Source organism: Coturnix japonica, chromosome 6 (genome assembly GCF_054131305.1).
Source record: "Coturnix japonica strain WE chromosome 6, WE-NBRP24, whole genome shotgun sequence".
In the NCBI taxonomy this organism is placed as follows: Eukaryota; Metazoa; Chordata; class Aves; order Galliformes; family Phasianidae; genus Coturnix; species Coturnix japonica.
Window position 1 is genome coordinate 33,143,122 of NC_140668.1, and position 144,179 is coordinate 33,287,300.

Genomic DNA, 144,179 nt, shown 5'->3' on the forward strand with positions numbered 1-144,179 from the left:
ACTGCAGACCTTCCTGTACGCCCCTGCTGCTCTGCCATGACTTCCATGGCAGCAGGATAGCTGAGGCCTGCTTTTTGTTTCACATATAAATACAGGTGGTGATTGTATTTGGAAGGATTTCCCATTTTATGTGGGATTAATTCTGATACTGTCCAGAATGTATTTACATTGGCTGCAGCATGACCTCCATGAAGGTAGTATCTAGCCTAAAGCTTTATATAGGTGAAGAGTCACCAGCCAGGAGAAGTAGTCTGCAAACACAAAATACTGCAATAGTTTATCCTCTTTTTCATTGTCTTTCTGTGTGGTAGGAATGACAAGGCACAACTTGGGCAGTCTGTGAAGTTCTCTGTCTGTCATGTTGTGAGTGCACACATGAGCACTGAGCTGCTGGAACTTCAGCTATGTAGTTGAGCTGTGTAGTTCTTTCAGTGTGTAGACAGTGGTATCTCCAGCTAATGGCCCAATCTGGATAGAGGGACTTCTTTTTACTGACATTATATACAATTCTAATTATTAATGTAGTCAGAATTGAAACTCAGCAGAGCGGTGCAGATTTCAGTAGGAGTTCTGTGTTAATTGTGCAGATAGAACCTTCCAACCATAGGTCCTATAAGAAGATGGACAAATAAAAGAAAAATAGTATTTGGACTGGTTAGCTTAACTGTGAGATTTTAGTGCAGAAAGAAGAGAGGAAACTCAAGGCACTCACCAGATCAGATGTTACTGCCCTCATTTGTTAACATGCCTCCTCAAATGGAATTAATGAAACCTTCCATTATAGATCAATACACTCTTTGACGAGAGAATATTATGGGTACCTATTGTATATGCTTAATTAGATTGAAATTGCTTTCACATTTCCTTTATATCCAAAAAAACCCTGATCTCAGCAATTTGAAAAAGGGAATTACAAAAATCATCCCCTCCACTGTGCTGCTGAAGCCAGAAGGAGAAGGGAAAAAGGCGAAATACTTCAGCCAACTGTCCAGCCCTGGGCTTCACTGAAGTGGTGATTTTGGCAGCCCTAGCAGCAGAGCTGCGCTAAGTAGAGCTGCTGCATATTGTGCCCATACAGAAAACAAATGGTAATTGTCATATTATTGTCACAGGAGTCTGATGACACACTGAAGTCAATAGGCTTGGACTGGGATTGTATGAAACTATTTTGAGATGTTTCCCTTCTTCTCATGTTTTCTCTCCAAAACCAATTTCTTAACAAAACTGTTCTAAATTAATGTGCATTTCTTCCTCAGCTACTTCTCCTCAAAAACTTTCTCAAATGCTATTCTTTTCATGCTTTATTTCTTGATAGCAATTTATTACTCTTCACATTTCCTATCAAAAGCCACTTCTTCCCTGAAGCTAGTTCTCTTACCACCACAGCCTTTTTCATATCCAAATAAAGCCTTTAGTACTTCAGTATCAGTTAATTAGCTGTCTGGTTACCTTACACTCTCAGCTCAGCCCAGGGTATTTCTGGTGTTTCCAGTGCCAGCCCCAAGCTCTGAGCTCCCTGCAGCATCTGCTGTCCCCGTGGCTGGTGGGCACCATGATCAGGGCCTGGATGTCAGGGCACCCCAGGCTGCCTCATGATGCAGGCAGGCCCTGCTTCTTCTGTGGATGAACTGGCAACTCAGCATCTCTCTGAAACAAATGGTAGCTTTAATTCTCAATCCTCAGCCCTGCAGACAGGAGGAAGCTGCTGCTCCTTCCCTAGGGCTGACACCAGGCCCAGGGCTTGCTGCTCGCTGGGCTGAGTTCATTGCCTGCTGGCCTCCCTGGGATGCATTGTTTATCAGCTTCCCTCCTTCCAAATTCTTTGTTTGTACAGTGGGAGCTTTTTGTGCCAGTTTTCTTTTCGCTTTTTTTTTTTTTTTTTTTTTTTTTCCTTCTCCTCTTTGCCTGGAGTTATTGGCAGAGCTAATTAACCACAGCATATAAAAGCCTTGTTCTTCAGGGCTGAGCGGTGTGATTCCGGAGCAGTGCTGCCTGGTGGCATGGGGGATGAGCGGGCGGGAGGGCTGCCTGAGGATGGGCAGATTCTTTGCACAAAGGTGCACCCAGCCGTTTCCAGACTGATTCTTGATGGGCTGTGCATCGTATCCCTCCCTGCGCTGTGTTGAGCCTCTGAGTGAGTGGACATTGGTGCTGTGAGTGCATCTTGCAGGCCAGTGTGTGCCTGTATGGTGGTGGGGCAAGGGCAGGCTGTGGTGCTGCTGTGTTGGCACAGAGCATCTGCCAACAGCGGTGCCGAGCAGCTCTGCCCCGCCTGGGCACTGTGCCCCGAGTTTTAGGTTCGTGTGAGGAAGGGAGGGCTCACCCCTGCATCTCGAGGGCTCTGGGCTGCACAGGCTGAGATCTTCCATGTGTAGAAATGCTCGGGAAACTTTTATTTTTCCTTGGGAAATGTGTAATTATGTGAGGAAACGAGTGCGGTCAGCACACCGTGCTCCAGCTGCTCGTCCACCCGAGGTGTTGTCTGTCTGTGTCAAGGTGTGTCCTGGCAGTAAAGCCCCGTGATGTTGGCCGTACCCAGGGCTTTGCGTGGGCTCGGGCCCACCCGCGGAGGCGCTGCCGTGGGGTGGTCCCAGGCCGTCAGCAGAGGGGTGGTGGCAGGGCAGGGCAGGGCTGGGACGGGTCACATCCCGTCGGCACAACGGGGTGGGCGGCCCCGTCCCCTCGCGGACGCGCGTGGGTGTCCGCGCGGCCGAGAGCAGCCGAGCAGAGCCGTGCGCGCGTGTGGGCTCCGCATCCCCTCGCCCCCAGCCCCGTTTCTCCTGCCCAGGGCACTCGGGGTGCGGCTCCCGGGCGGGCTCGGGGGTTTGCTTCCCTCTGGGCTTGGGGGAAGGGAGGAGGAAACAGAGAAGAAGCAACAGCCTCCAGCTTCTCCCTTCCTCTCATCTCGCTTCACTCCCCCTTGCTCCCTCTCTCTCCCTCCCTCTCCCCTTTCCTCTCCCCTTTCCCCTCCCTCCCTCTTTCTAATTCCTGCCACTAGCTCGGAGCCTCATTCAGCAGCCGCTGCCGGTGGAGTGTAATAGGCTGAAGATGCTGCCGCCTCTGCTCGGCGTCTAGTTGTGAATGGGACTTGCCTCCTCTCCCCCTCCTCCGGAGGTGGCCCCGGGAAGCCTCCAGCCCCGCTGGACGCTCAGGTAGGCACTGCCCGGAGCCGCGGGAGCATCGCGGTGCCGCGCCGGCTTGGCGGAGCGAACGGGTGGCCGCCGGAGCGCTGCTCTACCGGAGCGCGCAGCACCAGCACCGGGCGGGAGGATGCGTGCGTGTCCGCGCGTGGGTGCGCAGCAAACTTAGGGCAGGTGTGTGTGGGGAGCGCGGAGGGGCCCGAGGGTTCCGCAGCCCCGGTGGGGAGAGAGCGTGCAGCGACTGCCGTTGGGTTCTTGAGTGTGGTTCCTTTCTTTCTCCTATTTTTTATTATGTTCTATTTTTTTAATATTATTCTTGTTTCCACATCTTGCCCGGGGGGGACTGGAAGGGGAAGGATGAGCGTTTGTCTGTGTTAAAATGTTCCTCCGGATAAACAGATACTGAAAGCTCCGAACTGCAAATCTTTTACTTATGCTGTAGCTCCCAGGCATGAAATGGATATGCAGAAATTAGGAGTGCATGAAATGAAGGGATATTCTATCCAGAATGAACGAGGGAAAGACTTTGATTTATATCTTTCTTCTTTTATTATATTTTTAATTTGCTTGCTAGCTTTGAAATGCATTACTATTCACAAGGTACCAAAATGGTATCTGTCTCTAACACGGACTGATGCAGAAAGCATCAGATTCCTGGGGTGAGACGTGCGTGAGCACATCCCCAAGAAAGGCAAAATAGACTGAGCTGTGGGCCCCCATAAATACCATTAAGTTTCAGAATAAAAGTGCTTCCTGTGCAGTCCTTGGGGAGCACATATAGCAGTCTGACATCATGATACAAATGCCTTTACCTCCTATAGAAGCCCCCCCTTTATTGTCTACTCTTTTAAATATTCATCTGCTGAGGAGAGAACCGGTATATGCGAGGAGATCTTTGTACCATTGCTACAAAGGACAGAGTGGCTGTGTAACATAGTATTTACCTACCGAGATATCTGTGACAAAGGAACCTCTTTAGCAAATGAGGTCACTAATTCAGAAATTGGCCTTTTATAAAAGAGAATGCTCATTTCTCCTTTCGCATTCCAGTGAGTTGTAACTCCCTGGGAAAGACTTTCTTCCTGTTGATTTGTGATGGCGATACAGACCGAGCAGCCTCTAATAAGAAATTAAATCTTTTTAATTCTTTAATAGTGAAACTGTTGGGTGAGAAAAGCACTAACAGATTTAGAAGGAGGGAAGCAACTACTCAGACGTTACTGAATGTCTGTCTGCCTCTTTTCCCCTTCCCTTGCTTGCTTCAGTCTTTCCAAAGTCTGTGTGATTTCTCCAGGTAGGGATTTTGTTCTCTTTTTCCACACTAGCTGCCCATTATATCAATAAATGAATTTACTTCCAATATGGAAGTTCTGCAATAATTAATCTGGCATCTGCCTCAGTTCTGTCCACTGAGGTTTGAAACACAAATCGATGGCTGTACTCGGTCCTTTGGATGATTTTATAAGGAGAGATATACACCAGTACACAGGAGTGGAATTGCAGATGCTTGCTTATGAACAGCATTTTCATAGCAGAGCAGTTCAAATTGCGTTGTTGGGAGATAGGCAGTGAGAATGAAGAGAAGATCTAGTGTTGGGCTTCAGACCTTAACACATGTTTTATAGCATATGTCTTTGTCTGCCATACTACAGAAAACAGAAGTTTCTGACTGTACTTCTAAAGCACTTCTCCTTCCTCTTGAGGGAGAATGGCAAAATAAAGTTACAGAACAAAGAGCTACATCTTCAGGAAAAGAAATGGACATTTTTGAGGGAAGTTACCTAAAGGTACCTTTCTCCTGCAAGCTCTTGTTCTTAGGCCCTGGAATGGGATTCTTTCATTTATTTATTTAATGGTTTATTTGTCTATTTCCCTCAGCTTTGCACTAGGATGGCAGGGAATTAGCATGATGTGATTTATGGACTTCTCTCCATCAGCTTCAACTTTGCTAACATTTTAAGTGTTGTCTGTCCATAAGAAATCACCAAGAGCTAGATTACTTCATTACCAGAAAAGCCGCTACGATAGAGCGCATCAAGAGATAAGTCATTGCAATTTGTCATTGGTGGTTTCAGAAGGAAATATGCATGGAAATGGACAAATGAGGGACAGAATAACCAAACTGAATCTTCTTTTTTCATAATCATGTGAGGAAACTACAAAGATTACAACAATTTCTGTGATCTATCTGATTATCACTTGCTAATATATCATGTGATTCCAGCTTCAGTTTATATACCATTGTAACAACATTTGATGTAGTTTGGGTGAAGTTCAGAATTCCAGGAGTTTGAGACTGATTTTTTTCTTTTAGCAAGGCATGCATTAAGTAACAGGATTCCACAACAATCCCAGAAGGTATTTCCAGCACAGACACTATAGAAATCTGAAGCAACTTCAGACTTAACGCTCGTGTCTGCTCCTCCTGGGTGAACCCCTTTGAGTGACTTTGAATCCATTTTGTGAGCTGGATGTTTTGCAGAATATCTTCAGTGTGTGTGAAACAGAGGTCTCATCTGGAATCAATTAATTCGGAGCCATTCAGCAGCATGCTTCCTAGACGTTATACGTCTGAGTGTTTCTGTTAGCATTTAAAGTTAAAAATCCACACATAGTTTCCTATGCTATACCCACTAAAAATATCACTTTTTTTCATGGTCCCTTTGTTGGGTCCAACCCAAAGATTCAGGAAATAGAAGGAGGTGGCTATTGGCTTCGGGATAGCTTGGATCTTGGTTTTAAAAGGACTTACTTTGTGATTAAGTCTTGGAGTTTGTGGTGTGGAATGTGTTTTTTATTTCCTCGCTCATCAGTTTAGGAACATTATAATCATGTAGTTCTAACACTCCTTAATGGTATGTGAGGACGCAACGTAGCCCTGTGTTTGATTACAGAATACTCATAGCCTGCGAAACTGCCGAGTCCTGTAAGGATGCCGAATTCCCAAACCCGTTTGTTTTCCTTCCTCGCTCAAGAAAGGGCTTTAAATCCATCTGACCGCGGTTGGCGAGTGCCGCATCAGCTCGCGGTGCCCGGCGGAGGGGCAGCGCCGGCAGAGCGGGGCCGGACGGGCACCAGAGGGCGCTGTCGCTCCGCTCTCGCACCGTCGCCGCGCTCCGGGCGTCTGAAAGGCGTTTTGTTACCGCCGGCAGCGGCGGCGCTCCCGGGGGAGACGGGATTCAATCTCGCTGCGGTTCGGGCTAATGCTCAGGCAGTTTGTCAGGATTAACATCTTTCTAGTCGGTGGATCGCGTTACCTTCGGCGTCGCGTTACCACCTTGGCGCTCACTACAAAGTTTAGGGACGGTGTAAGTTGAGTTTGTCAGACGGATGCCGCAGCCGCAGTCTGGGTCTGATACAAACAGCGGCGGTCCTCTCGGCGCAGCGGTTTGTAAGGGATTTGCTGTCTCGTCCTCCCTTTGTCAAAGGCACCGTCGGTTCCTGCTATGCTAAGGGCTGGGGTGTAAAGGTATAAAAAACGATAGGGCAAAACCAAAAACGTTTCTCAGAAATATTGTCAGTGCTTGGGATATTCTGTTACAACGTCTTGGAGAGAAGAAAGGCATAGCAGGCTGAATTGGTCTTCATTTACCCGTAGACATCTGGGTCAGTGGAGCTTACAGTGGAAAAACAGAGAACAGATCATTTCCCAATATCCCATAGCACCTTGAAACAGAAAAGACAAAGATGAACAGAAGATGTTACAGCCCATCATTGCAAATGCTGAGTGAAAACAGTGTGCATTTTAAGGGGTTGCAGAGTTGAAATGATTCTCAATTCCAGCTGTCCTGTTCTCACATTCCTCCCTAGACACCCACGCTGGGGTGGGGGCAGGACATGGGCTGCAGGGGGCTTTAGTTTGACTCTTTCCAATCGCATTCCCGTGTATAAGAAAGAAAACCTACACGTAATGAAGTGTAGAATTTTGAGCTGAGCTCCAAGGCAGAAAGCATCCCTTTACGCTGTTAGATGCACTCCAGTTGGTGGAAAAGTTAGAGCTGCCCTCCAGAGTACATTACACACGGTTAGGACTGCAGCAGTGCCTCACAAGCAACAGCAGGAGTTTGGAGACAAGTATGTAGAGCAGCCAGCCTGCTGCTGAGAGTGCCTTTGGGGAGGGAGACATTATGGCTGATTTTGCCTGACAAAGGCATAAGGCCTTCTTCCATAACAGCTTGGGTGGTGCGGTGGCTTTCAGACATCTCAGCACCACTGAGCTCTGCTGGCTCCAGGAGCCATAATTTAGTTCTTCGATTTTAAAGTGCTGGCTTAAGCAAATTCTAAGGGGGTTTTGTGTTTTCTTGTTTTTGTTTTTCTTTTTCTTTTTTTTTCTCCAGAGTTTGGCAATGAGTAAGAGCCCTTTCCCTTCTGAAACAGCCAGGGTTCATCAGAATTCTTAATTGTAATGCAATGGCAGGCCGAGTTGGAGTAGCAGAAATCAATGTAAATGGATTAAAAGAAAAGGACCGAGTAACTGAGTACAAAGGAAGAACCATGTTTTTCCAGAGTGACTGGTGAACAAAGCTGTTATAAGCTTCCAAGTAGGATTTACTATTACAATAATGTTCTAATAGCCCATCAACAGATAAACAGTTACCCACATTATAGACAAACTGATGTAAAATTCAGTTGTGGATCACAAAGTCTTATAAAGCAGACAAAATCGAACAGAACTTTGAGACATGAACATAAGCGGTCGGAAATACCTCTCTTCTGTTTATGTGTGTTGGTATGGCCTAATACAGTTCTACTGAACTCTCAATGACTACTTGGAGAGACAGGCCCATGTACACAGAAACTGGAGTGATGTGCATAAAGAATTACATTCAATAACCCTTTAAAACACAAGTCATAGAATTTCCATGTTTGTGAGCTTGGTGGGCCCAGGAGTTTAGGTTTCTTCTGTTCCAGCTGTGTGCAGTGCTATTTAGTGCAAGTTTCCCTGCTTTACCATCATGCATCACTACCGCTCCGTAGTCTGAAAACAGCCTGGTTTGGATGGTTATGCTCAGTTTGGTTCCTCACTTCTATCTTCACACAAACAAGTAGGATAGAAATAGCTTATGGGTATATTTGGCAGCTCCTGTTTCTTTTCACATGAACTCCACGCTAGCTTGGTAGGCAAAAAAGTTCCTTAATGTCAGTCATACTGAAGAGCTGTTTCTTCTGCACTGCATTTCAGTAGTCTTTATTTTATGCAGAATTATCATCAGATATTCCATTAGAAAGTTTTACATTTAAGGTTAAACTGATGGCATAGAAACTCTGGTTCAACATAAATTTTATCCCAGTGAGGCTGCTGATATATATTTTAAAATAAAATAAAACTTCAGAAACATATTAATTGGTCTCAGTGGTTAAGTTAAATAGTTAAATACATGCATACATATCATTCTGCCAAGGATAAGTCATTAGTTCAATATAAACCAGAAATGATAGCTCTATTTGAATCAGGAGACTAAACCCTATTTCCATTAATGCTAACTGTTTTATTAATACATGCATGTGTCGGCATTGAGTCATAAATTTAAATGGTCTGTCCCTTCTTGATTTAAAGTAATTATCTCAAAGATCTTGGCTGCTGAATGAATAACTGTAACTGTGTTACTTTTATCTTTTATCAACTAATCATTTCTTTCTTTTGTGTGTAGACGCTGTCATGCAAAGAGTTGGTGAAAAGTTGGATAGCATTGAATAATGCAATATTGGAAACAAAACTATAAGTATATACCAGGATGTCTATAAGTGTACCCGCCTTTATCCAAGCATCCTTGGATCTTTTTAGCTATATAGTCTCATACCCTTGTATACATACAACTTTTATATGTGCACTTTATGCACACATATTTTCATTTCACATTTCTTTTAATTAATTTGTTGCGTCTTATTAGCAAATTTTACCTGAAGCCATAGGTTAAGAAATTGAGCCTTTAAATCGTTTGCAAACAGTGATATTCAGCAAGTTTGAACCAAAATTTTGGAATTAATAACTTAATCTGAGATAAATCTTGAAGGAAATATAGGACTTCAAATGGCATTTAACAAATAAAAAGAACTGGTCTCATTAGCATTAGAAAATGCACTTGAACTTCTAGGAGTAGTTTCTGCCCTTTTCAGAGCAGTGATTCCGAAAGGCAGCCTCTGGTTTTGGAAGAACTGACCGAATATTGACTGTAGTTATGTGCTCCTAAGGACCATTCAGTTCATTTTAGTTCACCAATCAAAACAAGATGTGAAGGTGTATCTTTATGACAGGATGCTTCCTAGTCAGAGCAGACGTGTTTGTAAGCTTTCTCTGAGAAGTGACCAATATTAAAACAGCTGAGTGCTGCTCGGTTGACTGAATACATGAAGTAGAATGATCAAAGCCTCCTGTTTCATGCTGCAGCCGTCACTGTTAAATGTAGAGATGACCACTGATGATGCTGACAAAGTACTCTAACTTTTATCCAATGCAAACAGTGAGAAGTTATATTTAAAGATAACTTTTCCTTGCCACTCTCTTTCAGCATGTTTGCTGCTTGCAACTGAAAATTCAGTGAAGATCTTTAATAACGTTAGCGAACGTTACTGTTCATTCAGCTTTTCGAGCCCAATTTTTCCAGACATAAGAGGTTCCAACATGTTGAGAAGCAATTGAATGATAATTCTGTTTGGGGCCCTGATTCAAATAGAAAACTTTGTCCCTTGCTGATTGTTGCCTTTTTATTTGTTCCAGTTATAGCCGGTATAGCTCAGAGAGTATGGCTGATTAGTATGCATTTCAATTCTTTTTAGCATGGTGGCAATTTACATAGCATTTCCTTTTTCTAAAGCAGGAATGAAACATAGCAGACACTGGCATTTAGTTACAAACAATTTATCATTTACATACAAAAGGGCTGATTAGGTAACAAGACAAGTGACTGGAGTTCAGATTTAGGATGGTCATTACAGTTCTTCTGTCCTTAAAAATGTGGATTTCACAACATCGTTATGAAAAAATTGTGTTCAAAAACTGTAAGTATGTAGCCAAGTTCCAAGTATTAAATTTAACACTCCTTATAGATCTCTAGCATGTGGAGCCACCTTTGGGTATATCCTTGTAGTGAAGCCAGTTTGAGATGATTCCTTCCTCAGTTATGTTCACAGTTCACTGACCTGTGCAAAGGTGATTTGAAGACTTTCACAGCTAATTGAGGCCTCTGCATGATGTAGGTTAAAACATATCATGTACAGTACTTAAGGTTACTGTCTATATGACCTTGGTGAGATTGAGATTGCTCCTCAGCAATGGTGCTGTGCTCCTGGTTTCTCAGGTTCCTGTGTCATCTCCTTGAGTTTATTGATCTTGCTTATGTTTAGATGATATTTCTTGTGCCTTGCTTTATTAGCTTCCGCTCCCTCTTTGCAGCATGAAATCAAATACTCAGTGAACTTCTAACCTTCAAACATTCCCACCTTGCCCTGCTTTCCCATAACTTCACTTTTATTGGGTACAGTGGACTCTACTTTTCTAGTGTTGTGGTTTTTTCCCCATTTTTCTCTTTTACTCAACAAAATCCATTTGTCCTCTAACCAAATGTGAAGAAATCCTCCGATAGACTGGGTCAGGCTAACCTAACACTTACCTTCTCCTTTGGCTCTTACTTCAACTTGAATTAAATGTAGACCTCTCATTCCTACTCTCCTATTTAATACAACCCCTCACTGCAGTCTTGTAGTTATTATTATCTGGCAACCTTCTGCATTACTTAGTTGTTTTTTTATCCTTATACAGATATATGCCAAACTACTGGGAGCAGTTAGATGTGATAAAAACTAGTTCTCAGTTATCTTTAGAGGCTTCCAACCAAACTCCACAGCTGAAAAAGGAAGCACCAAGATTTACTCTGTGCTGCAGCAATGAGCTGCATTTGTATGGCCTTATGAACTAATCCGTGGCTGCTGGCCTAGTTTTAATAAGAGAAATCAGAGCATACTCACTGAAAATCACAAGTAGAATTGAGTAAGTCTGTTCTTTTCTTTTGAATGACATTGAGTTGACATTGAGTACCACCTTGCTGTGACCTTCAGTATGTATTTATCATTGAGAAAGCTACAGAACTGTCCACTTTATTTAATATGTGCCCATAGATTTGTTTTTATTGTTTGCAGAATTTTAATAATAATTGCTGTGACAAGATACGTTTTAACCGCATATTCATCATTTATACATTGCTGGTTAAAATTATGTCTGGTCATTCTGAAGTAAAGCAGAGAAACTATATGAGGCTATTAAGTCATTCATTTGACCTTGGTATTATTGAGCAATGACCTTAATATGGAAATCTAAACTAGTTTTGATTATTGCATTAACTCACGTTTTTAAACAGAGCTTATATGGAGGCGTGCATTTCATGGCTAAGGTGTTTTTAAGTCATACTTGGGTTAGAAATGCCATCTATACTGTATTATATGTAAGAAATTGCACTAGTATTGGTTTAATTATCCAATCAAATTGAACAAGGAATGAGTTTGGCTGAAATAATCAAGTCTGTAGAGAAAGTGCCAGCTCAAATACTTACCAGGATTTGACAGTTGCTTGTTGTCATGACCTTGGATTCTTTTATGTTTAGCAGGAGGTCAGAAAGTATGCTAGCTGTAATTGCTGCCTTCAGAAGGCTCTGTAGGCCATCCTCTGCAGCAGACGTGAACCAAATTGTCTACATGTGTCGGATTTCTGATGAGCTGGGTATAGATCTGTACTTTGTGCTCACAGCCACTAAATCCTGTTTCTGACTGTCACCGTAACACAGTGTGTGAACCCAGTTAGAATTTGTGTTATCTCCCTTCAGAAATGAATGACTGGCAAGTTATTTCTTGAAAAACTCTACAAAATAGGAAAGCTTACAAAATACGTGACTTCTAATATTTATTTTTTGCAAAGCAATTACAAAAGGCTGTTGATACTGTAAACTTTATTGTGAAAAAGAAGTTACATAAATTGAACTAATTATGTGTACAAGAGAGTTTTCTAGTGGTGTTGAGTCACGTTGTCTCCTGGAGAGGACGAATATTGTTGCCCAAAGTTATAGCCCATCTGGAAGTCAGATCCATTTTTAATAGAAATGAAATCATTCAAAGTAAACAGCAGAAAAAGTTGTGTTTTAATTGTTTCCATGTTCTTAAAAGTAGACTGCAATTAACCCGTAAATGCCTTAGGCACTTTATTACTTTAAGTTTATGAATGCTATTTGTTTCCTGAATTTCAGATTTTCCATATTATTATGAGGAGTATTTTTAGTCAGATATGAAGGGTTTCTATTACCTAGTTTTATATGCAGCAAATCCACAGTGAATTTGTACACAGATTCACATCCTTTTTTATACATAACAGTTGATTATCCATATTTCCCCCCGGGCTTTATAAAAGGCCCCGAGCTTTATTTACCTAAAAATTAGAAAAGTACCACATTTTTAATACCATATCAAGTGTTTTAAATGTAAACACACAAACTTCTGTTTATTTTCTCCCACCCCAAAATAATTTGTCTGTTACCTTTAGTAAGCCAGGCATATTCATTACGCCTTCTTAAGCCTTTATCCTTATAAATTGAGTTGTCAGTCTGAATGTCATGGATGCTTTTCCCTGCTGTGCCTTGAAGGACAGGCACCTTTCAGCCATGAATGATACCTGAAAAAGTCTTATTGCAAAAAATACTTTTTCCTAGTAGTCTGGTGATGTCATTTCTATAACATCCATGGCTATGTTGCTGAAGTTGTATTAGGAACTGAGTAAGAGATCCACAAATATTAATTATGCTTTCTAATTATACCCTCTTAGTATCCTCCCCATGTCCCTAAAGGATCCTGGAATGAATGAAAAGGAGCATAATTCCTCATTTATAGAGAGAAATTCTTTCTAGCTCAGTAATCACAGTCAAGATTACAAATCAGCTTAGAGGACGGCATCTGGACTTGCTTCAGTTTTCTGTTCAGTTTTGCAGGCAGCTTGGCTTGGAGTTCTGCTTTTTTATAGAAAAGGTGACGTCATCCAGGTGCCTGTATTTGAGGAGGGGAAAGAATGAAAGACTTAAATCTGTATATATGGTTTTCTTATTTTAAGAGAGTTCTTTTACTTTACTAGATGAATGTGTGCTCACTTGTTTCTTTTAGGGGAAATATTTAGAAAGCATAGAGCAAAACTCTGGTATAACAAAGGCAAAACCCCTTGCTTCTCAGTTTTTTAATGTGCCCATGGTATGTCATCTAAAGAGCAGCTTCCAAAGTCTAATAGTAAGGCAAGATAACTTGGCTGAAAAATGATTTTTGATTGGTTCAAAGGAGCAATTTCAGCCTTTCAATAAATGCCCCATGAGGTCTCTAGTATAAGGATCCTATTGGATTCCTTTTATTCACTATATTTCCTACTGGGCAGTAGTCCCAAATGATACTGTGGTGTTCACTGTGAAATGCCAAAACATTGCATAAAACTGCTACTAGTGACAAAAGGGTTAAACAACATATGGACGAGTTATCTGTCTGGAGCTTCAAACAGCCACGTTCTACATCAAAAAAGGACTGCAGCAACTCCTTGATCAAAGCTCAGGTAATTTAATTATTTGCCGTCATGAATCAAGGGGTCCTTGAAACAAGCTTAGTATGTCTGGATATTAGAATATGGGAAATTTATTGTTTCACTCCTTCTAATATTCCTACATCAAAGAGCATTTTTTCCTACAAACATAGCAGTGTGAAATCAAAGAATTCAAGCAAAGCTAATGTGGAGAGATTCTGTTTTTCTAGGATCTTTGTGAGCTGCAAGGTGAGCCGATTTCTGTGGGGTGAGATATTTATTACCACGATTCTTTGTGTTTATTTTATAGAACTAAATATCTGCACTGAATCTTACAAATGCAAGTGCTTAGCTCCTACTTCTGTAAGCTCACTGAGTTTACATTTTTTCTGCTATCTCTCTCAATTTTAGGAGACTTCCCATGTTTTTCTTTGCAAACCTCTGTTTACTGAGCTCTAAGTGGCTCCTTTGGCCACATAGTGCTTTGAGATTTTGGTTGGTGCGGTGTGATGCAAACTGTGGTCTCTTAGCACTGAGGGGAGAATTCCTAGCTGCGTTCTCCAGCATTCCCAGCCCAATGTCAGAAGGAATTTAGGATGGTGATAGACATTCCTGGTCCGAAGGGGCAGGGCTCAGTCGCAAGTGTTCCCTGTGCTTCTCCCATCAATAGCGATCATTTTAGTTCAGGATTAATGAGGCAAAAAGTGCTTGGCATTTTTAAAACGCTAAACATAGCAGAGATGTGCATGCTGCTAGAAGAAGAGATCCTCAGCTTGCAAAAGCAAATGTCACTTCATTTCTAGGAACGATTCTATCCTTCCCTTTTATCTGTACTTCTGCACTTTCTTCTTTTGCTTGGCTGGAATTCCTTTCACAGCTGAGTCCAGACCTCACTTTTTCCCACATTCATGGACACACTAAAATTTCCTATGTGGAATGCCAGTCTTGGTGTGGGAGTTGTATTTTTATCTGCTGTGTAATTTCTCTGTAATAGCTCTCTCATTGCCTGTGTTTTCCTAATATTGTATGTGTATATTTATGACCTGCTGTATGTCAAACTGGTATTGAAGGCAATGAGTTGTCTTTGTGCAGAGTAGCTCCTTATGTCTTAGCAGGGAACAGAAATAAAGTAGTGGGAGACAAGTCAAAAGAGACAGGAAACAAATACAGTCACTACATGTGGTGACAAATGTTGCTGAGAATGATATGAGAGTTATATAAAGAAAATAGTATGGGTTGGCACATCCTACCTTCTCATAGTTACCTGTGAAATAAGTGCCACAGATTCCTGATACTGTGGATCCTATCACAGGTGGAAATGTATCCATAACAAATTGCCATGGAAATTTTTGTAGAACTAAGGGAAAGCAAAATGCAAAATTATTATAAATATTCTAATTCATTATCTCATTTAGCTCAGTAAATTATTAAGAAAAGATAAGTGATGCGGTATTCTGCATGTCATTGCCATGCTGATGAAGAGCTCCATAAAGTATTTCGCTTCGACCAGCACCACGGTGCTTGGAGTGACATGTTTAGGTTGGTGTGAAGGTAGAATAGTTCTGATTTTTGAATTTGAGTGGAAAATTTCCTTATGAGCTTTAAAAAATGCACTCTTCATTTCAGTTAACTAAGTACGCTCAGATCATTACCATGTGATAGTCTCATTCCATATTTTCCAAGAGATCAGCCAATAGAGAGGTGATTATTTAGCTCAAAGTGAAGTTACTTGGTTCGTATCACAGCAAATCTACAGGAGCTTACAAGACGGTACAGTATTCAGCCAAGTGGTATTGACAAAGTTTTACCTGCATATACTTGTGAGTGTGCATATATATACATGTGTGCTTGTACACCTTTCTTGAATGTCACAGTTCCACCGTGGAATCTTTTCTGCTAATCAGGACTATATGCATGAGTTTATGGAAGCCTTAATTTCTGCCATGTAAACTGTGTGGTGGTGTGAGAGGTTACGCTTGCCTGTGAATGATGTAGTGACTGTGCACATGCCTGTGCCATTACCAGAGGAGGAGGAATTGATTAGCAATAACACACTTCATTAACACTGCACTTTCTCAATCATTGTAATTGTGGCTCTTCCCCTAAAACATCAAGTGGAACAGGTTTCATTTCAACCAAATCAATCTAATGTGTTAAAATTTACATAATTTCCTCTCATTGCATTTATAGAGCAGCAGGAATTTTAATTTGCATTGTCTGTATAGTCTATAATCAAAGTGTTAAGAGCACAAGGTTTATTCATTATGTATGGCATGTGGTGACAAATTTACATAATAGGCTGCATCTTGCTGAAATATTCCTTCTTTCCCCACCCCCACCTTTGCAATGTCGGTTATAACTTATTTTCTATAAGCCCATTAATTCAATTACACAAGCCTTTGAGTTCCAGGGAAGATTTATTAGAGAGAAGTATCCTTATAAAAATAAACAAGTTGATAAAATATCATACTGAACTGCTAAAGTGAGACATTGAAAGCTGGACTGTGTTCTCTGATTGCAAGAGAAAACGTGTAAAACCACGTTTAAGTGTTTGTGCTCTTGCTGTATACTGAAGGCAAACATTCTCACACAGAATGGGAAGAGACCTTTTTGTTCATTATTGGCTGTTTCTATTTAGAGTCTGCTGTTTGAAAAACTTCAGAACTATGTTAGGGACTAAAAAAGCAATTTAGACACTAGGTTGCTGGAAGTTTAAACCTCTGTTGTTGAGTGTTGACTTTGTTTTATTGAAATGAAACTGATCAACAGAATATTTTTGATGTGTTTTAGGAAACAGAGGAAAAAATAAAGGACCGGTGGCATTTGTAGCAGCATAATATATTACTGAAATGAAGAATGTAATGCATCATTGCTTTAGATACACAAATCCTTTAAGAAGTGTCATAAATACACACAAAACGTAAGATTTGTTGTTTAAGTCTTCAACTACGAGAGACTTCTTTTAATGACACATGCCAGGAAGCTCCCTTCTCCCTTGTACTGCCCAAGTAAGGGTGGTCAAAACTAACATAGATGAATTATCCTTTTTTTTTTTTTTTTGTAGTTACACCATGCTATCTTATAATGCAAAGGGTATAAACAAATGCATTCTATGTTCTAGCTGTTCTAAGAATAGCTGTCTGCTTGCCCAGCCATATTCTCAGAGACAAACACTACACTTGCTCAGTATTCATATTCATAGGGTGGACCCATTTGCTTACATGGGCTGCAGAGCAGGGGCAAGGGAACCTGCCACAGTTCTTACATGGCTTCCTTACTGAACTCAGTGCATGGGAGCTGAGCTTTGCAGAATACTTCCATCAAATCAAAACCTTGTTTGAACTGCACCTGGTTTTAGCCACTGATGTATCCAGGCATCAGCAGATCTTGCTGTTGATTAAGCATCAGCTGAAAAAATGCCAGTTGGAAATGTCACCAAAGCTCTTCTTTGTTCCTGTCCAGCAACTGAGCTCCTCCCAGCCATCTGTGGGGAGCCTGCCTTTCTGCCTAAGTGAGAATGGATGTTCTCAAAAGCTGAAGAAGTAAAGGGAAAAGGTGAAAATATATAAAGAGCTGGTGGAATGATAGTTCATAGCAGATGAGGATGTGCCCCTTGCAGAACTGTACCTAGAGGCTAATGGAGTCAACAAAGCTTTGTGTTCACAGCTAATGCAGGTGAATTAAACTGAGTTCAGCTAGGAAAATTTCACTTCATGTAATAACACCTGTAAGGGAAACTGGTGATCACAGCCTGAACCTCTGATTAACCATGTGAGGCAAGCGACCAGTCAGCTGCAGGAGCACAGGTGAAGATAATTCAGCTGTGCTCTGGAAGGGGTGGAGCTTGACTCCACCTATATCCCATTCAAGGGCTGACCAGCACTAAGGCAGCATTTCTTACTGGAGATTACTCTTTTGTGGAGTTTTTCTGGTGAGCTTTGACACTGGCAAGCATCCATTTCAACTGAAAGCCTCAGCACTGGTGAGTCTTTTTTTTTAGGTACCCTCTGGCTATTTACTCTGTAATTACAACTATGCACTTATATTATTCCAACTATACAACACCTCAGAGTTGCTTTAGTCCTGCTGCTATTAGCTTTCTAGGACAACAGGACCTGTGCTTAGGTGTAAGTGAAATGTGTTCAATTCATGAAAATAAAATACAGTAGTCAAAGTGGAATACCTGGGCTAGTTCAGCAGTGCACCAGCTGCTGAGGATGCTACTGTTTATATCCTGTTTCATTTAATTGGAGGTGAAGTTTTAACTTGTCTCTGGTTTTGGTTGTTGTGTAGATCAGTCTTCAGATGAAATGTTTGTGATGTTTCTATCACTAAGAGAAATATATTTTTACAGCTTGAAATGGGAGATGTAAGGAGAAACTGTTGATCACAGCCTGAACCTTTGATTAACCATCTGAAGCAAGTGATGAGTCAGCTGTGGGAGCACAGGTGAAGGTAATTCATCTGTGCTCCTGGAAGGGCTGGATTTTGACTCACCTCTCCTAGATCCCATTTAAGGGCTGACCACCACTAAGGCAGCATTTCTTTCTGGAGATTGCTCCTTCATGGAGTTTTTGTGGCGAGCCTCTACATTGGCGAGCATCTATCTCAACTGAAAGCCTCAGCACCCTCTGGCTATTTACTCTGTAATTACAACTGTACACTTGTATTATTCTAACTATTCAGGAGATAAAAGAGAAATCAGATAAAATATTTTACATGTTTAGCAAATTTTCTCTTGAATTTGATCGGAAATTTGGATAGACAGTGAAATAAAATAAAAGCTCATCAGTTGAGGTAACAAGGTAAATACTCTGGTGCTACAGATAAGCATAATACTTTTTATTTTTCTGCACACAGAAATGCAGTTTTCCTATCGACTCAGTAACTAAAATTTGTTTAGAAATGTTACAAGTGCTCCAGTTAGAGAGCTGCCTAAGATTGCTGTAATTGAAAGACCAGTAGTCAGAAAAAGGCATTTCCTTTCCAGACTCCTAAGGGGTAGATTGGCAAGAGGGCAGGGGAGCTAGAGAGTGGGTTGTCTTTCTCTGAGATGCTGAGATTTGGGCAGGATGTAGGCCAAATCAGGTCAGGCTCACTGGCCTTGGTTTTCAATTTGTACTGTTTCTGCAACACAGGATGGAATTTTGTAGTATCATCTGAGGGTTTTATGTAACAAACATGTTCTTACAGTACGTACAGTAGAGGCACAGGCTGATTTCTCAGGCTCCCATCTTGTGCCACATCAAGCTTGCAAACTTGTATCTCTTGCTGCAAATCTTGTTTGCTGTCTATGCATTGAGACTTATCTGGTGTGTTATGAGTGATTGCACTTTGAGTGTATGCACCTTTTTGAAGTAGCTCTGCCTTGGCAGCCTCGGGCGGCCAGAAGCAGTGACCAAGGCCTGGTTGTGTGCTCCTCCTCTTTGTTTGTTAGCAGTCAAACCCACTTTGCATTGAGGAATTTCTTTCTTTTCCAAGAGCAGCTTTTAAAGAAAGCCAGCAATACTGGTGTCAGCAGCTTTCAAAGGAAGTGGCTCATCTGCAAATAGGCAATATGTTCTACTGATTTACTGGTTCTTTCCTTTCTTGATCCTGCTTCAGTTCAGGTGCTATACAAAATTCAGTATTTAACAGGTTTTTGGGAAGTTAGTTTTAAATCAGGAAAAGATCAGCGATATGACATTGTTGGCTCCAGAGGAAAAATGAAATGTCATGTAACTGAAATAAGTGCTACAAGTCTTTGTGAGGCAATTTCTGTATTTTCTTCCAGCATGATTAGATTTTATAAATATCCTACTGTGTACAGGTATGTTCTCATCTCTCCTTCTACCAGCACAGGATGATGGGCTGTCCTCTGCTCTCAGATGACAAGCAGCCAGCAGCAGTTAATGACAGTGCTGGGATTTTTGGCACCTTTTTTTACACTGCACTGACTCTGTGCTCACAGGATAATTATCTCTCAGCTTTGCTTTATGACACTGAATACAGGACATGCATCATTGCTCCTTCGAGAAATATCCAAAGATTTACTGGGGAAGCTATGATTTCCGAGTGTTCTTGGGGAAAGGGAACCTTGACTCTGAATGTGACTAACAAACATTACTGACTGAAACTGATGTATCACTGACATCAGTGTCTCGATTTCTCCTTTCTGAAGTGCTACCAGTGAAATCTGGCAGGGTATAACATTGTAATAGAGGATTATAAGCTACTTTGTCTTCTTGCTTGAAGCTTAGTAACAAAGGAATCCTAGTATGTATGTATGAGGAAGGGGTCAATAATTTTCAAGATATATCAATATGTTTATATATAGGTAACAGGAATGATCATGGAGTAAAGGTTATGTTTTGTGTTAGGTTTTATTCTGTAGTGAGCTGTGTTTATGGGCTCTGTCATGAGAACTGGAGGGTGGAGTACGTGGATCTTCTTTGTTCCATATGCACTCTATCAAATAAAATTTCTCTTTTTTCCTCTTACATTAAAGAAGAAAGAAAATGTATTCTTATTCTTGACTTTTCACCTCCATATTGCTTTGACTTTCATCTTTCCAGTGCCTGGACCCTTCTTTTTAGTTTTTGTCTATATTGCCTATTTTTGAATATACTCATACCATGGGTTCCTTTTCCACATTATTGAACTCCCTGAACTCAATGGGATCTTTACTGTTGAATTTTAATGGGTCATGTCTAAGTGTTTGGAATGTGCGTTTCCAAAGCTTGGTTCAAACTTAAGGCACATTTCCTGAGGGGAACAGCCCCTTGTATTTTTATTATTATTATTTTAACTCCAATTACGTACTTCAAAATTTGGGGAGTACTATATGATCTGCATAGCACCAAACCAGTTAGATAATATGCATCTTATCCTCAGAAGCAAACAGTATTAGGAATCTTTTGAAGAGGCCACAGATTAATGCAAGGAAGCTGAGGGAAGAGGATTGAATTACTTATGCCAGACTATTTACATGGCACTGAGCCTAAGTGGTTGTCAGAAGAGTTTCTTCTGTTGAATGATCAAGATAAAGCTACTAAAGCCCTTCCAACTCATTCAGCTGTACAAGCTTTAATTACCTAAACCTGGACTGAACCCTAAATCAGTCTGGTTCTTCTGAACTGCAGGCATTAAATAACGTGTCCCCAACAGCATCCTGGTGTGAGCTGTTTCCTCTAGAATCAGTTAGGAAGAAAAACTGCTGGAATAGATGCCTTCCAGTAGGGAAATACCTAAGATCACCTTAAAAGATTCTGATAATAAGGAAATAGTGAATAGAATTTAAATTGTCATAGTTATGTTTTTCAGATTTGTTTGACATCCTTGAGCTCATTGAAGAGGATCTCTCATTTTTTTTCCATGTAAAATGACTCTCATGCTCTTTCAAATTAGATAATGCAGACCTACAGTCTCGCAGAGCCTGAGAAAGGCATGGGTTGTATTTTTTATTAATTGGCCTATATGGAAATCCTTAATTTTCTCCTTGCCATTGATAAGTGAAAACTCTGTAAGGTGTGCTGGATCACTTCCTGTTTTCCAATTAAAAAACCAACCAAACAAAAAACAACAACAACCACCACAAAATAACAAACCTGATTCTTGTGATTTTCCCTGGCATTGAAAGTGGAGGAGATGTAAATATTTTATTTCTGTGGTAAACTGATTCTCAAGAACATGACAAGAGTCCCACTGAATGAAACAAAATTCAGATAATTGTGGCTGTAATGGTTTCTCAAAGAACTGCTTTCAGAAGAAAAAAATAATACAATCTAATTTCATCAAAATATTTTCTGTAAATATTATTGTATGTAATTTCAATATATTTCTTATCCTTGGACTGTTATTATCATCTCTGGCTTCTTTTAGAATGGTGTTACAAAGCATCTGTTTCACTCATTGACCTAGAAGTGGCATTTCTTTGTGCAGAAAAGAAAGGGCATTTACTGCTTGGAAGTAATTGCTTCTCAGATTCTATAATAGGCAAAATCATAAAGCAACACACTTGCTGTGATTTTTAAATACTTCTTTTCTGGAAGAAGAAACCTAGAATTTTTAATTCAGAGGAAAATTAATTCCATCCCCTTAGTATTCTTAGCAAATGACTCATGTAAGAGTTTTCAAAGGCAAATGTTCCCTTTGATAAGATGGAAGATCAAACTTAAGAGGAATTGCTGCTCCCTTATCATGTCAGTAAAATTCCATTGAAATTAGTTTCCACGTTTGGGTTTTCCTGCCTCTTATTTCTATTTAGGAGAGAATATATGGATATATTTGTAGGCACACGTTCTCCTCTTGATGTTTTTGAGAAGTGCAATATTGCTTGAATTCTGGTTTTTGAATGGGGTTTATGGCTATATACAGATATATGTGTATGTGCACAGATATATATTTTAAATGTGTTATAGTTTTAGTTACAACTATTGGAAATAATGGTTTGATGCATCAGATGTGTTGTATAAAGAGAATCACAGTGCTGGCTTTATCTGGTCTCTGCTGCGGAATGCATTATCAGTGCTTGCATGGTGTTCCTCAGTGGAGCATGGAAATGTAGGTAGTGTCATTGGAGAGTCTTTTCTTTAATTTAATTTAAGGTTGGTAGGAGCAGTCTCAGCTTAGCATGCTGAGTACAGGAAAAGTCTCCCAGGTTTGACTGATGGAGAGGATGAGTATAAAAATGGCCTTTACGGGTCAGAGTTGTGAAATTATTTCTTATTAGTTTTTATAATTAGTCTTCGTTTTCTGCTGTTTTTCCAACTTAAAATTGCCTTAAAAAACATGACCTTCTCTCCTTTAGCTATCTAATACAGCCTTCTGTTCCAAGATAAAATCATTTTGTGGTTCAGAAATTTAAAGAAGTGGGAAATAAAAAATAAAAATAAAAACACTGAAGAAGGTATGGTTTGGGCTTGTTCTGCAGCAGAAAATGTTTGCTAATATAGTTATACTGGAACATCTATATCAATAACAATCTTTAGTTCAAGCACAGCATGTGTTGGCAAAGCAGTGGTTTTATCAGCTCATGAATAAAACTCATATCAGAAATGACTCCTCTTTGCCAGTTGAAATAGTTATTGTCAGGCTTTCTCTTACCTCAGTGTGAGTGAGGAGGGACTGAAACTGTCCATTTCTGGCTGATGTATACTCGGCACACATTTTCAGGGTGCTGGAGAAATTGCAACATAATTAATTTGGACATCTGCTATTTTAAAAAGTTTTTTTTTTTTGCCATGCTTTTACAGAGATGCATATATCAGTGACTGAAAATGTTATCACTGGAAAGTGATTTTAGATACTTTGGTGGCGAGAAAAAGAAAGAGTATAAGAGTTAATGTCACATTTTCTCATCTGGAGTAATCTTAGTAAAATGTGAGCTCAACCCTTGCAGTTGTTTTAATGTCTTGTTTTATGGCCTTTATCCAGGTCATTCATCTCTTTACACATACTCAAATATCTGTGCTCGTTTCATAAAATACTGTTGTTTTAGACAGCAAGAGCCTTTTTGAGTAAAAGTCTTGCTGGCAAACCAGGAATAATTTGTTGTCTAAGTAATTTTAAATGTCTGAAGTTTTCTCATATGTTACATAAAAGGCTTGAGTTGGGGACACCAAACCTGTGGATGTAAAAGCCTGAAATTGACTGAACATAGCCAATAGTGGCCTGAAGTTCAGAACATCTGTAAGGAAATATTGTTATTGTACACACATCACCATTAAATTAGGAAAATTGAGCACATAACTAGGAAATTATTGCTGGTGGAAGAAGCATGCTATTTAGATGCACTTATACAATTGTCAGGTGCTTGTGGTTAAACACTGCTGTACAGTCTTCTATGTAAAAGTTTTTGAGTGCAAAATAATTCTTCCTTCTGTTCTGGAGTGTTTTGTTTTCTCTCTCTTTCTCTTATAGTCTGTATCTGAAGGTCTGATTGTTTACAGAGTGATAGTACAGAAAGAAGGGGGAAAAAGCCCTTTTCTATGGATGTTTGGATATGTCAGTAGTAGTTACACAAATATGAAACTATTGAATTGATACGGATTTGTTGCTTCTGGCCCACCAAGAAAGCTGATGTAACCACAGTACACACAGCATTCTAGCATTTGTCTGCTCTGCAAAAAGCATTTTTCCTAATAACTAAGAAACCGTCAGTGCCAAGTTTTTGTTCTTTCCAGATCAGTTGCCTGGTGTTTCGTTAGGTCAGAGCCATCCTACATAACAGTTGTCTTAAGATGCGCTAGAGCTGCTAAGCAGCACTGAGATGCTGAGGCAGATGCTGAAATAGAGAAACAAGATGAAAATGGCACAAGATACAAATATATGGCATGTTCTTTTCTGTGGAAACCATTGTAGGTTGATTTCCTCCTTGCCATTATTTGTTTATATGTGTTGCATCTGTGGGTTTATATTACAGGGATTTCTCACTGTACAAGTCAGAATGAAATACGGAGGGTGAGAATCAGCTGACGCTGAATTTTTCCTTTGTCTTTAAGTTGTGGAACGAGCTAAACAAACAAAACTAATTCTTTCCATTTTTGTTATCCTTTAGCATGATGTCTTTTGCATTCTCTTTTGCTAGTTCTTCCTTGAAAAGCAGATTTAATGTAATAGGAGTGTAGAACTGGTTTCTTTGCATATGCGTGAGAGTTATGCCTGAATTATGTGTTCCATATTTTTGTTACTGCCCTGTTTTTAATAGATTGCTTTATATATATAATATACACATGTAATGCACACACAAACATTTATTTATTTGGCTACAATTTTATGCACAGAAAAATCCTGTAAACAAAGCAAAACACGTTTTGGGGATTTAAGGAAAAGGGGTGAATTAAGCCATAGCAGGAAGAGAGCAAGCAATTCAGATGCTAGAAAGGTATATAAAGGTTTAAAAGAGATAAATTTAAAGAATGAGCAAATTTTAAGTTAATAGAAGAAGCTCAGCTTGGGATTAAAGGAGAGTGACATTGGGACAGCAACTGAACTGAGGATGTGGTAGTAATGGCATTTGAGCTATCTAGAAAATGTTGTACTGCTCTCACAGATGTAGTCAGTCTCATCCTTTTCTGCTTTCATTTGAGCTTGGTTAATCCTTAGCTGTTGTTAATCACAAAGTTTAGAAGGTGTTTTATCACCAGCCAAAAACTGCCTGAGGACAATTTGAGCTGACAGAATTACTGGACATATGCTAACACGTTATGCAAGGCAGTAGAAAGGGTTAATACCTATTTACTGAATTGGATGGTTGTTTTTTTTTTTCCCCTCACAAGACCAAGAAGAATTTGCTCTTGATTTGTATGCACTTTATTTGAGGTTCTACTAAATGGTCATGCAGGAGGACGAAGTGTTCCTAATAAGGATACAGGCATCAAACTGTATTCCTTACCAGGCTCACAGAGCAGTACCAACACTCCAGAAGGCCTTATCTTTGTGAAGTAGTGAGTTGCACTTGGCTTATCTACTTTCTCCTAATTTTGTGAGACTGAGCATTGGGAAGAATGTAGATATCTTTGAAGTACATTCCATCATGTTTTCTGTTTCAGTTAAACAAAGCCATTTATACTGTCAGTCAATAATGGTTGCTTGAATTGATATATTTTATTAAACTTAATATCACTGGAAAATTACCTTGATCAAGTCTGTATTTCAGCCCAAGTGGTGGGAATTACCAAGCCTCACCTGAGAAGTTTTTGATTGAGACAGCCATCAAATTGCTGATTGTAGCTAATTGCCACTGAAAACTGGGTTGCAGTTTGTTTTGGGTTTGATAACATCCAGAAGTATTGGGCATTGAACAGATGAATGCCCATAAAATTGAACAGATTAATGTAACAATCTCGTATGGACTTGAGCTTTGCTTTTCTCTTTATGACACTTCTAAGCAGCTATATATCTCCACACTATCTGACTCGCAACATGTATCAGTCATGGTATGAAGGGCTGACACTGAAGTAAGCCCACACTGTGCCACCGAGAGTTTTCTGTTTGAGTTGTTTATTTTGAATAGTTGTAATGAACATTAACATCTAGAGAAGCTTTACAACAATCTGATAGTTTGCAAGTATTAGCTACGCCTTTTAATATTTCATAACACTTCATATCAGAAAAATATAGAGAGATGTAGTACACTTTTTGAGGTTTTGGATGGTTCATGTACTTGATGAGAGTGATGGAGTATGGCAGCATGTTTATCTGAAAGGTGTATATTAAGAAAATGAAGTAACAGGAGCAAACCCTGCTGAAGAGGTAGCTTTGCTGGATGAGAGTTAGCTACAAGTAGCTGAAGCACACTGTTGTGCTGGGCAGGCGGAGGAGTATTGACCAGAGAATAAGTGTAAGAATTGAAAATGTTTTGATGTGTTATAAGTTTGAATTGATTTTTCAAGTTTGTTTTGCCTTCACTCTTGTGCAGAAGGCCTTATTTTTGGTGGTCTTCATAAACAGTTGCAATACTTTAAATTTAAAATAAACAAATTGCTAGTAAATACTGATTCTGTTATAAGAATGGATAATATGTTAAGGCACAAACAAGTAGCTGTCTACCGCGTTTATTTTACTGGCTTCCTTTGACTTCAGCTTGGACGTGCATCAGACCTAAAAAGAATAATTTTAAACTACATCAATTTAATTTTCAGCTGCTTATTTTAGAATGCTGTCTCTTAATGAGATATCATGAGGGTGGGGGATCCCTTGTGGGGTCACCAGCTTTCCTCATCTCAGTAACCTGCTTGTACAAAATCAGTAATGTGCATTGTTAGCAGGATTATACTTCATTCTGATAATTCCTATAACCCATCTGATACATTTTGAGCTGCATGGATGGGGTGTACAAGCAGGGTAATAAACTTTGGTTCCGTAAATGGGTAAGTGCAGCTCTTTGAATGAGTCTGCTGTGAATAGTTGCTTAAAATATGCTGTTTCAGCAAACATGCTTGATAACTTAAATTCAGGGAAATATTTGCCGGAACAAAATCTGAAAGTGTGTGAATCTGATCAAAAATACTTAATATGAGATGAATATTTATAGTATGCTAGCAATATTTGCATAGCTTTTGCAATTGCTCGTGGATGTTATCAGACTATCTTCAATGGTTTTTTTTTTATCTTGTAAAAGAGAAATGAGTAAATTGTGGTAAGTAGCTAAATACAGACACAAACTGTTTTCTGATTTCAGTGTTGGAATTAAGTTTTCCTCAGTGCAGCTGATAGAACTTCTATCCAAGAGGCACAAAAAAGGCTTGCAGTATTGAAACCTGTGATAAATTGTGCCAGTTCTGACATGCAGCACAAGGCACAGAGCTGTGCAGGTGTGGAACAGTTTATTTGGCTTTCTGCGGCAGTCTGCCCACCTAGGCACTGTGTTACATGCTGCTCTGAACCTAAATGCATGAGAAAACCTTAAGTATACAACTGGGATCTTACAAGAATTTGTCACTCCTGAAGGATTCCTCAGAGTGTGTATTTCATACTAAATACTGCTATTTTTGTTTATATTCTATACAGAAGCAGAACTGAATCTTTTTCTTTTCTATTTAAAACTGACATTGCTATGTAGACTTAAGAATCCTACATGCCTTTTTATCTCAGGCTGTGGTACTTCAAATATGAATTCATTGTTTGTCTTAAACAAAGTTAAAAATGGACTTGTGTGTCTTGCCTTCTGTCACAATGTTGGCAGGAAGAGGACTTTAATGCCAAGTGCCTGTGCAGAAATTTCATTGCAGTTCCTAATTTAAATTGCTTTTCAGCCCTGACATTGAAAGCAGTGAAAAGTTTCCAGTAAAGTCTCCCTGCCACTGTTTGAATACATAAAACTTATTTTTAACCTTTTAACGTCAGCTACAAGCTGATGGCTTCAGCTTCCTGAAGCCATTTTCTTTCTGACACTTTAGTAGTGAGTTACAGAGTCCCTTTTATTCATTGTTTTGTTCTCCTTGTGCTGCTGATGCAGGCTTCTGATCCCTCTGGCTTACATGTTCTTAAGCTTTGAATTCAACTTCCAGGTTGGTGCCTATTGTGTTAGACTGTTTGTTTTTGACTAGAAATTATTGTTTACTGTATCGAATGGGCATTGGAATAAAATTTTTGCAGCTGATTTCCTGCGAGGATGCTATTTTCCTCCAGGTCCTTCCTTCATAACCAAATTCCACTGCTGAGCACAATTCAGCAAGACCTGCCTATCCTATCCTGAAGTCTGCAGATGTGTTGTGTGGTGACTTACAGTCTGTATTTGTTTACTGTTTCCTCTGAAGTTACTGGTTGTTATTCGTTGCAATCTCTTGCTTGAGATCAAGGCTTAAAAATGTATTCCTTCCTGTAATATCAGAATACCTCACACACTTATTTTGTGACAGTTTAGAGGAACAGATAATTTGGGGTGAAGGTTTAATATAGGTGAGTACCTTTCAGGAAATACCTATTTAATTTAAACAAAATTTATACAATAGATTGTAAATTCTTCTGAGATGTTATATGCTTATTTTCTTGAAGACTGCAAAGAACAGCATTTCAGAAAACGTGGTAGATTACCAGTTTGTTAATGAGACATTTCTGGATAAACTTAACTCCTTAGTCAAGTCTATATGTTAAAAAAAGTGCCTGCTATATACTTGGGAGAACAGAATGTCTCTTGCATCCTTGTTTTCCATGCAAGACCTTTCATTTCAATTGCTTACATTACTCATTTTAAACACTGTGCTGTACAACTAATAGGCATGACTGCAGCCTATTTAGTATCATGCAAATGAAAAGAACCGCAGGAGCTTCTTCATTAGTGTGCTGCAGTGTTGAAGGAAAAAAGCACTGAGGGAAAATCAGCCTGCCTAGGGCTCTTACCTTTATTGTGAGGCGGGTTGCTGTGGCAAAACACCATCAATGGGGCTGTGCCAAGTGTGTTCCTACTCTGCTGTTGGGCAGACCTAACATTGTGCTGCCTTTTACTCATGGCTACAGACAACATCCCTGTGTGCAAGGTATATTTTTTTTTAACAGCAGTATATAAAGAACGCTAGCAGGTGAGCTGTCGTACACTTAGCAGCAGCTGACTTAGGACAATGTCATCTGAATAACAAGATAAAGCCTTGTAAATCCATTTTCCTGCTTTGCAAATGAGTACGTGCTGCTGCTGAAACGTGTTAAGAACCCAGTTCAAATAATATTCTAGTTCCAAATGATCATGGCTCTGCCCCTTGACGAATGAAGGCAATAACCTTCATCTCAGACGTCAGCTTGTCCCATCTTTTTTATCCAGTTCTCCAAGTGTAACCAAACATCACATCTGCTTGATCTGGAATCCCTTATCAAGATATTACTTGTGTAGAGGACAGTGGAAAATATTGCAAAACATTCTGTTATACCAACTTAACTGAAAAGCTGCTGTTGCTTTAAAAATTTAATGTGAAAAATATAATAAGGAAAGGTTGGATTTTGGCCAAAAAGAAAAGCAACTCAACTTTATGGTGGCTTAAACTGTTTTGCAACTAAAGATTGCTTTTCTCTGAAACAACTCATTCCCTCATGCAACTAAATACTGCCATATGTTTAAATTCTTGCAGGCCTCCTAAGGCTGACCCAGAAGAAATGTCAACAAATGTTTGTGAGTCCTTGTGGCCTTGTAACATTTTCTTTAAAAAGTGAAGAATAGAACAGCAGGAGCTGTAACACTCCCACAGAACAGACATATGAAGGCATATGGCTAACATGGGAGCCTGCTGGCTCTTCAAAGCTTGCTGGCTTCACTCTTAAGGCTCCCTGTTTGTTTTTTTTTTCTTTTTTTTTTTTTTTTTTCTTCCAAGACAGCTAAACTTCCTATCTCATGAGTTGCTTTGTTCTACTCAGGGCTGGGTGTAGCGAGCCTGGGGTCCTGTATGCTCCAAAGGTGCAATGGGAGAATGGGCATGTCTGTTCTTGGAGATAGCAGGCTGGCTGATGCAGGTATGGGACAATGTGGTGGCCTTCATGGTTGCTGCTGAGTTTGGCTTGTCCCTGAAGTACCTGTAGGCAGTTTACTACATACGAGAGCTCAGATAACAATCTCTTCTGTACTTGGATAGATTCTGGGAAAATACGCTCTCTACTGCACAAACCAAATGCTGGCTCTGATTTTGGAAATTAAGTAACATTTTCTGCAAGGCACTGGACAGCTGTGCTAACGTTTCATTGCACATATAGCTTTATTGCATTTAACTCAGAGATTTGAGTTTGATGTTGTGAGGAAGGTCTCCAAACACCCGGGTTCACAAGCCTTTTTCCAAAATCAATATGATATAATGGTATATTAAATTAAGACTTTTAGAATAAATTATGCTTTTAAGTTGCTTGGAAACTTTGGAATTATTTTCTTCCCTATAAGTAAAATTTCCTGCAATTATTATTTTTTATTAATTCAGATATTTCTGTGCTGGAACGAGGTAGCTTTAATATTGGAAACTTAGAGCACAAAGAAATCTGTAGGGAAAAAGTGCAGCACAACCACTCCATTTCCCTTCCAACTGTGTTTCATATTCAGATAATACATAATTTGACTTCCTGTTCCAAAGGCAATTAATAACATCTGTGTAGCATAAAGTAAATCTTCTCAGGTTTATGCATTTGCAGAGGCTGTAAAGACCATGCTTGTAACAGGCTTGTATAAATGCACAGATTACTGCATACCTAGAACCTAGAGAAGGAGAGAGAGCGGGTATCTGTGCTCCAGTTTGAGCATGTGTCTGGGGCCCTTTCTGGGTGATGTGAAAGGCTGTTTTGCTCTGGTGCTGTGCAGATGTGTGTCTTTCCCTGCTGTCATCAAAATTTATATGTTCAACACAGCACTGGATTTTTTTTTCTGAAAGACTTTTGGTCATTTTTGTTTGGTCTATTGTCATGGATGCATGACCTTTTGAGTCATGGCATGGTCTATTTCTCAATACCACAAGATGTTTCTTCACAAAATATGTTGGGAGGTATTTTATGTAACCACTCAAAATCTCTGCATTGATGTGGAGGGGGGGGGGGGGTTGAGGTCTATTTTCTCAAATGTGGTTGCTGAGGTTTCTGTGCACTGAAAATCAAAAGCATAAAAAGAGCACCTGAGTAAAACATAAATGTAAAAGGAAATATCTTAATAGTTATGGAGTTCCTGTGGTTTACTCCTCATCCTCTTTCTCTGTGCCGTACAGTTACAGTAATATGAAAACACTGGACATGAGTATATATTTTCCAACTTAAGATCTCACTAAATTGAACATAAAGTACGTCTACAGCTTTATCTCAGTTCTGCAGCATCCATGGCAAAGAAGGTTTACTACTTTAAGTAATTACTATGCAGCTATATGATTCTACTTTTAGAGGACTGTAAGAGTAAATTAACTTACCTTCACAATATCATTTTCAGATTCAGGCATTAATTACTATCTCCAGTTCAGCTCTGGAGCTGAGGAGCAGAGGGCATGTTGACAAAGTCTATTGTTGGCAGATGGAATCTCAGCCCACCAGAGCTACACAAATGTGTTTATCATGGTGCCAAATCTGAATTAGCAGGTTGGAACAGAAGCTCATATGCCTCACCTCACAGTAGGACTTGGTGGGTTGGATTCAGTGCTGTGCTGACCACATTTGTTCAGCTTCAGCTCAACTTGGAACTTGGGCAGAAAGAGCTCACATCTGCCAGCAATATACTGTGTAGATACTCCCAGAAAATCTGCCCGAGGCCACCCAGGAGATTTAAGTTTGGGCCTGGAATATTCTTCCATCCCTGTCCAATTTAGTTGAAAAGTTCCTGCTGTATGAAAATTATACCAAAAAATATTCCACTTAGATTTTTTTTAGATAATCTTTTGGCAAAGTGACATTTCCATTCATTTTCTGAGGAGCCACATTTCTGCACAGTTGACAAACAGACTTGTTTCTTTATTGTAAAGTTATGTTTGGATTTATTAGGCATTAGAATGTTTCCACACACAGTCTGCCATTTTTTGTCTGGCTATGTTTGTGTTGGGCATTCCTGGCTGAGTCCCAAAAGAAAACAATTGAAACTTAAGAGTAGCTGCGATTCTGAGAATGTGAATAAAACAGACCAGTTCAGGTGAAAGGGACCTTCAAATATTGAGTCCAACTGACCACTTCAGGGCTAACCAAAAATTAAAGCATGTTATTGAGAGCATTACCCCAATGCTCTTTGAACACTGGTAGGCTTTGGGCATCAACCAGCTCACTAAGAAGCCTGTTCCAGTGCCTGCACAGTAGACAGCTTTTTTCCTCAGTATCTGACCCTCCCTGGCACAGTGCTGTCATCAGTTTGGAGGGAGCAGAGACCATCATTTCCCACTATTTAAAACTGTGGATGTAGCTTTTAACCAGCTGTTTGATTTTGTTTTATTTTGTCAACCCTCCTCATTTAATAAATATATCTCCTTTTATTTTGCTGAGTATGAGGTTGAACAGTACTTTAGAGCATTTATTGTTATTTAAAGCAAATGCCTTTAAAGTATGTAGGATCTATCTCTGTTAGACAAAACTCCCATTGACATTAGTAGAATTCTTCAGGTTTCTCCTGAATATGAAAAGCACTCTGTTATTATTTTGTTATGCGTATTTCTATTTCACTATCATTGTTTTGAAGAAACCTCATAATCCACTTGCTCATAGCTTGTAATAATTACACTACAGAAAACTAAAGTCTCTGTGGTATTTCGGAGGCATAATGAATAGCAGACTAATGTTAAATATTAATATTGTTGAACGTTCTTGTTAATTTTGTATGTGGACTTCATTGTTACAAGCACTTCATTGCCTGATGCAGCTGAAATACAGATCTGCATTTATGTATTAACTCTAAAGCATATATTGCAGCATATTACCCAAAACCAACAAATTAACTCCAGTAAGAAAATATATAAATATCATCACTTCCAGAGTCCTGAAATAATAGGAGGTAGAAAGTGATGTAATCTTTGCCTTAAACATTGCTGCACTTCTGGAAAATCTGGATTAGGTGTGAGTAAAAGTTGTACACCAGGCCCCTTGGAAGCTTCTTAGTGCTTGTTTAGTGCTTAGATATATTCTAGATCCTGTATTTACCCATTGATACTTTCCTTTATCTTTAATTACCGTTTCTTGAAAATGATATGTTGTTTAGATACTATTCCCAACATCAGTTGTGAAGTATTGTTCAGTCCGGAAAGCCGAAATATACCATTTAAAGGAACTTGTGTTCAGAATCAATAAGTTTAACTCATCTTTCTTCATTATTTAAGCTTTCTTTTGTCAACATTTAAAGACTGCTTCATGGTCAAATTAATGAATTTGACATCGGTTTGTCCTGATTGAGAAGCCAACTGTGTAATGTCCTTTGAGAAAACAAAAAAGGAAATGAAGAAAGGAAGAGTAACAAAGACAGAGTGAATGCCTTTTGGTTGACCTAAAATAAGTTTACTATCCATTTTTCCCTCATTCCATCCTGTCTGCATCTAGACAAGTTATGATGAGTGAGAACATGGGAGGACAGGGAAAGAAGTTTGAGTCCAGAAATAAGACCAGATAATACTTAGAAAAAAATAAACTTTTGAAGAGTCGTTGCTGGGTGTGCAATAAGCTTCCCAGCTTCCCAGAATGAATCATGTATCATTCTGCGGTGACAGAGATATTCAGTGAGTTGAATGAGGCACAGAGATATTCAAAAATGTCAGATCTCTGTGGTGACTTTAAACAACTTCTCTTTATTTATTAATAAAAGAAGGAAAGTTGGGGGAAAAAAAACCCACAAATGTTCCTAAGACCAAAGCTCTGTCTTTCTCAAGTCTCTTGGACGAATTCTGAGCTATTCTCCTTTATGGTTATTTCTGATGTCCCAAAATTGTTCTTTCTTGGGTGTCTCCAGTGGACCTGGAACCAGCAGGAACATTTGTTGAACATTTATATAAAGATTTTTTGAAAGGTTAGTTGATTTTCTTTTTTTCTTTTTCTGTGCTGAGTGTCCCCTACAGCTTAGCTAATGGGGGCATTCAGCATATACTTCAGTGGCTCTCAATTTTAGATTTTCTTTTCAGGTCACTAGAAGAGGTTGATAAAAGAGAGCAGAAGAAAGCCAGAGGAAAGAAATAGAAAACAGCCTGCTGAAAATGGCAGCAGATAAAGATAAGATAAAGTGAGTACCAAATGCTAGTAAAGATGGCCTTTGCTGTAGCTTTGCTATTGATCACAACAGAAGGATCTGATCATTTATATATTGTGGAAGAAAAACACCAGTGAATATGAATGTAAAAGTGACAAGGAGAGGAAACAAATAAGGAAAAAAAAAAAAAAAATCTGTAGTGAAAATGTGCCATTAGAATATTTCAGCAATGACGAAATCCCACTCCAGTAGTCTCTTATTTCCTTTAGGTGGAAGTTGTTCCAGAGTGACCTAGAAGGCTTTTATGCAATTCTTTTATGTTGTTTTTTTTATATCAGTACTAAGGGATATTGTCTTTGTATCTATCATATATGTCCCCATGAGGGAATATATATGAGCATTTTACTAGTGGCTGTTTAAGAACCTATACTGAATCTAGTAGACAAAAAATACAAATAGTCTTTTCATTTACAGCACAAATGAAGACTTTTTCCAAATCCAGGGAAATCAGATACAGTGTGCTACATGTACATATTTGTGAATGAGAAAGATGTAAATAAAACTTTTTTTTTTTTTTTAATGTATTTATGTATAAAACAATGTTTCTCTTGTGGATCCTCTTCTTCCAAATTTGGTTTTCAGAAGCTCAGAAGTTGGAAACCTGGAAAAGGAGGGCTTGATGTATGATATTTAAAATGACAGAACATACCTGCCTTCAGGCCTTCCAATCCACTTGCATTCTTAGTACCTGCATACGATGGGACTGGAGCAGCTTGAAGCTAATTAATACAGACTTTATCCTCAAGGGCCTGTGATCTGCCTTCAGGCATTTGTGACCCAAAAGCAAGGGAGGAACTGATGAAGTCATATTGCATTGGGTGCACACAAGGCCTGGATGTTCATAGGATCTGTAAAGAGCATGTTAGATTAGGGGGCTGATTTGTTCATTGGAAGCCTACACAAACTGTTTCTCTGCTATGTAATTTGGCTTCGGACACATGAGATTTGGACTTCGTTCTACAGCTTGTCATTGTTCTGAAAAGCATTAGTACATATGCTTTTCTCTTATGAGAAAATACAGGTATTCTTCTTTTTAGCTTGCTAATTTACAGCCATCGTTCGTGGCCTTCCCATCTCACAGGACTCAGTACAGCTGGCTGCTTTTCAGGCCATGTCCAGAGGCAGTCGGGCTTGTGGTTCCCTGCTTGTGGCACTGCGACCTGCTGGATGTCAGCCAGCACCTCAGCAGTATGTGGAAGGGATCACCAAGGGCAAATATATTGGTAGAGTGCAGAATGTAAAGTCAGAATAATTCATGAGAAGGAGAAATAGACTGCTTACCTGCTTTGAACTGAACCTTGTCTTTGTGGGACCTTCTCTGCAGCTCTTGAGTTTTGCCCTTAGCTTGCAAGTCCTGCATTACTTCTGGGTGTCCTTGTTGGATGACAAGCTCCTCCTTTCCTTCTGGATGGAGGGAGAGCTTAGGACAACTGTTTAGTCCACATGTATGAAATATGTTTTCTAGCCCTGATTTATGACAGATGTCTTATTCAAATAATGGTTTGAATACTTAGCTCCTCTGGACTCAGTTCTGTGCTGTAAAATACAAATATTAACACTTTCCTACCTCAGAACTAGACCTCTGAATTGTTCAAATTCTGTGGTGTTGGCAGTTAGTAAGAGAGGCAACATATGCTTCCCCACTGCTATTCCTCAGCATGGGGTTTGGACTCTCAGGATGCATGCATGCAGCTGCACAAATACCCCCAGTCCCTGAAATGTGGTTAGTCATCAAAGTCATTGGCACTCACCTGCCAGCAGAACCTGTAACTGCCTGTGTATGTATTTATAAGACAGGCTATGTGAGATTGTCTTTTTATACTTCCTCATGCAGTGTTTGCCCTTTGTTTTATTCTCTGACCCTTAAATTTGTCCATCTTTCAGCAGAACATGGTAAGCCCTTGGAGCATTCATGTCCATGCAGAGAGCACTTGGTTGTACTGCAAATATCAGCTATTAACATTGATGAAGTGACAGCTTTAATTATCTAATGCAACTTTGAAGCTGGTGCTGCTTTCAGTGGTGGAGTTGGACCAGATGACCTCCGGAGGTCCCTTCCCACCTGAAGTACTCTAGGATGCTATATTGGTAGCGGCATGTGGGGATTCACATTACTGAGCTTAGCTGCCTGCAGTAAATGGAAAAAGATAGATTCTCTGGAAAGGTGGTTTAGAGCATAAGCCTATTTAGATGCTAAAATAATAGCTTACAGGAGCAATTTATACATAGCCAAGGACGGTACCCTCCTAGTCAAGGTACCCATATATATATTCTTTAACAGGGTTAAATGCTGGTTTGTCACTAAGAGACTTAAACAGAGGCTGCTGGCTATATCAAAATGAACTGTGGTTGTGTGGCATGTAGGAGAAATAACAGTGAAGCTGGAAACAGTTTTTTTGTTTAAAAATTAAAGATTAAATGAACAGACTTATTTCTGAATTGTGAACTGAGCACTTATCAAAATAACAGTGTAAATTAAGGAGATGCGTGTTCAAGTGGAGGGGAGATTTGGTGTTGCATAGCTTAGAACAGCGAGCATTAAAAAAGGCATGTGAGAAGTTAGGTCACTGTTAAGTCAGAACTTGAGTATTCTAAAGATATAGGCATAATTATTCATTGAGGAGAGAGGGTGAGAAAAGAATGGCAAAGCTCTGCACCCAAACACAGCTCCTCAGATGGCATGTGGGAGGCCTGAATTCAGGCCTCCTTTGATTTTTGTTCAGATTACTACGTTTTTCATAGGTGAAATGCTTTATAGTGTGCTTTTGTTCACTTCTAGAAATGGCTCAAAGGTTAAGTGCTGTGTGCTAGGGTCACTCTGCAAATTCATGGGACAACCATGGGAAGACTCGCATCTTCCTGAATCTTGTGTTTTGTCATCTTGTGGTCATAAGCTTGAATCTCTGCCATTTTCAGCTTAAGTGATGTTAAAACCTTTGTTGTATTTTAACAGTATTGATGTTTTTATGGTGGACATTCGGAGTGTTTAATTTTTCCTACTTGAATGTCTGTTTAGTGTGCAGGTTAGAAGTACCTATATGTTTTTTGGCACGTTATAATCAGACACAGTAAAAAAGCAACAATTCAACCCACCATAAAAAAACAAACAAACAAACAAAAAAGCAAAAAACCTGTTCAGCCACTCAGCCCATTTCCTGTCCTGGGCAAATCATTGTTTCCATATTGGTTTCATATAAATAATTTATTATCAATATTTCAGCCAGGAAGTTTCAGCTGCTCTGCGTTCCAAGTCAGCTGTTCAGATTACTGTAGCACTTTGGATATGGACAGTATTGACTGGATGAACAATCAATGCTTTAGACTGATAGGGTTGTGTTTTTTTTTCCTAATAACCACAAATGGTGGAAAATGTTTTTCCATCAGCACTTTCCCACTGAATTGAATCAAATAACTTTATGTGAATGTCTGCTGTGGTGGAATTCTGAGTATGTCAGAAATGCTTTTTTTCTAAGTTGCAAATTTGCTTCTCTGGAATGTTTTATTGTCTCCCATTCACTTTTATGAGAGGTGCCAGAATTTTCATTGAACATGTTGGGGAAAAAAAGAAAGGCTGCAGTAATGTGGCCACAATTTCGTTTCAGAAACGGTTCCCTTTGTCTCCCTCGGTAACAAGCATCAAAACAGCTGTGGTTATAAACTCACCGTTTTCATCTTTTCCTGATTGTAAGTATTCTGTCTCCATTTCAGTGAGCTCCCAGATATGTCCCCACGTTTATTCCTGTAATCGCTCATCTGGAAGCACTTAACTTTAAAAGCACGCTGGACAGGATTTTGCTTCAACCTGATCTAAAACTTTCCTGTTAGTGAGTGTTGTGTGCCCCAGGCACTTCTACAGTGACTGATGTGTGTTCCGTGCCATTCCCTGCAATCAGGAAAAGGGAAAACGAGGAGAGGACTGGTTGGGGTTGTTTAGGGTTTCCTTGATTTAAATCTCATATTTCGCATGCTTCTTGATTGTGTTAGTTCATTCATTTTGCCAAACAGACCACAAAGCTGTGAATATTTATTTAGTTCTGTTCCTAATAGTTTTTCTAATAGGGAATTACTTCGGTACAATGAAAGACATTTGTAAATGAAGCAGATAAGCCCTTTGGCAGACAAGGAGTGTTTTGTTCAACACAAGAATTCTATTGTCCACTGCTTTAGTTGTCAAGTGCCTGGGGAGCCCAGGATTTATGATGATGTTACAATGGCCCTTTCAGTGCAAAGTCTAAGAAGCTGTGAGATTCCGTTCCTCTGCTTTTCAGACTCTCAAATCTTTTTATCATGCAAGGACAATGCAGGATTCAGCTGCCTCTTAGGCCACAGGACTGCCCATTTAACATCATGCATTGTGAAATAATTACCATAGTGACAATGGGTTTGAGCTTTTTTTTTTTCTTCCCCCTCCCTCACCAGCAACATTTCAGAAATTGTTCAAGTTGTCACTTTGTATAAAACGACACTGAAGACATGGCTTATTTTTCCCCAAAAAATCTTGTTAGAAGATTCGAATCAAAATGCCACTGTGTCAAATCTGTTTGGAGCATTACAACTGTTTAATGGCTGTTTTTCTAAGGTTTTATTTTAAGAGTTATAACCAGACTTTGAAACAGCCTTCTGTAAATACAGCAGTTGTTTTGGCTTTTCTCCTTTTTTAAAGGCTATGGAGTCTGTATTACTGAAGTTCAAATGTAGTCGGAAATAACATACAGAAAAGGTGGTGATATCTGATCCCTGTGTATTAAAATTAATCAACTAAACTATTTCTTGTGCTATGTTAATGATGGGAATCATTCAGCAGTCTTAAATCTCACCTCTCTTGAAAACTGATATCTGCAGGAGTTTCTCTCTCCTTGCCCGATGTTAGTATGAAGATTTATGTGCTTCAAATAATGGTCAGTACTACAAAAAATATTGATTTGTAACCTCAGATGTCTGTTTAAATGCAACGTAGCTTGAAAATGGAGCTTTTATTTGACAGTTCAGTTATTACGCATGTAGGCGCTTCACTGTCTCGCACTCAGGTATGCATACAGGAAAAAACTTAATGCAGCAGGTCAGTCTGAAGAGTAGTCATATCTATTACCAACTGCATTTGCTGCTTTTAAAAGCAAAAGCAGATCTTGGGGAAAATAAATAAATAAATAAAAATTAAGACAGTGGAGATATGTAAAAGGATATTTTGAGAAATACTTATCTCAGCAACTTCAGTTATTGTCAGCATGAGGAAGCCTTGAACTGCAAAGTCATTTGCAAAGATGTCATCTGTAAAGATAAGGAGAAAATGATCAAAAGAAGGAAGTTCGTTCACTTCTAGTCTTTCACATAGACAGACTGTGAATTGGTTCAAAAGGTCCTTCATGGAGGAAATAAAAAAGATGAATTTGGTTCCTGAATTAACATATTTAAAATGTTGTATGCACTTTATAGTGTATTGCATAATTGTTATGTGTGTTGAGTATTTTCATAAAGCACGTGGTTTGTATATTGGCAGCTGTCATCATAGAGAACATTCCTTATTTCTTGGAGCTTATCAGCAGACTTCCCTATCCCAGAATGACTTTGCTTGGATGTAGATCACAAATAAAGACAGAGAGTGAATATATCTGCAGTCACAGTTGACAGTAGAATCCTCATAGTATTGTCTTTTGATAGATTATGTGTGAAGTATGTTTAAGTATAATATTGCAGTATTTTATATGTAATATTCAGAAAATGCCTGTTAATTTCTCCTGAATAGTTTTGTTAGCAACTTTGAAATTTACCAACTCTGCTGCTGAACTATTCATCACCAGTAAAACCTGACTGCTTTAATGGGAGTGAAAGGGAGTGAGAAATTGAGGACTGATACAGAAGAGGTAGCAGTAGAAGTTTATACTGCAAAAATTACTGACTTGAATGTAGATAAAATTGTTTTTAAATGGTGAAAACACAAATTGCACAGGTTATTTTGCAGTAATTCCTCCTAAACTTTGTCACTGACAAAGGCTGAAAACCCTGGGTAACTCAGCCTGACTTCCTTGGCTGAAATGGATCTTAGTTAAAGGATTAATTTAATTCTCATTAGTACTGTCAAAGTATCAAGTGAGAATCACGAATCTGGTGTTTACACTGGTACATAACAGTAGGTCATAACAGAGTATTTCTCTGGCACTTAGTCACATTAATTGTATTTTTTACCTGTGTGAGAACATATTGTTGGAAACATACAGAATGATGACTGTCTGCTCCTCTGAAACTGTCAGCATTCTCAACTTCTTTGTTTAGATGCAGAAGATTCACTTTGCCTAGTGAGTGAAGAAGCCAGTTTATTTTTCTTCCTGTGCCTTTCGCATAGAATATCTCAATGCACTATCCCATTTAGAAAAGAATGCTGACTACTGAAACTGATGAATTTCTTACAGAGGCACCTCTTATTCAGTTTCTTTTTCAAAAGTCTTGTCCTATTCCTGACTGTAGCACCAGTTCCACTCACCAAAACAATTCCCTTCTTTCTTATAATGGTAATAATACTAATTTTCTAATATGCCTTTAGAGAACTTGCAAGTGTTCAAAGCACATCATATTGGCTATTGGTATCTGCAGCTGTTCCTATTTCTTTTCACCGCCACGTGCCTTATATTGGATAATGTTCCTCAAACAGATTTTTCCATAGATATAGATGTATTTTCTTTTTCTTTCTTTTAAATTATATATATATATATAATAATATATATATTTTTTCCCTGGAGATGACAAAAGAGATGTGAAGGCATAGTGAGATAGCCTCCAGCATTTCAGTGATGGGAACGTTCTTGCAATAGTCTGTTAAGACAAAAGCTGTTTATTAATTCTGATCTTTATGTGTAAAGATTATTGAATTACTGTTCTTTAAACTCTCTTTGGGCTGCTGGGGTAGTTTGTAGGTTCAACTTGAATTTTATTACAGTACTGACAATGCCTTGGATTTGAAATGTAGTTTTTCATTCTTTGCAGCCAGAGCTGAAGCACGGGAGAAGTGGCAGCAGAAAGCTTTCATCTGCATTGTCTTCAGTGTATCATTAAGTGGCGTTTCAAATGTGTGGAATATGCTACATAAATTGGCAACGTGTTTCCAGTGGGTGAAAGTAAGTAGCACATCCAATTGTGTGATCTTCTGAATAACAAGTCGGATATGCTTATCTCCTCTCTTCTCTCCAGCCTACAATGCTTGTGCAATACAGGGAGTACAGGGAGAATTTTTGCTGTGACTAATCTCTTGCTTGTTAGGAGCTGTCAGCTACTGTATCTCATACAGTTTCACAGAGTTTATCCATTGGTCTTGAGTTCAGCACAGCCAATGTTGTAGGACATGGAGTGTCCTGCTGTGCCTTTAAGGCATGACTTGATAATGTGCATCTTTGGAATTACGCTTATTTAATTTCTGGCTTGGAACTTCAGAGAACCTCTTGAAAACTCACAGCAATGTAGCAATGAAGAACAGAAATGCAATACATTCTCTAATATGTAGGTTTATTTTCATCAGTGTTTCTGTACTTGGTTTATTTCTCTGATATTTTGTGCAGTATCTATCAGCTTAATAGAACTGTTCAAACATGGCTTAGAAGAATTTGGTGGTGACTTAGGCTTCAGAGAAGGTGGCTGCAGAAAGTATGGAGATGAGGCAGTACTGGAAACCCTGAACCTTAAAGTAGTGATATTTGCTGCCCTTAATGCCTTAAATTTTCCATATCCTCTGTGACTTTCAGTTTTGCTATTGTTGAAACCTCTTCAGATGTGAGAACTGTCCACTTACAGAAATATCCACACTTTTTTTTTAATTAACAGAGGAACGGAGTAAATGTAATAGGTTACAAACACATAAATGCTACCATTTTACATTCAAAAGCATAATCCCATCTGAATTGTGTTGGATAAAGATTACAAAGGCAGGATATGAAAGTGCTTTGTCTAGCTGACTCATTCACAGTTTTTACATTCAGTGCACTCAAGTTCTGCTTGACAGAAGCTTCATTTCAGTAGAAATGTCCTTGTATGGTGATTATTTCATTTCTGGCAGTCGAATCTGCTGTATAGCTCATCATCCTTGTAAGCAGCTATATAGATGTGTGTAAATGGTTTCCACCAACTGGTTAAGGTATCAGGATGTATTTGACAGTGATACATACAACATTCAATTTGCTTTAGCTGGGAAATGTGTGAGCTCCTTTGCTTCTTCATTAGGAATGTGAGATTGATGTCCTGTCATTTACTGAGCACAAGGTCCAGAATTTGCAGGCAATGGTCTGTTCATTTGCAGATGCAGTTTTTCAATTGAATGAAATTAAAGATGATTTGGTTGGACCAAAGACTTCCAAACTAGGCTTCAGGTTCATATGTGAGCATCAAAAAGACACAGTAAACAATCTTAATTGGTTGTGCTTTCTGTTTCATTGAGTCTCTCCTCTGTGCAAAACTATATGTGTGTTTCTTCATTCTTTCTTCTTCAGTTCATCCCTTCTGTCACTTTTCTTATGATTTGGTTCAGGCCTTGTTCTACACTTCTTTATCTTGACTTCAGAGCTTCACTTCCAAGTGTAAAGAAAATCTTAAAGGAAAACCCTCCACTGTCATTAGTATATGAAGTAACTGAATTTAACCAACTGAGTTTCATGTTGAGGTTGTGGGTTTGTTTTTTTTTTTCCTGCCTTATGTGACAAAATGTTGTGTCTATTTTTGTAGACTTTTTTACATTTCAGAGTTCAAACAAATCATTTCTGAAAGCAAGCTTCCTGCAGAGTGACTGTAGGGTGTTCTCTTTGGTTGGAGTGTGAAGTGGATCCTTACACAAAAGAGGAGGAATAAGCAGCTTTTGTTGATTATCATGTAAACCTGGGCATCCATATTGCTTCTTAAATTCTCTTCCTTTGAAGAATCTTTCTTTTTTAAATTGTTTCCAGCTGTGCCTGTTCAGGAATGCAAATTTCCTGTTACAGTATCCAGATAATCAAATGGTTTACAAGCTAAATATTCATGTTTAACTATTGTTAATGGAACAAAGAATGACAGTGCAGAGGAAAAGACATTTCTGAGCTCCTCTGGAGCTGTGACATAGACTTGGCTGCTTAGTCACACAAAAGATGCCCAGCAGTTCCCTTAAGTGGGAATATCCTGACTAGAGATTTCCTTCCTGTGCTGCATGAGATGTGCATACTGAAGTTCTAAAGAGACTGAGAGTAGGCATGACTGATGAGCTTCTTCTCAATTATATTTCTCTGATAAGAATTTTGTCTGAATGGTTAATTCACAGGGTCAATCCATTATACTTAGGCAGTATTCCTTTGTGAGAGTATAAACCTTTTGTATAGGATGGAAAACTGAGGTTCACTTGCTGGATTTATAAATTCAGTGTTGTACTGTTTTTGAATTGCCATTTTTCAGATAAAGCATCCTTTTCCTTATTAGTTTTTAATTCTCTCATAGTAAACCTGACTGTAATAGGAAAAATACAGTGTTTCTGGTGTACAAGGTAGATCTTGGAAGCAAATTGCTCTCTTGCTTTTTTTGTGCATAAATGCCAGGTGGAAATTAGAATTATTTTCAGTTGTGTAGAATTGCCCTGTCTTATTACTCTGCTAGCATGTTTAATGAAGCCGCTAAACCAGAAAATGTTATCTCTCCAATTGCCTGCTTTAACCTGCATTACATCTCACTTTATTTCTATACAAGTAGCTATTTCTATAAGTTTTAAGACCTGAATTTTTGAAATTTTGACCCACAAAAGCACAACACAGAACAAACACTTAGAGGATCTGCAGGGTTCACGTTATGTTTTAGGTATTACAAGTCTGAATGAAATAGGCTTATATATGACTGCAGAATCTTTGATTTTAGTGGGAGGACACTCCAAAGTACATCAAATCCAAAGGTTTTTCTTAAAGTATAGCCTGAGAGTCAAAATGTCGAGAACAATTTCTTTGTGTTAGTTTCATTGCACACATTCAGTGTAATGAGCTGGACTCTGAATTTGTTACCTCTGCTCTGTTGATGCTCTCGAAGACTTGCTTGAGCTTATTTCCAAGTGCCTTAGGAACTAATGTTAGAACAGTGTAAGATGTATATCCTGGTCACACAGATAACAGAGGAATCATTATTTTGTTGCAAATCACTATGCCTTCTAAAATAACTGAAACTCTGGTTGTGTTGGGGAAAAAAAAAATAAAAAATTCTGTTGAAATGCTGAAAATAATGCACTGTCAAACACTCATCTCTGCTTTTTCCCAGCCTTCTGGGAAATCCCAGCCTTGTTTGGGTTACGGTGTGCTCTGCCCTGTGCACTGGAGCACTTTTGCTGGGCTGTGTTGCAGGAAACTGAAGGCTCCCATGAGGCAAGGTTGTTTTTTTTGGTTTTTTTTTTCTAAGTAAAGAGTGACTGAACTACACAAATTGCAGACTGGCTGTAAGAGAAGAAAAAGGATGGAAAGGCTCAGACCTTGGCTAGAAAACACACCACAAGTCCAAGACTCTGTGAGTCAAAACAACTTGAAGTATTCTGGTATTAGTTGTGGAATAAAATTAATTTCAGACAAAATTTAAGAAGTTATTTTAAAGGTGGGAAGTGTAAACCAACAACAACAAACTCAACATTTCTCAGGAAAAATATTGACAGAAATCTTCAATTTGCTACTGTGATGAACTCATTCTATGTTTACTGAGAAAACTGATGTCAGCTTTAAGTATAAGGGCTCTTTACAGTTCCTCTCTTACGGTTTTCCTAAAAGTAATAACAGTAATAGCAGTAATAACAGCAGAAAGAATGTAGAGGACTAGAAAATTTAAACAAAAGTAAGAACTACATTATGTCTTGCACACATTTGATATATAGAAAGACTGCTGTGTATTTAGCCATTTCAGGTTTCATACACCACAAAAAAACTGTCTTCAGTTTTACTTAGAAGATTGTTTGCTGTCTCAAACATGGTTATATGGTTTACGCCATAAACCAAGATGAAAGTTGTTAATTTGGTTATCTTGAAATGGTTAACCAAACTGATGGCTGCAGTGTTATAGTTGAAGAAAAAATTAGAAATGGCTTCAGTATCTCTCAGGAGTACTTGCTAATGTAGCCACGCAAATGTATGCTGTTTATGTGGCTTTACTAATTTGAATAAACACTAATAAAGTCATACAAGTTGCAATTGCTAAAATCTAATGTAATGCATAGGATTTTCCCACTTTATTTCTGACAGCCTGCATTTGCAACCATTCAGTTACTTTATTTTAAAATGGCTTTTCAATTATATTCTAGTGCTGTAGGGGAAAGCCTTCTGACAAAGGTATGACATAAACCATTTATACTGCAGTTCCATCATAGTTCCCATAGCTAAACTAGACTGGACAGTTCATTAAAAAGAAAAATTAATAGTACAAGGTTGCAAGGAAACAATAACAGATTATGACTGGCCTGTGGCAGCCTACTGAATTCATGCAGTGGAATAAAAATGATTCCCCTGTCTCATAAATGAAGGTTTGTTCCAAGGTTTTAGGCTAAGTCTATACTTCTATTCCTTCAGAGGAGGGAAAAAAAAGCAATGCAGTTTTCTGTCTGTAAAAGCAATACTTTGTAATTCCTGCTGAATTTTAACATGCACTCTGATGACACAGAAAGTACATATGTTATTGTTCTTTGAATGCATAATAATGTACATAATATGTAAAAGACTACACTAGAACACAGCAAAAAAAAAAACCAAAAAAAAAAACCAACAAAAAACCAAAACTCTTCTGGGCAGAGGCATCAAGTGCAAAATGAGGGTAGAATCATGACTTTGTCCCATTCTTTTTTGTCTAAGGTAGTAAGTACACCATAGAAGTCTGAAATTGCTGTCTTCCTGCATGGTAAAACCCTCAGATTTGTAATTCAGTGGCATTTTTTTTTAGGTCCATTGCAGCTGCCTGTGTGCCAGCATTTGTGATTTATCTCTTCCTTAAGGTTGTTCTTCAAGGTATAAGCAGGTCTTAATGGATTTTTTTTTTTCTAGAAGTTGCTGCATATTTTCCTAATTTCGTAGCTGGATTTTCTATATAATTCTGGTATGCATGGCAAGTATGCAGGCTTGTATTTTACCATTGAAATATGAGTTTTATTTTAGCAATGCTATAAATTCCTGTCTTAGAAGATATTTTAAACAATATAGGCTCTAGGATACATTAAATATTGCTTTTGGCTAGTAGCCACAACCTTCTAATGAATTCAACAGGATAGCATAGAGGCCAGAAAATGAGGAATCTGACTCAATATAACATATGCAATCAAATTCAGGACTGACCCTCCAGAGTATTCTCTGGTTTTGTTTATGAACACCATCTCCTTTTTCAAACAGCTTAAAATACTGAAAAGTGATGGTTGTGAGATCTGATCTCATTGTGCTTTTATGAGCTTTTACTTGCTATTACAAGGGAAACTTGGATATTTGGCCTCTCATCCTCCCTTCCCTCCTCCCACAGTAGAAAAAACAGATTATGTAACCTCTAATGTCTGGTCGCTGGTCATAGGCCTCCTGGCTATCTTGGCTAAGTTTCATGCTATAAGCTATATTTTGCTAAGGCTGCAACGAAGCAAAAATAGCCAACCAACCAAAAGGCTCCCTATAAATCCCGAGCTGTTTTCATACTTTCACTGCAGGCAACATGCATGAGCAGCAGTATGTTGTAGAGCAGACTATTGCTCTTGGTTTCCACGAACACTTAACACTCATTAATGAACTATTCATTTCAAGATTGGATACTAACTGCAGGTTTCATTACTGTCTTCTGTTCACATGTCCAAAGGTGCTGTTTTTGTCTTCTCTCCCTCTCTGCCCTGCATAAGGCACAGGAGAGAGCAGCCTCATCAGAGGGAACAGTTTTTCAGTGAATCACAATGACTCACTCCAAAGCAAGTTCAACAAAGACTGTGTTGTGCTGCTTCAGAGTGAATGAAGCCAGTGCCCAAGTGGCTACTGCTACTCTGCAGCTTGCAGGATAAACAATATCGTACAAGAGTTGTGTTTTCAAGGAACTCTGCATAAAATGGAATTACCTTTTTTCTCCTTGTAGACTTACAGCAATTTGATTTGCTTAAAAAGTGCTTTTACTTAACAAAGATAAAGAAATTAAGTGGGAAAAATTCTCAGCACAGAATAGAATGATAATGGCTTTTTGAAAAAGAGCCAAAACCTGCTCTCTTGAACAGAGGTTGGTGTGCTGCTGGCCCAGGCATTATCTGGGTTAAACTTCTTCCCACATCCTGATAATTCCCTTCAGCACAGGCTGAGTTTTCTTGAGTTCAGTTCTTCAGTCCTTTGTGCATATGAAACACTTTGCCTGTGAGCTGTAACTTCTGTGCTGTGCTCAAGTTACAGGGCTTGATTTTTCCATCAGTTTATTATGCTGCTGCATGTGCAGCCCATGTAGGCCTAAGGAACAAAACTTACATGCAGAGCTGAGAACATCTCACCTTTCTCTTTCTTCATGGCTAACAGACATAAAAAATACTTTTATTACCATTTGTATTTTTGCATAGTCATGCATATTATAGTTAAATTTAGCTAGAGCTGTTTACAAATAATGTAGCATGATACAACTACCTGCATATAATCTTCATAATGAGTCCTGCTTGTTTCTAATATATATTTATCACTTGTTGGGTCTGTATCTGAGTTTACCTAATGAAGCTTAACCTAAATGGCATCCACAAAAATTGCACAAATAGCTTTAAAACATCACAGTACGTTTTATAAGGCAGTGTTTACTCTGACAGATGCTGTATTTGAACAAGGAATTTGAATGTTCAGAAAGATCCCAGTTCTTGGATGAATCCCCAGATCCCGATTCTCCAGCTGGTGCCTGTCTGGTACTCTGATCAATGGATTTTCAGGAAGCTGTTTTAAGTTGTAGGTGAATGTAACAAATAGTTCCTTTTCCTTTTTGATCTCTCGTGAGTGTTTATACTCAAAATATTGTTTTTGTTCTTCAAAGTGGCAAGAAAATACAGGTTTAGCATAGTAGGGAAACAGTACAGCACTATTCCTGGATGCAATATTGTAAAATAGATAAAGCAACCAAATAAATTCAAATACTAATCCATGTGGGTTAGTCTTACTCAACTTTACATTGTTTACTGTAGAGATTTGAAGGAAAAAGAAAACAGGGATGTTGTTACTAAGGAAAGCAGTAGCCCTGAAGTTTTACATAAGCTTTTATAGTAGGAATTCCAGGTTTTCTGTAATGTTAACAAAACCAGCAAATACTGTATTCAAATTCTCTGGGGTCTGAAATCCAGGCTAGACCAAAGAATAAGGCTGAGGTTTTAGCAGTTGTTTTTAATGATTAAATCTATGGATGCAGCAGGTTGCTTGGCTGGTGTATGTCCAATTTCCACTTTGGAGAATCTTTAACAATGTTTAAGAAATATATTTTAAGAAAAACAGAGCAAAACTCAACTCATGGTACACTCAACACTGTAAACAATTTTATCTTGGCTTGCTAAGCAAGAAAAGTACACGTGAAACCATTGTTTCATGTTTGAAAATTCACTGGAACTATGAAAGGCCCATTTCTCTTTGTCTAATTGGATACATGGAGGTTAGAGGTCTTTGAACTGCTGAGTTACATTGCAGAGAACTTTCTTCTTCGTGCTCTAAAAGCCATTATGTATTTCTGCTTACATGGCGAATGACATTTTATACCATACACTTACGCATTAGTCTTAGGCTTTCAGTCACCTTCATATTGTCCACCACCTGCTCAGTTCTAAGACAGTAATTTAGGTTTCTAGTTCACACCGTCTCTCTTGGGTTTAGTGCGTGTGGTCTGTAAAAGCTTTCTATTGACTCATAACTTCCATTTTCTTTCTCTGTACGCACCCAGGACTGTCAGCAGTCATTTTAGTTTGTTTCTTACTTCAACTGTCAAGTAGAAATTTCCTTTTTTAAAAAAAAATGGGAAAGGTGCAGAGTTTGTAAGTATTCCATCATTTTTTTCCAATAAATGAAGCAAGTACAAATGTTTTTAAAAAGATAGCTTGGTGACAGACAATCTCATCTCTCTTTACCCCACCAGTTCCTTTCCCGAAAAAAACATAAGAAATCCTAAAGCAATTTACTTAATTACCATTATAGGAAACTTCAAAGGAAACTGGTTGGACTGAAATAGTAATATCACTCTGGCATCTTTTTGAAGATAACATTTTTGTACAAAATATGCTGAACATTAGGGTATGTTTAATGGGGGAAAAAATATTATTTCACCCTTTTGACTGAAACCTTCAGACTTTTTTATGTATACATTTATGTCAGTTCTTATTGGCTATACATGTATATCAGTTTTTCTGATTGGCCTCTATAAATTCTTCTCTTTTATCTGCCTAATATTAAAGTAATTACATCCAAAAATTATTTTGTTTTAAATTCAGCAATTCTAACAAGTGTTAGGCTGTTTTCTCCTTTCTTTTTCACAAGCCTTTTTGTAAGTAACAGTTCACTAGTCTCCATTAGAGAGAAAGCAGTGTTATCAGTCTGGAATCCAAAGGTTTGCTTGACTGGTCACGCACACAAATGCTTTCCTACTGTCTTATTACTTTATAAGGACACCGGTAATCTAAGAATGGTAATCTAAGATGTAGATACAATCTTGTATTATCCTGATTATTGCTCTGTTAAATTCAAGATTTCAGCATCATTTTACCAAAGCTTGTAATCCAGTTCCAGAATATATCTAATCATAGCTGACTCATCGTCTCAGCACAAATCTAATGAAAAAAGTGCTCATTTTTGCCAGTTTCCCATGACCCGCTTTCAGTGGAAAATCAGTTTCTGAATTTAGGCTTATTATGCAAGAACAACAGTAGGTTTGAGATATTTGATGTATGCCTCTTCTGCATTATATCACAGGCCCCAACTACATCAAGCTGCTGTTAAACAGCTCTTGCTAGTGGTATTTATTATAAAGCATAGAAATGTTTTGTTGCAGTCATCAGTAATTATAGGTTACAAGTAATTCCAATCCATAATCTCTGGGATGCATTAGTGTTTCATATGATCAGTTAGAAATACATAATTGGTTTGCCATAGAACAAATTACGTTCATGCCAAATACACTGAATCATTTGCCTTTTTTTTTTTTTTTTTTTTTGCAAATATCTCACTTCCATGAAAAACAAATTTTAATTGCAAGCTAGCAAGCCTGTCTTATTTTGAGTTACTTATGTGCTCAGCTTCTAACCTGTAGCACCTTACCAGCTTATTGTCTTTTTTTTCTTCTTAATAATACCAAGAATTATGTTTTAGTTCTTACAACACTGGATTGTGTCACTTGGAGCACTGAAAATACTAATGGTTCCTCTGATTTATGCTGAGAGCAGAACGTGATGCACAGGGAACAGAAGGGGAAGTTGTACCTAATGCAGGTATTACTTTGTTTCCGTGTATGTGCTGTTTTAAAGTAGAAATATTCTGTGCTGACTGCGTACAACAAGACATCTCAGAAAATACTCAAGAAAATGTTATTTTGAATTAGAGTCTTTTGATTTAATGGATTTAAAATAATTGGCTAAATTTGCACTTTGGATTCTTTTGCTTTAGAGTCTCATTTGGTACCTAAACAGTGATGGTCTCCTTTATTAGAGCTTTTGACACTGCATTCAGAATAGGTTTGAATATTCTGTTGTTATTGCCCCATGCTGTTGAGTCAGAATAGTCTCTTCAAAATCCCTGTCTATGAAAAAAAATATTTATTGAGTTGTTCATTGCAAGTATCTTTATGGAAATAAATAAATAAATAAATAAATTGCTCTATACTGGAGCAGTTATGCAAACGATCAGAGAGGGACTTACATGTGCGACTGGCTGAAGGACGTGAACCCTTCCCTCCAAGAAAGCTAAGAAGGAAAAGTTGATTAGAAATTTAGCTCTCACGTTTCTTTCTTCATCAAATGTATTTGAAAATGAAAGAGACTCCAGGTAATTCGTTAACTTGTCAAGTTTTATAAAGATAAGAGTTACAGAGAATCTAATTACTTGAGCCTCTCTAAATGAGAGTCACTCTGCTTGCTAGACATAAGAAAACTGCTGTCTTTTCAAGGTGCCTATTTCAAGGTGTATAACCCACATGTGCTTCTGAAGTGGTGATCTTTCCTCAGAAGCTTCCCTACTTAAGGGAGGTCACATTGAAGGGGAATGGGGGGATCAAGGAGTCTAGGAGAATTATATTCAAAGTGGCAAAACATTTTACAAGACGGAAGCTTTCTGCAGTGAACAAACTGATTAAAGATTCAGCAGAATAATGTATTCCCCATTCATACATCTTGCAGAAATAATTATTTCCATCACAGTCCTGAATACTTTTTTTTAAGGAAAATAATTTTTAGATATTTTGTTGTTCCAGAGAAATACAATTTTACAGGAAACTCAATTCGAAGTTATTTCTATCAGTAGGTTACTGCACGTGCTTCCACATCGGCATGGGGTACGTAAATGCTGTGCAATATTCACTTTGGGTAGCTGCTTTCACCACTTAGCAGGACTTTTACCAGAATAATGAAAATGCTTTGGCACTATGAAATGTATTATAGAGAAAGCCATTCTGCAGCTTCATGCTCCTTAATATTGACTTTTGTTATATAAAGACCACAGAACATGCTATACTAGCCTGGCATTTCAGTAGCAGAGCTGAAGCTGCCTCCAAATAAAGCTGTAAGTACAACACTACAGGTTCATTTTAGATTTCTGATTGTTTTGGGATTGTTAGACCTTCAGCGTGAGGTTTGTAGAAGAGAAGATAAATTAATAATTCATTGGAATTCATGTTGTTTTGGTTTGGTTGCTGGATAGGTTTGCCTGTAGTCATTAGTTTATTGGTAGTTTCTTGGTTATCATCCTTTGATCTTGAATTTGTCTTATTTTTGTTATATGCAAAAAGATTTAGTTACAATACAAGTGTTATTTACAAGTTCATAGAGAAAAAATAATATTCAGGGTTGGCTTTTTGTGTGAGCACAGTATCAGTAGTTGGAAGTAAGGTGAAATTAGATGTCATTATTTCTTCCATGTGGTGTTTTTTATAGCCACTTCCATAAATAGGGAACTATGCTGAAACTAGTGTGGATGTAGACTACAGCTATACTGTGTGTTGAGCGTACAGGAAATTAAGAGAATGCTGATTTTGACTGAGATGCACAAGAATGTAATTACTATTTAAAATAAACTCTACCAAGAGCTCAGTCATTACTTCAAATGACTCTATCAATCACCGTGTTCTTTAATATAACTACCTTTCTTACGCTGGTTGTTTTCCTGTAGGGTTTATGCTTAAAAGCAGACAGTCTCTGTCACATTTATCTTAAGTTGATCTCCCCAGGGCAGCAAGTAAACGTAAAACTCTGTTTACAGCCATTTTTCATTTCCCAAACCTTTTAATATCACTCTCTCAGGCTTATTTCTATGTCATTTGCTTTGTAATGTACTAAGCTGTCTTCCTACTTTCTTCTGCTTTGTATGAGGAACACCAAATGGCAATTTCACTGTTCTTGAATGAGCACAAATTAAATCAAGTCTGGTGAAAATACTTTCCTTCCACGATGATTGCAGAGGTAGATACTGAAGGATATATCACATCATCAAGAAGTTATTTTTCTTCCTCTTTCCTGCAAAATGATTTCTGTTTTCAAAGAATCATCATTTTGTGGTTCTTTGCCTGTGGTTTTCTAATACTGAGTCTCAAAGCTGCTATAGAAAAATATGGCTACATTTCAGAAACTATTCTTTTGGAGCAGCTGGGGATTATTGGCTTTTAATATTTTAGTAATCCAATACAGTGCTATAAAACATAATTTAAAATTGCAAAGGATTAAGATTCTTTTGCATTGGATTCTACAGAACTCAGAATAGAATTCTACAAAGCTTACTTAGCAATGTTAAGGTAACTTTTATTGCTAAAGATGAAAATCACCAGTTCTGTTAAGATGTTATTAATATATTTAGAACATGCAAATCTTACTATAGAGGAATTGTGGCTGTTTGCAGACCATATAAAAAGTTATATATAAAACTATCTCTGCAAAACTACAAGCTTGGGTTATAATCTGTTATAACTGCACCATGCTCCCATGCAAGACAGTGGAATATGAACAGGGAAGGTGAGGGGGTTTCCATTATTCACTAGAATACCTTGCAGATTTTTTTCCAAAATGCCTCTAAACTTGAAAGATTTCCCTTTTTAGATTACTTTTGCCTCATAAGACTAGTTCTGGTTCATGAATGACACATAAGACTTGATATCAATTTGCATTCAGATGAGGGTTATTTGCTGTTTGCTCCAGTGAGACCTGAAATATACTTCAACACAAAGAGAGATTCAGTTCCTCCATAGGGCTCACAGGAAGTCAGTTGCTGGGGAGAAATGAGATTTACCACTTACATACATAGCATGGAAATCTTTTACTGTATCAGAGATCAGAGCTTTTGTCTCTTAAACAAAACATTTTACATTAGACTACTGGATACTGACATTCAATGCTTGACCCTAATTGATAATTATATATATGACTAATCTCATGGGATTAGTCATATTCATTAAATCAGATTGCTGGGTTAGGAGGCCTTTTTTTATTTTTTTTTTTTCCCATTTTTCTATTTAATATGTGATAAGTAAGGAAAATGATTCTAGTGCTGCTTAGAGGAGGAACTCTTGATACATGGATGGAGCTGTATGTCTCACAACTGCCAGGGGAGGGGGGGGGGTTCTCAGGGGGAAGCAAATATCCATCTCCTGATGGGATGACATTTAAAGCAGACCTTGCAAATGATGATATGCTTGTGTTGCACCAGGCTTACTCTGGCTACAATGGAAAATGGCAGTAACTCTTGTTTATAATCTTGTCTGGATGCAGGATATCTAGGATCTCATAGGAAGAGATAAGCATTTCTCAAGACTGAAAGACTTGCTTTCCTAACTGGCTTTTCCATGTGTGTCATACAGACTAGATGTTCTGTGCAGCAGCTCTGATACTTTGCATAATATTATTTCAAGTAAATAAAATGTCGTCTTCTTTCTAGCACATTTTTTTACATTGAATTCATCTGAGCTAAAATAAGTGCTCAGCAGTTGGTCTGATAATGTTACAGCTTAAAATCAAAAAGTAATTGATAGGATTAAGTGAAATGAGGAGGTTATTGATTCTCAGTATTTTAGCTTATTTCATAATCAAAAGAGACTGGACTAATGTTACTCCTCTGTGTACCATTTTCTTGAGTCAAGGAGGGAAAGAAACAGAACTCTGTTTAATTGTTAAATGGAAAAAAAAAAAAAAAAAGTTAATTGAAACCAAATATTAGGCTGTCAAGATTTATGAGACCTGATAGTAGCCTTCTGCACCAAGAACTGACTTGAGTCAAAAATATTTTCTTACTATGTGGATTTCTTGAAATTACTTAAGATCAGGTATTGGAATGCAGCAGTTTACAAGGGGATAAAAAATACATGGCATATTGAAATTCTTTATCTGTGCATTCACTCTGCTACACATACAAGAATACATTCAGCAGTGCATATGAATATGAGACAGGTACATGCTAGCAAACAGAACTAGTGCACATCCCCTCAATTCATGTGTTTTATTAAAATCTCCTAAAGTAGTTAAATCATGCTATGCCCCAAAGATTAACCAGTATGGGCTCAGTGGGACTCAACTGATTATTTGATCTGGAAATGTGATTCCCACATTCAAGGAAGAAAGAGTAATCGTTTCAGTGAAACCATGGATTGTGAGTCCAAGCCTGCTCAGAAAGTTGTGTCCCAAACAGAGTGAAATGCCCAGGATACACCTGGATACATAGAGGCGAGAGCCTTGTGCAGTTGGGCATTTCCCAGCCAAAGCAGGTCCCTCTGTGCTGTGGGAAGCAGGGTCTCAGCCAGCCGTGCTCTGTCCTGTCCAGATCTCAGGCATTCTAAGAACTATAGAACCAAGATGATCCAATATTTATTCCTTCATTAAAAAACTATTACTTTATTTATCGGATGATAAAATTGTCTTAAAATGAATCGTTCATCTTTTCAGCTAATTCTAATTACAGTTAAAACCTCATCTGGACTGGGAGTTTGCTCTATTTACTTGAAACTCTTGCAAAACATTTCAGAACACAATCATCCGTTATTATATTGCTTCACTGTGCTCTTGTCTGCTTTCTGCCAAGTTTAGTCCTGAGAACAATTGATATTTTAATGTATCATCCAGAAGTTACAGCCTAGTCAAATCAGAAAAAATTGTTTAGTCTATTGTAATCTGGCATATGATCACTTAATAGCACACAGGAAGTAAGCGTGAATGTTTAAGATTATTTTAGCTATAAATATAAAGAAAAAAAAAAAATAAAATTGGCTAGACTTCACTTCCGCAACTGATCTTGTCATTAAACTAGTCATTGCTGGCTCCTTATTTTTGTCTATTAGTCATCTATAAACAGTCATTCAAATTTGTGTGTGAAGTTTTGTAGAGCAGACTGGCTTTTCGAGTTAACCTTAGAGCTACCACTACTCCGCTGTGCCATGCTGCATTTGAGTCCCTGAGTTCTGTAGTCTCAGTGCAAGGATGCAGAAGGATGCTGGAGTTGCTGCCCTGGGGAGCAGGCAATACTGTGGTTCTCCTCTGCGCCACAGTCTGTGTATATTGTTTTATTATTTTTCAGTTTTATGATGGATGAATACTTAATTAGTTGAATAGCTCATGCTATACCATGCAGAGTAATGATAGATTCTATTTTCTAGTGTCAGAAAAACAGAATTCTTTTGCAAGGAATCAGTGAACCAATTGAGTTGGAGGAAGCCTGTAAAGGTCATCTGATCCAACTCCCCGGCAGTGAACAGGGGACACCCACAGCGCCATCAGGTGATCAGAGCCTGGTCCAGTCTGAATGTCTCCAGTGATGGGGCTTCTACAGCATCTCTGGGCAACCTGTGGCAGAGCTGCCTTACCAGCCTTATAGTAGAAAACTTCTTCCTTACATGAAATCCAAATCTCCTCTTCTGATAAAATTGAAACTTGTTAATTTTATGTTTCCAAAACTAATTAACAACTATAAATAAAAACAGAGCTATTATCCGCATAGCTACAAGTGCTTATTATACCAACTGTTTAGGGAGAAATATTTCATTTACACGCAAACGCTGTGCATGAAGTTCTCCATGGTGTGGACCAGATACTGTTTTACTGTTTCTCATTCCTGCATACCTTGACTGATCAAGCCATGTGAGTAGCATTCTGGAGTCTCAATGTGTTCATGTGTGCTTCTGATGTGATTTGATCTTGTGTGCTGGCTAACACTTCCTTTATCCCTCACAATTTTTGGTACCAGAATTGTGAATACAAATTTGTCTGTAACTAAAATCTGTTAATTGAATTCTGCCTGTTGTGAAAAACTGCACCTTAGCTCAAGTGTGGTGTTGATTCTTGCTTTTAAGGAAGTGGGAAGCAGGATTGGATTTGTACAGATTTCTATGGAAAATGTAGGATTTCAAAACTACATGTTGCACAATTCTGAGCAAGAACAAGAAAAGATCAGGATGTTGCAGTTTGGTCAATTGCTTACTGAGATTCAGCTTGCTGTCACTAAGGAGTATAATCTGTATGTTCCATGCTTAGCTGGTGATGAGGTATTTGTCCCTCAGTGGTGTCCATGGGAGAAAAGGAAATGCTTTATAAACTGTTTAGCTGCTTTTCTTTAATTTATACTTGCATAAATGGGAAACTATTAGTGCTCAGCAGCTGAGTTACATTAAAATATTTGAAAGGCCTTGAATGGTGGGGGAAAAAAAAAAAAGACAACAACTTATTTCTTGTCAGTACTACTGCTTCACTTTTAATGTAGTTTGTTTTATTTTAACTATAGCTTACGAGCATCTTGTGCTCCTTACCTCTTAGGAAGAAAGTATTCTGCAGAAAGCCCGGCTGTGGCTGCTTGGAATTGAACAGTTCTACAGGCTTCAGCGGAGCTCTGTAGTTTTATTTTAACTTCTCTGATGATGATAGGAGACGTGGGCCTTACTGCTGTGATGACTTCTGTGTAAGTGAACAGACAGATTACCTTCAGGCAGGGAGAAGGAGAGCGGTCAGAAGGCCTTCCAGCCTGCAGCTTGTGCTGTCACTGCAGCCTCTCTGGAGCAGAGCACTTCCCCTGGAGCTCAGCTGGTATTTCTAGCATGGAGCCCTTTCCCAATGTAACTCAAAACAGAAGCAATTGCCATAAACAAACATAGTGCGTTTTTATTTATTTATTTAGCCTAGATAATGTTCAGATACAATCTGAAGACATGTAACCTTGTTGCTCCCTTCCTGTATGTATAAACAGAGGATAAAAACAAAAGGTAGCAAGCAATCTCTGCTTTAAATCCACATTAGTAAATTAAGCATGGGTGTGTGATTAACGTTTTGTTTCCAGTACTTCATATTTGAAGAGCTGATAATAAGCAGGATTTGTGTCAGCTTGGCTCTTCCATTATAGTTAAGCATCTTTACAAAGTGCTTACGGATTTACATAATGGTACTGAGAAGTTTGGGAATAATGGCCACATGCGTTTACTTATTTTCATTGTTGAGATCATGATGAAATGTTAATGAAGAATAATTATCAGAGAGTTTAATTTTCAAACACTTCCAAAATCTATTAATGTGAGCAGTTTACTTAGCATTTCATAGCAGTGGGTTATAAAATGCACAGCTGTTTGGGTGTGCCTTCCTACCTCATTTCTCTTTGGAGCATCTAGGCCTTGTTTAACATCCCAGGAGTGCAACTGCTCACAGCTGCTGCATTCCAAGTGCTATGCTAGCTCCCTACAGTAAGCATACTTGTCCATGGCAGGTAGGTTTGATTTGATTTATTTATTTATTATTTGCAAAACTGGGGAAAACCAGAATTGGCTATCATAAAAAGCTACTATAATAATTAGTGTTGAAAGGCTTCTTACACTCAAGCCATTTCTAAAACAGGTTAAATATTAGTTTTCAAGTTCTTTACATCCTACCTTATTTTTACCTCTTCACAAAACAGATGCAAAATGAACTCTAAAGGTACAAGCCTGCCTAATGTTCCAAGGTTCACAGACACATGCTATATCACTGCAATTGAATTTTAAAATCATGTTTCTGACCAAAATAATAGAGACTGTTTCTTTCCCATCTCTCTCATGCTGCTATGAGTCATCTGTGATGTGGCATCACGAAACAATAGTGAACAATGAAATGCAAGCACCACATGCTGTCTTTAATAAATGAGAAAGAAATTCGTAGAAACTCCTCCCTTGCTGCCAGATTATATTAACATTGAAATGTATGGCTTACATTTAGTTCACCATGCTGGTGTCATTATGGAGCTGTAATTGACATTAGAGCGGGTTTTTGTTTTTTTGGTTTTTTTTTTAGGAAATAAAATCCAACTGTTAAATTCCTTACTTAAGAATTCCTTCTCTATAAAACTATTTCCCAGTGCTGGGTGTTTGCCAAGGGATGTGTATGGGAGGACATTGACTGCTCAGAACTTGAAACGTTTCCCAAGATGAGTGGGTTGATTACTAGTGAGATATTTATCTGTTGCTGGAGTTATAGGTTGTGATACAGGCTGAAGCTTCTCCCTGTATTCGCGTTTCCTTTGCTACAAATACCATCTCTTTTTATTTCTAATGAAAAATGATTCTGTTTTGAAGCAGTTGGTAGTATATATTCTGTGTGAATATAATAATATCCTGTGTGAATGTAATATTCAGTGTTTCATAGCATCTTGCAGCAGAATAAAGTGACTTACACTGAAAGATAAAACAAAGCATTCTAGTGACCTAGTAAAAACTGGCTGCTTTGTAAGGGCTGAAAGAAAATATGTTGGAAAACCCAGTGGTAAATCAAAGCAGCCTTTAAGATGGATTGCTTGCTGATGGAGGCATAGACTTTAGTTGAGGTTTCACTGTATTATGCAATTTCTGCTTGAAATGCTAATTCTGATCTTGTGCTTTAGAAATTATTAGAAAGTAAAAAAACAATGTAATTATGGTAATTTGAAGCATGGGGAAAGCAGAAGTAAATAACTACATCAATTGCTATATTAGTAAAGACATTTATCATTACCAGAACAAAGACAGAAGAATGGACAGTCAGTGCTGTTCTCAGCTTTGGTGACTCGATCCTCAGATGGAGCAGAAGGGCTTTTCCAGGGACCCACATCCAAAACATATGTCTTCCTAGTTCTGTCTCGAAACACATAGGTAGTTATTTTTGGCACAAGAATCTCTTGGTCATTACAAGGCCTTTTTCTAGGCACATGCAGGAATATTCCATTCTTGATAAGCAAGTATCTTGGTATCTGTCTTATATCTAAATCTACGGCTTAACAGCTTATATCTGAGGCTTATATCTAAGCTCCTAAGAAGGCTTAGATATAAATTAGGTATTTCTACAGTCATCTTGCATCTTGGGCTAAGCCTTTCTGAAAGGATCATTGAGAGAATATGATTCTCTGTCTTTCAGTTTCCGAATGAGTGCCATAACCAGCAACTCAGGAAGTTTCATGAGGTGGCAGTTAGTTAGATGTACCAAAGCACCAACAACTATGTGCATTATCTAATGTTTCATAATTTTTATATTTTATTGTAATTACCTTGAGATCTTCTAAGTTATCCCTGAATTTGTTTTGCTTAGTAAAGAAGTTGTTAAACCTCAAAGACATAAAAGAGCTGACATTTTTCTTCATTTTGCTTTCTTTCAGGAATTAAGTTGGGAAGCTGCAGAACATTAAAGTGATGCATTCCAGGTGTGGTGGCAACGCATGTGCAGAACATTTTATCTGAAACTTTTCAGTGGCCCGAAACCTACTAATTTCCAAGGTGGAAGGGGTATATTCTTGGATACTCCTGTGCCTACTAAGTAACCAAAAATGAAGGAGGACAATTGTTTACATGCTGCTCTTATCTGCCTGGGCATGCTGTATTACAGCCATGCCATAACTACGGAAAAACTAAACCACGTACGGCCATCGCTTCATGGTCACCATGAAAAAGGAAAAGAAGGACAAGTTCTGCATCGTTCAAAACGAGGCTGGGTGTGGAATCAGTTCTTTGTTATAGAAGAGTACACGGGACCAGATCCTGTACTAGTGGGAAGGGTAAGAAGTTGTTTTTCATTCATCAGTTATTAATTATTACTAATACCTTTATTTTGTGAATTGTTTTTCTTTCTTGCCATTGCTTTTCTGTTGTATTAGCTCCTTCTTCAGCACCTATTTCTTTACCTAAAATTAATCACATTGTCGTATCTCAATTAAGGAGCTGATCAAAAACTACTGAAATGAATACAAGTTTTTCTACTGAGCTTGGCAATCTCTGAACGAAGGCATATAGCTGCCACTTAAGACCATATCAGTCACTTGAACAGTGTGTGCTAAGAATATGCTGGAATCATTCTCAAATCTTTAAAAATGATTACTAAATCTGTAGCGTTTAACCCAGCAGCTCAGAACAGCATCCTGCTCTCCCTTCATCCTTTCATTTTCAAGTGATCAGTAAAATCAAATATATGAGGGATGTGTTTAGAAAGAGATATAAATCTGTGTATACCTGTGTATTTGAACATACCCTGGGCAGATATATATATACAGACTATATATACATATATACAGATAAGTGTATGCAAATAAAACACCATATTTAATTGTTTATAGTGAGTCAGCTGTGCTGTGCTGACTTATCAACACAAATAGAGGAGAACTGGATCAGTGACTCCAAATACTGTTCTAGCTATTCTGAGTTTTAAAACTTTTACAAGTGTACAATTTGTAGATGTAAACAGAAAATGATTAAATACATAATTTGGGTCAATATTTCCCTCATTCATCAAACCAAAATGTGCAATTTTTGTGAAAGTAATATAGTTCAGCAAGGATTTACTACTGATGTTATTTAGTTTGTAATAAAGAAGTTGCAATTAAAAACTAGTTGGAAATCAATGGTTGCCTCATTTGTTACGTCCCATCTGTCACTTCAGTTTTTATACAACATGATGCTCCATATTGCAGGATATGATTACTATGAAAGGTACAAAATCTTGGTAAAAATGGCTCTTCCTTCTATCTTCATTTGAATCAAAAATTTGTTATAACAACCTTCTTGTGTATTTTCATCCTTAAATCTCAAAGCTTGGGTCTCAGCTGCACCCTATGTGTAGTAGCATGCAATTGCACAGGTAGCATTGAATGTAGCACAGATGTGCTCACAGCATGGGTTTGCTCATGGGTTACTGCCTGATGTACAACAAGGTTTTTGAAAACTGAAATTTCAATATTTTGTTTTGTTAACATCGTAGTGAAATGTGTGCCATCTTGTTAAGGTTTGTCTGTCTGCTTCACATTTTGTAGCTTCATTCAGATATTGATTCTGGAGATGGAAACATTAAATACATTCTCTCAGGTGAAGGAGCGGGAATCATTTTTGTTATTGATGACAAATCAGGGAACATCCATGCAACAAAGACACTGGACCGAGAGGAGAGAGCTCAGTACACTCTCACGGCACAAGCTGTAGACAGGAACACTAACAGACCTTTGGAACCGCCCTCTGAATTCATTGTTAAAGTCCAAGATATCAATGACAACCCCCCTGAATTTCTTCACGAAAACTACCATGCCAATGTGCCAGAGAGATCAAATGTGGGTAAGTACTCATAAATGCACTGAAGTTTCTGGTCTTATGAAGGATACTGCATTGTCACTAACTTTTGCTTTGATTTAATTGTTCTAGAATTTTCAGTGGTAGATTTTACTTCATGCTCAGTCAGTGATTTGTTCTGTTTATTTAATTAGCTGACCAATTCAAACCTTGTGCAGATACTATCATAGCTGAAGTGTCTCTATATTGCTCTTAAAACACAGTTGTTTCCTCTTGGGAAGGAGTGTGAGGGTCCACTAGAATTTATGGAGAGTGAAATCTCTGGGGTAAATATAAAGACCATTCCTTTAGCTGAACTGAATGAGTTATTGCCATTCTACCTATTCAGTTTTCATCTCCTGTTGAAGCTTCTGTCTATCACAGAGATTTCTATACAATAATTTCTCAGAAACTTACTGGCAAAAATTTAAAAAGAAAACTCTTTTGTTTGACCCTGTAATGAAAAAAGGAATATAGTGCTATAAACTACTGAGGAAAAGAAACTTAATGATACAGAGTGACCGCTGACTTTGACTTCTATATCTTCACTGTTTAGAACAAGAATCTCCAACACAGTTGGTAAAAAAGATTGTAGAAGTATACTTTGTCATGGATAAATTGCTAAGTAATTTTTTTCATCTATCAAACCTGGCCATGTCACAGGACTGGAAGTACCTCTGCATGGTTCTTATGGACACATTTGCTTCTGTTTGTATTTCTTCTGTCTTTCCCTTCCATTTTTAGGTACATCTGTTATTCAGGTAACAGCTTCAGATGCTGATGATCCTACATATGGGAACAGTGCCAAATTGGTTTATAGTATTCTTGAAGGTCAGCCGTACTTCTCAGTGGAAGCTCAAACAGGTATTATTGACCAGTTTATTTGAGTAGGACTTCATAACTGGAATACATTAAAATGAATGAGATATATTGATCAAGGTAGTACAGTGGCTATATCTACTGATGTATTTGAGCAAAGCTTCTTTCATTCTCTGTTGGTAATAGTTGTTTTACAGGTTGGTCCCCTGGCAATTGGTAGATCTTTCTGGGTACACTACAGTAGAAAAATGTTTCTCTCTTTTGTGAAAAGATATGTTATGATGGAAAGAAAAAAGTTTCTGTGCTGAACTGAAGTTCCTCAGGGTACTTCTGGGCTCAACTACTGAAAATATTTGGATTAGTTTGCTTGCATAGTGTGATGCACAGTATGGGGAAAAGAGAATCTGCAACATTACTGCAAATATTGCTGCATTTCAATGTGTGTTAAAAAATGCAGTGTCCAATTATTCATTATGCAAATGTGAAAATTTGACTTATTTTCTTTGTATTTGTAGGAATTATCCGAACTGCCCTTCCAAATATGGACAGAGAAGCTAAGGAAGAGTATCATGTGGTAATACAGGCAAAAGATATGGGAGGACACATGGGAGGCCTCTCAGGGACAACCAAAGTGACAATTACACTTACAGATGTCAATGATAACCCACCAAAGTTTCCACAAAGTAAGTAACAAATTACTTTATCACAGATACTACTACCCATATTTGCCGACATATTCAAAACTTCCACAATCCTTAATTAATGGATTATCCTAGCACATATGTGAATAGATAAAGATTATTTAAACACTTTTGCTAATAGCATAGAGAGCTTTTGTGTTTGAATGATTGGCTTTGTGTTGCAAAGTGAGTTGTTTGTTAAGGTCAAAAATTGATTTCAAAGATCGATTACCCTATCATTCATTTCTAAAAGCCATGTAATAGTAGAAATAAACCTACAACATGATCATGAAGGCATAGTCTGGATTGCTCTGTTAATGGAGAAAGAAACTGCATTTCCTGAAACAGTTAAATCTCTAATAGAAAATGTATCTCCCCTGTTGCAGTGCTACAGGTTTATTGCCTTTTCCATTTTCATAATTAGAGTGTGGATTTGAAAGAAAGCTAGTTTTAAAAAAGCAAACAGTGTTTACTACTTTGCTCAGACCAAAGGAAGATCAAGAAGTTTTTGTGGGGAAATACAAGGAAGTTAAAACAAAATACCAAAATGTTTTGTATAGGAATAGTTTCTTCTGTGATGGGAGAGTTCTGGTATGCAGTATTCACATAGAGTTTATGCAGAAGAAAGCTCTGTTGTGTTTGAAGGAATTCTCCAAGTGGCCTCAGCTCTTGCCTTTCAGCGCTCCTAGTTCATGGCTGTTTTCAAAGAATAAATCAATTTTGTTTTATTGTTGAGGGTGGACAAAAAATCTACTTTATATTTTTAGAGCTGTATTTCTCAAGCTATGTGAGATTTCTTGGTGTTTTTGTTGTTGTTGTTGTTGGTTTTTTTGTTTTTTTGGTTTTTTTTGTTTTTTGACTCTTGATAGAAGTGTTGCATAATCTATTAGCAGCTCCTGATTATGCCCTTTCATGTCTTTGACAGACCTTCAAGTGAGTGAACATTATTTTCTATTTCACATAGCCTTTCATTTTCAGTGCTGATGCTTCATCCTTTACTTCTGTAAACACTCTCAGGGAATAATGTAAGGATGAAAGTTTCAACTGAGTACTCCACATGCCTTGCATTTACCTTGGCAATATAAACCAAATCTGGTACAATTAAATTTTGAAATTGATGGTTGAATTGTACTGCTGGTGGTCAAATAAGGTCTAATTCAGTACTTGTACTATTTATTTTTCATGTATAAAATTAATCAGGGGTGATGTTAACAGATTCGGTTCTCACAGTTGGGTGGAAATACATTAACGGACCCACACAGCTGCCCTACTGATCATGTGGGATTTGTTTTGGAGTGCAGCATATGCACCATTTCACCCCCACTCTATTTCTCCTCTGAGCACCCATACAAACGGCTACATCCTGAATGTGAACACCTCTGCTGGTCTTGCAGGTTCCTGGACTCTCATGCCAGAACTTAAATGATACAGCCAGTCCCTAAGTGTAAAAATCTGTCAGCATTCTTTACTATTCTAACAAGAAAGTACTGCATCCTAACAATGCCAGGTTTTACATACCTCACGAACATAACAGTCCAGTCATAATCTAGGACCTATTTTTTGCAGAGTAAACCATCATATCATGTATTTTTCTCAGCAAAATCTAGCCACTTCACCAAGTGCTATATTTATATATATGTGTGTGTGTCTTGGGTAAATATTTAAATTGATAATCAGAAATGTGAACTAGAAGGTACTGAACTTTATTTGCTTCTAACTTAAATCTTTATTTGGAAGGCTTGAGAACAAAAGCAGGATTTGACCAGTTTATGTAAACATCAAACTGGTTTCTTTAAAATGATTCCTCAAACCTTTAATGAATTATGTGCTTAGATTCTGGATTTTTTGTGACTAAAGTTAATTGTCTATCTCAGTTGTATTTACGGGTAATGAGCCACATCCCTGCCTCATGTACCTCTCTGGATGTTCCTAGAATGCGACTGTAGGAATAAAGAGCAATTGTGGAGGGGAGGAGAAAAACTATTTTTTCTCCTGCAGTTTTGTTGTTGTTTAATTTTTTTTATTATGCATAAATGCTGATTAAGTGGCAGAACACACTGATGTAGAATTGTAGATTTAGGTTCAAGTCACATTCATTACTTAAAAGCTGGAATGTTTTGGGAAGGTCCAGGAAACAAGAGTGCCTGAAGGACAACTATTGGTGGGAGATTTAACCAGAAATAGCATTGTTCTCTTTCAGTGTCCCTAAGTACACATGGAGAAATGTGCAGGGCATCACAAGTATGTGATGTTCGAGGAAGGTTTTCCTATTTGAGTCTGATGAGGGAAAGCTTCCTGTGTGTGTGTGTGTGTGCGTGCAATCTTTAGTGGTAATTATTTTAATAATAACTATTGCAATCATTCATACCCCGGATTAAAGCCATAGAAAGCTCCACATTTATTCTTTAGGCAGTAAAGGAGTGATCAGGTGACATAATTTGTGGCTCCTGAATAAGTGGGCAGAAATGCTTCTCAAGTATAGAATTGGAGGTCATAGTGTGAGTCATATGAAACACATTTTCCTTCCCTTCTTGTAATAACATCTCCAATATGAATTATAACCTTGATGTCGCCATAATTTCCGCATTCTGAGTGATTGGTTGCTTTTTTAACCCCTCCCTGCACAGACAGGTACACAGATGTTGTGTAAAACATCAGTGAGGAGGTAATTTTATATAGATGAGATTGTGTTTTAAGATTTCACAGATCACTAACTTCTCAGAGCTCTTTATACCATAATGTTCCTTCAGGGGATTTGAAAAATGTAGAAAAGTACCATATTTGGTTGGAACTTATAAGTAAGTTAAATGAGCAAATATGAAGTCTGCTTTCCAGTTGTATACTTGAGGCAAATGCCTGTTCTTTCCTTCCTCCAGGTGTGTACCAGATGTCTGTGTCAGAAGCAGCTGTTCCTGGAGAGGTAGTAGGAAGAGTGAAGGCCAAAGATCCAGACATTGGGGAAAACGGCTTAGTAGCTTACAGCATCATTGATGGAGATGGCATGGATATGTTTGAAATTACAACAGACTATGAGACTCAGGAAGGTGTTGTAAAGCTTAAGAAGGTGAGTAGAACTGTCCTTTCAAACCCACTAAAGTACAGTATTCTTTGTTTCTGACCAAGAATTTGGTAGTAATGCATTAACACCTAAGCTAAAATATCAGTAAATGCAGTTTCAATTAATTTTTGTCTAAAGCTGTGATTAACTCTTAATATTCCATTTCCCCATTAGCTGAATTGCAATGGAAGAAAATAACCAAGAAGAGTTACATAAAAACTGTACAGTGGATTAATTGCACAAACTAAATGAATTCATAATAAAAAGTCACGGTAAAATACAATGCTATCAGCTTCATTGTTAATGAAGTTTTGCCTAGTGCTGATAAGTAGCAGACATTCGCTGTTGCTTTATGTTCAGTCTGAATAGCCTCATGCCCTATAGTTTAAACTCCTCAGCTATGCATTGTATTCAGTACTGTTCTGAAGGAGTCACAGGCTATGCCAAAAGCAGCAAAACAACCAAGGTGATTTCATACATCAGCATGTTTTTAAAAGTGATATTAAATGAATGCTAGAGTACGGTTTAGAAATCATAAATATTATTCATTATTTAAGCGTTATTATTTTGCCCTCTGTCTTCTTAGCTCTTCACTTCTCTTGGAGATAATCAAAAGTCACAGCAGGAGGCCTGGTCAGCTTCACTTCTAAGTTAGCTCTGCTCTGTGCATTTGGACAGTCTCTTAGGAATAGACCTAGAGGTCTCTTTCTCCATTCAAAATTATGCTGTGCTTCAATTACAGTATTTGCTCTAGAGATGAGAATGTATGTTTTGTGTACTATAAAATGTGGGCTTACTATCACTGCCTGCATTCCATCTGTGTTCTGAGTCTGCTTGGTGAATTGTGCTTAGCAGCTGTTTCTCAGATATTTAGAGGCATGACCATTTTGAGGCTACCAATAATACAATACAGCAGCCATTTCACATTGATGACAGTGCAGCTCTGCTGTGACATGTATCGGGCTCTCTAAAAGGACTTATGGACTATTATTTCACCTCCTCTTTGTAAAGTGATATGAAGTCTATGGACAGAAAAATAGAACAACATAACTTCTCCTTTGTGCATATCCATATTTAAAGAATGCCTGTCAGCTTGGGATAGACCAAGCCTGTAGGAAATCCTGTCCTAACCATCCCTCTTTTGTGCTATGCAGAAGACTACATGAAGAAATAGTTATTTTTCCCAGTAAAGATCTTTTCCTGAATGATGCAGGAGGGAAAGAACAAGATAAGGATTCTGTCTTGGTGTTTTCAGTACCTTCATATGCTGCTCCATACATAGAATGTAGCTCCTTCTATATAAGTTGTTTTGTTTTTAAATACACACATTTCAGTCCAAGCTTGTTGACAGTTATGCTCACATTTGATGTATGTTACTGAATACTTGGGAACTATTCACTGCTTTTACACCCTCCAGTTCAATGACTGTGTTAACTTGTTTCTCTCAGGTCTTGGATTTTGAAACCAAAAAGTCCTACAGCCTGAAGGTAGAGGCAGCCAACGTGCATATTGATCCCAAGTTCATCAGCAATGGGCCATTCAAGGACACAGTAACAGTGAAGATTACAGTGGAAGATGCTGATGAGCCGCCTGTGTTTTTAAAACCAAGTTATATTTTTGAAGTACAAGAAAATGCAGCATCTGGTACTGTGGTTGGAAAAGTACATGCCAAAGACCCCGATGCTGCAAACAGTGCTATAAGGTATGCTCCGTTACAGCAGGGTGTTTCTTTCTAAGCATTTTTAACTTTTAGAATTGTTATGCAAATTACTATGGTAGCATAATAGACCTAGGACAGTAATAATCTAAATTAACTCAGAATTAACTGTGACCATACAGGTACTATTCTCAAGTCCATAGCATGAAGAAATACTTACCATTGCTCTGTCTACATAAAATATGAATAACAAAATCTGAGTTAGACTGTGTTCTATGCTGTATTTTTGTAATAAAATATCCTCTGCTATTATCACAGTTTTTTCTCAGAAAATAGAATGCTTAGCAGTAGATTATAGCTTATATTGGGTAATTGTAAAGGATTAATTTCTAAAAGCAAGTATACAAGTATACACACGTAACTTTCTACTGTTATATTAGGTAGTCTTCTATTACTGTATCTTCATCATGTTCTTAGTGTATCTTAAATTGTAGAACACTTTAATGGGTATAATTAACATTTGTAAGAACTGCATGGTAAATATATAAGAATCAGAGGGGTGTACAACTATGAAACTGTTGTAGATGATAGATATTAATAATCTGGTGTGATCAATTAACACCGAGCAATCCAAAGAGCAGTAGATATACTTAAAAGATCTGTGATTAATATGGAACAGATATAAAACATAAAAATCCCAGTAGATATTTAAGTAAGTAAATATCTCAGAGGGTATTTTTATCATGTTTTGTAAAAGAAGAACATTTTGATAACACTTTGATGCTTTAGTACAGAGAGTTCCAAGAACAATAATTTCCATTCACTGAATGCATACTGGCATAAGATTTTTTTCTAAACATACAATTGAACATAGTAAACCTCTTTTTAAAAGAACTGCATATCATCCCATTGATAATAGGGGTAGAGCTTGCAATTATTTAAAAATGATAATGTTATAAAATAAATTTGAATGTATGAAACTGTCAAATCTTTTTGTTGTCTGATTTCTCACTTTCAATCCTCTTTAGGTATTCAATTGATCGTCACACTGACCTTGAAAGATATTTTACTATTAATGCAGATGATGGCAACATCAAGACAATGAAAGCTTTGGATAGGGAAGAAATTGCTTGGCATAATATCTCTGTATTTGCTGTTGAAGTCCGTAAGTATTTCACAGAGTTCTTATATAATCAATAATATACATTCTGTAGTTTTCCTCTTGTCTCAGCTTGGTACGCTGCAATAAATCCCAGTAGAAATACTTAAGGCTATTTCCTCTTTACTTGTACTCAGCTCATAGAGTTCTTGCTGGGATTTTGTTTGTTTCAAGGGGTCTTCCCTCTTCCATTTCATTCTGATTGTGCTAACTCCCATAGACAAGCAACACCAGGAAGCCAAAGTTCCAGTTGCAATTAAGGTTGTTGATGTCAATGACAATGCTCCAAAATTTGCAGCAGCCTACGAAGCGTTTGTCTGTGAGAATGCTCGAAGCAATCAGGTATGCCTGTGCTCTCCACCTTCCCTGCACATCAATTTCCTACTTTTTAGTGTTTAGCCCAGTTTTGCATTGGCAGCTCAAGTAAACATGAATAACTAAACGTATCTTTTTTAAATGTTGGCCAAAATATGTAGAACAAACAGTAAGGCAATTTCCTTTGTTTTTATTTGGATCACTTAGCAATAGAGTGTTTTGTATTTTGTATGTGACTGGTGTGGGCTGTGGGTATCCACCAGTAACAAAGCTGCCTGGGAATAACTCTTCCAGTTGAGAGCTTGTTGCAGATATTAACTCAACATCTTCTAAGGGTCACAGAATGCTGCTTGGGGGGAGTTTGCCTAAAGATTTATCCCCATAGAAAAGGAATAGCATCAGATGGAAATATGGTTCTATACACTGCACTTCTGGAGTTAGGGTAGCAGTTTGGGAGAGACATTGTGCTAGCTCAGTGTGAGCTGCCGAAGTTTCTGCTGACCTTTATTTAGCTTCCTAATTCAACCTTAGCAAAGACTTGTATATAAGGATGTGTGGGTAGGTGTACGCTTTTACGTCTATAAATGTTAAATTTAATACCAAATTAAAAAAAGATTCAATTCCAGATTTTAGTAAGTGTGCACTATGTTTATAATTACATGCATTTATTGAGATGCTTTGGAGTTTTCAGCTATATCATTTGACTTTCAAAGTTCTAAGTATTCAAATGATTTTTCAGAATACTGTCTATATGTGGTGAATCCAGAGAAGGAGCTGTTTGCTTACAGACTACTTTTCTTTTACAGCAATTTATTACAATTAGTGCTGATGACAAAGATGACTCAGCCAATGGACCAAGATTTATCTTCAGTTTACCACCTGAAATCATTCATAATCCAAATTTTACACTCAGAGACAACAGAGGTTGGTATGCAGACTTCCTTTATGATAATGTCCAAAGCAAAACTAATGGCTAACTTAATGTCATATAAAAGCATTTTCATTAATTTTGACAGAGTGCCTGTTTTCTAGAGATTTAGAGTAGAAGGAAGATGAAATACAGCTTAAATATGTGGATATTCTTGGAATATTGCAATGCTTATTAACTCACTTTCATTTTCCCAAATACATATTACATAATAATGTCCTGCATGTAAATCCACAGCCTCTTAATTTCCCATTAAGAAGGTAAAAAGCATTGACAGAATTGTTCACTAAATGTGAATGGCAGATCTCTTTGATTTAAACAAAAACTACCTGGTAAGCTAGAATTAGTGGAGGAATACATCCTTCATCTAACTTCTAACTCTGCTTGCTAATCTTTGGGCCACAAGAGAATACAGTCTAGGGTCTAATGGACTAAAGTCAGTACCAAACTAACTTATTGTAGAAAATTATTGCCTTGAAATGGAAATCCAGAGTGACTGCATCTCAGCATATGGGTATCACGATTCCTTTACCAATTTTCTGTTAATGATGAATTCTTGCAATGAAGTACCGCAGTCACAATGAGTACAATGAGAGGTAAGGAATTTGTACAGAGGGGAAAAAAAAGGCAAAGATGAAAGCCAGGATTTATTTGATCTTCTAACACGATAACATCATTGAACCTAACATGCCGAAGGCTGAGGAAGCCAGAGACCAAAAAAATGAAAAGAGAGAAAGGGAAAAGACAAACTCAGCCATAATAAATATTTATTATATTTACTTAATGGTAATCAGTATGGTGTTCACATTCAATGTTCATTTGCTTTTTTCCTGAATTGGGAAAAATATACAGGTTCAGTGCCTAAGAAATTAGTTTTAATTAGCACAATTTAACGTTTGAAGGAAACTCAACTCTTTTCTGAACTGTTGTACTCAGCTGACCTGGCTTAAATAATGAATCCAAAGGATTCATTCTAGACTGACAGAAATACAAAAGGCAACATGACAAGCAAAAACTTTTTTCGCCTAAGTGCTTTGTTCTGGCCTGCTTTCTACCTCTATAGAAACCTGAAGTGAGGGTATTTGTCATCAGAGCTCCAAAACAGAAACTCCATAATTCTTGGAGGATCAAAGTAGTATTGTTGCCTAGTGCTTGACACTTGTACACACATAAGCAATGCATAAAGGATCCAGTGGAGAGGATATATTTATTCTCTTTAATGTAGTAAAACACAATTTTTTGAAAAATTGATGAATGTATTTTTAGAGAAGTAAATAAAAATGAATTATTTACTTGAGAGCCCAAGGCCAAATTTCTCCTTAAGAGATAATTTATGGTCATCATGCCAAACTGAAAGTGTTTTGGAGTATTTAATCTAAGAGAGAATGCATAGGTCAGAATTGAGGTGCTCTGATACAGCTGCAGGCAAATGAAATTGTGGTCTTACGTTAGACAGCTCCATTAATCCTTCATTTCCACATGTAGCAAATTAATTTTGTTGTTTTAATGACATAGTTAGTCCAGATAAAAATGTTCTGCAGTGAAAATGGTGTTGTATGTTAAATGCAGAGGGTGACAGTTGTGCAAAAGGTTATTTAAACTACATACTTAGGACCAAATCTTCCTGTATAATTCTGTAACTAGGAAATAAAGAGAAGAAATCCATTCGTTCACAACCAGTCTTTTCATGAATTTTATATAATCTTTACTGCTTAAATGTTGTTAATTATTTCTGTATTTTGTTTTTATTTTTTTTTAATATAAGATATAATAGAGTTAAAATTCTAAGTACTTCCATATAAAGAAGTTTTCAGAGAGAGAGCATGCTACTATTAGCAAGTCAAATAATTTACACAATCATTTAAAGTTTCTTTATTCATTTGTAAATCTGAGCAGCTACATAGCATGCCATCACTTTCAGAGAGAATTACTGGTTTCAGATAAAAATGGCTTTATTAACTGTGGAGAACAGTTAATGAAAACTCCAACGTTTGGGACTATTACAGAACTTTAAAGTGAATACAGTCCTATAATTATCATTTAATAGAGTTTCTTTCTACCAACCCCTAAAAGTAATCACATATTGCAGTAATCCAAAAAAGTAATCACATCCCATATCCTATTAATAGCCTACTGTGTTACCAACTTCTTCAACTGAGACTATCGACTATCTTCCATAGAAAACATGAGATAATGGCTTATCACATGCTGTGATAAAACACCAAATTACTTTTGCACTGTTTACTTACATTACACCACATAAATAAACAGTACTGTGTTAGCCTGGGCCTTGTTCAGTTTCAATCCCATTGAAGTCAGAGCTTCAAAAGAGCAGCAGAGGCTCATGACACTTCACAACAGAGAGATGAATTGTTAACAGATGGATTTCCAGCTTTAAATCCTTCTCTGTCCTCAAATGAAATGCCCTTTACTTGGGCTCACCTTGTATGAGTCCAGCACACAGCCAATACTTCTGGAAATAATGCAACCACCCCGCTATTGCACTCTGCACAAGGATGCATTATACTACATAAAACTCAAGTGTAGCAGTGTTTTGAAATACACCAGATGGAGCTTTATAAAGACTGAAATTAAGATTTTAAGTCAGTCCACTAAAATCAGTGACTAAAATCTTTTTTTTTTTCAATATGAAAACACTCTCTCACACTCAACATTTTAATCGGGAGATTTTGAAGCATATGAACAGTAAAATACAGGTTTTTGCTATGGATTCTCCATAGTACTTACCAGTTCTTGGTAATGATTTCAGACACTTGGACACCTGGAATTGTTCAGGCATCCTGTTGAGTCAGCACTCACATTCTGCTGGAAGTGACAGTAATCACAATGCATTTAGCTTCTTCCATCTAGAAGCATCTTTACATAGTACTGGGGTCAAAGAGCCCCCAAAAACTAAACTGTATTTACCTTTATGTAGAGGAAAAACAGGGAAAGCATCAAAGAAATCACCAGAAAATGGAGAATCAAAAATTAGCAAAATCAACTGTAAAAATCTTCATGGTGCAATGCAACTTTAACTTTTAATTGGAAAGATTTCATAGAGAGCTCATGCAATCTTTGCTGAAAGCAACTTTGGAAATCCCAGGCAATAATAGCTGAAAAATGAGAGTATGTGTATTTTTCTGGATGGCATCAAGATGAATATTTTCTTGCTCTTGTCTTTGTGTTCTTTAAGACTGACAGCCTGGTAGCTCCCATATGTGTTAAGTAATAGTTTTAAGCCAGTACTGACATTTAGCTTCTGTTTCTTGGCTTAAAAAATGCCATTATACATGGATTATAGTTATACTCCTGGGACTTGAAAATGATGAAAAATCAAGGATGAGAATATTAGCTAGGATTACATGTTATCTTTTATCCAGGTAAAGGAGGTTTTTGTTTTTCTCTTGTGGATATTATGTCCCTTCTAAATGTGAGAACTGATCAGGAAAAGAAACAAAAATGATGCAGTAATCCTTTTTCAACTTTAAATTAGATTTTAATTTTAAAAATGGCAGTGGACATTGCCCATTGGATCACATTCAGCCTTAGTAAAATTGCAATTGACCACAGTGGAGCTGGCCATACTTCATAACTGAATAATCTGCTATCCTTTTCTAGTAGGAATACTATTGAAACACATTTGTGTTTATATCTAATTGTTATAAGCCCATTAATTTAATGTCAAAAAATAACATGCCTATCATCACACAAACACTGATATCGCTATGGTTCTCCCATTGTGCCACAAAACCTGGACAAATGTTTAGAAGGGTAAAATGTCTATGAAAAGAAACAAAAGGGCACCTCCAGAAAGCTGAAGTGATAAATAATTAGATCTTTATGAGCTTCTCTAGCCTCAGCAAATAGGACCAACAAGTAAAGGAGAAGTTAGTAGTTTTTTTCCTACCTGCATACTATTGTGGGATTTCATTTTCTCAAAGACTACAGTTCTGTGATGCAGATGTAACCAGTCTGGGCATCGATCATGCTGGGCCTGGCAGGAGACACGAAGACATAAGGAGATTAACTTACTTCTTCTACATATATCAAACAGACTGTATCTAGGACCTGAAGGTCCTAAAGAAATTCATCCTTTTTTTTTTTTTCTTTTCTTTTTTTTTTTTTTTTTCTGTGATCTTCAGAGTTTTTTCTAGTAGGGGAGTTTCAGTAAGCAGGGCCCCAGTACAGGCTTTCTTCTCATCCCATAAATTGATCTGTGTCCACCAAATCTGGGAACTGTTTCAGACCTTCTTATGTTTCAAGGGAACTGTCTGCAAAGGTGGTTAACATAAGGCAAGGATACTTAATTTTTAGTATAATTTATTCACAGATTTTCATGGAAAAATACAGTGATTAGATCATTAAAAAGAGGTTCTATGTTTTGCATTATTAAATTCTTGAAATTATGCTGACTCTTCAACAGGAAAATGATTAATCTTTTGCAGTACCTCAAGGCAGCAGTAAAAAGGAGGAGAACAGCCCTCCATTAGTAGATAAAAGGACCTTTATTTTCTGTCTTTTCTTTTTGTTAGTAGAAAATCCATTCTGAAAACAGAAAAGGTTGTGCAAAGTAAATCTTTATAAACTGGTTTTTGAGTTCCAAAAGCCACAGATATGGTTGTTTCATTTTACTTACTTATTTCAGGATGTTTACAAATTTATAAACTTAGGGTCAGTCTGAAAGATGAAAAACAAGAAGTACAAATAAAGAAATGCTGTTCATGTTTCCTTGTCTTTGTATTGGTCAGGCTGGGAGTAGGAAGCACTGGCTGTCTCATTCCAGTGTTTCATTTCACACACTTGCCTTTCAAATGCTCTTGCTCCAGGGAGAATGAAGGACTATCCAAAGTGACCTCTGTGCTGAGAGAGCAGCTTGGTTTCCATGCTCTGGACCAGGAGGCAACTGCTCAGAGAAAAAAAAAATGAAAATAGCGTTAGTGTGAGTGCTACCTTAACTCCTGTGTTATGGGCACATAAGTAATTGCGTGTGCCAGGAGACTGTGTGTATGTGATTAAGTTGTCTGAATTCTGGCTTTGGGTGAAAAACTAGTTCTGCTAAAATATGGCTTACTTCATTGTGTCCTATTGAAGAAAGTGAACAAATCTGCTATTACACAGTAAGTGTTGACTTACTTCTGTATCTTGATGGGAGTCTCCTTAACAGGCCAATTTTGTGTCTTCCATTCCTGTAGATCTGGCATCAAGAACAATAAGTCAGGGATTTGCTTTCTTCTTTTCCACCAGAGGTTTTAATTCTGGAAAGAGCCTAGAACTTCCACAGACAGCAATGCCAAGGCTCAGTCATTCTAGCAGTTGATGAAGTCTTGTGAATTTCCCAGAAAGTCAGTGGGATGCTAAAGACACTGTCATCATCTATGATAATGATTTGTAGAATAGGCTTTCAAAAACATATGCACTTTTTAGTATTTATAGTTAATGTATCAGATTGCCTTAGCTGGTATATCTAATATTCAGCTGTTTATATGATGTCTGTTTTTATAATAATGATAAACATCATCAGTTGCAAAGTCATTGCTTTGTTTACTGTGACCATATTGCCTTATGGTGTTTAAGTAATTTGTGAACTCACATATGAGGGCTGCTAAGATTCTTTGTAAAGAGAACGATATTATGCAAATCGGTATTACCAAAGAGAGCTAAATGTTGTATTCCTAATCACCCAAAAATAATTAAAAGTATTATATTACTGTGCAAATTAAACACAGAACTGTAATGTTTTGGGGTCATTACGAAGGTGATCCATTGTACTGGTTGTTTTTACGTGCTAAACCATCTGAAACTTCAGAGCCATTGCAGTAAAATATATTTTTTCCATATTTACTATGACTATAAAAGTGATGACTATCTCTCTTCTTTAAACAGATAACACTGCAAGCGTTCTTGTTAGGCGTGAAGGATTCAGTCGTCAAAAGCAAGATTTATACCTTCTTCCTATTGTAATAAGTGATGGAGGGCTTCCCCCTATGAGCAGCACCAACACCCTGACCATCCGAGTCTGTGGCTGTGACAGCAATGGCTCCTTGCTCTCCTGTAATGCTGAAGCCTACATCCTCAGTGCGGGATTAAGCACTGGGGCTTTAATTGCCATTCTTGCCTGCATTGTGATTTTGCTTGGTAAAGTAGTTATTTACTTATTCTACAGTTATCTGTATTTAAAAGTTAGGCTTGCCTTTCATTCCAAGATGTATGCATTAATCTTAATTTCTAAGCATGTATTCCAATAGGTGGTACTAATCTGGCAGGCTGAAACACAGTATATGATGACTGCAATAGCAAACACGAGTGAATATGTCTGGTGTGCTCGAGGAATGTCCTTCTGTGGCCCAGTATCAGTTAATCAGGAGCACTGTTTAAAGGAGGTCACAACATACAGTTTTAAGTTTTGTGATCTTCCCTGGATGACAAGTTCCTTATTGAGGTCAGCCAGGATTAATGGCTCCTGCCAGCTATTTCCCTCCAACTTCCCTTGTGTTGAAGACAAATGAAGGGCTTGGAAGATTTGCTTTTAAGAAAGTGCTATAAAGCATTTCCGGATTATTTGAAAATATTTATATAAAATGTTTTAATTTGCTCCATCCATTTAACGGCCATTATTTTCTTACATATTTAAGTTATTTTAAAGAAATCTACAGTGAGAAGGAACACATCAGTAAAGATGTGTTTGGAGTTGTTGCTTCAGAACAATTCCATCTTCATGGAAATGCCCAGAACATGAAATTGGAATTTAGATTTGGGCATACAGGAGAGAGAAGAGATTCATCCTGTTTGGCTGCAAGCAGACATGTGATCGGACCACTCAGAGGCAGTCACACAGCATTAGGGGCCTACAAATCCTTTTATTGAATTAAAGTTATGCAGTAATGAACAATTAGTATGAGGAATGGCATTCAGCCCAAAGAGAAACCTTTGAATCATTATGTTCAACTCTGTGTACAAACATCATAGCTTTTACGTAGCTGGGTATGCTAAAAATGCAGATGCTAGCAAAAATACATGCTGAACTGGAACATAAAAGCTAAGATTTCAATGAATGCAATAGTCTGTTTTTAAAGCAGTTTATGTTCAAGAGTGCAGTCTAACTTTTCTTTTTTTCCCCCTGTAGTCATTGTAGTGTTGTTTGTAACACTGAAAAGGCAGAAGAAAGAACCTCTGATCGTTTTTGAAGAAGAAGATGTCCGTGAGAACATTATTACTTACGATGACGAAGGAGGAGGAGAGGAAGATACTGAAGCTTTTGACATAGCTACTTTGCAGAACCCCGATGGCATCAATGGATTTATTCCTCGTAAAGACATAAAACCTGAGTATCAGTATATGCCAAGACCGGGGCTTCGACCAGCTCCCAACAGTGTTGATGTTGATGATTTCATCAACACAAGAATTCAAGAGGCTGATAACGATCCAACTGCTCCTCCATATGACTCTATTCAGATCTATGGCTATGAAGGAAGAGGCTCAGTGGCTGGTTCACTTAGCTCATTAGAGTCAGCGACAACAGATTCTGATTTGGACTACGACTATCTACAAAACTGGGGACCTCGATTTAAGAAACTTGCAGACTTGTATGGCTCCAAAGACACTTTCGATGATGATTCTTAACAATAAAGTTCAATATTTGGCCTTAAGAACTGTGTCCAATGTTCTGAAGAATCCAGAAGAAATGTAAGCAGGTATTTTTTTAAAAATCAAGAAAAATCTCATTTAAACATTTGACAGAAGGGATTCCTTTGATAAAAAAGGACATAAAAGTGATAAATACTGTGAAGTACCTTTTCCTACAGAAGGCAAATACAGAAGTTGGCTGCCAACTTCACTGGAGGAAAAAACCCACTTAAGAGTTACAGAATATTTAAATGAAGGAAAATGCTAAAAGTGAACCAACAAATAAGGGAAATCTTTTATGTGTTATGAACATCTAAATCTTTTATGTCAAAGAAGCTTCCACAAATTAGAAAAGTTAACAGTTCTGAGCTGTAATTTCGCCTTAAACTATGGACACTCTATATGGTAGTGCATTTTTAAACTTGAAATATATAATATTCAGCCAGCTTAAACCCATATGATGTATGTACAGTACAATGTACAATTATTATGTCTCTTGAGCATCAAACTTGTTACAGCTGATTCTTGTAAATCTTTTTGCTTATACTTTCATCTTGAACTAATACATGCCAGATATAAAAACTCTGTCTTGTTGCAGTGGGAGGCGCCCTATTTCTATGTCATTTTTAATGTATCTATTTGTACAATTTTAAAATTCTTATTTTAGTATACATACAAATATCAGTATTCTGACATGTAAGAAATGTTACAGCATCACACTTATATTTTATGAACATTGTACTGTTGCTTTAATATGTGCTTCAATATAAGAAGCAGACTTTGAAATAAACTGATTCTTTTTTTAATTCTTGTTCTGGTTATTAAGCATATAAGAACAAAACATAGTGTTTCTAATGTCCCATTTATAGTTCTGACTAATTTACTACAGTTGTGACCTTTTAATAGCCTTATTTATTATGTGTTTGTAGTTGGTTTGTTGCCTTGTTAAGTGATTATTTAAAAATCAAGTACATTTTAAAAATGGTTTTTAGATTTCAAAAAAGAAAATGTAATGTCTGGTGAACATTTTGTACCCCCTATCTACAGCTTGTGGCTGCTCCCAGAACACAGTAAGAATCTTCCTATAATACTGCTGTGTTTTCTGGATTAAATTAAGTGTAATACTTTTACATATGTCCCATGTAATATGCATTTATCTTATATCTTAGAAATTCCAGAGGTTTCGGAACCGACTTTATAAGTGGACGGGAGTACTCTGTGCTTACAGCTTACTCCACGCTTGTGATTTCCCTGTCTGTGCTAAGCTGCGGGTTTTAGAGACTGAAATCTGACCCCATTTAGCTATAAGTTCCCTAAAGACTGTTCTACCTGACAATTACCTTACCTGAGTATTAATTAAGATTCTGGCACTTACTTTTGTTTTACTTTATTTTTCATTTATCGCAGTAGAATAGAATCATCCACTGATAGGAAGGCGTTTTAATTTGTGATGACAGAAATGCGGAGTGCTTTCAGAGTCGTTCTTTGTAATGTATGTTTTTAATCTAAAAATTATCTATAACTGTTTTTTATATTAGTTCAGAAAGAGCAAGGGATTGGAATACGTTCCGTGCATCCACATTTTCAGCATCTGTGTACAGCTGTAGTTCTCCTAAATTTAATGTAGTTTGCTGTTTAGGGTCAGAGATCAGCTGCTGCAATATGGGAAGAGGCAATAAATAGGAGCGATATCCATTTTTCTACTGTTCATTTTACAGACCCTGTCCTTCATTTGCAGTCAGGTACCCACCTGCTTGATCTGAGAGGAAATCTGATCTGTTGTATTGCTTTTCTGAAGACCCCCATGTATGTAGTTAGATTAAAATTTAACTCGTTAAAATTATGAATGACATTTCAGCTCTATAATCACAACATATTCACTTGTCCCATTATATCCTTATGTTTTATAAGGCAGAATTTGCTCAATCAGCAGATTTGCTCTATAATGTTTATTGTTATATTACACTTTATTATAGCTGTTTGCATTCTATATAATTCTATACTTTATTATTAACTTGGTTCAAATTTCTTTGGTTGTTGATTTTTCACTGTTTATAATCCAAAGAATATTTTGCTAGATTTGCACATTACTCCGTTTTAAATTTAAATGAATATTAAAAAAATGAAATGAGTCTCAATTTACAAATTAACAAATGGAAATAAAGTTAAAAAGAAAACAAGAAGTCATTTGTAGGACTCCATCCTCATTGATGCTGTCTGGTTTTGTTTCACTATTGAGCAACTTTTAGAATTAATAACTGCATTTTCTACGTTTTTATGTTTGATTTTTAAGAAGGACATTGTCAACTACATTTTTTAAGTTTCAAATGCTTTGAGTTTTAGTCTCTATTGTTTGTAGCACTCTCGTAGATGCTTGGAAATAAATTTTCTTTCCCTGCCGGTTTTGTCCTTTTTCATTTGATTATTTTTGCCTTTCCCAGTGAATATGCAATTATGATAGTGCTTTATTGAGTTAGTCTTGCTAATCTCGGCCAACACTACCTCTGAAATGCTGGGAATTATACTCATTAGGTATCATCTGCAGCACCCCAACGAATGGTGTGTTTTGGCACAGATACAGAATATCTATTTGTGTTAAACTTCACAGCAGTGGTCACTGGAGTCTCGTGCTCATAATGTGAGTGTAAAAATCTGCCCAGCACAGCAGTACTGCGTTAGCCCCAACACAAATTGGAATGTGAGCTGAGGCTGTAGTTTGTGCCAGCACTTCCACATACCTGAGGAACCTGGGAAGGGATTTCACCTGCAGGAGCTGCTTTGGGGGCAGTCTTTCTCACTCTCTGACTGAGCTTCACATCCCTGGAAGGCAACGGAGAGATTCATTATAACTTCACTGGGTTTGAAGGCGAACCATAATTAATAGGAGGATTGTCACAGCTCTGAAGCAGGTAAGTTAAGGGATCCTAACAAGTGCAGGTGATGCTTCAGCCATTTTTTCCCTCTTGTACATTCTGCTCACAGCATCATTTAGGAATGGAAGAGTAAGGGAGATGAGAAAATTCTTCCAAAAACTTTCAGTGAATGGAGTATGTGTATGTGCTTTTGCTGGCAAAATACTCACCTCCTTGTCTAGCTGCTTGTCACCTGGAAATCTTCCATTTGAGGAGGGCTGTTGTGTCCCCTTTCTCTCATATATCCACACTGTAAACATACACAATTTTTCTCATCACTAGCAAAAAGCAATTAGGTATGCTGGTTCAGTACTGGTTGCTAAGGGAACTCTCAAAACCTAAACTGCTAGGGGAGGGAAGGGTTTGTTTGGGGTTTTTAAGTTCTCTCTGTCATGTTGCTGCCAATATGTCAAGCAGGTTTTGATACCATGTCAAAGGGTACAAACTTGTAAGCTTGACACCAACATTTACATCATGCACGATCATGCCTCAGAAACTGATACGACCAGAGATGAGAAAAGATTTTGAATAATTTACATGTTTTCTTGGCTCCTCACTGTTGACTGACAAAATAAAACGCTCAGTTTTACTATGTTGTTGCTGATAAGCCTACTGAAATAGTGAAGAATGGGACTTTAAATCTTGCTCACAGAGAGACAGCCTTAGCTTCCTGGGACCCAAAAGCCTGGAATTCTTTCATGCCTTACCTGTCCCAGCAGAATTCTCAGATTAATGTTTCATTTTAGTTGAAAAACACATTAAATAAAAATCTTTGCAAGTTTCCATATTGATGAGGAGGTGGCTACAGAGGTACTGTACTCAAAGCTGAACAGTCAGCACCAGAATCACATTCTGCATTAAAACAACAAGAACAACAACAATAATAAATTGCTTATGTAAGGCAATCAATGAGGTTGATAATATTAGTTAGCTAGCTGCTAGTCTCTGGAGTTTTTCTGCTATTTTCTGTACTATTATATGTAATATCTGATGGACTTACTTCTTGGTGCCTTAATCCAGCATGGAGAACAGCCTGGCTTTTGGATCTCAGGGTGATGTCTTCACCTTGTGCAGGTGGCCTACTAGTCATTAATCTCAGGCTTTGATAGGGTATACTGTTTCAAATCCTTCCCTGGTTTAGTCTGTCTGACCATGCACACCCCAGTCACTAGTATAACAATTTTAACCAACTGAGACCTCCTCTCTACTGAAATTCATAATCATCTGAAAAACATGTCTTCATGTACAGAGCCTTGCCTGTATTTTTTAACATCCTTTCTTAGTAACTTCAAACCTGCTTTTGAATTTAGCTCTTAACTCCTCGTCTGTCTTTTCATACCATAGGACAAAAGCTGCGACTTCAGGCTCAAAGAGCAGCTGTGTTATTTGCACAGTGGATTTTGCCAGTATCCAAAATCCATCTCCAGTGAAGGAGCAGTGGGTTACATACATCACGATCTCTGTAGTGGTTTCAGAAGCATATATGGTGCATTTCATGTGTCTCCTTGGAAAGAAAGAGAACACATGCAACCTCTTTCCAGGTCAGAAAGAAGCCCTTCCAGACTTTCTGTTCAACCTAATTCACACTGTATAAATAATTATATATTAACTGGGAAAGAGAATTGAACCCGATTCTAAAATTACCACTGATGCTCTTGTGATTTATCTAACACTAAGCTCACAAAACCATTATATATTTTATATATAAGTTTATATACATAATATACAAAGGAGATGATGCCATTTAGTTCACTTTCAGTAACTTGTATACTGCATCAAGAACAGCAGCATCACATCTAACACAATGAAAAAGGCTTTAGACTTTTTATGACTGCTTTAGACTGAAGTTAACAATCTTTTCATTCTTTACTTCTCTCTTATTTTCTCTCCTCTGTTAACAAGTGAAAAACATGCCTATTTTAGCTGACCAAATCCACATCAGTTGAAAAAGAAGACAAAAGCAGTAACAACTAAAGAAACCATTCACTTGAAGTAAGGTCTGGACAGCTCTAAGTTATTTCATGAATCTATGACTACTTTGGTCACTTTGGCAAACTTTTTCCAGTTCTGGCACTAATAGATCTTGTGGACTTACTTACCATTCATATCACAGAGCTGCTTTTAAACACAGAGAGCTTCTGTAGCGTTCTTTGAGATAGATAGAAAATCTTGAGGGGGGTGGTGGTAGTGGTGATGACTTTAGAGTCATGACATATTTATTTCTTCTAATACAAAATGGGATTTCCATGTCCCCACGCTGTGCTGAGAGCACTATCACCGGGCGGTAAGAAAGAATTTTTCATGGAGTAATAAACTCCCTAGAGCTTGATAAGATAGGTTTAGGAAGCCCCATAGTTCCCCTACCTCTGCAGAAAGTCCCTTCCAGGATGCTGCTCACCCCGCCACAGCCCAAGTTCTATTTCCTTCTTATTAGTGCACTGAAGAAAGTCATCATTAATCAAATGCAAGCACATTTAGCAAAGTTCAATGTGTATGAAAAATTTATGTCAACCTTTAGGGTCTATGACAGCCCCAAGGCTTCACTTAATAAGTTCTATAATGACTTACTGTTAATGGCTGATTCACATTATCTCTTTGAGGTCTATGGGGCCTTTCAGTAACATTTTCTATTATTGATTATAGAGCTGTTGCACATCATCCAGACATAGAAGCATAAATGTTGTTTATATTCTTTGCTTTCTAAAATGAAAATGTAGGTGCATTAAACTATAAAAACTCATACAACATAATTGCTGGCACCAAGCCCTATCAGCTCCCAGATCTTGGCAGCCAGATGAGGCTCCACATGGAGAATGCCACCCCCTGCTGCCTTGCAAACAGGTAACAGAGGGGAACCTACATGCAGATGGTGTTCCTACTACAGTGGACCTACTGTCCTCTCACCCCTCTGGGAACAACAGCAAAGAATTGGAGGATGTAGGTCAGTTGCATAAGGCCTCTGCTCGTCGAAGCAGGTGTGCCCCTCCAGTGAGTCCCTGCCCCCCCCCCTCCCCCCCCTGCAGGTACAGTACAGTGCTCTGCAGGGGCAACTGGATAATTGTGGTGTTGATGGATCTCCCCAGTCAATGCTTCCAAAAACTAACCAGTCTTCACCTAAAATTAATACATCATCAAATAGGAAAACACGACAGGTCATTGTCATTGGTGACTCTCTGCTGAAGGGAGCGGAAGGGCCAATAAGTAGACCAGACCCTCTGCATAGGGAGGTCTGCTGCCTCCCAGGTGCACAAGTAAAGGATGTAACGGAGAAACTTCCTTCCCTGGTCCGGCCCACTGATTACTATCCTCTGTTGTTGTTTCAGGTTGGTAGGGATAATTTACACAAAACTTCCCTAAGGACTCTGAAAAAGGATTTCAGAGCCCTGGGAAGACAGGTAAAGGGTTCGGGAGCACAAGTTGTGTTCTCCTCAATCCCTTCACATATAGGGAATAACGAGAGGCTTAATATAATGGGCCAGTGGATTAATACCTGTCTCCGAGCTTGGTGTGCTCGGCAGGGGTTTGGGTTCTTTGACTTAGGCTCTGTGTACAGGAGACTAGACCAGCTAGAGACTGATAGGAGTGGCTTCTCCCACTGTTCAAAAAAGGATCTTAGGCCGTGTTGGGCAGATTCATTCAGAGGGCTTTAAACTAGGTATGAAGGGGGATGGGTGTGTAACTGGGGTCGCTAACACAAAGTTGGCATGTAGCAACCCAGTGCTTGCAGGAGAGGGGCGTCCTTGTAAGAACCCATGGTCTTGTGCCTTCGTGACAGAGGAGGATGACCCTATGAAGGGGGAAAGGGGTAAAGCCAGGTCTTTTAGGGATAACCACGGCTATCAAAAGAAATCATATTTAATCTCCAACATTTATTTCTTTCAGAATTTTACGTGGAAAAAAAACATCACAGAATCACAAAATGACCCGGGTTGGAAGGGACCTCAAGGATCATGTAGTTCCAACCCCCCTGCCTAGAAGGGCCACCAAACATACACATTTACTAGATCAGGTTACCCAGGGCCCTGTCCAACCTGGTCTTGAACACCTCCAAGGACGGGGCATCCACAACCTCCCTGGGCAGCCTGTTCCAGGGCCTAACCATTCTACTAGTGAAGAACTTCCCCCTAACATCCAACCTAAATCTTCCCTCTTTCAACTTAGAACCATTTCCCCTTGTCCTGCTATTGTCAGCCCTTTCGAAGAGTTTACTCCCCTCCTGGGTGTAAGTTCCCTTCAGGTACTGAAAGGCTGTAATGAGGTCACCCCACAACCTTCTCTTCTCCAGGCTGAACAAGCCCAACTCCCTCAGCCTGTCCTCATAGGGGAGGTGCTCCAGCCCCCTGATCATCTTCATGGCCCTCCTCTGTACCCTTTCCAAATTCTCTATGTCTTTCTTGTACTGAGGGCTCCACACCTGGACACAGTACTCCAGATGGGGCCTCACAAGAGCTGAGTAGAGAGGGACAATCACCTCCCTATCCCTGCTGACCACCCCTCTCCTGATGGAGCCCAGGATCCCATTTGCTTTCCAGGCTGCCAGAGCGCACTGCTGACTCATGTTGAGTCTTTCGTCCATCAAGACCCCCAGTTCCTTCTCTGCCGAGCTGCTCTCAAGGACCACTCCTCCCAGCCTGTACAGGTGCCTGGGGTTCTTCCGGCCCAAGGGCAAAACCTTGCACTTTGCCGTGTTGAACCTCATTAGGTTCACCTGAGCCCAGCTTTCCAGCCTGTCGAGGTCCCTCTGAATGGCATCCCTTCCTTCCACTATATCGACCGCACCACTCAGCTTGGTGTCATCAGCAAACTTGCCGAGGGTGCACTCAATTCCCTCATCGATGTCATTAATAAAGATATTAAAGAGCACCGGTCCCAAGACAGACCCTTGGGGGACGCCGCTCATTACCGGCCTCCACCTGGACATAGAGCCATTGACCAGCACCCTCTGTCTGTAGCCGTTCAACCAATTGCTTATCCATCTAGTTGTCCACCCATCAAATCCACTTCCCTCCAATTTGGAGATGAGGATGTGGTGGGGGACCATGTCAAAGGCCTTGCTCAGGTCCAGGTATATGACATCGGTCGCCTTCCCTTCGTCCACCAACGCTGTCACTCCATCATAGAAGGCCACAAGATTAGTTAAGCATGACCTTCCCCTGGTGAAGTCGTGCTGGCCGTCTCAGATCACATGCTCATTCTTTATGTGATCGAGCATGTTGTCCATGAGGATCTGTTCCATAATCTTTCCAGGCACGGAGGTGAGGCTCACCTGCCTGTAGTTCCCTGGGTCCTCCCTGCTCCTCTTCTTGTAAATGGGAGCATATGAAAATACATTTCAAAGGGGAAGGTTTCTGACAACTACATACCACCTATTGCTGTGGCTTTTACACAGTGATCCAGCAAACTCTTTACAGAACACAATTCTCAAGATTACTCAGTGCTTGTAATAGTGCTATTATTTTTTGAAGCCTAGATCCTATATATGCTTACCATTTAGCACAATGTTTACTACTGTGAATAAATGGTAGCAGTCATAATAGTAAGCATAATGAGGTAACACTACTGTAATCTAAGTGTTCCCACACTACTGGAAGCTAATATCTCGCACTGTGTTGGAACGCTGTTAAATGAAAGAATACGAGCACTTTATGTGCTTACACATACTGTTACTGCACTATAGACCCTGCTCTGAAGTGCCCCGTGTCATGTAAATTTCCTTTCATGGAGAAAAATTCCTCCAGTAACACCTAACATCTCAGTATGAACAGACAGAAAGATACATTTTTTCATCATGGCCACCCGAAGAGAACTGATTGCATGTTTCATTCATGTAGGCAACAATATGCAACTGTAGGAAGAGGGACAAAATAGAAAAGAAAATAAATAAAGCCATAGGATTTGCTTTTTGAAAAAACAGGAAGAAAGCAGAAAGAATCCATTGCATTGAAATGCACTACAAATTGTCATCCAGGTCAGCATCCACTATCAAGCCACTACAACATGTAGGTCAAAATTGAAGGCGAATGCCTTTCTTGCTCCCACCCCCTCCTTCCCTTCACATTCAAAACATTACACTCGCTCCAAGTGCTGAGGCACAAGGTCAGAAGCCATCTTACTGAACACACAACACATCAGCACTGAGAAAATAGGTATGAGGCATTTCTTGAGCGTGAACACATTAGGTAGTAAAACTACCTAGTGGGTAGATCCAGGGAATACATGGCATGGTTTGCATTACCTACTCAGGTTTGTGATGCTGGACCAGCTGCTCTGTGGTGGAAGTGGCTGAACACAGTCAGAAATCGGCTGGCTGCTTTGCAAATGAGATCACAGGGTAAACAAGCTACTTATCACCAAACTCTTTAAAGAATTAAAAGCTGTGCATAACCCTGAATGTTCCAAGGAGACTATTGCTGGGAAACTGCTCTCAGCCATGGCGGGTAATCAGAAATTTTGCAAGCGATCCTTGCTATTAGCACTGTTTCAAAATAAAGAGGGCAAAATGTCTGCATGGTAATAATAGAGACTTCAGTTTTAATGAGACTTGGGAAAAAGAAAGGCTAGATTTTCTGAGAGCTTATTTGCCCTTGGTGGGTTACAAGGTAATGCAGAAGTCTCAGCTTTTTTCTTTTTTTTTTTTTCTTTTCTTTTTTTTTTCTTTTTTTTGGCATGGAGGTCAAGAAGGAGTTGGACTAATAAATGAACATTAGACTCCCAATGCACCTGTAGAGTTCAGATCCTAAACTAACCCTCTCAGCACAGCACGTAGAGCAACATGACACCAATTCATTGCAGAAAAGTCCCTTTCCCATCACATATACAGAGGTGAGCCAAATTTCAGCAACAGTCAGTTGTTCTGTTTATTTGGCATTGAGGAGGTTACTGTAATAATCTGTCTCCTAAATCCCAGACTATGTCCTTTCCTGCGACCTCCTCAAAAGCCTCAGGCATATCATTCTTTGCTATCAGTTTGTGTTGGCTGCAGAAATCTTAGTGCAAAGTTTATGAGCTATTCTTGGGTGCTACTAACTGCAGTAGTCACAGATAGATGAGCAATTCAAAGCTTCCTACCTGGCACTGGGGTACAGCATCATGGAGGGCTGATGCTTTAGGCAGCACCATCTGGGCATGGTGTGGCTGTACCAGCAGCACAGCTGGATCTGCTGTATCAGTGATGTGCTGGGACCAACTGCACAAAAGAAAAACAAACAAACAAACCCAATCCAAATCCAGTTTCCAGTCTGGGGACTTAAGAAGCATTTCTAGGATGGCAAACTGCATGTAAAGGACAGGCAGCAGAAGAGGTGCTTAACCAAGGCAGCAGGGCAAGAAAGGGAGTTTCACCCTAAACCACCCTCTTCTCCCTGCATTTTACTATCTGTCTTAGAAGCTCTTTTAGGGACGAAAGGACTACAGATTCAGGAAAAACAAACACATAAACAAACAAACTATGGCTGCCTGGTACACAGTAATGAAGAGAAACTATAAGAGGTAGCAATCTGAGCACCTATAAAGGTATCAAAGGGACTTCACCCTCAACGCTCTCCTCAATCTCTGCTCTCCAGATAACACTTAGTCACAATGGAGACATAACACCATGGTACAGATATAGGAGACAAGGCAGTGCAGGGAAGAGGTTTGCTTTGCATCATCCATGTCAGAAAAAAATAGTATACACTGATATCCATTCAGAATGGCCAACAGAGCAACATTTTGAAGGCTCTAGACCACTGATGACTTTAAATGTAACATCACAGCTCTTAAGGGCCCTTTCTCACATCACCTCAGGCTGATGTTCACAGGCTCCTGGCTGGGCTCCTTTCCTGTTGTGCTGTGGTCAGGTCTGCCTATTGGTTCAGTCTGCCTATGTTGTCTCAGCCATTTGGGGTCAGTGCAGACCATTTATATAAAGCATGATAAATCCTTTAGCGTTCAGATCATGAAAGCTTCCTCATTCATAGCTGAACAGCAGTGAAGTGGGGTGTCCACCAGGTAAAAGATTGTTGGACTTAATGGACCAAATTCAGAGTTAACTATCTGCCAGAGAATTTTCATTTCTCTCTCTCTATCAGAAAGTTTAGAATTAGCCTCTGTCTATCACTTTGAATCCTGACATCATTTAAACTCAGACAACTTCACTGCCTGAGTCACTTTATCAGACAGAATTTCTGACAGATGAGTTCTTCACCTCTTTGCACAGTTCTGCATGCTTATATCATCCCCACTTGCTTTCTGCTGCTCACCGGGGAAAGGCCACATATACCTTTTGGTCTCTGGTTTTGGTTGTTCATGTTTGTTTTTATTTTATTATTATTATTTCCTGAAATATGCCATTGTCTTTCTTGATGCTTTCTAGATTACATTTAAAATGTATTCTGCATGCCACCCCATGTACTCCATTAATAACTTTGCCACCAGAATTCAGAACTCAGTATATTACTCTCCATTAAGAAAATTTATGATACAGGTTAAATTTATTTTAATTAAAGACCACTGTTGTCATGGAGGAGCATAATATCAATCTCACCAGTTTAATGAATAAACAGGCTAAATACTAAAACAGTGTTCACTTCTGCAGGTCCTCCCGGTTCATATCCATGAGCCAAGAGCATAGAGATTGCATGAAGAACAAGGGCAAAGACTGAACAGTTTAGAGGTCAAAGTGACCAAAAGAAGGCCAGAGGAATCACTTTTCACACTAGAGGAAAAGGTGGCCAAATACAGATTTAATGCAGAACAGTTTCACCCTGCCAAAGAAAAGAAAAAGCCTCGCAGAAGGTTTCAGGGGCTGCCAGTGCATATTATTCAACTTTCATTAACTCTCCCAAGAACAAGCCAGAGAATTCAATTTGGATTCTTACTGCAACTGTAAACTGCAGCCCATCTGCCTTCCATCCCAAACAATGGGTGGGCCAACATTTATGACAAAAAATTTGTCCTAGGATTTGAAGGTTTAAATAGCAGTTACCTAAAAAAAATCTGGTGCAGCTCCCCTCTTTCAGAACTGCATTTTAGAAGAGCATTTTGTGTTCAGACTTCTTACGACTGTGTTTGAACACTGCTTGAAATGATTCAGGAGTTTTGCTTGACAAACGGTTGCTGTGATCCAAGGCCCATATGGCTTGTTTTGGAGTGTGTAAAGGTCACTGCTTCTGTTAATACAACTAGTACAAATACTTCCCTGCCATCTGACGATATTCCTCCTTATTCAGATTGGCAGCCATTTCCCCCCCACAATCTGGAATTTCCTTTCAACGTGGGTTGTTGAAGTGGAGATGATAACAGTTTTAAAATCAAAGGTTGAATGCTTCTGTTGAGTTATACTTGGAACCAACCATGTTCCATGCAGTGAGAACATCCCATATGGAAAGGACATATGTGTTGGATACAATAATACATAAATAGTGGATGCAATTTTACATAACCCTTATATTCTTATAACTGTCACATATACTTCTGTAATGAGACAGGTGAAATAGATGACTTTGATACTGATATTTAAGTCCATATGTTGAAAGCTTACACAATGAACAGGCGGTTTTAAAGACAGATTTAGCTGCTCAACTCTTCAAATGCTTGCACTAACATGACACCTTAGGAAATCTCATTGAAATATCCTAACAAAATAACACCATAGACAGCACCGTAACTCCATACTATGAGAGCCACTCCCAAGACATGCACACATTCAGAAATTACCAAACAAACTATTTAGACTGGTTTTGTTTTTGCCTTGGATTTCTTTTTTTGAAGTTAACTTTTTGAAGAATCAGAGTCAATGAAAAGTTTCAGTGAAAAAAAATCAGAGCCGAGATTAAAGAATACTAACAGTTTTGATGGGAAGATTCAGCATGGCTATGATATGGAGCAGGGATGTGAAAACTGGCAAGAGGATAACCATGTCGTCACTGATTTACACATTGCTCTCTCTAAGAAAACCCATCCAAATGTAGAAAACATATAAGCATTGGAAAGGGAAAAGAAAACATCTCAGTTTGCACTTGCGCAGAAGAGACCTCTTAGTACTCAGCAGCCAAATTCCATAAAGAGTCTGGGCAACAAATGTGCCCATCCATGCTGTGCCACACCCAGGCTCTGCACCAGCCCCCACCAGCAAGGTGAGCACAGAGCTGCTGCCATGAGAGTAAGACAGGATGGGAATGGGCTCAGTACTATTCAACACAATTACATTTCTATTTATTTTAAAGGAGTTTAAACAAGTTTTCTTGACTTGGGAAATCACAGACATTTTGTGAACATGCATTGCTCAACTTCAGAAGCCAGGATAAAGGAACGGAGTTGCTCTGTGAGACCCTCTTATGCTTACTTTCTGGGGAGGAGGTCTGAGAAAGACATTATTCTCATAACAAATACTCCCTGGAGATTAGTCATCTCCCAGCTGAAGCACGTCACAGTTTGTGGCCATACAGTTATTACAGTCACAGTAAGTACTGGAATTGTAGTTGCCTTTTTCAGCAGCGCTTCCATGGCCAGCAAGCCCTATAAAAGTAACCCGCTTGCTTATTACATGCTTTTCATATATCTGATTAAAAATTAGCTGTGTGTTTTAACTGAGCTGTGTGCCAATAACATATAAAAGAAGCATTTTAGAGAGTTCAAAGTTGTGTTGGTGCCTAGTGTGGGCTTCAAAAGAACACTAAATCTGCATTGCCCTTTTTTTTCAAAGCATTTCCCAAGTTCCCCCTTGTAAGAAGATCTGTGCTCCATCAACCTATCTGAAAGTTCCCTTCTTCTTGTGGAACTAAGCAATTTTTTGTTTGCTTGTTTGTTCGCTTCCTATCTAAATAATTGAAAATGCTGTGAGTCAAACTGGGTGGAAAAAAATCCTACAGTGAATTTCAATGGCCAGAGTCAGGCTATTAAAGAATAGATTAACACTGTAGAAGGGGAATATTTTAACCAGCATGACAACTGCAAAGTGAAATCTAGCTTGCTGCACTCTGCTGAGGAGCAAGAATGATCCCTTTTGCTCAAATCAACAAATTTACAGCTTAACAGCCCAGCAAAACAAACCCCCCTGACATCATATGCACTTACAAGCCAAGGTACCCAGTAGAGATTTAATTTCTGTTTTTGCTAGACCTTATTATTAATCATTATTGATAAGATAAGGCCTTTGTATTAAACTATTGGGGGGTTTCATACCTCCCCAAAAGTAAATGACAAATTTCCATAGGTTTCCTGTGGAAACCACTGGGGGAGTCCTACACTTGGACATCTCCGATGCTCACCAACCTTCTAAACCATTTAATAGTAGATTTTGAATGATCTATTTAATCACTTAATATTTCGTCAGTTCCTAGATATTTTAATGAGTTAAAATGATAAAGCAATAAGAAAATGAACGAAATAAAAACCTTTTCTGGCACCTATAAAAATTGGAAGCAGTGTTTTACTCACTGTGATGACCGCCATTCTTATTGAGTCTTGTGAGCACTGCAGAGAGGTATCCTCATGTACTGATGCACAAATATTCCGTATCCCTTTGGTCAGTCCATTGTTAGTTCTGCAAGAGACCCCATCTGTTATCTTTTACACCTTTCCTTTCAAAGAGATCCAGAGATCCTGTGAAACTTGTTCTATTGTGCACTTCCAAATAAAAACGTTTCAACATTTTTTAATGCACGCATCATTGACTCACACTGACACATGTGCACATAACTTTAGATTTCCAACAGATTACTGTATGTTTTGGCAGCCTTCAGTTATATGCCATTAAAGTACTTGTTTTTATAGGACTGACTAATTGTGGTGATATCCTTTAAACATTGCTCCTATAGCAACTGCTGAATTCGGAGGCAGTTCAGGCGACCAGAAGTTTAAACAGCAACACAAAAAGTCTTAGTTGGTTATTTAAAAAGTAGTAACTAGTGTAGATAAAGCATAAAGAAAATACCCCAAAAAGTTGCTTTACCATGAGTTTGTCATAAGAGGGTCACTTGACTGTTTTTCCAGTCTACCACTAGACTGACAATCTTTATGGATACGCTTTGTTTTTTCTTTCTTTTTTCCCCTTCTTTTTCCTTGTTTCTCTCTTTCCTTTCTCTCATCCTCTATCTCCTGTCTTTTTAATTTGTATTCCTTATGGGTGCAGAGGAATGGAAATCTGACTCTAAAGGTGAAAAAGAAGGCGGCTCAACATTGATTATTTTCAAAACTCAGTGTTTTCACCTCATCACTTCAGAAGGCCTGGCTCCTCCTCATCTCCTAGGGATGGCAGTTTGGGAAGCAGATTTTGATACAATTAAAAAAACAAACAAAACAAACAACAGGTATCATTGATGTTCTTTAGTGTTTTTTTTGTTTTGTTTTGGTTTTTTTTGTTTTGTTTTGTTTTGTTTTTTTACTATATTATATCATAAATCGTTTGTGTCTAAAACATAAAGCAGGAGCCCTGAGTGCTATTTCCTGACTATTCCACACCATTTTTTCATAGAAGTGGGACTGTTCCCCTGTCCTGGTCAAACTCTAATTAATGAAGCAAAGAACTGTGCATTTCCCATTTAAAATAAGTCTTGGTGTGTACTGATGCCCTTTTCTGTCAAAGTATTACTGTAAGTTTTGGCTCAAAGATATCTGCATTTCTATATCTTCTACCAATTCTACAAAGGTTTTATGAGGCTTAATGAATGGAGAGTGCTTTGAAAAGCTGTAGATAAAAGGCAATTTTGAAGTCAGTCATTAGTAGTAAATACCCTCATCAAAATTTCTCTTGCTAATCCTTTATCCTCTAGCTGGGCAGACTGTGCTGACAGCACAAAACCAGCACTCCTCCAAGGTTACTCTAATGTTAACTTATGGATGGCAACTGTAAGAGTCACCATATTTATAACTTTGCTGGCATGAACACCACCCTCTCACCAACTTTGATCAGTTTAAAGTGTGCCACCTTAACGCTACAGATCAATGGCAAAAAAATGCATAGTCTTTCTAAGAGTCTCACCATTAAAGCTAATATTGTGTAACTGGAAATCAACTGCTTCAATTAATGGGAATATATGGCTTCATTTTGTAGGCACAACCTTTACATTTGAGAGCTCTGTAACATATGGGTTCCCACTGGTGCTATAATTACACCATGCCTAAAAGTCATCATTAGTTTAAAATGTGGAGGCACTATTTTTTTTTTATTTTTTTTTTTAAATATAATGAACAATCCTGTGCTGGTTAAGAGTGTGTGAGTCTTTTCTTTTAGCACCAGTTTCAATAGAACTCATTCATTTAGTTCACAGTTTCTCCAGGGGCTGCTGCCACATACCTCTTGGCGTCAGTGTGGGATTTCCAAGCTGACAGCTGTACCTGTGAATTGAAGTTACAATGGTTCTCTTTACATTCTCCAGGACAATGCTGTTGTTGTTTTGTGTTGGGTCGAGGGTAACGACATCTCCAGCACAATAATAAAAACTCAGTTTGCCAGCAGAGACAAGAAGCATAGAATCTTCTGAGTTGGAAGGGACTTTTAAAGGTCATAACGAACGGGGACATCTACAGCTTGCATAGGTCGCTCAGAGCCCCATCCAGAATATTTAACAGAGGTCCTACTTGGCTTTGAAAATATACGGGTGAGACTGACTCACCCAGGGTGAGCCAATGTTAAAGAGATAAGGGATGAAAACCCCAGCACCCAAACATAGTTGTTGACTGCACGCTGTCACAGTATGGACAACATTTTAAGAAGTTCTTGTCTTAGGAGCCCATATAAAATGACATCACTAAGACATGTGGCTGCATTTGATCACTGCTCAAATTGCCTCAAAATCAAGCGGCTGGCTGGTTCCTTTTGGGATTGAAAAAAACAAGTCAGATTTATCAGAAAAATGTTTTTTAAAGTTTTTTGAGGGATGCAGAAATGGATCAGAAGCTTAACGTGGAATCTCAGCATTTACTTTGATCGGAAGGAAACACTTTGTTTTGGATTTCAGTATTTTAAGGAGGCTTTTGTGGGGTTCAGAGGGAAAGTTTGCATAAGCCCGAGAGAAAATTCCAAATGAAAACTAATGCAAATGGAAAACAGAAATGTGTATAGAAGCTGTCAACACTAAATGTTTTGATTCTTATAAAGTTTTGTGTTAGCTTTTATTAGGCATGAATATTTCAATGAAAGCAATATGTGATATTAAAATGCATATCAATGCCAAGAGTACATTTTTAACCAAGTGCTGCCTTTTGGTTGAGTGTTGGTTGTAAATCTTGAAGATCCTCCAACCACGCCATTTTGCTACCTCAGACAGCCACTGTAGCTCAAAGAATAAAACCCACAAAGAGTCATGTTGCCAAAAAGATAGCAGAGAGACAATGATATTTTCAGTGCCGTACAGCAATTGAGCAAGGGACAATGGGCAGAAACATGTGGAAATTTCATACAAACATGAAGAAGAATTTCCTTCCTGAGAGGATGACAGAGGACAGGAATAGGCTGCCCAGAAAGGTTAAAGAATCTCCTTCTGTGGGAATATTCAAAATCTGCATAACCTAATGTAAGGAACTGCATTAGCAGGGGTTGGCCACAATCTCCAGAGGTCCCTTCCAGTCCTTACAATTCTCTGATATTGTCCAAATTAGAGCAAAACAGTTGTGCATATCTATTTGCCCTCACCTTACCAGTGAACACTATGAAAGACTCAGAGTACTAAATACACTTGAACCTGAGGTCAGCAGAACCTAAAAAACATATTTATTGAACCACATGTTATATCAGACAGTGAGCAACACCAATCAGCCTCCAGAGGGTGACTGTCAGTCTCTCAGAGACATTGTCACTATCTTTCATGAAGTACTCAAACTTTGTGGCAGTGAGGACAGGTCAGAGAAGTGGGTTGAAGGAGACTATGTCTCTGCAGGAAGCCAAGGGCAGGCAGGAGAACAACAGGCTGCACAGAAGTCTGAGAGTTGGGCACAGACTCAGAATGGGATCCCACAGGACCATGTCTGAGATAACTGTGCAAGAAGCTATAGGAAGGAAAGTGTTCATGACTCATTACTGCTCTCTGAAATATTTACACGCACAGCCTGAGTACTCCAGGTACTCAGTCTGCAAGGAGAACCCCCAGCTATTTGAGCCACATGAATACTCCTATTTTCCAGAGATTCCTTTTCAATTAGCAAAGCTGCAGTTTGCTTTCATATGCAGATCTCTATGTCTGAGCTTCCCCCAGTGCCCTCACTGCCAGCCCAGGAGCTCCCAAGCCCACATTCCCCTGATGCCAGCACAGTGACCCCATTCCCCACACACTGCAGCCTCCTATGCATGTTCCTTCAGCCACAGCTGAGTGCTCTCACGCCAGCACAGCGGAAATATCCACTGCTACCAGATTTCACCTGGCGTATCCAAGTGAAATCCCTGAGGACAGTCATTAGGCAAAGTTAATTATGGCAATCAGCCTACCCAGTCTGACCTAATTATAAATAATTAGCTTATCCCTTTATTTCCAAACCTCTCTCCCTGGTGAGACTGTGCTTTTAAGGTTTTTAAACCAGCAAAACTCCCTGCACAGACTTTTATTTGCAGCAACCTTGACATGAAAGGCATGTCTGTAAGAAAGGAATGTTCAACAACTTGTAGATCTGTAACTCAAAACTTCAAGAGTCATAAGCATTATTTCACAAGGTATTTCACTGGTTTAGGGATTACAGTTTTTTTGTTTGTTGTTTTTGTGTGTTTGCTTTTGGTTTTTTATTATTATTTTTAATGGACAGCAAAATTCCACTGGATACTCATTTGTTTAAAAACCAATTGTCCTAAATATGGGTTGTGCCCACCCACCTGTAGGCGATGCTGTCATTGTCCTTTTCAGAGCACAAGTTTAAGTTGTTATGCACTGGTGGACCTTCACCCCTCACATTTGCCACTGGAAAGAGAACAGTGACCCTCACTCAGTGCTGTCAGTTTGCAATCACTTTCAGATAATTCCCATTCCAAAGAATTGTGCTCCTGGCTCATTTGTGCTAATGCAAACGACTCCCAAACGTGTCAAAATTTACTACTTTGAAAACTAAGTCAAAGCTCATTAACGCCAAATTATTTTTTCCCCTCCAATGACTCCCAGGTTCTTTGGATCAAACTCTGTTTACAGAATTCTCCCAAGACTGTTTTATGCCCTTTTTTTGCAAGCGACATTTGCAAAGTTTAAAGCCACCTTCATTTCTATGCACGGCATTTACCAACAGCTAGATCTGTAAATAACAAAGCTTTCTGCTTGGTCAGAAATACAATCTGTGTGATGACATTTTAGTCAAGAAAAATATTCCAATGACTTCAAGTGGTAACTGATTACAGGAGGACTTGTTATGTATTTACTTTGTTCTAGGAATTCTAAGCACAGTCTGGGGAAAAAAATAACCTAAAATATATTTTTTTCCATTTTCTTGTGAAGCATGTGATTCCTGACACTTTTACAAGCATGCCCAATTCACCCAAATTTTCCTTGCACCAGAACAACATGAACATTATTTTAAATAAATAAGAACTGTACTTCTGGCTGTGTGTACTCCTGCCATGGAGAAGTCATATTGTTCAGCCTGATTGCTCAGGAGTGACCTCTCCTCTCCACTGAAAGGAGGTTGTAGTGAACTGGAGGCTGGCCTTCTCCTAGGCAGTGGTAATAGGATGAGAGATAATATCTTTGAGTGCAGCCAGGGGAGGTTCAGATTGGATATGATTAGGAAAAATTCCTTCTCAGAAAGAGTAGTCAGTCTCTAGAACAAGCTTCCCAGGAAAATGGTGCAGTCACTGTTCTCAGAGGTGTTGAAGAAAAAGGCAGAAATGGCAGGAAACAGACTAGAGCATACCTGGGTTGATGGTTGCAATAGACAGTCTTAGAGGTGCTTCTAACCTTTGTATTGCTATGACACTAACAAATATACTTTGTTTAGCATGGCAAGTTATGATACAAAAGAATGACTAAAGAAAATGCTCATGGCAAAAACCCTCTCTTACAGATGCCATACTTTAAGCTTCATTTCTCTGTGAATTCTTATTCCTGCCTTTTTTTCCTAACCCTTCTAACATCATCTGTCTTGCCTCTCGCTTTGCTTGAGTGTTACAGAATGATCCTTCACTCTCTTCCTCCCCTTTGCAGGCCATTATCTTGCCCAGAGGAAGCTGTGTATCTCATGTTTCTTAAAGGAATCCCTCAGTGCTGCTAACCTTTGCCTTCCTTGTATAAAGCACTGCGCTCTGGCAGGCTCCGGCTTTCTCTTATCGCTCTGATTCAAGCAGAGGTGTCAGAGTGGCCTATGGAGCCATTAATCAGCTGCCCCCCTCTTCCATCAGCTCCTCAGAACATCTCCATGAACCTGGAGTGCTTTTGGAGGTCTGAAGCAAGCAGCATGAGAGGCTTTTACCACCAATCTCTTCCACAGATCATTTAAGCTCATTGATAATAATACTGGGAATTAAATATTTATGGTTTAAGATCCTGGGAAAGTTTTTAAATACATTTTTTTTAATCTATATGAGAGGCGTAATGTCAATGCATGCAAGATGCTTTACATAATGTTTTGGAAAGGAAGCAATGTTCTGCTGTAAATGCCATTCTCTTTGCTTCGTCATGTACTTTCATAAAAAGTGTATGTTCATCAGGCTAAAAAAATAAGGGAAGGAGAACCAAACACAAGAAAGAAAGAAATAACAATAAAGAAGATGTCTCAGAGTTTTTGTCTATTTAACTACTAGAAATAAGAAAACAACCTGCCATGTTATGTGTTGCTGAAGTATGGCTTAAGGTAGATGTTATTACAATATATCACAGTAATGAATAATTTACCATAACCCTATCATCTAGGTCTATGATCTCACTCTCCTCTTCCCACAGGGAATTTAAGCACCCATGTGAGACAGTTTGTGGCTGGAAGACCTGTATATACTGAGGAAGACAAAATGGAGAAGCCTCTATTAGCAAATCAATCTTGCTCTCTTCCATCAAAAGGCCTTCTGTAGTTATGCAAATATCAAACAAGCTGGAGAATGCTAACTTTTAAAAAATACTTTATAAAAAATCCTCTGACCATTTGCAGTGCTAACACACTTGAAGGGTTTTTAACCAAGTAAGCTAATTTCAGCTTTCATGGACTGTATTTTGCTTCATACAGCCTTCCATCCTATCTAGGGCACATAGGTAATAGACTCGTGTGGGTTGGAAGGGACCATAGAGATCATCGAGTCCAACCCCCGGGATTCGAACCTCTGTGTATCAGAGCGGCACTTCGACCACTTGCGCCACAGGGGGATTCGAACCCGGGCCCTCCGGTGTTGCAACGCGGCATTCCTACCACTGCGCCACCGGGGCACGCCAATGGATACCGTGTCTATAACGCTATTATTATTCATTCTATTTACCTTAATCATAGAAAAGCAGTATTTATGCAAGGTTAAAGTATGTTTCATTACTGCAGAAGAGTAGTGACATTTCTATAATCTAAAAAGTGAAGTTCTACATGTCCTGGTTATAAAACCTGACAGTATAATCTTTTATTTCCATTCTAAGCAACAATTTGCATGAGTGAGCTTTCTCAGGATTAGTTGCATAGTTCAAAAATGTCCAGGGCTTGTTTAGGATTAACAGACTAAAGAAACAAGACATATTTAAATGAAACTGCTGGGGTTTAAGGAATTTTTTCTTAATGGGTCATCACAACCTTTTTACTGACTGAATAGATTTTTCTAACCCATATTGTACTGAGAAAATCTTTTCACACCAGCTAAAATACAAAGCATTTAGCTACATGATCTACATAAATAAAACATTAAAAAAAATACTGAATACAAGAATTTCCTTCTCTGCAGACCAGCAAGAAGCCCATGCCCTACAAAAATGTTTAAGGGAATTGTTCTGGGAGGTCAGTTTCACCCAGAATTATGAGCAGAGACATGAAACATCAAATGAATATATTAGTCACTTCTATATGCAGTGTTACATTTTCTACCCATACTTCCTTGATCTATCTCTGAACATTAAGACATGATTCCAGAAATCAAACCATCAGAGTCTGAATCAAGGCATCACAACGCCCCATGGCTTTCTGGCATCTCTGATAATGAGGCAATGTAAACCATAACCTATGGCTCCCTGAGTGGAGGGCATAATTGCTTTGAATCAAAGAATAGAATCATTAAGGTTGCAAAATACCTCTAAGATGACCTAGTCCAATCATACCACTATCAACCAGTGCAACAAATCTCATCCCTAAGTACTTGAACATAGCACACTACCTTTATTTTGATTCATATTACATTTCTGTCCACCATGTTTGAACTGTTCATAAAACATTTTTTAATAGACCATCTACATAGCCAAGAAATAGTTCTCTGGCTCCAGCATCCCTGCACTCCTGCTCCATCTCATGCCCTGTAACTGTAGGGCTCCCCTTTGCCAGCATTCCCAGACATTATTTTTGTAGGAGTCCCAGTACATGCTTATCTTCAGAGAAAGATCCGCCCATCTGGCATCAAAAACAGCTTGTTGTGAGATCAGTATCTTTTAAGGAATGGCAAATGGCAAGATCAGCTTAAATAGTGACAAGTAAAGTGGAGCATTATCTGTGATTTTCCTGACTTCGGTGAGCTCATTTTTTAACTTCAGCATTCCACCAGAGAAGTCTGGTTTTCATACAGACAGACAGCATGATAAACATAGCAATGTTAAAACAAGGAGAACAGGCAAAGATAGATCTTCATGGGAACATGGGTTTTATGATTAGTCATTCATCAAAGAATTTAAAACTGTAATTTGAGAAAGCATCAACTACTTTATGGGCCTGAATCAGGTGAATGGAGAATGCTGAGCCATCAACTTCAGGGAAATCCAGCAACAGGAGTCCATCACCTCTTGTGTCTGGTACAGAGACCAATCACATCAACAAAGTAATATATTAAGACCAGAGCAAATTAGAGATGAGAGAGAATTAAACCCTTTTGGCTACTTTAGGAATTCTGAGATCCAGACTGCTGTGCAGAAGATCATGCATCCTCAAGTAATAAGGACAGGATGAAACCATGAGGTTCTCCATCCTGTTCCACTGCTCTAGCTCTATTACAATATTCATTCAAGTTGCAAATATCTATACTGTTGCAGCCTATCCTGTAATACTAGCTTACATCCTTGGGTTTTTACATTTCAGCACTTCAACAACAATGTCTATTTCAGCTGGTCAGCATATTCCAGTTGATGCATAAGTTTTTGAAGGTTTTAGTGGTACAGTTTAACACAACTGAAACAAATGAGGAAAAGCAGGTGAGAGGAGAGTAATATTGAAAAAGACCAATTTGTTTATTGGGAATTTCTGACAATTCCATGTGTGAAATGACAACAGGACGAGATACTCTGCTGTTAAGATCTAATACTAGGCACTGATACAAGGAAGCCAGAATGCTGACAGACATCTCAGTGGCACAGCAAGCCCCATAGATCACATTAAAACCACAAGGAAAAACCCATTTTCCTCTCTGGGTACAAGATTTTTCTTCATGCTACAAACAACCAATTTTTCCTCTCTCTCCTCACCAATTACATTTAAGTTGCTGTGAAAGCAATTTGTGCCTTTAAGGTGTTCCCTTACACCAACAAAAAATGTAAAGCCTTTATTTGCAGGTGACAATTACAGAGAAACTTCTCTAGAAAATATGTGATCTCAGTGTGATACCATCCATGAGGTTGTGTTTGTGCAAAACCAAAACAAATGCATGAACACAAATGAGAGACTTTATGATTTGTGGTAATCCAATTAGATTTCACAAATAAAAGAATATGTTCTTAGATAAGCCACTTTTTGAACCAGAAATGTCAATTAGAATGCTTATTTATTGCAATTAAATTTTTGAATAGGACCTGTGATATCACATTCATTTAGAAAAATATAATCTAAAATGTTTCCTGCAGGTTAAAATATGCAAACAATTTTATTCTCACACAATATTATCAGAATATTTTGACATTTACTATCATATTCATAAATTCAGAGAGATGCATTTAACAATGTTCATTAGAAAATTCCAGATAGCTATATGCTTAAGGTTTAAGACATAAGTTTAAGGTTTAAGACTACATTAAGAGTATTTCACGTACCTTCATGGATGATTTTCAAGTCCCATTTGAACCAGTGTCAGGAAGCAAGAGCAATGCAGTGTGCGTAGGAGATCATGGAATGATGAAGTCCTCAGGATTTCCAGCTTCACAGACTTTCTTGTGAACGAGGACAGGGAGATGAACTGGAACAGCCTTCATTCTCTGATGTCAACTATGATTTCCAATAAAATTATAGATAACTCATAGTTAATAATCCGATCTTTCTTTTACCTAGATTCATCTTTATACTATAGGTTCGTAATCTTTCTTACATGAGGCCTATGGAGTTACAGTTATACAAAGTAATTTCATCAAGATTGGAATGAGTTCTGCTCAATCCTACATTACACTGTAACTAACACCAGAATATGCACATGAATGTACTGCATACTAAGAAGTATGGAAGAGTGTCCTAAAATTCAGGACAACGTAGTTCAGAAAATATCATTGCTTCATGGTTGTTTTTACTACCTAGGCCAAATTATTACTTTTTTGGGTTCAGAAACTGTGAGTTTGCTTTTTAGAAAAGAAAATGTGCTAGCTTTTTTTTTCCCATAAATACATTGTCTTTTCTACTACCTAAAAACCCAAGTGAGAAAGAACAGTGACACTACAGGTATAATGTTTACTATGACTTGATGTTAATTTCGTTGAGTTTGTAGACCTGTTTGAAAAAAGTACATAATGTCTTTATACATACTGCAATATTCTTTGGATTTTTGCTCAAGGGGAAAATGTACATCAGTAGTTGTACAAAGCTGATTATCAACAAATTGTATTAACCCTCTTAATTGCATTATTTCTTTTTATTGTAGTAATATTTTCCTTTGGTTTTAAAATGGAGCAGATGTTTTCCCATTAGCTTGGGATATTTCCTATCAAAATAATAATTTGTCTTTTAGATAAAACTTACGGTTAGTAAAACTTACTCAAGAAACTATTCCTCCCCCATGGTGTCAATGTGCTTCCAACCTGATGCCCAGATAATTTCATGTCACTGTTAAAGACTGTAAGCAAGTTTTCTTTTTTCTTTTTAATACTTTAACTGATATAAACTGGAATACCTTGACTGATCCTGTGTTATCTTTAACACTTGCTAAGGCCTCACACTCTGAAGGATTTTCTTGAAAATGCTTTTTTTTTAAAGCAACCAGAGATGAATATTTATCATACTGACATTTAAAACTGGTTATGAATAACTCATACAAAGTCTTCCATGGACAAATATCAGACATTCATCCCACCAATACTTCTGTTTACCTCTCTAAAATCTATCAAAGCCAAATCTTAAATTTGCCATAGAAACACAGAAGCTCTACTGTACTTAAGAACACCCAGACTCATGAACTTGAGTATGCATTCTCTTTGTAAAGGATTTATTTCATAAAGACCACTTGAACTGTACTGCTAGTTACTTTGATGGCCTATTTTTCCATAAAAAAATTACAAGTATTTTTAAATTAAAATATTACACAAAAAATGCAGCATTTAAAAAGAAACATATCCTCACAATAAAAGAAGGACCATTAGAATAGAGCAAAACTAGAGACCAATTCAAGGATCAGTGTTCTCTTTGGAAGATAATGAGACGATTTGGTAAATTTTTTCAGCATTCCCACAAATCACTGGATTGTTGATGGTTGGTATTTGAGCCTGAGATACTTTAAACTTCAGAGGTTTAAAATACTTTCTTTTCTTTCTGAGTTTTTAATATTCCTATTACACATCTGTACGTTATGTTAATCAGAACTGCTTTTACACATTATAATTTTCAATTATACTTTAATCTTCTAAATGCATAAACTGTTATGGTATATTGTAAAACTCCAAAGGTGTGTGAAAATGCAGGTTCAGAAAACTGTATCATAATTAATTTTTTTATAAAACAACCTGGTTTTCATTACAGATATTAAGTATCTAAATACTTGAGGTGAACAGTAGGTGAGATCATGAAAAACTGCTGAAAAGTTATTTTATAAGTCAGCGTATTCTCATAAGTGTAATCTAAACAGTACTACTAGAGTATTCCAAACTGCAATTCAGAGATCCTTCAATAAGGATACATCTGTACATATACATATATCCAAATACATTCTTTCCTTAACCAATAGAATCCTCTGTGATACCATTTTTGCAACAAATGCATCAAGTAATTTTTAACTTAGCATTCCTTTGATACAATCATGTTCCATATGAAAGCCTTCAAATGGCAGACCCCTGCACGCTAAGACAAAGAACACATAAACATTTTTTTGTTTGTTTGTTTTGAGGAATAGCATTGTAATTAACATCTGATTATTTCTCTCAAATGTATTAAGTCTTCTGAAATGAATCTTTTGTGGACTGTTCCTGTAGTCTCCATTACAACCACTACATACCTATCCTCTGTTGACTTCTATGCACTAAATTGAAGTCCATGATTGGTCTCTAGATTAAACTGTTTTACATCTGATGAGAAAAGTCAATGGGAGCTGGTCTATGTTGTGTAATGCTTCTATAAAACACACATATGCAGTATTTTTGAGTGAATTTGCCTTACCACAAAGATTCTGCATATTAGGGGAAAAATTTAGCAGTGCTCATTATTTTATTTTTATTTTTTTTAAAATATTTATAAAATTTTAATAATTTACCTGGAATAGATGGATATCTTGAGATGACATCAAAACTGGATTCAAGTCTGATGGCTGTAGGAGCACCTTGTGGTTTAAATTGAGAGTGAAGGAAATAAGAGGAACTTGGCAAGGAAAGCAGAAAAGAGATGTTTAACAGCAGTCTGGGTGGATCATCAGCCAACACAACCTTCTTAGTATTCAAATGTTATAAAGAAGCCAGATGTTATTGCAGAAAAAGAAACTGAAGACTCAAGATGCAGACAGATTTACAATTTTTGTTCCCCATCCCAGTAATACAGGGACTTAATGCATATATTCAATATTCTCTTACATTCTCCACAGTAAAATCTCAATCTGAACTGCACTGTTTTCAGGAAGGGATAAGTTTTACCTTTATCAAAGGCACTCTTTCTTCAAAGAAGAAGAACCAAAGAATGGATTACGTTGCCCAAACAACAACTGTATTACTGTTAATTTCTGAGCACATCAATGATACTCCCAGAAAAGCTCAGCATGGGTAAAAGAAGTCAATGATTTGATTTTCTAGACATATGAACTGATTATATCGTTAGTTCTTGGAAATAATAGAGAAATGCACCTGATGACTATAATACAAATATGAATGTGAAGATATCTTTACCTTGAAAGAATATATTAGGCACCTTTCCCTGATCACTCTTCCTTAAAATCTCTTCTCTGAGCCAAAGGATTCTCTGGACTCCAGTTCTTGTGCTCCACAAATAAACTTTCATAACAGATCTCCTGGGTTGAAAATAGTCCACAGTTCTATTCAATCCCTTAGTTTTTTGATACTTTTCACACTTACATTTCTTTCTAGATGAGTGTCTCATTATGCCTTGGCGCCACATGAGCAGCTCTGTTTGAAAAAGAAGTAAAGCTACAAGAAGAGTCCTGGACAGCAAGTGTTTTTATTTTAATTGCAAACTTCTCCTAGGCACACTGAACTTGATATAGATATATCTTGTTTATCACAGTATGCTGTTGATACATTTATCTTTCTTTTCTCTTGCCAATACTATATTGCTATATTGATATTAATTAAACTTGTTGATTATTCAGTGCACCTATGTAAATCAGTGAACTTCCTATTTGCAAAACTTAGCAAGATTATGGGAGCAATTACCATTAGCTGAGGCCTTCTGACTAATAAGCTGTTATCATTATCCAGAGCAATAAAATAAGTTGTTCTTTAAAGAAACAACCTTGATTCCATGGTTGGCAAGACTTTCTACCAACTATAATAATATGTAGGCCAACCAATTTTATGTATTTAGGACAACCAAAAGGAAGGTTGGTCATAGACACTTAATTTGAAAGGTATTATTTTTAGTCCCACTAAGGACTAGTGGCATGAAAACAATTAGGATCTTTTGTCAAGTTAATTAAATTTTACTAAGTGTAGTAATCTCAGTGGGTTTAGTACACCAGAGGAAATGCTAATTAAAACTCAAATTCTTCCTGGTATAATAAGGAGCAATAACACTAGCAGCAAATGAATGTTTTGCATACTGATAGATATTCAAACACTAATTTTTAACTAGATGAAGGCGAACCCTTAAATGGTTCAGATCTGCTGAAGGCTCACTTGAGAACACCAATAAGTATGTTACATCTTGGAGCAATCCACCCAAGGAACATTAAGCAATCCGGAAAACTCTGCTTTTTTCTTAATAGAAATAGTGTCAGCTTTGCAGTAGGACCCAGCATAAAGCAATTCAAACACTAAGAAATTTCAATATTTAAAAATCTGAGGCAATAAGTAAAGGTAAACAAACAGCACTATGTTCTTTCACTTCCCATTCAAAATTGTATTAAGCAACTGTTTGCACTGTTGCAAAGGTTAAACTTTATATCAGCCTGTACATCCTTACCCTGAGACTGAAAACATGGCTGAAGAATTGAATCCTCTCTTCCTTGAAAGCTCATGTGCTTGACTGTAAAAATAAGACTGGTATCACTTTGCATATCTGCTCTCTTGCACTCTTAAGTACTGTGAATATTGATGAAAATCTCTTTGTTGGTTGGCTGACTGCTTAAATTCATCTGCTGTTCTTAGCTTGTAGTCATTTGGGCAATTAATGTTCATCTTGCAACCATTCAAAGAAAGGGTCAAACTTTGGACAGGGGGATGTGTAAATTACAAGAGAGCTGCCTGACCAGGACACAGATCTGCTCCCTGTGAAGAAGAGTGGCACAGCTGGGAGAAAGGGCATGCTTGCTGCTCTGCCCTCACAATGTGATTAATGGGCTACCTCTGTCTCTTCCAGGTCCCAAGTCCCTTATTCTCCTGCCCCTGGGAAAAAGGAGTAAAGACTGGTTGTTTCTCACTGAGGAACCACTGTATATCCTGGCCATTGATTATCTCAGAGCCTTGTCAGATGAATGCACACTGCCTAGATTTGGAAGAAAAATAAAAGAGAGCCTACAGTATATTGTTTGTCTGCTTAATGATAAAACAGAATGGGTTCCACAGCCTGGCAGTACATGGAACATACTTAGAACGCAATGGTCAGAAAGAAACTGAGACTACCTGTGCAGCTCTGTGGTGATTCTAATCTCCTTCTACCAAACAATTACAAATCCAAGTGCCTAAAAGTCAGAAAGCAAAATGTTGATCCCTCTGTTTTTTTCTTTCTTGCCCACTGCTATATCACACTTAGATCTGAGCAGAAGAAGCAGATATATCAATAATATACCATGCTCCCTCACATGACACTTTTGTTTACTGCAGACTTCACTGATGAAGATGGGGTAACATCTACTGAAATTATTATTAAAATGATTCCCTTCTCCTGTAACAATATAAAGGAAATAACAGTTCAAATCACCTTGTATTGACTTCAGAAAAGAAATAGGTACACTGAGTAAATTACAGCATATAGCAGAAAGGTGAAGAGAGTTGTGATAACTCCCAACAGTGCTGTCCCTTTATATCAGGCACCAGTAAAAATCTAGGAGCAGGAATTTCATTTACACACTAGAAAACAATGTGCCAAATCCACATCATTTACATCTCTCTACTTTCTGTTCAGCTGCCCAGCCTGAACCTAAATTTTCTCAGTAGTGTATGCCACACCTATCAATCTGACACACAGATCAATCAACTTTAACTCATGGAAGATGATTTTCATGAACAGAACTGCAAAACACTCCCTTCATTGGTATTCACTCAAAAGAGATGCAGAGTTCAACAGTGGCCTGCAGAAAGCTTTTTCACCAACATCAGAGAAATTAAGCACTTTTGTCTGTTCCCAGGTGTTCCAGTCAGTAGAAAAACAATGCACTCTATTGTAGTCACTGAAAAACAACAAGCGTTTTACTCAATTAGTCTGCTATTCAGCATAAGACTGAAAAATTTGTAATTTCTAAACATCTTGGGACCTTGAAAGTTTAAAGAAACTTTGCTTCAGAATGGAAATACTTCCTAATTCATCCTGATTTGGCAGACTGGTGGTCAATTAGTAAATGCAAAGCATAAGAAAAATGCATAATGACATACACTATACATTTTTTTTTTCCTGCTTTGACAAGTGAAGCTTACGTTACTGATAACATACTTGTAAACATGCTGTTAAGTCTTGCAAACCTGATTTTGAGGTATTCTGATGGCTGTAAATGAGTCATCTCAGAAGCAGAGAAAAGGCAAAGTATATTTTTATAACATCAAAGTGCAGATCAGTGAAGCTTATCTGTGATTAACTATCAATAGTGCAATAAAAAGTTGTGTAAAACTGGAATTCTTCTGTCCTTGACACATTTAGTACAGTTTTTTCTATTTCACAGCCAGCAACTCCTGCCCACAGCTTAAAACAATTATTAAATCAATAAAGTAAACACATTCGCTACTATGCTTCATTTTAAAAAGTGAGAACAACAACAAAACTGAAGTATTAAATTAATCTGAATTAAACCACAATGCAAATAATCAATTCAAAAACACGTTGCCGTGTACTGAAGTAAAAGTTAGAATGGCGTCTACTAGGAAAGCTCTGCATACCTGTTCCACAATGGAAATGTTTTACTAACATATTTTGAAAGAGAAGGAAAGTCAGATTTTGGTGGCGGTGGTTTTTTTGTTTGGGATCTCAGTCGTGCTGTTTGCATTGTTATCTTTGTACCACTTTAACAACCTCGAAAGCAATGCAGTTAATTACTGTGACTCTATAGCAGTTTGCTGTGCACAGAACAGTGAACTTTTTCTTTCAGTGTCCCAGTCTGTACTTAACCCCTGAGAAAACACAGAAGATAATCATTATCTGAACAAAGAACACTTTCATTTCACCCACACATGTGCTGTAAGCTATGATGCACACATGACTCAGCTCCCAGCTCAGAGTTTAGCGCAGGCTGGAGCTCCACTTGAAGGAATACATCATCAATAGAGTTCATCACAGTTTACACAGACAGTGTTTCCCAGTACACTCTAATTTTTGGGCAAGTACGCCATTGCTGTGGCACTGACCAATGAATTTTATTAGAAAAAGTATCATGGTAGGCAACACAGGCAACACTTAGAAATAAATTGAAAACCTTGTTTATATGCTGAATGACTTTTTCATCATCACTCTGTTGCTTCCAAGATAGCTGCAATACTGTACTGTTTGTAATATTAAGCATTTTCAGAAGCAAGGTTCAATTTTAAGCCCTTCAAATCTCCTTTACCCAATTTTTACATTTCCAATTAATTATAATATTATTTTAAACATTTATGATGCATGTACCATTCATCAGATTAATGTAGACTAAGAAGAAGGTCTGTTCTTCAGCTGCTAAAAGTTAAGTTAATGGAATGAGCCCTGATGTTTTGACCTTTTCTTATACTGCAAGTTCTACATTCTCTCCTACCCTTTGAGAAGTTCACTGAACGTAAAAAATATTTGAGTGACATCAGAGATCTGCTTTAACTACCATTTCTGAAGTTATGATTTATTATGATAAGGTTTTTATTGTTTTCCCTTTGCAGTTTTCTGGGACACAAATGCATGGGAGCCAAACAGCCATATTGGTCTTTAAAGGACAGTAAGGCAAGACACAGGAATTGGGACGTTTCTAAGAGGTTCTCTACCAGCTTCTGGTACCAGATCCTCATGCAGAGCAAAGCTACAAAGCCTATGGAAATACATGAAGTGGTTTCATTTTTTTTAGGTATGTACTGCTATATTACCATTCAGTCTTGAACCAGACCTTCATTCTTCCTGACAGGTCCAGAAAAATACCCACAGTGCATGCAGCTACTCATTGTGTAATTCTCAAACTAGAGATTCCCCATATCCTTGTTATTATTTATGGGTACCTTGATTGCACACTCATACTCACAGAGGTCATGATAATGCTTCATTATTCCGCCTTGCAGCAGCAGCCGTCAATCCAGTAGAGTAATCCAACAAGAGGTGCCGTGCTATAATGGCACTGACAGTCCCTCCTCCCACCCCCCCCTTTTTTTTCCTCTCTCTGTACCTAGAAATCAAGAGCTCATTTTCTTATAAAAGTGATTCATAATAGCAGCAAAATGAAGTCAACTGTGCTGAAGACTGATTGCATTAATATATTGTTTGCAAGGATACTGAGCTGTCTGATGCACTTAGTTATAATCAGATGATAACGACTGAGTTTAAGTACTTTTAATTTACATTGGACTTCATTTAATGTGCCATTCTAGCTCCATGATACAATTGCTTTTAGGAAAATAAGATTTAAATAATAAACCAACTTACACACAACTATAAATTCAACAGAACTGGGGGATTAGGGAATCTTGCTATCAGTTCCATTTTCCTCTTTCTGGTCATTTTCAACAACCTATTTTCCACCAGGAATTGTGGAAGGAATTTACAGAATGGTTTCAACAACAATCTGTGCTTATGTATTTAAATATCACTGTTTTCCGGAAGCTACAGTCCAACATTGGAGTCTGTCCAGTAACCATTTGTTAAAACTATTCAAGGGTTTGAGAGCAGCGATCATTTATCTGAGTGAAGATGGCAAAATGCATTTTTATACTTCTTCAGGCTCCTAATGGTGTGGAAATCGAAATTTTCATTTTTGCACCAGCAAATATCATTAATGATCACCTTCATTGCCTCGTTACATCTGTTTCTACCAAGTCTCAGCTTATATCTCCTGGCTAAGAACTAGCTATTCCAGTTCAAAGTAGATTTACTAAGAAGATTTAACTATGAGACTCCCCTGGAAATCAGATTTCAGCTCCACACATAAAATATTCAAAATAAAAACAAAATTAAAATTACATTATCCGCATCTGTAAATTCTTAGCAAGATACTGTGTGGAAATACTCACATGGTAACACCAGGAAGATGTTAATTCAAAGGACAGTTGAAGGGATAGATGTCATCAGGATGTAAACAAACTCTGATTTCCCAGTTAATAGAAACAGTTTTGTTTGTAAAGCCTCAGAGCATTGCAGAAATCACCAACCCTGAAATCTATTCCTAAAATATGCTTTGAAAACAAAAAAAAAAATTAAAAAAAGAGATTTTTTGTACTGGTCGAGTATATTCTTTAGTATATTTTTTGAATATTCTTGAAGTCTGGAGTAAATCCTTTCTTGTATTTATGAACAAATATTTTATCTATGCTTAACTACCAGTTGTTAAACTAATGTCTAATCAATTAGGCAACCAAGCAATCATGCTTCTAGGTAACATAAGCATTTTGAAAAATGAACTAAATACACATTTTTAGTCATTAGCATTAAAAGCAATGTTGCATGACATTTCCTCTAGAAGAGGAGATCAGGCAATGGTTTCTCCATGAAAACAGTTACTAGTCTACACTGGCATTGGTAGCAATGTAGACATGGGGCAGTCTGGGCCAAAATGGAAAGTTCTGCTTCCTGGTTAGATTTTTACATGCAACTAACACATTTCTACAGGAGCCAAAATTCAGCTTTATCATGCATCTTACATCCTGTTCTCATAATTCCTACATCTGTGATATCTCATCTATTCTTGTAGAGACTTAACTGAGAGAATTTAAAGGTCAAGGAATTTTCACCTCTAAGTGAGATATGGATTATTGTGTCTTAAAAGAGAAAACAGTTTAACGAGAAAAAAAAACAAAACACAGAACTGGCTAAATGAGCTAAAATAAAAACTCATTCTCTTCTGAATTAGATTAATTGATGAGATTTTATTTGCTGAGGTAAGTACCAAGGCTAGGACCTGTTCTTTAATCTTCTGGAAGAATGAGATGAGTGGGTGTTAATTACCATTCTACATGCTCTCTTCTGCTTGTAAGAGCTTGATAAGTAGAATGTTAATATCTGTTTCCCACTTATATTTTATTGTCTGCCCAGTTCCTTTATTATTCATTTGGCTGTGCTATGTTTTCAACAGGAGCAATTTCAGAGAAGAGAAATATGAATGTGTTGTTATCCTTGTTGCTGGATGGGCCATGACCATATTTGATTTCATAGAATGGTGTATGTTGGGAGGGACCTTAAAGATCATTGAGCTCCAGCCCCGCATTTCAACATTATTTTACACTATATAACAAAATGTAACTAACTGTATTTATAATTCTCATTTAACATAAAAGTTTCAATGATCACAAGATGCATCTCTACTTCATATGGAGGGTTAATTTTTGTCACAGATAAAATTACACTGGATTAATACAGATTGTATAGCTAACATAGTTTACTGTTGAAGAAGGAAAAAAATCAGCTTCAGTGTTCGGAGCTGTCAGCAGAGAATCAATGGAGAAATAGGAAAAAGTCTGATTCCCCCACAGAACAGTACTTATCCAACATAAGAATAATAAGTACACATGCACATACACACATATGCAGAATTTAACACTACCTTTCTGAATATCCAAACGGGGATAAAATATTGAATTTCAAAGTTGACTATCAGCCCCAACAGCTTTTCACCACATTCTAACTTCTTTTCCAAACACTTGTACTTAGTGAAAACAATAAAATACAATCAACTGCAAAATAAATTTAATGTCCAGCCAGTTCACTGATGTACAAAATTATTTTCCATTATACACTGTTTGATTTTTATACTGCCTAGAAAGACCAAATAAAGTCAGGATTTATAGCAAGCATTAATTTTAGTCAGGGGTAGAGTGATGCTAGAAGAGTTGGAAGCCAAAAGTAATGTGGGCAATGTAGATAAAGATTTCAGTGGTAAACTTTTGAAGGCAAATAGACACTTCTAAAGATTCTAAATTCTTCTACTCTAAGAGTGTTCAGTAAAAATGAAATATTTGAATGGATATCAGATATGTAGGATCTGATTTGCACTGATTTGTGCATCCCTGACATAAGCAGCAAGGGAGGACTCTTGGAGAGGAATGCTCTGCTCCTCCCAACCCTCCTCCATCCTGCAGGCCAGCATTCTCCCTTGCTTTCACTCTAGAGTTAGTAAAATAACGTTGTTCATATAAACAAACTTTACCCTCTCCCCACTAAGCCAAAAACCAAAAAAGAATATGTTGGATGTTAGCAGACTTTCCAATTGCTAGATGCCATGCAAAGCAGAGGGGGAGGGACAAATAGTTGTTAAATGAAGCAGGGAAGGAAGGGAGCCCTGCTCAGAGGTGGGTGCCTGGCTGCAGCTCCTGCTCCTGGGAGGATCTCGGAGAGGCTTTTCTGAAAAGGGCTGGAGCACAGCCAGAGTGAATAATAACTCATGTAGCCTCCAAGTACTGCTGGAGCCACTAAGTATTAACAAACAGAATTAACATTTACAGGTTAAAGATCTGTTTGGTCGGTGGTTATTTTTCAACATTAAATATAATTTACAGCTGGCTGATTTATGTGCATGAAGTCATTTAGGATATTAAGCAGTACCTAGTAGCTGCTTCATAGCTGCTGAACAGCTTCAAGTCTTCCGCTCAGCTCCCTGTGTCATCCCTCTTAAACAAAGGCACCATTAATAAACTGCTCTGCATAGAACAAAAAAGGACTGAACACTGCAGCCTCATTTCAGAGGTAATAGACTTAATAATGAACAAATGACACTGGCATAGTTTTAAGCTATTATTTTTAGTAATGCATGTGCCTTTCTGTAGCTCTGTATGTGGTAAGCCTAGCTCAAGAAAAACATTCCATGGTTATTCACATCACAGTCTGTTCTGTGATACTTTTCTGTAAAGAGCTCCAGACAAAAGCTTCCAAAGGTCTACGTGCCAAGATCAGAGCCTGTTATTACTTAAGAAAATATTGCTGAAATCGATGAGAAATGGTGAAGGAGGGGGAGCAGATACCAGGGAAGTAGTATCTCTGAATTTCACTCTGTATCTCTCCTTAAAAAGAAAAATGCAACTCATGTTCACCCTTCACTTACTGTATATTGCTTGAGTGCAATAATTGAGAGAGAAAAAGAAAAAAAGAAAGAGGAAAAATAAATTCATATATCAGGTTTCCTTATAAACCTAAAATCTTGGCAGACAGTATACAAAACTTAGAAATTGCCAAATATTTCAAAGGAACTTTTTGGATACGTAGTGAGTGAACTTTAAAACATCTCCTGGGATCTGCATAAGGATTTATGGTAGCTATTTGAAACCAAACTAAATATAGAGGTTTTGCATAGATCCAAGCCCAAGTCAGACAGTGCTGGCAGTTCAGGCTGGGTTCTCCTTTGAGCTTTCAATTTTGTTTGAATGTGAAACTCTAAGCAAAACTCAGGAGATGCAAACGCATGCAGACAGCTTCCCCCGAAGTGCTAACTAACCCAATTGAACTTCAGTCTATTTAAAATCCCGCAGGCAAACACTTAGCTAAGAACAGTTCTTTAGTCACTTAGATATATAAACGGAAGATAAAATGGTAGAATAGCGCTCAACCACACAAAAAAAGGATGTTTAGATAACAACGAGAAAGTCCCTATGTTCCGTACAATCTCAACAAAGGGCATCACATAATATACTCAAATACCTCTACAAGCTGTGATGGCAACTATGAACTACCTTTGCCAACTAAAGAATTCCCAGGAACCTTGTTCCATTGTTGTACATCTCTAAGATGACCCAGTTTTAAGGAAATTTTTGAGTAAGGTGTACATCCTCCTGGTCTTCATTGCCATAGTCATGACTTCGATTGTGATATGTCAGATATCAACCCAAAACACTGTAATGCTGTCAAAACACTCCTCAGGGTCACAGAAAACTGGAAAGAGATGATTTGAAACTAGGATGGTTTCATTATGTATCCACAGGCTGATAAGTTGAGGACACACCAGACATGCACATGCAGACGCTAATGAGAGCACATAGCACAGTACTAAAACTATACAGCACAGTCTGTTGGGAAGAGGACCATCAGTCTGTTTCACACCAAAGAGGACAGCTGGCCAGGGACTGTTCAGTTCAGGCTAACTAACAAGTGAGTGTGTGAAATATCAGTGTGATGACTGATGACAGATTGTTTTGCTGTATCTCTATGAACCAGTGACATGTTAGCAAGGATTCCTTCTGTCCTTTGCTCTGTGCTCCCCTCCTGTGGTCATCCTGATCCCATAAAACAACAGCTCTCCTTGTAACAAAGACTGTGCATCACACAAAATACTAAGTGGCAAACTTTATGGAGTAAACTGCTGCTCCTACAGAAATAGGCTATTTTCACAATACCCAGAAAGCAATGAAATGCCAGAGAAAAGAGCAGGGGTAACAGCATGCTTGCTCTGCAGGTGGAGGCACAAGGGCTACAGCAAGAGAAGTGCTCCTTTGGGGGCTTCTGAAAAAGGAGCTTGGCCATAAGGTTGCTGTATTACTGCCACTGCTTTGCAATCAGCTTAACAGGGTGGATCACACCACAGAAACAGCCTCATCCTCTGCTGCTAGTTCTCAGATGGAACCTGTCTTCAGGGCTTCGTTTTGAGCTACACTTCTGATGAAAGGGCTACAACCTTAAGAACTGTTACAAAGCAAAATTAATTTCCATCACAACTACCATTCCTCGGTTAACAGATGGGCAGCTGAGAAAACGAGGGTGTTATTTGTTGAAGGTCATGGAAGAAATCTATGGCAGAACCATGGTTTGAACCCAGGTCTCTAGAGTCCAAACCAAATGCTTTAACCCAAAAGCTATTCTTTTTTCTTCAAATAGCCCAGCTGGCATGCTGCGTACTCAGTACAGCAGGTAGGGGCTGACATTCCAAGTCCTTTCAATTGATATTATTAGCATCTAGCAACAAAGACATGTGCAGTGGAGCATTGGCAGCCAAAGGGATAAGTGATGATTGTAAGATAAAGTGTTTGTGTTTCCAGCCATCTGTTTGCAAATAATCCAAACTATTATTTTTAGGAGTGCTGATTCTGACATAGCTGTATTTCTGGTGTAGGGTGGCTCCCTTCTAGTGGATGGCTGAGAAAAAGCATTTGCTGCTAGCAGAGAACAGAAACACAATACTTGATATACTCACACAATACTTGATGTACTCCTACTGCACCCTACTGAAAAAATACAAGAGCTTTACATCATGTTTCTAGCTAAACATAACCACAACATCTGGATGACAAACAATAGCATAGTGCATTAAGAAAGCAAAGATGAAGGTGAAACATACAGGATCTTAGTTTGCAGAAGCTTTTATTTTCTAAATTTTACGTATCTCATGCTGGAATTGCTTTTATAAGAAATATATTTTCCATCAGCATTATCCCTACCACTCCCCACATAGTGTATCTGGTGCTGCCTTGCTTTCCTAGCACTCACACACAACAACACAACTCCTAACAAAGCAAGACACTTGAGCATCCAAGTAGCATAATAGTTATTAGTTTTGGCTCCTTATGTGCCATGGGAAGACAACAATAGGTTCAAGATAAGACCAGATGAGAGCAAAGAAGGATTGGCTGCTTAGAAGAAAGTACAAGTGCTGACAGGAAGTCTGTATTTTCACCCACATGGAGCACTTTTCTCACTTGCAGAAAAAAAAAAGGCTAAGTGAAAGGCATCTCCTCCCTACCCAAAGAAGTGGGTCAGGGAGTGAAGCCTGTGGTTAAAGATGAAGACTGGGGGAAAAAGAAAGGTCCCTAAATGGCGAGTTTTGTTGGGAACTCTTTGTAAAATGTAACTGACTTTTTCTGGGAATATTCCAGGTCTTCTCTGGAGCAGTTGCTTGAGCGTTCCTCCACAGTGACATAAAGTCAATGTGACTGTTTCATTCCAGTAGACCAAAGTACCCTCTATGTGTTATAAATCTATGAAGTTAATGGCAAAACAAGTTATACGTTCTGATTTATTGTCTGCTTTGGCTCAAACCAACAGAACTATACATTCAGGGGGGAAAGAAAACATGCTGTCTCTGTATTTATAACCTTGTCATTTAAACCTTTGGCAGCCTTTCAGCTGCTCCATATGTTCACTGTATTAAGCTTTACCATAGAAGGAACTAAGAAGCAAAGTCAAAAGAAAGCTGATATTGTATGGTTTAAAAGTCTGGCAGTAAAAATAATAATCAAGGAAAATTTTCAATAACAGCCATTCTGCATTACCTCTCGTGCTTCAAAGAATATGTAATGGAACACCGTCATCCTTAAGCATTGCTAGCAGACTATCTTCAGACAAGAAGGCTTAGGACGCACACATCAAAGCTGTCTTTGCCCTTGTGCATAACATAAATAGAAGTACTTGGTTCAGAAGGTAATACCTGAAAGAGAAAAAATTCAAAGTTAGAGAATGTGAAAATTCTACACTATCTGAAGGACAGTGTATAACAACAAAGAATGAAAATTATTTTGGGAGAAGGTCAGGAAATGAATAACAATAGGTCAGCTACAATCTAGAGTTGTATTTGTAGTTATTCAAGTATTCTACTACGTCTAAAGACAACCTAAATTTATATCATAGATATACTTTTATGTTATCATCATTAACAGTTATCTGACTGATATACAAGCACCTATCTGTAGATGGGACACTTCTCCCAAAAGCACTCTCTTCAGACAGAATTCTCAGCACCTATCCTGCTAGGAAGGCAAATAATATGAAAAAGCCTCACTTCTCAGGCTGAAGTGCAATCTCCTGTCCTTCACATTTCTATCAACAAAGTTTTGAAGACAAAAAGGTTTACAATTGTTATCTTTGTGCTTTGAAATGTAAACTTGTTATCATCAACAAATTCTTACTTTTTTATAGTATCATGAGGATTCCTTTTAAAACACAATCAGCTACAGACAAGAGACAACTGCAACAGCTTCAACTGTCATCCATTGCCGCTCAAAGCTCTGAGGCACTTGGGTCCTTCACATTTGGAGAACACATCAGAACTTTTTCCTCTATGAACTCTTCTGCTTCAAGACTAGAATGAAAAGTAGATAATTACATGGGTGCCTTTAAACATTATCTATGACCATGTACAGTGTCATTAGTAGCCAAGGTTGCTAATCTTATGCAGTAATTCTTTGCTTCCTTTGAAGAAACTGAGCCTGGAGCACGATCCTAGCACTACAAAATGAGAATAAAAGATGTTTTACTATGGTAAATTTGACTGATGAGTGAAAAGGTGGTATAAGTAATATAAGAAAAATCCAGAAGTTTTTGTAACTCGGGATTTTTCCTTATTGTCAACTCCTCGTATTGTTCAAATACAATACAATTGTATTGACACCCATTAATAGCCACAGTGTAAGTGGATAGCTGAAATGCTGGGTTAACCTACTACCCTGGACAGGAGCTAAACAAATTCTGATTTTCTCCTTAATATCCAACCATTTGCCATTCCATTTCCCTCTTGTTTATGACACCTTCCTCTTCACAGGTCATCCCTGTTACTTCACAGAAAGCACATAATGGATAACTTACCTGGGTAAGTTAAGTTAGAGTCATGCTTAGAAAATACCTCAAGAAAAAAAAGAAGCAATCAACCACCACTCGCTTCTTTTGATACACTGCCAAGCCTTAATACCTGAAAGAGGGTCACTGAAACAAAACTTTTGACAAGGTCAGTCAACTTGAAATGGCGACCCAACTGTGCTGCGTGACTCAGCTGCCTTGTCACCGACTGCATTCTAAGCTTTTCAATATTATTGATACTGTGTGAAATGTTTAATTGTCTTTCACATTCTTTGACACTTTTGTCAATTCATTAAACAGTGTGAGAAACTCTGGAATCATTACATTACTTATAAGGAAGAAAACTAAAATAATTTAAAAAACAAACAAACAAACAAACAAAACAACAGCAAAAACAAATGTGTGTTTTCATTTCTTCCCAGTGGAATTCATCTGGTTTCTATTAATCAGAGAATTCATAATTTTGTTGACATTTAGACATATTTTTGCAGTGTGATTATGGGATAGTATTTTATGAACACACTCCATTTGCCTTGAAAATCATCGCAATCATTTCTTGACCAGGAAATAAATCAGGCAGAACTACAGCATAGGGAAAAAAACCCACCTGATTTAGAACCTACATTAAAGCTTCATATCACATTTGTGATTTGTAGCCTTTCCTGTTAATGAATCTAAAAAAGAAAACCTACTACTCTCTATTAAAGTATTCTTAGGTAAATATCACTGTGAGACTTTATTATATGATGCGTTATGAATTACCTTTGCTCATATCAAGCAAATCGCCATCAGTACACGTGCATTATTTAAAAGGAAATACTTAAAAAATTAAAACAAATTACACCTATCCCAACTTAAATCACTGGAGCAGCAAATAGAGCAGAAGTGACAGGTTACAAACATTATTAATACTTAGGCTTGATTCATTCTGCTTTTGCATGCCAAAACAGTCTGGATTAAATTGTTTTAAATACTTGTATTTTCTGAAATTCAAAGCAACTTGTCAACTTGTCAATGAAACATGCAATTTGTAATTATCTTTATGCAACAAAAATATAAATTAGTAAATAGATCTCAGTGTTAAACGTTTATCAGTCTTTTTTTTTTTTTTTTTGAGAAAATGGCACACTAGTAATGAAATTGGACCAAATAATCAGTCTGATTATCTCATGAGACAAATATACAAAATATTTCTAGTAATTAATAGAAATTAATAGAAATTGAACATCTTATTATATTATAGCCATAAATCATTGCCTTTTTAGCTGGATATAGAAAAAAATTAAGTGATTAAACACAAAATAGTTCATGACCTTATTACTTTTCATAAAGGCATAAGAATATGATTGCATTTCCAAACCTTAGCATTTGTTCTATATGAACACTTCCCAAAAGGTGTTGCTTTTCAAGCCAATGCCCTGCATCATTAAAAAAAATACTACTCAGCTTCATCGCGGCCAGGTTTATATATAGAATTTTGTTTATTTTGTATGTGGTCAAATTTGCATTTCATTTATATAACAAGTAAAATAAAAAAAAATCTATTCAAGTACTTCACAAGTTTTATTAGAGAACTTTTGATGTGGGAATGGTTACTGGTTGAAGTATTTGAATAAATACATTTCAACTGTTACTGTGAAAGAATAAAATACATTGCACTGAGGAGCTTTCATAGTACTCTTTGCAATAAATGTACAACTATGAAATCAATTTATGTGACGCAATTTTGGTCAAGGAAGAACTCTAAGTCAGGCAGAAAATTTATTATTAAAGTTAGATGCAAAGTGTAATTTCCCAAATACTATCTGGTATCTTAAAACACTAGGTAAGTAGCATCTGCACAAAAATATTCATATCTCCAAAACAGCTGAAGTAATCTATAAAATAACAAATTGCACCAGCCAGGCTCAGTTCCACACTGAGAGACACACAAAATCTTTTTTCTTCTGCTTATGTAAATTACCAACTTGTAGTGGGTAAACGCAAGCTAATAAAATAAGCTGATTGTGACCACAAGGACTGCTTTACAGTCATAACATCCTCCTTTTAATTGCTTAATAGTCAAAAGCAATGCTACCATATAATACCAGGCATATGTAAAGAGGTGGTATATGCATAGAAATAGGACACTTCTGGGGAGATCCATATCATACCTATGCATGTCTGATGATAGCCTGCACACATGCAATGTTCTCAGACAGCTCTTCTTCCACAGCTTCACATACTTCTTTTATCATCTGATCCTCAGTCTATCTGAAAAGTTTCAGATATAATTATGCCAGCTTTCTGCTTACTTCTCTTCAATTACACCAATATAAATATTACTTATTTGAAAAGTATGTCAAAATTTTCCAGGGATTATGATGCACCTCCCACAACAGATAACCTGCGGTCCTTTTCAGTAACCTATAATGCATAAGGTGCTTTCAAAAGTTGTTTTGGCACATTCAATATTTGATTCACAACAGAAATACAGATTGAAAAGACAACTCTAAACTTACCGTATTTTACATGTATTTAGAAACAATTCAATCTTCTCTGCACTGACAGAACAGCAGATCACATTAGATGACTCTTTGCAACCAGAAGTGAGAATTCAAGTAAGACTTTCCCCTTTTGCAGTTTGAGCTTTCCCCCTAAGTGATATACTTATTAGAAAGGAATTCCAAAAAGAAGTTGTGAGAATAGGAAGGTAATATTTCACAGCAGATTAACAGCACAGCTTTGCCTTCTGTAAGCAAAGACCCATGGCCTCTCAGATCAATGACACTATAAAATATTTGCTAAAAAACTACAAAAACCTATACAAAGAAAGCCCTATCTTTGAAATTGACACAATAACACAAAATAGGTTGAGCGCAAATCACTGCTGTACAGTAACAGCAGAATGATACATATCTGATACCACACCTAAAATGTAAACAGATGATAAACGGTCTTTTATTGTTTTTGTTGTTACTGGTTGTTTGTTTCAAGAATATCTGCCTAAAAAACTCTGATAAATCATTTGATAAGGTAGTGAGATTTCTGTATTAGGATTTTCTTTCCTATACAGTAATTGAAGAAAGAATATTTATTCATTCCGATTTCAAAAAATTTAGGTCTACACTTTTAAAATGCAGTTGAAACACAAAAATGTTCTTGGATATTCATACTGCCAAATTTGGCAGCACAGTTAGAGGAATACTTAAGAAATGGAGATTATTCTGCTCATGATTCTTCCACCATCACTACCAGACAGTTTCTAGAAACAGGTAACTCTCTTCTAGACATCTTGTCTTCCTCCAACTAGTTTCCAACAGTGGTACCTGTCAGCATCTACCTTGCAAGGAACATTATTTCTTGTACTGTTGCTTGAGGATAATTTAAATTGCTTCTCACCCACAGGCTCTTAAATGTAATCAATACCTACTAACAGCATAGACTACCAGTCAAAGAAAGTTGACATATTTTCATTTGACCTTTATGAGCAAGCCCTCTTAGCAATGACACCTCAGTGTTTAACATCTGCAGGCTGTTCCTACACTATTCATCTTTGGAGAAGCTACAAGCCCAACAAAATCAATGGCAAAACGGACAGAACTGCATCCTTGAGGTGTGGATTAAAGAGTAGGTAATAAAAAGCTGGAACAACTAGGTTCTCTAAATACACAAACTCTATCCTCATCTACCTTACCAAATATGCTATTACCAACAAGGCAAGCTGGCAGGGTGCAAATTTAAAACATTTCACTTAGAGCACATCACTTTTTCCCTGTATCAGTGCAAGTCGAACATCTTTCATAGGTTCTCAGACTTCTAAGATATTTTGACACCACCGAGTGCTTTCTTGATTACAAACAGTTAATTTTATCCGCTTATGTCTTTCATTGGAAGAGTCAAAATGTCAATAACTCTGTTTACAGCATAACAGAGCAATTAATATTTGTGCAATAATGACATACTCAGTTGTTTGCATAGAGCTTTTTGCAAAGCATGAAACACCTGACAGATTTCAGCAGCAAACAGGCTGTGAATCCTGTGCACTGCAACAGATGGGAGAGAAAAGGTTGAGCTGAGGAAATTCAAGTCTCCACTGATTCCTTGCACCCATCTGCAAATGGTGAGTGCTGCAGCAAGGAGCAAAGTGCTGACTGTGAGATCTGCACCAGACCCAGCTCTGCACCAGCTCAATCTGCCCAGGGACATACATGCAGCAGTTATTCATTGGCTGCTACCCTGTAGGCTGCACAACAGACAACACTGGTGTGCAGCTCAAATATTCATCACTTGGCCAAGATGCAATTTATTATAACATCAATTAAATTACCCGATGTCCAATATGATGTGAATTTTACAGCAGTACCTAATGTTATGCTATGAGTTCTCTTTATTTCCACATTGAAAACCTCAAGGTAATCACAGGAAGAAAAATAACCAACCATATAATCAAATATTATCTTTTACAACCAGAAATAGATTGCATCCCTAAAGCTGAATTACCATGCATCTTATTCTGCATTATTTTGTGCAATTGCTTCTGTGATTACCAGTGTGATAATGTTGAGATGAGTTTTCAACCTTTCAGCATTAGACCTTTATATACAAATATGTTTTGGAGAATAGTAAATGATTTAATAGTGCATCCATAATAGAAGCAGTAAAAATTGTATCAGCGCTATAACTGAGCTAATGGTGAATCTGATGGAAAGACAAGATAACAAAGGAGAAACGATGCAGTAAAAATTGCTTTGCTTTAAGTCCAAATGGTAAAAGTAGCTTGAGTAGTCTAGGATTTCATGTGCAGTTAGTTTCCAAAAGGAAAGATTTTAATATAATAAAAAGACATTAAGTAACACACAAGTAAAAAAAAAAAAAAAATGAAGAAAAAAGCCACCACAGGGTTATTTCACCTATACTGTCATTCTATAAAATTACTGCCATCAGGAGGCTTTCACAATTTCAGAAAACTTACTTGAGATGTTGCTGTTCTTCACTTCAGAAAAGTGTCTTAAAGAGCGTGAAATTCTTCATCTAGTGAGAGTAATTGGAAAGGTTCTTGAGCATGCAAGAAATATGAAATAAAGATGCCTGATTAGAGATGACAAATTGGATGCTGGATAGCAGTAATGAAAGCTACTGTAGATAATATGCAGCAGAAAAAAAAAAAAAAAAGTCTCTTGTGTGATTTTCATATTAAAACGTTAAAAAAAACCTCTTTATTTCATTACTTTGCTTAACATTTCAAATTGTCTCTATCACTTTATTTATTTTACACAGTAGATTAAAGTCGGGGCAAGCCACTCTGCTCTGTTATAAATAACAACGTCAGCTTGAAGAGAGGAAAAAAACAAACAAGGCACAGACTGGTCAGCACTTAGGCTGGTTTTGAATACTGCTTCTTTATACTTCCACTGAGAAGTATGAAGACAGGTTTTGCTATCACCAAACCTGTTGGAGGTTTGACTTCAATTTGAAATGATGTAATTCTTGCTGAAAAAACTACGTGTAGCAATCTGTGAGCCTGTTTCAAAGGACAGAGATAGCAGAAGAAATTAAAGGTGCTTGTCAGCAATGTCATCAAACCATTCAGCTACATCCTCAGTAACATTATTTTTTCCTAAATAAAATAAAATGCTGTACTCTATGGAATGAGGCTGGTATTTGAGTTGCAGTCCCTGTACGACTCTCTGTTCTTTCAAAGTTCGCATGCCCTGCGCACTGCTCATCTCTGAGCAAGGATGTTCAGTGGTTGTTCGCTTAGATAGGTTCAATCCCTCTGCTTTGCTTCCATGAACAATGTGCAGTTATTACTGTGTGTGATGACAGCAAGGAACGCTTGCTGGTTAATGTTCCTCTCTCTTTATATAACAAGAATTAACATATGGTGCAAGTTGTTCCAGTAACTTCAGGTCTCATAAGGCACGAAAATGTCAAAAAAGTACTTCTGCAACAAATCTAAGCCATAACACTGTTGTGTCACCTCCTCCAGCTCCTGAGTTTGTGCTCACCTGCAGGCAGCAGAGAGAGCAGTCCACGTGAAGCTCCATGTGTGTTAGCTGTGTGCGGCCGGCATGCTGTGGGGCTTCTGCACAGCACAGTTGTCAGCATGTGAACACAATGCCATCTGACGTGGCTTCATCTTTAGAGCAGTGGATCATTTTGATAACAGCAGGTAGGGGTAGGAATTACCCATAAAACACTGCTAAGCACCACTGCTGCCCGGAGGCTGAGGTGCTGCACGCACTGGGTATGAATTTGCCAGAAGCATCCCTAGTTAAACCCCACAGAAATTACTGGAATGCTTTTGAAATCACATTGATGATCTACACAAGTGAAAACATTCCATAATCCTTCCACCCACATGTGTCAATTTACATACTTTTCTCTTCTTCAGGTATTTATTTCAATAGGCATGAAAAGGAAGAGTACACAGCTCCATTCTAATACTGCTCAAATAAATGTATTGTCAGGTTTTTTGGAATAAAAAAGATCCTTGTACCTTTACATTAATCCCACTGAATGACTGAATAGGTAAAATTTTGCCATTCAAAGAAGCCAAGATTATAATGATGACTATTTTTCATCAATAAATTCCAGCATAGAATTGCACACATGAACTTCATGTACTGGTACACATTACACCTGTGCCAGTGATAAACAGGATAAGTTCACTGTTACACATTAGGAAAAGCCTCTCCAAAAGAGTGGATGGGAGTGGGAACAATCTGCCAAGGAAGGTGTTGGAGTAACCATATTGGGAGGTACATGAGAACCATATATATGTGGTTCTTAGGAATATTGTTAGTGGGCAATATTGGTGGTAAGGTGTCAGCTGGACTAGATGACCTCAGAGGTCTTTTCCAACCTTAATGATTCTATGATGCATGGATGGAAAAATACTACCAAAACGCTGAGTGGAGTGGCACATCCTGTTATCTCATTCTTGCTCAGTAGGAGGGGAGCAAAAAAAGAAAAGCATATAAAATATATATACTATTTTATTCTACTTTCCTTCCCTTAACATGCTTCTGAGAAAACGCCTGTGACATGGCATACTGCACCCAACCAACAGCCTTTCAGCCCATCCTGAACACAGCTGTAGAGACCTAGCACATAGGTGTTGGCCACACATCTTCCATACAGATTATCATAGTGCAGTGTTTTCATGTCCACTGACAGAAATGGCCAAAATAAATCCTCTTCTGAAGGGGATCAGCAATAGCAGCAGAGACAACACTGGCACATCCATTTCTCAAATGAAGCAATAAGAAAGCCTGCAATCCCTGTAGGAACCAGAGGCAGCTTGTTTGGATGGGAGCTGTATGAGGCAGGGAAACTCAATATCTGTAATTCAGCAATGAGGGATTCCCTAAACTCCTGGAGCAGAGGAGAGACTGAGCAAAGAAAGACTTTGAAATCTTTGTCACAATTTCTCTGTTCACCAAATCATGTCATACTGTACCCAAACATTGCCGTCATTGAGGCAGTGTATTTTCTGACAAGATGTTCATTAGAAATGAAGCTCTTGCTACTTAGACAATTTTGAAAATTACAGCAGAAAGCTGCCTGGAGCTACAGGGAAGGCAGTAGCCATTTCTGCAGGCATTCTTCATGTGTTTTTAGAGATAAGTTGCTTTTAAGCAGCTAAAAATTTAGTCACATCCTTTACAGGTGACACAACAACTGAAAAGCACCCTGAACCACCCCAAGTCTGGGTTCAGATTTCTATAGCCTATAATGGGATGGTATGATTTTTATACTAGAATGAGTTGATTTAGTGTCAAAGCATCAGCATAATGGATGGCATTCTGATAGTTAGCACCATATATGCACACAGTATAAAATACTGTGAATCATAAGTTATGCACAATAAAAAGCACACGAATGCCCCATGGTCCTAGTTTGATTTAATATCTTGAAACAAGAGAACTGACCAATAGCATTCAATAATGTAAATGGTCGTGAATCAGCAAGAGAAATCAGCTGGAGGTTTTCTGGTCTGCTACACAAAAATCAATGAAGAATATCACATAAGTTTTCTGTATTTATTTATTTATAATTTTTTTCTCAGGTAACTTAAATATTTCAGATTTTGCACTCTCTAATTATGGGATCTTTATTCACAGATTCTAAGATAATAAATAAAATATCCAGAATAATATTTGGAGCTGGAACTTTTCACGAATTTATTACTAATCACCACAAAAAGCATTCAGTAGTCAAAGATGATCTTTGCTGGGATATAATACTTTTCTCCACGAGTAAACAGTCTAATTTTGTCTCAGAGTGATTCATATTATTTTTTATAACTAGATATGTGATAACATTTGACATGTACTATATTTCCTGCCTGATGTGCCACAGTAAATGGTTATGAATCCAGAACAATATAACCTAGAACATTAAAGCCTGACACCTAAATTCAAATGAACTTCCTCTTGTAAGATCAGCATTTTGCCATACAGACTATTTACAGTTGCTGCCTAAGTCCAGATCTGACTGTAAGGGCAGCGAGACTTTGAGTCACCTGAGATTTTGAAAAAAAAATAAATATGTTTGCTATGAATTAGAACCCCGCAATGAAAACAAGCATCATATGGTGAAGCCATTAAAAATATTTCTACAGCTTCGAAATAGTAAATTTAACTTTACTAAAACAGTAAACAGAGAAAAACACACAACGGCCATGTTGAACATCGCAGGAAATTGAAGTAGTTACTTTTGCATATGCCATTTTTCTAAGAATAGTTTTTCTTTTAATATTAAGACAGAAGAGCTCATTTTTACAAGCTCTTATGTTCAGCATTCTAACTTATAATGGATTTGTGGTTTTTTTTTAATATCTTTGTCTTTTCTTTCAGAAAAAACATATGACGATCACAAAAATTAACTGTCCTTTTAGAGTCAGTACTTGTTTGCATGGCAGACTTTGGTATAAGACTCTTTATTATTTAATTCACCTGAATTGCTATGACTTACTGTTTTACAAAACAAAGTGCTGGAATGCCCTTGGCAGCATGAGGATGCATCCACGATTTCTCATGAAGATGTCAGAAGGACATGTCTCCACCAGAAATGAAAGAGCCTACAGGGAAATAAAAGAGAACAGAACTGAATTTCACACAAAGCTCTTTTGCTTTATCTGCTTTTCCCCTTCATATTCAGAGGTGACCATATAACCTTGCGATTAGATTGATCTCTGTCATTTGTACTATGTTTAAAATCTTTAGAATTCTGATACAGAATTACTGCACAGATGCTGGGCTGTGATGGAGGTTAATAAAAAAGGAAAACACCGCCTGAAAGCAGATGTTTGGATTTTGAAGCACAAATATAGCTGATTCTCAGCAGATAAACCCAGATTTCAGTCTAAGGGATAAGAGACCAACATTCCTCCTTTAATCTGATTTGTTATACTCACTAGTATTCAGATAAGATAAAAGCATAAAAGATCAAGGTTCTTTCTTTTGAATGATTAATCAGTCTTTTTTTTTTATTTATTTATTTTATTTTTCAATACTTGGAGCATCTGTGTATCTAAAAGAAGGCAAATCTCATATATAATAGGGATTTGAGGATTTACTATCAATTGCTTGTTTAAAAAATAAAGAGGTTGGCAACAGCAGAGTTGAGCTTTAACGAGTTTTCATGAAATTTCTCCCAACTAATTAAAGCCTACATGTAAATATACAACTTCAAAGTTTTGAAAAAGATATACCTAATAGGTAGGAGTGGATCACAACTATAAAGTTGTAGCCACTGTATTTCCCAGCATATAAGAGAAAACTAACCTATAAAAGTAATTACTAATTAAAATGATAATTAATAAACATGGTGCCAACATTCTTATCAGTCTCCTTCACATAGAATATTGTTGCTACCAGCTACAGCAAAAAAGCAATTAACAGGAATTATGTGATTTGCAAGTGAACAACTTATGATGTCAGCACTCACAAGTTTTTAAGAACATAATCACTGACCTTTAAAATAAGTAAAGAGAACTTAGGACACCATCCAAATGCATACAACTCCATCAAAACAGACTGAGATTCGGGCAATGTGCAGGAAAATCAACAGAAGGAACAAAAGCAGTGGTTTCCTCATGATCTGCAGGATGACTGACCAAAGAGACTTCTAACGGGAGTACATTAAATTAGGTTTCAGCTAATGAGGGAGGAGGAGTTGACTCAGCAGCACCTTAACAGATTTGCTTTTTAATTTTCAACAATTGTTATCTAATTTGTAAAATTATTATGCAGAAAAATACTACACAACAAATTAATAAATGCTGAAAAATAGAAAGACTATTAGTTAAACATCTCCTTGCTAAATGAACAATTAAGAATTGTATTTTAACATTTTCAGCAATGTCTGAACACCAGAAGACTGAAATAAGATGAAATGGGTTCAGAGGCTGTGTTGCAATTTCCATTATTCTATGAAAACAAGGAATCAATATTAATTATTTAAGATCATATCTGTAAGTACCACCAATTGCACAGTTGTGTGCACAGAAACTGAACATTCTCCTTACTTCATGGACTGTAACAGACTGATATAAGATAACCATACAATATCTTCTGTACTCTTTTTACTACACTGCTGTTTTATGGAAAGCAAATCGCGGGATTCTATGAACAGCCTACTGATACATTACTGATGCATTCCATGAGCTACAAGTAAAATAAGGAAGCTGTGAAGTTAACTAAAGAGTGAATTCAGTTGGTTTATTCCAACAACTACATTTTCCCAAATTTTGTGTCATCTGTGCATGCTGCCAAGGAAATACAACACAGATTAATGAAGTGTCTACTGGAGTGAGGGCTCTAAAGGCTTCTAGCTACTGGGGATCCGCCTGTGAGGCCTTTTGTGCAGATGCATGCTCTGCATTTGCTTTCCCTTGTGTTGTGATGCTGACACCTTCTTGTGAGGCTCTGCATTTTGACAAAGAAACGAGAAGTAAATCCACTGGCATTGGTATGGAGCTGATGACAGTCAGCTATAGCTCGACAGTGAATGACTGAAGTGTTTTTGAATCAGGGCTCTGATCTTCTCAAGGATCAGTTCAGAAGCCTTTCTTCTGCACACCTTTTTCCAGAGGAGGTGGCAGGTATGGCAGAAGTAGATACTGATGGACAAGGTCAGATACCTATATCACATTCACTTATGTCACTAAAGAAAATCAATGCCCAGATCAGGGTTTTAGGATCCTAGAAATGCTTACCCTACTAACTTGCTATATAAACTGGAAAGGGAAATGTATTGATTATCTTCTGATGAGAAAAAAAAAGTAGAGAAGTTTGGAGACAACCAGTGAAACAGCTGATACAAGACACGCAAGAGGATGCTAACACAGATCTACTGCTGCACTCCTTCAAACACATCTGCTGCCAGCATATCTTTCAGGAAACCCCACCAACCTATGCAGTTGTTTAGCTTGGCCATTTCTATGGCTAACCTGCTTGTAATTAGGCAGTTTTTGTGGATATCACATTTCTATGTCACTGGTCTTTTTGTTATTATTGTTATTATTATATTTTTAAATATGTTCCACATGATTTATTGAGTCTGCACTTCTTTCAGAAAATAGCCCATGGCAGGCCTCACTGTTGCCAATACTAATACAAGAAACCTTCAGCTCTTGTGAATGGTGTTGTGACATCCAGCAGGCATTCTCTTTCCATAAATGGCTATCTACTTACTTCTCATGAGCGATTAAACAGCAAGAATGGAGTACATAATACTTCAAATCCTAAAAGTACTTTCAGAATAAAAATATATGGAACACAACCATGCTACCTCAAATTAGTAAACTAACTAACTCAGCAAATACTGTTATGAGTTACACTTATGTATCATTGGAAGGAATAGATAATGAGTAGCATTCATTTACTGAAAATGTATCTAAACCTGTAATTTTCAAACCTATGAAAACATGGTAAACACTAAATCAATCCTAAATATGTACATACATTATCCTTAGTGAATTTTTTAACCAAATTAATTACATACTGTAATGCAAGGTTGCAAAAGGAATGATATACAGTTCATATATTCAGATGCAAGCAATTACATTGGCACAGTGAATCAAAGAATACTCTATAAATATCTAAATTAAATCTTACATCCCATTCTTCCTTTATATGAATTTTCAACATTAATTTTGAATTTTCATATCTCTGTTTTAAGAAGGAATTTAATGAGGAATATTATCAAAGAGTAACTGTACAAGTCGCGTTCCCTTTAAGATATGTTTCAGCAAAGAATGTCCAAATATATTATTTTTTTCCTCTGGTATCTGAAGTATAAATAGGAAGCATTAGTTTTGGAATATATCTATGATGTTTTTTTTTTTTCTTGTTTTGCTTTTCTCTGTTTTCATGGCCTGCTGAAACTCCCCCAGTTTATTAGTATATTGTGCGATGACACTACTTACTTTGCTTCACACCTTGAATCTTACAATGTGATCTGTCATATTGGAAACTGAAGTCAGTCTCATGTTTTCTAAAAAATAAATAACTTTCACGTAGTTGTCAAAGTTAGTCCTAGTTTCAGTTTCCTGTTTCCAACCCTGTCTTTCAGTAATCTAAATATTATAATTACTTGTTCTGTTAATAAAAGCCTACAGGCTCAGAGCAGTGGACTATATACTCTAGTATGCAACACTGTTACTTTCTAAATTAGAAAGCAATCCTATGATCTGCATGAAATTAAATTTACTTTTAATGCAATATTAACCAAAATCTTTCAATAGAGATCTCATATATTGAATACTTTATTTTCTCCAGCACTTACAGTATGCTTCCATTTATCTTTGTCTTACAGAAGAAACATGGTTGCTAAGTTGCCATTATCTGACTTTGTCACCCCAAATGCTATCTCCTTTCTACATTATGCAAGCAAATAGTAACGAGTTATTTTCTCAGTTCTCATAATTTTTTACCTTGCTACTTTTGCTATCTTCTAGTTCCTAAATCAGATCTGCTATGAGCTTCTGCTTCCCTCTTTGAAGCTTTTTATAATTTCTTGGTATACCCAGTCAGCTGCAAGCAACTGGTTACCTTCTCTTCCTCGGAGTTCCTTCTTCACAGTATATCTAATATAAGAACACCGAAATATAGGTGTTATCTTATTCTTCCTTTTATTTCTCAACTGTAAACATTAGGATTTATTTCAAGTTCCTATGCACATTTTAGGTACTACTGTAAAACAAAATAATCCATTGATACAGCAAGCACTTACAGCAAAATGATCCTTCAGAGCATTTTCAAATGGTGGCCTTTCCTTCAGGGTAAACACATACAAGGAGGAACACTGGAAAAACAAACAAACAAACAAAAACAACCAGGAAATAATGTGTATTGTTATGTGCATAGACACTTCACACTTAGAACAACACAGACAATGAGACATCCTCAGCTGCAGTGTAACAGCCACTGATTCCCACTTCTCTGAGATGAGAATCTGTAAGCTATTTAGAGCATTTTCAATGAGATGCATTTTCAGGGAGATGTTCAACAGGATTCCAGGTGCTGCAGGACCTTTGCTATGTGGGTACAACTCATTTACTGAGCTACTCACAACTTCTTTTCAGTGATCAACTTTCTTACATGAAAACTTGAACAACAAAAGCAAAACATGAAGCAGAGCATTTAATGACTCATGCTTTAAATTCTAGCCTCTTGTTTCTTCAGCAGGATTTGACATGCATTTTCTGTTTTTGTTACCTTAGGTTACCAATAGCACTTACTATCATCATTGCCAACCGTTTCTACATGGATTAAATCAGGATGCATTGCAAGGGGAGATGCCAACAGGAGTGAGGAAGAGGGCATATAAATTGAAGGCTGTGCATCCAGAACACAAGAACAGTAAAGTGATGTGCAATTATTTAACCACAAGGTTAAATAATCACTAATATTTGTTAAATTATTACCCCTTCTGCGCAGCATCCCATCCTCTAGGCAATCCCATAATAGAGCTGCATAACAGAATTTGACAGTCCACTTAGCTTGCTAAATTTCTCAGTCCATACTCTCTGCAATAGCCAGCAACTGAATTTCTATTTCTACTGGAGCTGAGCTCAGCCTCCTTCACAGCAGAGGAACAGAGACATATTCCAGCCTGCAGCCAGCCTGTGGCAGCACAAGGTAAAAACAAAACAGCCTGGTTGGACTGGAAACTGACAGAGTTTGGGTCTTACTTCCTGAAATACATTCCCTTTCAGTGAATGAGACTCCAGAACCATGGAAACATTTAAAACACAGAGTCTAATTTTATGTTGCAAAGAGTAGAATAAACAACAGAAGCTGTTTTCATGACTTTCAGAAAAGTTCAAGTGAAGAAACAACAACTTTTAAACCTGATTTTGCACATGCAGAAATCAAAACTACATTAAAACATTTACCTCAAAGCTTATTCTTTAATTATTCAGCTATGTAATCTCAGAACCGTTAATAAGTAGTTTATCCATCATTAAAAGGGTTATTGCAGAACAGATGTTATTCAAGTAATAAATATTCCAATTAGTATGCTTATTTCTCTTCACCAAATGTTAAAGTTGTTTCAAAAGTTTAGGTGTCTCTTCAGGCACTAGAATGGGCTACCCAGAGAAATGGTGGAGTCACCATCAACGGAGGTGTACAAGAACCATGGAGATGTGGTATTTAAGTGCAGAGATTAGTGGGTGATATTGGTGCTAGGTCACTGGTTGGACTAGACGACCATAGAATGGTTTGGAAGGGACCTTTAAAATCATCTAGTTCCAACTTTCCTACTATACACAGGGACACCTCCCTCTAGGCCAGGTTGCTCAAATAACTTAAAGGTCTTTTGTAAAATTGGCAATTCTATGATTCCTTCAGCCTGTTTGTAGCGCACAAAGAATTCTGGTGGAAAGTCCCCACAACAGAAACTGGTCTGATGGAGCTTCATAATTTGGTGAAGGAAAACAGACTGTTAAAAATTTTTAATTTTTAATTCAGTTTTGGTTACAGTATAAGATTGCCTGATGTATATCCAATGTTTATTGACTCTTCTCCAGTCTGTAATGTACTTGATGAGCAAACGATGGAGCTGAAGGTGTCCCTGTTCACTGCAGGGGAGTTGGGCTAGATGATCTTTAATGACCTCTTTAAACTTGAATAATTCTATCATGTCAGTAACAGCAAGTTGCTCAGCTGTTGCATTTCAGCCACATTACAAGACTGGAATTCGTAGTTTCTAATTTTTATAGTAGATTACAGCTGCTATGTTGTTAAGACATTACAATAAAATCTCAAAAATAAATTGTTTTATTAATAGGAGGCTTCTGGCCTGTGAGTATTAGATACTGTTGTTTGTGATTTGCACTTAAAGATGGATTTTAATCAAGTTTACCATTCTCAAAAGTCTGTTTTGCATTTAAATAAGCATCCTTAAAAATTGATCTGTTTTGCTCAATTATACAGTGGCTCATTCGAAAGACGAGGAGTAATTTATAACACAGACTGTGAGCAAGGAAGATGTATTGTATTGTTCTTAATCTGATCAAATTTCTGCTGATTTCTGATGACAATATCTGTTTATCATAATTATTATGAGTTGTCTGGGTTAATAAAACTTGAAAAACTATATGTGAATTAAGCCAGCATGAAATGTTAAACTTATTATTTATGTAAGGCTATCTGATACCAGCTCTCCTTCATGGGTATGTGAAGCCATTTATTTCAGAACTGCTTCTTCTACCACCACCGTTAAGCAGTTCAAATGTACAAAAATCTAATTTTTAGGAATGTATAACTTCACATTAAGAACGATCTCAGATGAAAATATCCTAAAATATATTCTAATATCTCAAACTTTACTTGATATAAAAAAATTCATTTTCAATGAAAATTACCTAATCTTCATTTGCATTATGCTGTAACTTTAATGAAATAGCCTCTTTGCCTTCAAGCTCACCTGTAGATAACTGATTTACTATATAAAGGAACCGTTTTGTTCATATAGAGCTATAATTATCTTCTACATTATAACATGTATTTACAACTGTTTTCAATACTGGTTCCATACTATACTATCATTTTTTAAGAGGCTATTGCCATTGAAATTGCATTTGGTAGGAAATTATTTTGTTAAACAAACAGAAAAAGGAACTTAAGCACTCACCTTTAAAGATTACACCAAGGGTCTTTGGAGAACCGAAACAGAAGTCCACAATTGTGCCTCTCTTTGACACAGAACCTTATTCATTTACCTTAGAAGTAAAAATGTAGGCAGTAAGCAGGGTTTCAATCCAGAGTCATGTCAATGTTCTTCCAAAGGAACGACACATCCTTAAAAAGGTATTGCTCAGTAATGAATTGGAGAGAAAAAGTATTTCACATTCCAGCACAAACAATGAAACAGTGCAAAACAAATGAGTTTGCAAAAGAAAAACTGGAACAAATCAGCAGTTCTCTTTGGACATGGCATTCTCCCTTCTTATTGGGTTGATGAGTTCTGCTTCTACCATTAGTGAGGCTAATGAAGAAGCTTGGGAAGCCCAAATATGTATGTTTGCAATCTATTTTGTGATTATTCTCATGTCACTCTTCTGTTCCACATCCAGAACTGTCATCACTAAAAGTATGGGCATGATTTTCCAAGCTAAGGCATGGGAGCTTTCTGGTAACAAGCACGAGAGAAGTACTTTTGCCACATGAACAACTTTGGAGTTAGAGAACTGAGGAGATAAAAACAGTGTTAAGCTGATACTAAAGTCAATAAACCATATAATGACAAGAGTTAGTGTTGTTCTGTTTTACAGTTCAATATAATGTAAGCTTTTGTTGCTTAAAGAAGGGCTTTATTGATGTTTACAGATAGACTTTACAGCTTACTTGTCACCAGGAGAGCTGGGATGTGTCTGTCTCAGCTTCAGCCCTTTAATGCCTGCACCATACTCAGTCTATTTTCAAGCCAAGCAGAATAAAAAATTTAATCTTAAATTCCTGTATCAGAGCAACTTGTTAAGATAATTGTCTTGCAATGATTGATCTAGTCGTGTCAAGATAATAAGGTTTTTATGGTCCCGAGGAAGATTTAATCTAATTTTTGGAGGGATTCTGATCTCACTGTTGCTGCTTTATCACTTTTAATCTCCACACTTTTATTTGAATTTGCTCTGCAAAATTCAATATACATTTAGTTGACAGCTGAAGACACAGAAGTCTTTTTATACCAAGTTTTCCTGTGTTGAAACTGTGTTTTAAATCTTGTTATCATTACTCAGAACAAATCCAATTACGGAGTTGCTTAGCTACTTTAGACAGAGAATACTCAGTACAATTTCTCCAACATAATAAAAGTACCTCTTAAAGAAAAAGTAGTGATTTTGAATAGAAGGCTGCTAATGGTGTCCTTAATTATTTGGTTGAGTATTATTCGTGACTTAAAGAAAGGGCATCCAGGATTGTGCTAACTCTTAAATGGAAGCTATATATAGTATTATTGTTCTGTTTTCTATAACTATATGAGGAAAATGTCAAACCGTGTGAATTACAAAGTAAATTTGTTCAGTATCATTCTCCACAAGTTTTAGTTTTAATAATAACTTTCTTTTTTTTCCCCATAACAAGGACAACTAGCACAAATCCACTTAACAGCAAACTCATGAGCTTTTGGTTGGGGCTACACCAACCGCAGTGCTCCAGGCATCAAAATAAGGAGTGGGCTATGCAGCCCACGTGTGTCTGCTTTCCCAGAAACAGGGAAAAGGACTTCTGTCCTGCTTCTGGGACTGCACGGTTTATTGTATATTCTCTTTGGCTCTATCCCCTTTGATTATTTTTAGTTCTTAATCTTATTACTTTGCACTTCTATACAACTGAGATGAATAAGCTACTTATCCAGCCTCTAAGCTGAATCTATCCAGATCGTTTTGAATTTATTTGCTCTGTTCCTCTGTATTTACTTTATCCTCCTTTACCAATTCTATGTCATTTGCAAATTTAGGTCAGTAAATTATAAACAAAAACGGTCCTAATGCTTTGCTTTCTGGCATTCCTTTTAATTCTTTCCTGAACTGTTTTTGTATTTATAAGATTTGCTTCTTCAAGAAAAGCACTTTTTAGGGATTTCATATGCCTTTTCCTGTAGGGGAATGTTTGATGTGCTTGCACACCAAATACTTCCAAAATCTCAGTTAAAAGAAGCACCAGGTTTCTCTCCCTTTCACCACCTGACTGTGCACAGCCATTCTCCAGGAGCCAGCCAGAAGGCAGCTGTCGCTGGAGCAGCACCCTTAACCAGGCTCTGACATGGGTCTCATTTTAGTCTAGACAAATCACTTGACCTCCTGGGAGATGAGTTCAGCATTTCAAGAATTATCTCTGCTAAGCAGACATGGTTCACATGTCACACAGAAGCACAGACTCTGTTGTCTTCATCCTTCGAATACATTTGTTAACTTTTTTTGTCTCCTGCTTCCACAATTCTTTTTTTTTTAGTTTTTGGTCATCAAGATCTCCTGGCCTGCTGCTGCTTACATAAAACATTCTCCCCTAGGTGATGAGTAGTGAGTCAGGGAATGGATGCTGTCACTTGACTCACTGCAACATGTTTCAGTTCCATCTCTGTGCTTTTTCTCTGGTACTTCCAAAAATGCAAACTAAGTCATGTAGATATACTTATAGTGCACCTCTGAAAATATGTCAAAACACTTGTTTTAAACAAGCATCAGTTTTTGTTTTACACCTCAAAACGGTCTCTTCTCTATACCGATGTTCTCAATTCTGCCTTCTAACATAAAAGTTAGCACTGAATGCAATAATATACCATTTTCTGTGAGCTGGTATCTGTAAAGGATCAGACACGCACTTTCCACAAAGAATTTTTAAGTCTTCCTCCTCCATTTGGTGTACCCTGCTGAACACCTGAGTCGCAATCACCAATTAGCAGCACTCTGCTGCCATGTGACATCTTCCCATATGCTCAATTACCTCACCAGCCAATTTTCTTCCTTACTTTATTTTTTTAGGTCAGACTCCTTGCAAGAGAACCCTGTACTATACATAACCTGAAACATTCCGGCCTTAGTGATTCCCTGCAATTTGTACAGTCTGTTTTTAAGAACAAACCATGCACTGGGCCACACAGCTTTTTCAGCACAGAAACTCCCTATCAGCTAACACATACTGGCTTATTTATGAGCTTCCCTGTGCACCTGCATACCAGACAAGCAAGATGGAAGGAGTGCCCTAATGAGGATTATCCTTGACACCAAAGTTTGGTCTTAAGGGAGTCTACTTAAACTTCATTTGTTATTTCTGTTGAGGAGCAGTGTGACACGTGGGTGATGCACACCCAGCTGCTTTCCCACCATGTTCTGGAAGTGCTGCAGGAGGATGCTGCCTGCACCAGAAAGTACAGCCAGCACTTCTGTCTGTTCTCTCTTTCTTCCTTTCTTTCTCAAAAGACCTGCATACTAGCCCAGATAGCTTCTGCCCAGGTGAATACATGGTAGGCATTCTTCTCCCTCTGGCTCCTGCTACCTGGGTCCTCAATGGCTCCATTCCTTTCACTGTTCAAATAACCCAAGATGTCCCATTTTCTCTATTACAATCAATAATGGATATCTTAAAAGCCATTACATATAAACTCTTATTGCATGCATTTATTTAGAGTGCAGAACTAAAGGAAGTTATCAGGGCTGCAAACAAGAGTAGTCTTACTGCCCAGCAAGGTAGATAATTAACTCCAGCAACTTGGCAAAGTTCCCTATTTATTGTATTTTCATGTGTTTAATCCCTGGGTTATCAGTACAACATAATCCAGCAGCAGCACAGGTTACACATTAATGTGGGTATTAGCAGGAGCCTGCCTCCTTGCTTCCAATTTTCTCTATTATAGTAACACCTTGCCTCTGTCTTTTGTTGTGTGGAGGTCATCTGGGGATTTATTCTGGAGTGCTGTTACTTCTAGGTGGTGGGAGCTGTCAGAGGTGAAAATGCAATGATCCCAGCATACCTGAATGGTCCATTTTAAAATGCTGTCATTATAGAGCCTGCTTAATAATAACGTGTAGATCTCATCAAAAGTAAAGCTTCCAATTTACTTCAGTAGAAACTACAACAGAGACAAAGGGCACAATAATACTGTTTGGTAGAGCAAATTTTCAGCTACAAAACTCTTTTTCAGTGTTAGCTCTGCATTTTTGCCAGTGATGAAAAAGCCTGTATGCTGTGCATATAAAAATCTGCACCAGTCGCTGCCACCACTGCTAAAATGCATCACTCACTGCCTCATTGTACTCACATCCACTGTTTGGTCTCCTTAGACCTTCAGTAAGTGAATGGTGAGCCATCCACTACGAGGCTCCACACTGCTTTGTGCAGAGTGCCTGGGGGATTGTAGATTTTTTTTGACACTTTAAAATCCACATTCCTTTCCTTAATGAATCGCCTCTCATTAACTCACAGTTCAAGGGTCTGGTTTCACTCCATAAGCAGCTCCATCGATTTTATGTGAAACTCAGAGGTTGGGGGTCTTCTCTCAAAACAGCTGGGGTGAAGGTGGCACCCAAAGAATGCTTCATTCTTCCTGTGCCAGCCCTCAGAGGTATTGAGCAAAATGGCAGCAGACTAACATGTCAGCCTTGGAAGTCTCACTTCTGGGCATACCACTGAGTGTAGGAAATCCGTCTGAAACTAAGAGGTTAGATACCACAAACATTAGGCACCATGTTCACAGAAGTGGGTTGGACTTTATGCGGTTTAATTCTTCTGCTAAATGTGAATTCTCTTGATTAAAAAATGAGTTTAAAAGCTTGAAACTCAAAGCAACCCAGAATAATGAACTATCTGCTTCAGAAATACTGTGTAAAAGTCTCATTTTAAAAAATTTCTTAAATAGCATTTTCAGTATTTTCTTTTTAATCAGATATTAATTCAGATTTTTAAAAAAATCTTTTTACAGATTTAATTTTCTCAAATTAATTTCATTTACCAATAATCATTTAAAAAATGTAGCCAAAAGGGATGACAGCTATATTTTGTATTTTAAAATGAAAACAACTTCTGCAAGGAAGTCGGTAGCTCTATAAGGTAATAGAGTCATCAAAAGAAACTTCTACAGAGATTAGGACATCTCTCACTGAGAAACCAGCTATTTTCACTTGGTTCATTTTCATTGTATATTTTAATAAACTATAGATCACAGTGAAGGAAATAATATGCTGGCCAAAACCAAATAGATTTTGAAAGAAGGATCCAGGACTGGCAGTAATTGAATGATGAACAGCTTGCAATATTAGCAGACAAATAGTAGATACGAACTTGCTACAGCAAAGAAACAGCACCAAAGATGAGAGGCAAGCATTGTGCACTTCTGAAAGCAGGAATATTTTGTAACACTGTCATCAGATAAAATTTCTGATGTATAGTTAAATAACCTTTACTTTCATCCCTCCAGTGTAAAAGATGAAAATCTTTTAAGAGCGAGAGTCCCAAAGAAATGTAAATATAGTGTATTCACTACTGACATTTCAAAAGATTTTGCCCCACCAGTGGAGACAGCTATTCTCTATTATCAGGTTTCCTGTCAGTCATGTTGATTAAAGTTGATAAATACTGCAAGCCACTTGGGGTAGGCTAAAGGACACAAAAGAAAAATGTAGCTTATTTGAAAAGGAACATATTTCCTGGGAAACAAAAAAAGCAGGCCATATTTGCCTGCAACTAACTACTTTAAAAGAAAGCCAATTCCATTATATAAAAAACCAATAATTTTCCTAGAAGCATTACATATTTATATACTGTAATTAATGTAATCTTTTCTTGAACAAGGCAGTGCGATGTTGAAAAGTTAGCTCCACTTCAGCGTACACACTGCCACTGTCGTGTTTATCAAACTTGGGCAATAAATGACATTTCTCTGGACCAGCTGATGAAGTTTGTGGTCCAGTGATATTCCTGAGTGAAAATGAGTCTGAGCACATCTGGAATACTGGGATGATTTTTCACAAGACTGAGGTCAGTCCAGAAAGCAAACTACACTTGATAATACTATGTGTTTTCTATAAATATTTAATATGTAAAAGACAAGAGATCAGGTTAATGTAATTCATAGTGTCAAATCAGTTACAAGTACTCTGATTGCCACTGCTTATGCATTATTTTCTAATCTTCCAGGAGTCTTCAGCAGAAGTGGCCATTTGCTTCATAATTAATATTAGAAAAGCATTTCTTTTTCTACTATCACTAGGAAGGAAGGTGTTTTTTTGTTGTTTTTCTTTTTTGGGGGGGAGGGGGGTTTGTTGTTATTTTTGGTTTTTAATAGAACTTAGTAAAAAAAAAAACAACAAAATGTTGCACCTAAAATATTGGGAAAAGCTGGAAGAAAAGAAAAATCTGAATCCACAAGTACTTCAAGTTAAGATCTTGCATCAGACTTCAGTGGAGATGCAGCAAAGTAGAAGAAGATGTGAATGTCAAGAAGCAACAACAATAAACCACAAAATATATTCTATGAAAACTGTTTTCTCTGTAATGGTGAAGTTGCCAGAAGAATATATATATATATATATATATATATAATTTTTTTTTTTTTTTTTGACTTGACCAAATATTGTATCTACATGAGTACAAAAGATGGTAAAATCCAACTTTGACTACTTGAAGAAAGATAACACTTGAGAGAAAGCTGAAATTCACTGTATGAAAGAAAGAATGAGACTCCTGGTAATTTAATTTAATTTTCTATTTAAGAAAAAAATATTACGTTTAAAATAAATGATTAATGAAATTCATTATGTGGCTATAAAAGTATTTGATGACCGACACATTTTTGGCTGATAGCATGATCTCAACTGCCAGCAGAATATATTCTTTTAAATTCTTAGGGATTTGTAAAAAGGCCCACAGGGCCTTAAAAACCTAAAATGATGTGGGTTTGGAAATTCTGAACATAAGTCCAGTTTGCAGCAGTATTTTAAGAACATCATAGATAATTTACCCTTCTGAGCGTATTGTTTGGATATGTATATTTTCCACAGCAGCTGGAATAGTTGAAAAATTAATGCAATAAAACTACATTATATTTCTGACAAATTGTAGAAAAAAGAATTCCAGTCCCACTCCTGTGCTTCTTTGGGGTAAAGCTGAAGTTGTTTTTTATAATCAGATTCTTCTTGAAGTGCACAGGGTTCCCAAATGCGTATATATTTAAGAATCTCTCTGTCTACAGCTGCAGAAATCTAGCTGAGATAATGAATATACCTTTTACAACAATTTTAATACAGCTACCTTGGGTCTCCTTATTTGTTCAGATGCTTATCCATCATAAAATCACACTCCATAGAATTAGATTACAAACCCTGACGAGAATTCTACATATGTGGCAAACTACACCATTATAATTAATTCAATCAGAAAGCCATTATACAATAACAGACAAGAAGACTCTTAAATTCCAGCATTTTTGTTACACTTTAAAGAATCCTCAATAAAGAAGTGTTTCTATGATGAAGCAATATGAAAATAGTTGATACCCTATTTTGCACTGACTTGTCTTTATTCCTGTTTTAAAATAATGGTACATGTTCTTAATACCGTAGTCTATAGTTTTTATAGTTTTCATACCACAATTTAGTCTACTGGGTGCAAAGAGAAACACCTGACCTAGAAATGATGCTACCCCTCTTAGAGGTTATAGATGAAAGAAAGGGTATAACCCTATTTCTCATTATATCAATAGATAATGTAGAAGGAAAATAATTTCTGCAACCTAGATCATCACTTATAAAATACAAACTAATAGGAACTATATTAGCAAGAAATTATTTGCCCAGGATCTATTATACTAGCTCATCTATAGCAAAAGCTTATAGGTTGTGCTAGTTTTGACTCTTTAGTGTTTATTCAGAAATTCATTTTGTGATAAAAATGCGGAAATATGTATATATATATATATATATATATATTATTTTTTAAACTAAATTATAAGGCATAAAACAAGAAAAAAAAAAAAAAGAAAAAAAGAAAATTTCAGCAGTGTAAGCTACTTGTCTACCAAAATAGCTTAAACCATTCATATAATGGAAGTAATATGAAGAGCACCTTGAGTGTTCAGAAGCAATTACGACAGTGATAACTGCAGATGAAATGAAGCAAAATCTGAAAAATTTATCTTCATGTACACTTTTCCACATAACAGAATGGCCTCCATTTATCTTACTTCTTTTTCATTAGACTGATTAGTTAACCAGCTTCAGAAGCAAAATATGAATGAGCTGACAAATTGTTCCCTTTGACTTTTGCACAGTCCAAGAGTAAATATCAGATTTAACATTAAATCATTTAAAATAGTTGATCTGAATATATTAACCTGAATGTGTTGACAGTACATACATGAGAATTTTGCCCCTAACATATGGACACTTCTTCAAATGCCCTAAAAAGGATAAACAAGTAGCAGCACCTTAATTTTACCATATTTATGACCTTACTGAATTACTACATAGGAAAAGACAAGAATCTACTCAATCAACATGAGAAAAAAGTCTTACTGAAGAAAACAACAAAACAAGGACTCACAGTGCAGGACATACCTGATGTAACAATTGAAATAGAATGCTTGTCCCTTCCCCCCAGTTACAATCACTAACTGGAATTTTCACAATAGCTGATTTCATTTGCCTTCATTTTAAGAATTATCTTTGTGAGGACACAAAGTGCAAGCCTACTAGTCTTCCCTCTGGACATGACATAAAACAAATCCTTATTATGTCAATTGGAAAATAAGTCTCATTTCCTCATGCTGAGACCTGGCAAGCAGTGACTGTGTCATTTAACACAAGAATCATTAGAAATAAATCACCAGGCTTTGACCCAGCTTGGATTTAGGGACGTGCATACTTCAACTGCTTTATTGGTAGTCTAATTTCTGCGTGACTAATTTTGAGACATCTGGAAAGACCTCACCAGTCGGACTTTTTAGCTCCTTGAAATTCAGAGTTTGCACAGATTGTCTCAAATGCAAATACATAACAATCCTTCCTGTCTTAAGATGATTTTTTCCATCTGTATTATGTTATATATAACAACAGGCTGTCATATTTCTTTTAGTTTTTTTCTATGTGCTTCAGACATGAAGAACTGTGGTATCAGACATGAAGAATTGTTATTATACACTGAGACATTTATAGACAGCTTTGGACCACAATTTTCAACCTTCTCTTTCGCCAACTGAGCAACAGAGATGCATGCCCCCCACATGCAGCCTTTGGCAGGTATGAACCCTTTGGTTTGGCATTGTCTTACAATTTCAGTAGCCTTTCTAACACACCCTAATTGCGTCTGGCAGAATCTCACGATAGATTTTATTAGCATATGCTCTGTATGTCTAGGTACTTGGTGATCTCATTCTTCATTTAGCAATTGTAGCATCTGAACTACCAAGGAGTTAAGCCTTCTAAGACTCTTTTCTTGGCTTGCTAAGAATCATTTTAAAAAGGTTTTGGTTGCAACACTATTCCTTCAATCCCTCATGCATTGTCAAAAAAGCTATTAAAAATCTATTACTGTTATAGAAATCTACAGGCTATCCTGGAATGCTCTAGAGCTCTGCCTCGAATTTAACTTACAAAAGATGTGTTCCAGTCTGATTGCTCCAGTCTGTGCTTTTCTGTATCATAAACTGAAAATTCTGTTTCTGTTTTCAGCATTATAATCTTAACTCCCTTGTGAACACTGGAAACTGGGCTGACTATACAGATATTTTCCAGGCCTGTTTTCATTTCCTTTCACTGCATCTCACTTGTCCAACATCTTCTATTTCTGATTTCCTGCTATTTTAATTCCCTTCCCTCAAATTCCTTCTCTTGATGTTGTTACTGTCTATAATATGATACTGAAAAACGAACAGATGAACAACAAAACAACACCAAACAAAACCAACCTCACAACCTCTTGTATGGTCTGACTCTTAATATAAGTGTACAGTTCTCTCCTCTTCTGGTCTTAGAGAAACACATGAAGGCTGAAGACTGACAGACCAGCATGAGGAGAGGAGGCAGACACAGTTCAGCTCATATTACTGCA

The 144,179-nt window shown here is 37.7% G+C and overlaps 1 protein-coding gene and 1 long non-coding RNA gene across 12 annotated transcripts; one reads left to right on the forward strand and one right to left on the reverse strand.

Moving 5' to 3' along the window:
• The first annotated feature begins 3,009 nt into the window (after positions 1-3,009).
• Positions 3,010-80,137, forward strand: CDH11 (cadherin 11). Of its 5 annotated transcripts, none has more exons than XM_015874076.2 (14): positions 3,010-3,152; positions 33,693-33,790; positions 40,796-40,926; positions 59,563-59,958; positions 61,207-61,501; positions 62,240-62,359; positions 62,830-62,997; positions 65,871-66,058; positions 67,501-67,754; positions 68,738-68,874; positions 69,089-69,210; positions 69,990-70,107; positions 75,998-76,249; positions 77,238-80,137. In XM_015874076.2, the coding sequence occupies exons 4-14, from the start codon at positions 59,731-59,733 to the stop codon at positions 77,732-77,734; spliced, it is 2,379 nt and encodes a 792-aa protein (XP_015729562.1). In that variant the 5' UTR covers positions 3,010-3,152; positions 33,693-33,790; positions 40,796-40,926; positions 59,563-59,730; the 3' UTR covers positions 77,735-80,137. The 5 variants fall into 5 exon arrangements, with proteins under 5 accessions (XP_015729562.1, XP_085407284.1, XP_085407285.1 ...); XM_085551158.1 differs by lacking the exon at positions 33,693-33,790 and adding an exon at positions 50,107-50,225; XM_085551159.1 differs by lacking the exon at positions 33,693-33,790 and having other exon boundaries at positions 3,010-3,314.
• Positions 50,781-105,205, reverse strand: LOC107319338 (uncharacterized). Of its 7 annotated transcripts, none has more exons than XR_014947562.1 (9): positions 92,068-92,349; positions 87,718-87,835; positions 80,820-80,899; positions 80,476-80,557; positions 75,248-75,308; positions 74,022-75,017; positions 72,860-72,934; positions 58,926-60,084; positions 50,781-56,870 (listed from the first exon to the last, which is right to left on the reverse strand). It is a non-coding gene; the product is annotated as an uncharacterized LOC107319338 (long non-coding RNA). The 7 variants fall into 7 exon arrangements; XR_014947559.1 differs by having other exon boundaries at positions 72,860-72,937; XR_014947558.1 differs by having other exon boundaries at positions 72,860-75,017.
• Between the last annotated feature and the right edge of the window lie 38,974 nt (positions 105,206-144,179).

Bases quoted from the DNA above. Each gene is read 5' to 3' on its own strand.
- CDH11 (XM_085551159.1), top strand. From the start codon at position 59,731: ATGAAGGAGGACAATTGTTTACATGCTGCTCTTATCTGCCTGGGCATG. The intron at 59,959-61,206 runs GTAAGAAGTTGT...CACATTTTGTAG, and splicing joins ATCCTGTACTAGTGGGAAGG to CTTCATTCAGATATTGATTC. The intron at 68,875-69,088 runs GTAAGTATTTCA...TAACTCCCATAG, and splicing joins TGTATTTGCTGTTGAAGTCC to ACAAGCAACACCAGGAAGCC.